The following is a 106,227-nucleotide window of genomic DNA, read 5'->3' on the forward strand; positions in this document are numbered from 1 at the left end:
AGCCCCAAGTCTCAGGAGGAGGCAGCTTATAAAGCCCGAAACAACGTCCTGGTTGGCCTTGATCAAGCAAGCAAGCAGATTACAAAAGCAAAAGTTAGCCGTTAGCGTCTAGCACAAAGAAATATGGTTTCTGGTGGACAGCTATGTTACCTGTATTCCAGCAGCAATATTGTTTTATTTTTCTTCTTGGGAGCCTTGGGGCTATTTACGCCTAGGCAGCTGGCACCTGGAGATACCACTCTCTGCCCTGTCCTTAGGGCTGACTTACTGAGGAATTGATACCAATAACCTTAACAACATATTTTCCAATGCAGTAACGGCCAGAATAAAGAGGGGTGATGTGAATAAGGAAGATATTATTATATTATTGAAATGCATTTTTACACTGTTACAACGTCCCCAGCATATTTTACTTAAGAGCAGACGCCCAACCATAGACTGTGGGGGATGAGGGCAGATGCTCTGCCTTGGGATAAATTGGAACACCTGCTTTGATGTTGTGGGTGGGTCTGTAAGATTACCTGGAAATTAATTAGGAGAGAGGCGTGGTTTCCAGGTCAGAAATAGCAAAAGAAAAAAAAAAAAATCTAGCGTCCCAACTCCGGGGTCAAAACGGAGGGAGCAGTCAGCAGCGAGCCACAACGACCTGGGTCGCCTGCGCGTGCGTGGACTCGAAGACCAAAGACGCGCTCTGCGATCGGTCTGATTGATCGACCTGATCGAGGATCATCAATTCCGTTCTGACTGCGGGAACTGCTGAATCTCGCGATGCTTCAGGTCGGCGGCTGGGGGAAGGGGCGGGCCTAAGGAGGAGCGTAAGGCCGCCGCGCTGCCTTCCCAGGAGGCTGTGCGCCCCCTCTGCTGCTTTTGGGATCTTGCGAGCGAGCGCGTGAACGGCTATCTGCAGTCGAGTCATGGCGCTTCACGTCCCCAAGGCCCCGGGCTTTGCCCAGATGCTCAAGGAGGGAGCGAAGGTAAGGAATGGAGGGAGGGGGATCAGGGTGGGAGAGTCGGTAAAGGGCTGCGGCGACCGCAGCGAAGGAGAAAGGCCTACTAACGGGCCGGGCGTGCTCCCCCGACGGGAGGGAAGATTCCAGAAAGGGAGGTGGGGTCGGTAGGGCTCGGCCGCGGACGCCCGCTGGCCTTTCTGCCTTTCCCCGACCCTGGGGACTGTAGAGGTGTCAGAGGCGGCGGACTAGGGGCAGAACCGCAGGATTCGCGTGTTAACCACTTGGGCATGTGTACAGCCGCTCGTGCATTTCCCCTCTATCCGTAAAACAGAGCTGATCATACTGTCCATCCTGCAAGGGTATTGTGAGGGTGAAGTCGAATAACGTAGATGAAATTGCTTTGAGAACTGCGAAGCCGAATGACACGCAGTTCAAGGAGTGGGTGATCTGTAGGGAAACAAGGGCCAGTTCTTGGCAACTTCCTTTCGAGAAACGTAGGGCTCCCTATTTAGTTCGCAGAAGTGGCGCGTTGTGGTATGACATACTCCTTGCAATCCAAATGGATTCTAGTCCCAACTTTGGTTAGCTAGCTTAATATAAAACTTAGCCCTCGAGGGCTTTTCTCATCTTTCCATTGAGATTGGACCAAAAGACGGAGACCTTTGAGTTGTAACTATCAGACCTTTGAGTTGATACCCAGGTTTAAATAAAACTGCTTTGTTTTATGGCCAGAATGTAATTTCAAGAGCATTTTAAAAAATGTTTTAAAGCATTGCTGATAAATTTGTCTCTTGGACTGTTCCAATAGTGGTCATTTTTTGGTCCCCCAAATTTCCAATGTTTAATTCGAAAATATAGTTCGATGTGGTTCAATTTCAGGCAACAGTTTTAGGGAACTAGTTTCTTGATGGTACATGCACTTTTGGGATAACGAGTATAACTAAGTAAATATAGAGTTTAATGTAAATGTTGGTGAAAAAGCTTTGCTGAAAATGATGGCCTCTGCTTTTTTAAAAAGTTAGGCTGAAAACTTGATAGTTTTTTTTCTGAAGCAGAAGTAATAAACGATCAAACAAGGATAATTTCAAATAATGATAAAGGAAATGAACAATACTGTAGTAGAAAATGACAGGAAGTAAGTCTGCCCTCAACAAAAGGGGAGTCAAAATAGGTAAAACAATTAAATAAGATGTTCAGAAAAGAACTCTTAGCTCAGTGCTGAGTGACAGAAGGAACCTGCTAAGGTTAAAAACCAGTGTTCCAGGCTGAGGGACCAGTAAGTACAAAGACCTTGAGGATGGAATGAGTTCGAGCTGTTAAAACAGTAAGAAAGGGCTGAAGCTTACCGAGGGAAGGGAAAACTGGTAAAGAGAGAAATTTAGAGAAGCTATAGCTGATGGCCAGAACTTGTAGGGCCTTGTCGCCCTGATGAGGGATTTACATTTTTACCCTAAGTGATGGGAAATCATTGAAAGGTTTGATGGAATCTGATTTATAATCAGAGGGTTGTTCCTCCAGGAATGGGGATGAGGAAGAAGAGTGCAAGGCAGATCAGACTGATGCTATCATGAGTCCAACCCTTGTCACTGAAAACACTGCTTCTAAAGTGGTTATTAACAGTTCCTTTTATGAATCGTATAAAAGCCACACTTTTTAACAGTATTTTCTGATAGAAATTTCTGCAATAGAGTATCCACTAGGCACATGTAACCACTGGGCGCTTGACCTTGAGAAACTGAATTTTTACTTTTAATTACATAAAATTTAAAGAGCCGCATGTGGCTAGTGCCTGTTGTCAGGCAAAGCAGCCCTAGAAAAATGTTTACGTGTGCAATAGGTTCATGAAACCTCTCTGAGGCCACAAGTAAGTCACAAGTCTAAAGTCTAGTATAAAACTTGAGAATTTTAGTACTGTGAGCAATTCAGCAATTTGCCATTATGTGTATATTTGAATTGTATTCCATTCAAGTCTGTATATTTTAGTCCCTAAACATTTGGGGGGCAGATACATTAAGTGGGAATTCCCAGTGAACATAAAACTGCTGGCTTCACAATGCGCAGGCTCTAACACAATTAGAAAAATATTCATACCATATTTCAACTTTTAGTCAAAGTACTGATAAACCAAAGATATTTTTACCTGAAATAGCTCATATGCTTTCTCTAATCAATTTTAGCACTCTGCACTTTTCATTTTCACTTCATTAAAAAAAATTTGTAGACTTTATGTTTGATGTGTAAGTAGGTATCAGTGGTCCCTAAAAATGTCATGCTTTATTCATTAAACTAGTGAGCAAGTGTATGGATTATTTATGAATACCAGGCAACATGCTTTTACATACATAAATATTGATTGACTGTCTTGGTAATACTGTGAGGTAGGTACTATTATTATTACTTCCATCTTACAGGTGAAGAAAATACTGTGTTTCATTGTCCTGTCTAATTAAGTTTTCTTTTATAGCATTTTTCAGGATTAGAAGAAGCAGTGTACAGGAACATACAAGCTTGCAAGGAGCTTGCCCAAACCACTCGTACAGCATATGGACCAAATGGTAATTTCTAAATTCATGTTTTAAAAGATACAGTAATAGAATTTTGTATGCTATTCTTTCAAACTTATTGTTTGAGAGTGTTATATATAAAAATTGAGTTTTAAACATCAGTTGACAGTATGGCTTTGAAAGTTATTTCATAGTTCATTGGCACCAGTACAGTGTTTCCAATTTTTAATCAATTCGGATATCTTTAGAAAAATAAATCGAAATATTACTTTTTATTCTGTTGCGAGGATAGAAAAATTATGGTGCTTTCACCATTGAGATGGTATCTAATGTTCATTGTTACAGTTGCCGAACAGTTCTTTTACATAAAGTGGCATGATTTAAGGGAGAAAAATTTCTTTTGCCTCCTGCCATCAATTAAATTTAATTGATTCAGATTTGTGGAATAAGCAAAAAAGTAAATATACTTTTAAGCAGATTAATTTGCTCTCTGTACATATTAATGCCATTTATATTTATTGAATGAAAAAGAGACGATTGGCATCTTCCTAGTGAACATAGGAGATTAGAAAGGAAAGAACATGGGTGTACAGTCAAGGAGAGCCATGGTATTATGAGATAATCTTAAAGAATAGATAGTGTGTTCTTCCAAAGTTATTTTAAGAAATACATATGAATTTATATCACTCGACTACATTTTCCTGAGTATTTGGACAGGGTTTCGAGTAATAATGGATTTGTTTTTCTATTATTTTTGAGGAATGAACAAAATGGTTATCAACCACCTGGAGAAGCTGTTTGTGACAAATGATGCAGCGACTATTTTAAGAGAGCTAGAAGTAAGTTATTTCTTTTAAAAAGCCAAGAAATGTTTGGGTGACATAAAAAATTAAGTGTATTTAAGCAGAAGAAAACTCTTTTTTCAAACTGGATAATAAGGAACTATTTTTTTTCCAAAGTCCCCTAAGTCATTAATTTATGGAGGGATTGACTGCAATAAGAGTATGTTTGCTAATACTCATTTCAAATTGAATACATTGTCTTGTTCTATAGTGTGTGACACTGAAGTGAATTATTCCATAATGCAGGAACAGCTGATACTTAAAACAGTGGTTTAAAAAAAAAATTCAAAACGTTTGGTTTTGTGAAAATAGAACAATCATTTGGTGGAATTTTGTTTTGTACAACTGTAGTTCTCATGTTAGAGTCTATGGAATTAACACTGCCAGGAGTTAAAGGAAGGTCTGGCACCTGAGCACAGTGAGAGCCGTTCCTCCGCTAGCTGCTTTGTAACGCAGGATATGTTCAACTTCAGGGAATTTTCCTAAATTTTGCTCTTAAAGCACCAGCATGTAATCCTTTTAAATGAAACTCTGTGTATGATGTTAACTTTTATAACTTTTTAAGTTAACAGTATAGTCTCAAAATAACATGTTGAACAAAAGAACAAATTTAATTCCACAAGGTATTTGTGGGGGGATGTTGTACACCTTGATGTTCTCAGTTCTATTAAAGTATGGTGGGAAAACTGCCCTCATAGTACAACTGTAGTACTGACTTTAATTTTCTCACTGCTATCAGTTGTTACTCCTTGCTTCTTTCTAAAAAAAAGCATCTAAATCCTAAGGACAAACCACTTAAAATTTTGATTTGCTTTTTTGGTAAGAAACATTCAATATTCTCTTTTTTAATCCACAGCTGCTTTTCCTTAAAATAAGAATATGCATAGAAATTGAGATTCATGACCAATCAAATGATGATGATATTGGTTCACCTGGAACCTTTTTCAAAAAATTGCCTAGGTTTAGTGCTTGGAATAACTTTGGTTTTTCATTTAGTGAATAATATTCTGAACTCTGTGGAGATGTACATGCTAGATGACTAAACATCAAAAGAGAGGGCACTTTGAAGGTTTTTTTACTTAGAGCAATGTGTTTGTGCTGGTGGGCCTAGAAGGACTTGGATTGTCTTCTTGTGACCACACTAACACTATGAGTAGTGTAGATCAGTGTGGTTGAATAGAGTTACCTGGCCCACAGGGAGATTGGAGTTTATTAATTTAAAAAGGAATTAATGGAAATGAATGATTTTATATTGTTTTAAAGATCAAATGTTTTAACTTTATAAATTCAAACCCCTCTACCAGGTACAGCATCCTGCTGCAAAAATGATCGTAATGGCCTCTCACATGCAAGAGCAAGAGGTTGGAGATGGCACCAACTTTGTTCTGGTGTTTGCTGGAGCTCTTCTGGAATTAGCGGAAGAGCTTCTTAGAATTGGCCTGTCAGTGTCGGAGGCAAGTGTTCATTTTAGAATGTACTCCTATTTCATTTTTACCTACACACACACACACCCCCTGCTGCTTCAGACTGAGACAAGACAGTACTCTATCACGATTGTGCTAACACTGAGAGTTCACTCTGTGCCAGGCATTGTGGTACATAGTTTTACATGCAGTATTTTATTCTGTCCTTAACCCTATGAGTGAGTTCTATTAAAATTAATCCCATTTTATTTTAGATGAGGAAAATGAGATTTAAATTAGAAAAATCTTGTTCAAGATCTTGTAGCTAGTAAGTGGCAGCTAGGATTCAAGTTAGCTGGCTACCAGAGCCTCAACTCATTAGGAGCATCTGTTGTGAATGTTATTCTGGAGGCATGCTTTGTTGTTTTATGTTGAAAATGAATGTCTGTATTCATTGCATTCCCAAAATAAGCCACTTTAAGTCATGTCAAAATTATCTTAGTAAGAATTATTTTTGCTCTTTAAGGTCATAGAAGGTTATGAAATAGCCTGCAGGAAAGCCCATGAGATTCTTCCTGATTTGGTATGCTGTTCTGCAAAAAATCTTCGAGATATCGATGAAGTGTCATCTCTACTTCATACCTCCATAATGAGTAAACAGTATGGTAATGAAGTCTTTCTGGCCAAGCTTATTGCTCAAGCATGTGGTGAGTAGAAATCAGTGAATGTAAAGATCCAAAATAAAAATGTCTTAACGTGACCAAAGAGATTTTCTCTGCTGTCCCATTATATATCTTTTGATTTGTTTTTGTTTTCTTAACAGTATCTATTTTTCCTGATTCTGGCCATTTCAATGTTGATAACATCAGAGTTTGTAAGATTTTGGTAAGTTTAGAAAATGCATCGATGTTATCTAGATAAGTCAGTTGTTTTTGGGGGGGAAAAATGTGTTAATGTAAACCTAAATTTTGCCTCAGGTTTTAGACTTAGGACTTCCTGCTTTTTGAAGCATCATTTATATAACATTTCGATTTTGCGGGGTTGTCATACTACTGCTTGTTAAACTTAAAGGGATATTGACATTGTCTGCTCTTGGTTATTTTTCCATGATGACTCGAAGGTTGAGAACAGTGCATAAACACAGGATTTTTTGCCTTCTTCAAATATGCTGAATTATACCAATAAGCTTAGAAGGTAGTTTTGAATGGAATGCAAGTTCTTTTGCTCTATAGTAAAATTCATTTCGATATTAGTATTGACATAAGTATATTCTTGATAAAAATGTTTGTACTTTATGTAGTACAACCTATAGTTAACAGTGGTTCTGCACGTTAGTGTATGATTATTAATGTAATAGAGTTTAGCATCATGAGTACATTTGCTAGCTGTGTGTTTATGTATAAATGTACATATATGCTGTGTGTTTTCTGACTCCCTCCATATACTTCCCCTGCCCCTTATTAAACTGTAAGCTTGTGAAATCACAGAATTTGTTTCCTGGTCTATCCCCATTACTGACAGCTTTGCCTGGTACATCAGCACCAAGTACTTGGTGACCAAGTGAATGAATGACTTAGAGCAGCTTAGAGCAGTTGTCCTCTTTGGTTCTTCCCAGTATACTGAAAGACTTCTCCTTTCCCTTGCTTTCCATAACAGTGGCTCATTCCCACGGTGATATTTATCCTGAGCAGACTGTTGTGCTTTTTGTCCACCTGCCCTCATCCCCAGGGGTCACTAACTGCCTTAGCATGTGTATAACTTTATGTGGAAAAGGATGTTTTTGGTACATTGCAGAATCAACAACTTAACCTTAATGTTATTTTCATAAGATCACTGATGATTTTGGTGTTCAACTCCTTAGGGCTCTGGTATCTCTTCCTCTTCAGTATTACATGGCATGGTTTTTAAGAAGGAAACTGAAGGTGATGTAACATCTGTCAAAGATGCAAAAATAGCTGTGTATTCCTGTCCTTTTGATGGCATGATAACAGAAACTAAGGTATGTAGACTTCAGGCCTTTAAAGGTAAAAATTTGAGGTTGCCTTTTCGGATTGTTTTATGATTCTAAAGTTTTGAAGTGGGGTTTGCTCTTAATTCAGTGACTACTGTGTAATTATTGAAAACAGCTGGATCGTATCTATTTTTAAAAATCAGATTTATATTCTTTGCATATCTAGATCAAATACTAAGTACTAGAATGTACATGGTTGCAGTATTGTTTGTATCGTAATATATAACCCTCAATGTCTAATATAACAACACATTTATTAGTAAGTAAAATTTCAGTGAAGAGAATACAAGTGCTTGTGTGCTCTTCATGAGAAAATATTTTAATATGATGATGAGATTCTGTAGCATCCCAAAATAAAAATATACTAGTATAATTTATAGCTGTTTGTTTTTAAAAATACACATTATGAAGTTTGAAGTTTGTGTTTGCAGATCACTTCTGACTTTATCCCTAGAATTCTTGAAATCTGAGTTGTTGGTTTTAAAGGTGTGACAGGGGTGGAAGTAGGGAGTTGGTCATTTAGTCCACATTTTAGAAAAGTCTAGAACGTTGCTTTGGTACAGTAGTTGACATTAAAGACATACCAGGATTCCTGTCCAGCATACCTAAAATTAAGATATTTCTCTATCTTTCCCACCAAAGTGCTTGTCAAACAGAAAATGCATCAGTTTTGTGAGGCAGGTATGTCTAGAAGCAGGCTGAATTTCTCTCATTTTATTACAGATTTTGTATTCTGCTTCATAATGTATATTTATCTTATTTGTCTTTTATCTCTTTAGTAAAATGCTATCCTATGATGTTGAACACCAAAGTAGTGAAATAGTTTTAAAGAGTGCTTGCTTGTTTTGCTAGGGAACGGTATTGATAAAGACTGCTGAAGAGTTGATGAATTTTAGTAAGGGAGAAGAAAATCTTATGGATGCACAAGTCAAAGCTATTGCTGATACCGGTGCAAATGTCATCGTAACAGGTGGCAAAGTGGCAGACATGGCTCTTCATTATGCAAACAAATACAATGTCATGTTGGTGAGGTAAGAGAGAGTAATATCATTTTGTTAACCCATATTGTAAATAGCTTTTGGGTGGTGAAACACTAAACAATTCAACACACCATGAAGACTTGATAAAGGGAAAGTGTAAGTTATTAAACCAAAAAGCAAAAGGACCTAACTTAATTTAGGGAGGCAGAAAACACTTCGTAGAAACTTCCATTTGAGCTGAGAACTGAAGGACCAGTCATTAGATGTTGTTATTTGAAAGGGGAGAGAGAAAAGCATTCTAGGCAAAAAGAACACCTTAAGAGACCAGGCACAAGCCTGGTGCACACTCAGAATGTGGGGTCAGGGACCAAACTTTATCCCATGAACACATTTATGAGGCACACTGGATAACTTACTTACCCACCTCTCCTGGCACTTGATTTAATGATTTAATGTGCACAGTAAATCATTCTTCTTTTCCTCACGTAATGTCATTACCCAAAGTAAAGTAAAAGTTTTCTACATATCAGGGCTTGCCTGGTGTTTTAGAATTGTAAACCCTTGACATCCTAGGGAGTTGAACTCTCCCAGTTCTAGAATAATGCCATAATTGCCTATGTCTGAGCTGCACTGAGCTGTACACGACATCCAAACCTATTCTGAGCTTGAACCTTCAGGGTCAGAAAAATGTGACTTGGGGATCAGTGTTCAGCTTCCTGCTTAATCTCTATTTTATTTTATCTGATGGAATTAAAGCTTCTATTAAGGTCTTTTTCTTTTTAAGGCTGAACTCAAAATGGGATCTCAGAAGGCTGTGTAAAACAGTTGGTGCTACAGCTCTTCCTAGATTGGTACGTATTTCGTATAGCATTGAAAGACATTGAACATATTTGAGTTATTTTTATTACAACAGTCACTTTCTTACAGACTCCTCCTGTGGTTGAAGAAATGGGACATTGTGACAGTGTTTACCTCTCAGAAGTTGGAGACACACAGGTGGTTGTTTTCAAGCATGGTAAGTAGTTATGGCAAAAGATGCTTATATAAACATGGGTGTTCATTTTCTTTGACTAATCCCAGTGTATTTAATTTATTGACAGAAAAGGAAGATGGGGCCATTTCTACCATAGTGCTCCGAGGCTCTACAGACAATCTAATGGATGATATAGAAAGGGCAGTAGACGATGGTGTTAATACTTTCAAAGTTCTCACAAGGGTCAGTATTAGCAGAAATCTTAAGTTAGTAATATGCAAGGCCTCAGAATCACAGTTGGCAGACTCCTGAACACTGAGCCCTTCAAAATGAATGGCTCGTGTAAAGCAAAGCACCTTTTTTACTTAATACTAAAGTGTCCATTGTTGATGAATATGATAGTTTTCTAAAATGATTTGGCAAAGGAATCAAAGCAAGGCTTTTTAAAAAATTGTTTTAAAGGGATAGTTTATCTTTTTTTCAGTTATAATATACTTTCAGTGGCTTAAGCTGTTTTTAGTGCTGTGTCTGTGGAAATGCAGATAGGTAAACTGTTCCCATCCATATATTTCAACTCATTTAACATTGGGCCTCCCTTTTCATATACCAGGCTCTGTCCAATATGATCTGGCCCAAGTCACTAAATTTGTATAAAATTTGTAATTAGGATTTGAGTAACAGTGCCTGATTAGAAACTTCTGTGGTGGAGTACTGGGATCTCAAAGATTAGAAAACCACAAACTGCATCTTAGTGACTTTTTTTTTTTTTTTTAACTACATGTTATAGGATAAACGTCTTGTACCCGGAGGCGGAGCAACAGAAATTGAGTTAGCCAAACAGATCACATCATATGGAGAGGTATAGCTTTCTCAGTATAAATTGACTGTATTTTTGTTGTTTGAACAAAATACAATAATAAACCTGTTTTTGTTTTAGACATGTCCTGGACTTGAACAGTATGCCATTAAGAAGTTTGCCGAGGCATTTGAAGCTATTCCCCGGGCACTGGCAGAAAACTCTGGGGTTAAGGCTAATGAAGTAATCTCTAAACTTTATGCAGTACATCAAGAAGGAAATAAAAATGTTGGATTAGATATTGAGGTATTTGAAAAAACAGTATGAACTTAAATTGTTTTACTTTGCGCATTTACAACCTAAACGTAGATATAGTAAGTTTAAAAGGAATCAGTGACAAAATGTTTTGATTTATAAGCAAATGATTTTTGTAGTACTTAGCTTTCAATACGTGGTTTGATAGAGAATTTAATTTTCCTTCTGATTTAATACTTTTGTTTTATAGGGTATATAGGGTAGTACTTTTGCCTATTTCCTTTTCTAGTATTTAAGGAGCTATGCATTTTTTATTGAATATAAGTATTTTTACATCAAAAAATTTAAAGTGAAAGAATAAAAATTTTGTGTTGACAGGCTGAAGTTCCTGCTGTAAAGGACATGTTGGAGGCTGGTATTCTAGATACTTATCTGGGAAAATACTGGGCTATCAAACTGGCCACCAATGCAGCCGTCACTGTACTTAGAGTGGATCAGGTGAGTGAAAAGTGGAATTTTAATCTTTAAAAATACTAATTTTCATGTAGCTATATTTTAGTAGTATATTTTCCCAGAACTAGAATATAGCATCATCCTCATTCTACTCAAAGGAGTATTCCTTTACCTTCATCTTAGAGATGCTGAAGTGCCCCTAAAAACCATTTTTTTCTTGGTTATTAACTTTTGTTTTGAATATACTTCAGTTCATTTAAAATGAAGATCTTCCCAGTGAAAGAAACCTTTGCCATTTTTAAACTGGAATGGATAAAACAATGTGATTTTGATTCATAGTTTTCAAACTATTTTTTTGCCTAAGAACCCTTTTGTAAAAAATCTGGAGAAGTGTAATATTTAATATTAACATGGAACATGGAAGGACCTTAAAGGCCGGCAGTGGACATTGTAGAATACCATCTTGAAGGAAAATGAATCCTCTAGTTGTTGGTGATTACGGAACCTGGGCGATTAAAATTTTTTTTGTTGGCAACAAATTATGTTTTTGGGTACTTCAAAAAGATTATACAGGTATTAATCATAGCATTTTTTTTTTTTTTGAATTGCGACAAAAAGGAGTGATAAAGACTATTTTGGGTTCAGAGATAAACCAGAATTTATAACTTTTCAAGGTGTTCTCTATTAAACTTAATGAAATTAATTTTCTTACAAATCACAACTACAAAATTTAGGTATGATTATTAAGCAGTGAAATATTTGTAAGTACTTGATAGAAAGTTGTAATATATAAATACAGTAAGTGAAAATCGTGCCAAATTAACCTTGGGAGAAGCAAGTCACAGGTGGACACTAAACTTTAAGCACAATAAGGACTAGTGAGGGTAACTACAGCAATACAGATTTCATCTCAGTAAAAGAACATTTTTCCTGCCTCAAGATGACCAAAAATGGAATTGGATGTTTATTGGATTTATTAATAGGGTGTTTTTATATCAATGTGGTAGGTAGTTTTCAGTGGAAAAGTCTGTTTGAGTTTTTAATAAAGGTAATGGAAATTTAGGAAAATTTGTGTTGTGAACGTTAGCATGTAGCTAAGAAGAAAATGGGGGACCAAAAATAAAAAGGGACAGGAGATGCTAAGGAGATAGAAGCATGAGGTAAGCAGAAATTCTAATAGTGGAAGTTTCTTAACCTAGGAACTTTTCAAATATTAATTATCCAGGCAAGACAATAATTATAATAAATGCGTTGGTCATGAAGGCACTCCTAGATTTTGGTTTTAAACTGGAAGCCTGTTTTTGTTTTATGGTAGAGGAAGATAGTCACATTGTTAGGCGTTCCTGGTCTTTGCACTCTATATAAAATAGGTATCTGAAGAAGCCATTTGACATTAACCAATTTGTGTTTCTATAATGAACTTGTATTTTTTTTTTTAAGTACCTAATTTTTTATACTTTACTTAGAAGGGACTTGCAAATTAAGTTCTAAGCATTGGATAATGTAGGAAAGCTGGATTAATCTTTGTTCAAATGTTACCATTATTTCTCAAATTATGGTCCCCAAATCAACAACATCAATATCACCTAAACTTGTTAAAAATATTATATCTTGCATCCACCCCAGATTCACTGAATCAGAAACTGGAAGGAGGCCCAGCAATCTGTTTTAAATAAGCTTGTCAGGTGGTAATATGATACTCACTAAAGTTTGAGAACTATTCTAGATACTTTTTAAAAAATCAAGCTACACTTAGGTTCTGAAATTGTACTTAATGCCTTTAATTCAGTCGGAATTAAAATGATAACTCGGTAAAATGGTCCTCTGGAATTTCAGGTTTAGATTTTTTACAGAAGCTTCTGTAAGGGGTGTGGAATGTATTGGAGGTGGTAGTGAAGACATTTTAGTTTGTGTTGTTTTATATATAAGCCAAAATACAGAGAAAGATCTCTTTAATATATTTGGGAAGCAATGAACAGTTTCCAGTTTTAAGATTCAGGAGGTACATTAGAGTTTGAGAGTTGTACTTTGAGGAAAGCCAACTAATTTAATTTAGCTTCTCCCGATTTATTTGAGCCCAAAGCTGCCACCTTCCCCTAACCCTTTTAAAATGATAGATGATTAATACCTGGAAAATGGATTGGTCCATTGTAGAGAAATTAGAGGCTTCTGGTGTGTTTTTTTAAGTTGCCAGAGGACTAAGTACATGGATTTTTGTTTATGAACTCTCACTTCTTGCCACTTGAATGGTTGTTTTGTATGAGTACTAGAAATTTTCGGTGTTAACGTGTATGTTTATGTATTCACCACTTTAGATTATAATGGCAAAACTGGCAGGTGGACCTAAATTTCCTAAACCTCAAGGAAATTGGGATAAAGATGGTTGGCAAGACGAACCTCATATATAAATGGCAAATCAGGTGCCAAACTGAGATGCATGCAGATGCTTTTCCTTTTAGCTCATTGGGTTATTGAGGTGCATGTCTTAGAATCAGCAGATGCCCTTCACTAATGTGTGTGGATCTGGTTGTTAAAATCCTCAAAAGCAGGAAACTCACACTGCTGGAAGCTAACAGAGTGTATGCTGATGTTTCATGTGCACTATAAAATATGCAGGGTGATTATGTCAGGGTGATTATTTAATCTTGAATCAGGCCAGTAGAGAAATGTTCTTTTCCCCTCATTCTCAAGGTTGAGTTGTAAGTATATTCTTGTGGTTTTTGATTTGCAGATCATCATGGCAAAACCAGCTGGTGGACCCAAACCTCCAAGTGGGAAGAAAGACTGGGATGACGACCAAAATGATTGAATGGTTTAATTTTTACTGTAGGCGAAAGCTGTAGGTATAGTAGTACTCTAGGAATTACCTGATCTTTTCCTATTCTTAAATTAAGAGGTGTTTTGTGTTTATATCCTTGGCTGGTTGATACAATAAATGTGTTGTTACTATCAAAGTCTCATTGGTGACCACTGTTCCTGCGTCTAAGTGACTCATCTCAACCTTCTTAATTAAAGTAGCTGTGGGACTTAAGGCAAGTTACTGAAGTAATTGGGGGCCTGCTTTTATAAGTTTTATTGGAGCACAACCATGCTCGTATATTTACGTATTGTTTATGGCTGCTTTCTACAAGGGAATGGCAGAGGTGAGTTGTAACAGAGCAAGTGGCCCACAAAGGCTAAAATATTTACTATCTAGCCTTTTATAGGAAGTCTGACCCTTGAACTAGACTTTTTAGTGTTTTCCCACAACTCAGGAAATCCTGACTCAGAGTAACTTGTTTCATTAGCAATGAATGATTTGTTAAATGGCTGATTTGAAATACATGCATTCTAGTAGTAAAGTACTAACATGCTTGTGTGATGCAGCTAAAAATACACATCCTGACATGTAAAAATTAAGCCAGTCAGTTTTCATAAAGCAGACATATTTTTAAGAATTTTGAAAAAGAGAACATAACTCAAGTGGTAAGAATGATACCTCTCCCCTTGACTGCATAGCAAAAAGGGTTCAGTGTACATCAAACCCTTACAGGAAGTTTAGAAAGGCTTGGTGTCTTTACAGCTTTTGGAGTTGCATTCAACTCAGAAACATTGGCAGGCTAGGTAAAAAGGGATTATTAGCTAGACAGTTCACATCACAGGCCTTTTCTGGCCTGCTGGCATTAAGGGGACCTGGTACCCAATTACTTAGGGTCCCATGAGTATCTACCTTGAGCCTGTTATAAGTTACACCGAGCAAGTACAGAGTCAGGCCCACACCCCAGCTTATGCACACTGTATGGCATCAGAAAGATTCAAGGTATATGTGTTTCTCCCAATTATATATCACTGCCAATATCATATAGCTATGGTTATAAAATTAACATCTTAAAAAAATTAACACTCGTAGTGAAGTTAATCAGTCTGAAACATTTTTTAGAATTGTTGCCTAGTAGGGTAAGTCAATACAACTTATAATGTTCTAAGTAATAAAACAAGTTTTGGGGTAAGTCAGTTTATTGATGTGTTGTAACCCACCACCCAGACATTAACCACAGAGGACTTAATTCAGAATCCTTTCCAGAAACTGAGAGCAGGAATAAAAACCACTATGACAATACAAAGCCATTGTAAATTTGTAGTTACTTTCCCTTCAATATTTCAATAAACATGATTTCTGGCATTATTTAATCTGACGTGAACATGATTTACAGTTAGTCTTCTTTATTAATATTACAGCCATTATAAAAGCATAAACGTGTTTCCAGAGAAAGCACTTTGAAATTGTTACAGTATTCTCTCATAAAATAGGAGGTACGCTTGTGAGTTAAGTACTTTAGTTGTAGGCACAGCTTGCACATGTGTATCGCTGATGTGAAACCATTGCCCTTTGGTTGATTCCATTTCAAAATCTGTCAAGGAAATGTAAAGTATAAATGGAAAGATTCAAGTTCATTATTTTTTGGTTTTGCCATATATATGGTGAATATCAGAGTTTTACAGACATCTTACCGTGTGGAATATCACCGTGGAGAACAAGATGAAAGAGATGACTATTTGCCGTTCGTGCCTTGGCATAGGCAGTGTAATGCCCTGACCTCATGGTACCACTGTGTTCAACAACTCCGTATAAGGAATACAGTACCCTTGTATTTTCTTCAGCAACATTCTTTAAAAATGAATAGAATTCAGGTTAGTTCTAGTCCCATTTATACAGATACTGTTGGCAAGACAATTTTAAACCACACAAAGTTCTTCAACTTGGAGAATGCAGAAATCATTCCTGAGTCTGAACTTCACCGTTTTCTCCCCACCTTTTCACAGCTCACTGAGGATTTTCACACTTACACTATTAGAAACAACTGAAGTTGCCTGTTTCTTCAGGAGTGTTTGGATAATTCCAACATACCTCAACAACTCTATCCTGGTTTCTGCCCCAAAATGTTAATCCTTTAATGGCGAGAGGACAGCATTTAGGTCCTGCCAAAAACTACCTGTTACATTTCCAATGCGCCCTAGGGATGCAGTGAGAAGCAGTCAACCTCCTAAGCACTCACTCTCCAACTGGAGTGGAGGCTGCTTATTCTTTAAAGATGCGTGTGCCATAAAACTGGTTGGAATCACACAGGCTGGGGGCCACTTTCAGAAAATACACTACATTTATACTCATAAAAAGTCTTGAATGGGCATCACTGCCCTTCTATAGTACTGCCTGTACACACTTCTCTGATCTATGAACTTGATTCAGTGAACCTGATACTTCATCCCAAATCATGTCACCTACCTCAGGGATTTATGTCCACCAATGAGCCTCCACAGGATTTTCACTGTCATTCCATTTTAGACAACCACAATCAGGACTACTAGAAGTGGTCATCACTCAGAACGGTTAGAATTCTTAATTTCTAGCCTCAGTTCATAACTCTTCTATTCCTCCTACGCATCTGACTATTCAACCTAAGAGGATCTTCCAATCCTCATTGTCTCCTGGCGTAGGAAACCTCTTTTGGTTTTGTTTCCATATAAAGTCTGTCTTTGCTACTCCAAATGTGGTAATGGAATGGCAGAATCAGCCTTACCTGAGAGCTTGTTAGAAAGTCAGAATCTTAGACCCCACCCCAGACCCACTGGTTCCCAAGTGATTTGTGTGCACATTAAAGTTTGAGACTTAGACCACACGTATCTTACAAATAATCTCTCTCCCACCCATCGCCAGCTTTGCCACCACGCCAGCTTTGCCATCACAAAACCCCACTCAACCCTACCAACATACCTTTCACCATCCCGTCCCCAGACAGCTGCTGTTGCTAGGAAACAAAGTTATGTAACCATGCAGATGGTTAAATTCATGATTTTCTACCTCAGAGTCCAGTGTGACTCCATAATCTCTTAACTCATCTTTAGCTGCCTCTTCCATGGATGTCCTTCACAGAAACTGGCCCCAACTTTCCCTTTGTATCTTAAACTTACAGATTTTCCTCTTAGTCTACAAACCTACTTAAGTCTTCCAGACTTAAAAATAAAACTTTATGGATCTACCACTTTTTCTTTTCAACAAAGCCTCTAACATATCTACATGCTTTACCTCCAATATTCTCATTTCTCAACCCACTAAGTTACCTATAATTCTTGAAAAATTTACCATGATTTCCATACTGTCTAATTCACAAATACTTTCTAGTCTTTTTTCCCTGGTAATTCTAACACAGGCCACTTGGCCCTTTCCTTGAAATCTGAACACAGGGCAATAGCATTTTAAGCAAAAGATGGATTCCTAATGACGTATTTAAAACTAATCCAACCAAATGTTGGTTGGGTTTTTTTGTTTTTACCAGCAAGCAAAAGTGTCTCTGGCCTATTGCTAGAACATAAAAATAACCACGATTCAGTCTGAAATACCAGCTCTGAAATACCTTTCTTGGAAAATTTTTAATTGGGGAGAGAATTTCCATCATTTCACATTTTGTAAAGACTTTTACTGTTTATATTGAGTATTTGAACTCTGAATACAGTATAACAGTACAGCCTCAACAACCATCTGAGTTGATTCTCCAAATTCTTCAAATGGAGCTTTGTTGAGACCCTGGTGGCATCCTTTTTTTCCAGCTAAGCCTCTTACACTCGATGCTCTCCAGAGTTCTATATTTGCTACCTCTTCGTTTTCTCTCCATGCTCCATTGCTCTACACAAGAGATCCTATCCTTTCATGGTTTTAACTCCCACCTGGGTACTAATTTCCAAATTCTTATCTCCAGCCCTAACCTCTCTGCCCTGGGTCTCAGACATGTACATCCAAAAGCTTTCTAAACATAGCCAAAAAAATACATATCTCAAAAATATATGAAACTCAATGTATCCAAAACTGAACTCCATATCCTTTCTCCACCTTCCAACCTGCTCTTCTACCTGTATTTCCTACCTCAATTTATGGTACCCCCACCGGCCCATACGCCTGATCATGCACACAGCCCCCGGGAATCATGCTCTTTCTGTCACGCTCAGCATCCACTTTAAGGCCTCTGCCTTATCTTCCATAGCCATTTGATCGTAAGTCTGGTGAATTTTACCTCTTGAAATATTGCTTCAGCCTTCCCCTCTTCTGCCTTAGTTTAAGCCCTTGTCATCTATTAACTGAACAAATTCAATAGACTCCTATCTAGTTTCCCTGCCTCTAGCCATTTCCTAAGTATCCAGCCTCCATGCTTCAGCAAGTAATCTATGTAATATACAGATCTGGCCATGACGGCCCATTGCTTTGAACTCAAATGGCTCCCCACTGCACACCTAATAAAGCCCAAGTTCCTCACCATGATAACCCTCCAAATCCTCAGTCCTATCTCACTTCCCTGGCTGCATCTCCCAGCGTTCCCCAGACCTCGTACTGTAAGCTCCAGAAGTGCTTGGACAGCCAATCCATGGGACCCACCACGTCATTTACACTGCTCTGCCTTTGCTCTTGCCTACTCCTGATTCATCCCGCTATCTCTTACTCCCTAGTTAAGTACTAGGGAGTAAGAGAAGTACATGATCTACTTCAAAGAGCCTCCCCTGAACCACCAACATGCCGGGTTAAGTGCGTTCCACCCCTGCTCTGTGTATACCCATCTTAACACTCAACCATGATAAACAGATTATCCATTAATGTATCTGCTCACCTTTAGTTTTGGGCCCTTAGCTCCCAAGTCTATGTCTGCCACAATAAGGGTTCAAAACAATGTGAAACTGAAATAATAAACCTAATGTTCAAGACGATTCATCATAGATCTTCAAATTATAAAGGGACAAAAACAAGAGACCCACTCTACTCAGTAATTCTTATCAGCTTCATACCGCCACGAGTTGCTGTTACAGTATTTGGTAAGCTATGATTTCTCTTTAAAGGATTTTCCCCCAAAAGACCACTTTTACTTACCTTACATTTAAGGGTACAAAAAGGAGCCAAATCTAAGATTTCTGGAAATTTTATGTGTTTGTTAATTTTACGTAGGTTAAAACCAGCCTAAAAAAAAAGAGGGGCATCAGGTGAAGTTCTTTTCCTGGAAAAGCTGTGCATGTTCAGTAAACTGTAGTCCCACTGATGCCCAGAGAGCACCAACATCCAGCCCTGGCTCAGTCTTAAGCAACTCACTCTCCTTGACTGACTGCTAGTTGGTTTGTTTTTGCTAAGTACACCACACACACACACACACACACACACACACACACACACACACTAAGAAAGCTACTCTTGTAAGAAAATTCTCAATGTTTCTTTTTTAGCCAACCAGAAAAGCCACATTCAACAGAGGTTATGGGTGCCTAAAACTGAGCAACAGCAGAATACTGTTCTGTGAAGCACACATTCTCAGCCTTAACACTCTAACCGGGCTCAGTGAATTGTTCACAGAAATCCACCCAAGTAGGCCCATACCAAGCAGAGGAGGAAAATGTTCTAAAGGTACTTTTGGAATTTGGAACTGAACTTGAAACTTGTACTGCTTACAGCAAAAAAGATCAGGTCACCAAAACGATGAAGGTCCAAGGTATTAATGTCTTTATGTCAAGAGTCTGTAAAATTAAGATACCACACAAAACAGAAAACCTTCACTAAATTTCCTTAGTGTGAGATATACCTAGTAAACTGGTCCTTTTTTTTTTAATCCAAAAATAAGATTAGAGTAAGATGCTCTATTAAAAAGAGCAACGTGAGGTCTAATAAAATTAAGAAAGAATTGTTCTTAAGTTTCTCCTCAACCTTCACAAGCAACTTCATCAAAACTTTTGTTTTACACATATATAATTTATACTTTCCTACTTCTTTGAAGTTAGAATAAAAAAAATAACAGAAAACCAAAGAAACAGTTACATAGCGAGACATAACAAAACAGGTGCTACACGTTTAAAACAAATTTTAGGTAATGAGGGTTACCTGCTGAAATCTCTTTAAGTGAAGAGTGAGAACAGGAGGAGCAAGAGAAATCAGCATCTGCTTTTTGGCATTGGTGTAAACATGTTTCTTTTCACCTAAAAAAAGAAAAAATTACCAGTGTAAAAATCGTTGTAGAGCTCTAAAGCATTCAGTTTGTTATAAAATCATTTAAAACATCTAAAGTGAGAATCAGTAAACTTTCTGGAGAGGAACAGATAAATATTTTAGGCTTTGTGGACTGAGAGGCCAGATCAAGGATATTTTGTAGGTATTCACATGAGAAAAACTTCCACAAATTTTTACTGATGGAATTCAAAATATAATAATATGTGAGTATGATTGCAGTCTACTGAAGAAAAGAATGGAATTATTTTTGGAGAAATAACTTTTAATTAATTGGTGTTCGAAGTCAGCGTTTTCTACCATAAAATCATTTTGAAATATTCACCTGTAAAAAACATTTTTAGTTCAGAGACGATATAAACACAGGCCTGTGAACTGTAGTTTGCCAACATCTGCTCTAAACAGAATTGCTATGAAGTTAACACAATTTACTTTTTGTGCTGACATGTAAATAAATAAAAACTAGACTTTAAAAACAGTTGGACAATTCTAGCAAGACTCCTTAGACATCCATGGTCCCTCCCTATCCCACTTACTCAAGCTTAAGAAAAAGGGGGGATGAGTGGAGGAGGGGAATTAGTATCTCTCTGTTCATATTTGAGGGCAATTGTAAGAAAGCACTGTCCTCCTAGCCCCTTGCAGTGGGAATGTCACTTTAGTTCACTGAAAAATTCAAGTGTAGCTTGCTGGGAGCAAGTAAAGTGAGGGCCATCACAAATGCTACTGACAGGAAACTGAGGATACAAAGCAACAGCGACTGTCTGTTAGGCTTCTGTTGTGCCAACACGCCAGTGGGATGACGGACCCACAGGGAGAGGCATCCGAGAGCAAAATGTCTCGCAGTTGAAGCTGCTGTTGGGAGGCCACAGAGTACCAGGCACTTTGATAGAGTTCTGCTCAGCCATCCTTCTATTAAAATACGCACATAGTAGAGGGAACCTATTGATGCCATCCAAATCCTAAAACAATTAAAACGGGAGTACTCCAACTATGCAGTGCAAAATGTGCCTCTGAACGTTCATTTTACCTTCTGTAAGAGAATCTCAATACCTTTTAGATTTGCCTTTGGTCCGTTATGCTGTCTCCGGGTGCACACTTCACAAAGCAGTTTATTTGCATCCCGGAGTTTCTCGTTTCGGGTGAACTGATATAAACAGTGTTGGATTGAACACTCATCAGTACCGGCCGCTTCCCTGTTCGCAAGAGTACAGAAAGCAGTTTCTGGATCTTCGTTCACAAACTCAAACACTTTGGTCCCAGAAGCATGACTGTCACTCAGAATCTCTATGTTTATTTCGTCGGGTTGAAGAGCAGCATTCAAGTTAAGGTTTTTCAAACCACTGGAAATGTCCCCTTCTCCATTGCTCCCTTCTTGCGAGTAGGCACCATTTAAATTCCTAGTACATTCATTGGGAGAAGATGACAAAATCTCCAGATCATTGTCCATGTTGACATGTTTCATATCTATTTCCTCTGTGGATTTTTGATTGTCACTTACACTTTCTATCAGTTTTTCTTGGCCATTCAAATCTTTCTGATTAACACAATACTCTTTATTGATAACTTCCTCTTGTGAAACGTGGTCAGATTTACTATCCACTTCTCCCTGAAGTGACATTTCGACTTCACATTCATTATCTTCAGGATGGTCAATGGTAGAGATATCATTTAAATGAAGAACTTTTCCTTGAATTTTTTGTTGCCTTCGTTGGTTCTGTGTAAAATGTATAGAACATTTTTTAAAAACAGAGAGGAAAAGAATGAGCATGCATGAACCACATTAGCTTCTCTAGCTTATCAATCAAAAATAAATAAGTTAATAAGGAAAAGTTCACTCCCAGAATTCCAGTCCTAAAAATTCCTTTACTATCAGGGATCAAATAAATTGTGAAGAAAAGTTCTCTAATTGAAAGTAGGAATAAAACATCACTGACCATCAAAAAAATATAAATTATACACTAGGGCAAATAAAAATGTGCAAGACATAATCTCTGTTCTAAGAGCAGTGATCTAGACAGAGCAGGAAAACTGTCCAACCTAAGCAGCCAGGTATTACACCAGGTAGTGAGTCTGACTGTACACACGACAGGAAGGGACACATCCAGGTGACTTACAATTACTGGGTCAAAGTTTCATTGAAAAGATCAAAAACAAACTGAAAACTCAAGGATCAGCAAATTTAGGGCTGCTTTGGGCGGAGTGAGAAGAAAATATTCTGGGAGACAAATGGCCCCAAATTAGGGAGAACGTAAGGAAGCAGCATGTACAGAGGGAAATAATGGCCTTCCTCCTCTAAAATCATCGTCTTGGCCATTTGCGGCCTATTCCCAAGGAGGGATGGGGTGGGAATGGGGGTGAGGGGGCTGGGAGGCATTTCATCAAGATCCCTGCTACTGGAATGCCTAAAGGCTCAAAGGGTTAGCATTTTCGGTTGTAACTAAAAGGACAGTCCCTGTGAGGCTAATTTGTAATAGCAGAAGGCTGAACGACAGTGTACAAGACATAGGACACAAACATTTTTTGATGTATTTCAGTTAAAAATAGAGATGAACATGAAAGAAAAGTGGGGGAAGAATAAAAACAAATACTTCTGAGGAAACACAAATGGCTCTTAAACATAAAAACATGCTTAACTTCACATATTAAAGTGGAAAATAAAACTGCAGTAAGCTGCCAATTTCTAACTATCAAACTGGAGAAAATCCAGAAGTTTGATAACACTGCTATCAAGGATAAGGAGAAACACAGCAAGCTAAGGTTAATTTATTATTAAAGGCAGAAAAAATATTTTTAATGAATTTAGCGTATCTTAAGTGTAGAGTGTGCATAGACTCTACAGTAGCGCACGGTCATGGCCAGGCGTCTCCTTCACTCTCACTTGAGCAACTTCCGGTACTGCAAGCTCCATTCATGGTAGGTGCCCTATACAGGTGGACCATTTTTTACCATTTTTTATCTTTTGTACTATATTTTTACCATACCTTTCCTATGTTTAGATACACAAATACTCACAATTCTATTACAATTGCCTACAATATTCAGTACAGTAATGTGCTGAGTAGCTTGTACTGTAGGAGCAATAAGCTACACCACGTGGCCAAGGTGTGCAGCAGACTGCACCATCTAGGTTGGTGCAAGGGCACGGTATGATGTTTGCACAATGATGACACAGATAAACAGTAAACTTCTCAGAACACATTCCTGTTGCTAAGTGACTGTATAAGGTCACTTACTGCAGCACTGGCCATTGGAGCAAAAACTGTGTAATTTTTAAAGGAAGGGAAAAACAAGACTACATATTTGTTTTTGATCATATTTTCTAAAAGAAACTTCAAAAGGACACATAAACTAAGGAAAGTGGTTATCTGTGTCGTAAAAGGAAAGGAGTGGAAGGGACTTTTGTTGGATGTCTTTAAATATTTTTAAATTTTGAATGTCAATGAATAAACAACTAAAAAAATTATTAAAAATGAACTAAACCTCTTTAATTGTCACCGTAATGCAAGATTAAAAAAACACAACCTTTTCTTCACATATGGTCAGACATTTCCCAGCAGAGACTACTAAATGAACTGATTCATTGAATTAACTGCCAAATGAAAGTGCTCTATGTAAAATGAGACATGTCTACTGACGTCATTCAGACTTCAAACTCGATGGTTCAAAATATCAAATTAGAAAAGCATGGTTTTCTTCCAAATTACCCACCTTGGCTTGCTTTTTGGCTTGCTTCTTTGCTTTCTTTTGTAAGTGCTTACTTGTTCCTGAAGGGATATCATTTCTCTCTTTTATGTAACTGTCATTATCTTTTTCTTCCTCGCTGTCTTTATCTTCATCCTCCATTGTCTTTTTCAGATTTTTATCATTTATACTTTTCTTACCACTCTTAAAATATGGAGAGAATATGAGCCCAGAATAAAAATTTACGACTACTGTTTAGTGAAGAGATTTCAAGTTACCTAAATATTTTTCTATTCTTATTTTACACTAGATTTATGGTCCACGATGTAGAAAAATTCGTTCATCTCAAATACCAAAAAGCAATCTTTACATACTAAAAAACTACAAAACAAACAAAACAGTAAAAAAAGGTAACTTCCCATTCAAGTATAATAAAAAGAAATATAACAAATTTTATTGGATACATACTATATTTTTTTAATTATGTCCACTTCTAAATGTACTTTCTGTTTATAAGTGATTTACATGTCCCAATACAGGTATTTCTTTTTATTCTTTTCTTTCTTTGCACGTAAATGATAATTTTAGAGAAAGAAAAAATATGGTAAGAAAAAGTAAAGTAAAAAATATGGTAAGATTTTAATCACTAAGTAACAGTGATTAATGGGGCTCTTAAGTCATATTAAGTTGAATAATAATTTATCCAATATTCTTAACATATTCTCTTTTTTCCTACATCCACTGGATAGAAATCAAATTAACGTGGATTACAACTGAGGTACTCTCTACTAACATCCATGAACTTAAAACCGTCAGGAGTTTGTAGTTAGCATTAAACAATGAAAATAAATAGTAACTTTTAATATGAAGAAAATACTTCCCTATATGTAAACTAATCAAGTTAATTAGCTACAAAGAATTCTAGACACACCATTCTCTTTTTTTAAAAAAAGTATTTACCTCATTCTTTATTCAAATCTTTAAAATCCTTCTATTGCAAATACATTAAGAAAAATTCTCCATAGGCTAGTAATGTACAAACCTGGAAAGTGACAGACTTACCCCATAAAATCTAACAGAGGGAAAAAAATCGACTTAAATAAAATAAACTCAATAGTCTTACCTGATCATCTAAAACTGGTAGAGACAAATCAAGGAAAGATTCATGAACCAAGGAGACCTGAACCAACCAAAAAAAAGAAAGTGTGAAAAGAAGGAAACGATTCACTTCAGATATCATCTAGTAAAATCATGGCGGGAGGTGGAGTGTGCATGGAGCTAAGTTTTAAAATAAAGGCTTAAAAAAAATGAAATGAAAAATATACAGCACTGAGGATGCTGGGTTAGGCGACATAAAACAAAATCTTCAGCTAACTTCTTCCAGATGTAGGAGTGCTCATAGTTCCAGCAAAGAATTATGCATATTTGGGTAGTTCAACAAAGGATATCTCATAAAACTGGATGTTTCCATTTTTGAAAGAAACAATTGATAAACTGTACTCTACTTAATGCATAAATCCAGCACATCTACTTACAGTTCTACATTCATCACACATGATTGTACTAGTCAGTTCACCACCAAAGATGCGGTCCACAAAACTTGGTACTGATTTTTTCTTTTCATAATCTATGAAAGGAAAAGTTCATCAATTACCCTTATATAATTGAATGAATAAGCTAAAACTACTTACTTACCTACCTGACCCTAAAATTTTATTTTTAATTTCCTATCTGGGATTTGCTTTTCTCTATTCATTACCATAACTGTATTTTTATGCTAGAGTCAGCAGCCTATACTCCACTTTGAGCATAACAAAATTTAAAACAATCACATCTCATGAAAAAGAAAAAAGTTCTTATCTAAGGGCTAGTATGTGGAAAATAAACTGTGCAAGTCAGTGAGACTTTCTGCATATCAATATCTCCACTAGTAGAATGAGCAGGTGGGCTAGGCTGGATGACATTCGAGCTCACTTTCAGCTCTAACATTCTATCATCTGGCAGCAAACTTGGGTGAGAATGCATGTAATTTGCTTTGTGAACTCTAAGACTTAACTCTATTTAAAATCAAAACAAAACAAAAAATTTTTCATGCAGATGGTCCAGATAAAACCATCTTTTTATTTTCCTATGTTCTCAGAAATAATTTTGATAAATTTAGTATAAGGTAACATAATTTTACTACCTGATTACTCCATTTTCTAAATACATGAAATTTATAAGCCTTAGTCAAATGGTAGCTGTCCATTTATACAGAAACAGAATTTACAACAGTGCCAGCAGGAACAATTTCTCTGTCACTGGCCAGGCCCTAAAGGGCACCAAAGAGGCAAATGGTTGCTATGTACTGAATCTAAATTGTGCTTTATAATACAGTAGCTACTAGTCACCTGTGGCTACTTAAATATAAGTTAATTAAATTAAATTAAAATTAAAATTTAGTTCCTCAGTTGCACCGATCAATTTCAAGGGCTCACCTGCCATTATGTGGCTAGTGACTACTTTGTCAGAGTAGATGTAGAAGAATTCCATCATCACAGAAAGTTCTAGCAGACAGATCTATGCTAAATCTTTAAATGCAACACAATAATAACAAAGAAGTTGGCTCCATGATTAAAAAACCAGTTACTGACAACTCAGACAAGTATAACTCATTTATCACTGCTAATTAGAAGTAGAAGCTTTTGAAAATATAAAATTGTGATGTCAGCTCTATCTTTATAAAGTTCACTATCATACTGCATAAAAATACACCAAAAGTTATTTTTTTCTGAAATATTCACCTTTGGAGTATTGAATAATATTTTAAAAATCAATAGGTGATAAAGCGAAACATGTATTTAATAACTTTAGAGTCAAAATGTCTGTGCCAGCAATCTTCACCTAAGGTACAAAGGAATTCAAATATAGTGATTTAGTTTAAAAAGTTCAGACATTACCTTTAACTTTATTTTTTAGTTCTTCATCCAATTTTTCTGTAGAATTACCAAATGCTTTAAGAATTCCTTTACTCACTCTCTAAAAGTAATAAAATGGACATATGTATACTATTAAATTTAAAATGCTATAGTTATTTTCCTTAGAAAATACATAATCAAGTCAAAAAAGTGATCAAGAGTTAGCTCCCCATACTTACTAAATAAAAATTAATATTTCTAAAACCACATTTTCAAAATTAATTCAAGGAGCTAAAAAGAATTACATTTATAAGCAATCACTAACCCATGAAAACAAAGGCACTGTCTTATCATTTCAAGATTTCAATTTTTTCAAAGCTTTTCAGAACACGCCCATCTCCTTTGGAAAGACCACTGAAGTATTGTGTCTGATAAGCAGAACGATTAAATGAGAGCTACAGAGACAGACTCCAGCACGCAAAGCCCAGTTCCATTACTGGGTGACCTTGAACCAGGTACTGAACTTTTCTACATCCTAGCTTTAGAATCTATGGAGGGATAAAATGATAATAGCATCTACCTCACTGAATGGTTGTGAGGACAGAGTAAGGTCATTCATATAAAATACTAAGAACAGTGCCTAACATAAAATAAGAGCTAAATAAATATCAGTTGTTATCGCTATATTATTACTAGCATTAGTTATATTCACATCCCCAAATATATTACTTTACATCCTGGCAATTTAACAAAAATTTTAAAATGCAACAGATGTTCCTTGACTCTTACAAAATGAACATACAGTAGGTCCTCGCTTAATGCTGTCAATAGGTTCTGTGACTTTAAGCAAAACAATGTATAACAAAAACAATTTTACGATAGAGCAATTGATATAAACAACAGTTAAGTTCCTAAGGCATCTCATGAACGTTATAATGAAACATTAAACGAAATGACATTACTCATTATTCGGGGACCTGCTATACTTCCTAGATTCAAAAAGCTACTTCAGAATAAGAGGAAGGTACACTACAGCTGAGAATTGTTTTGGGAGAGACATGTTCCAATACTTTGTAGCTCCCCTGGTATAGGCCTGTACAGAATCCTTAAAGAATGATAACTCTGGAATCGTCAAGCAAAATAGAGCACCATGAAAAGGAGAATCATTTCTAATTCTCTTCATTAATTCTAACAATTAAAACATACTGGTCAGAAAGGTTGGTGTAGAAAAAAATTTTAAATACAATGGCCTTAATAACTAGTTTTCATTGCTTAAATAACTCCTAAGATATCAAATGACAGACAAATAAATGAAGATGAAATTATAAAATACACTGGTCAAAATATGCTAACTTGGTGTTCTTCTGCTCTCATGCCATCCAATAAATAACGAAGCAGCTCCTGGCTGTCTTGCTGCTGATAGCCTTTAAAACGCACTGCTCTACAGAAAAAAAAAAAAGAAAAAAAAAGAAAAAGAAAAAGAAGAAAGAAAAAAAAGAAAGCAATGATGAGTCTACTAAAATATGAAGCTGTTTTTGTAAAATCTTAGATCATAGCCCAAATCCTGGAGTGTTCTAGTTTCTCAAAATTTCTGTTAAGTCTAACGACGTCCTTGGCAGATTTCGTTTTCACATAAAGTACATGTTCTTTTAATCTAAATAAAATAAACAATGCTCTAATATATGTACTGGCTTGACTCTAACGCTATTCATTTTTTCATATAATTTCTCAGCATCTTACTGATGAGCCGAAAGCACAATCAAAGTAGATACTCACTTTTTACAGACCTGAGAAAAGAGTTCTTTAGGTGTCACAATTCCCTTTTTGGTCTCTTGCATCTCGTTAAGAAACTGGCTCATGGCTAAGGTAAGAGGGCCTGGAGGCTCAAGGTTTATTTCTAAGGGTTCCTGAATACGGGAATAAAACACACTTTCTTCAGTCAAGTTTGAAAGCATTTATTTTACCAAAATGTAACTAGTCAACCTGTACTGCCAATGTTCCTGATAGAGCTGTCCATTTAAAAAAGTTCAAAATGACATCAAAAGATATAGAAAGTTTCTGGTTACAGACTATTTTATGAAGAATTCAGTTCTACTAAAGATTATTAGAACTTACTATCTTAGAAGTACTATAACAGCACCAAAGCAAAATGTAAATAATAAAAACTGATAAGGTAAAATTCTTTGGCATTTAAGTTACCTACGATATTAAAAATGATAATATATGCCTAGGGCTTCACAAGTATCAACAACATTCTCAAGAAGGCAGCCAAACACTAGAGCACAGCTGAACCTGACATACACATAGTAAATAAATGGAAAGCCCTCTTAGAATTGCTATTAGTCTGAAAATCTTTAACTTGGTAGTCCAAAACAAAACAAAAAAGATAAAAATGAGCATCGATGCTTTAAAACAACTTAAAATGTCAATATTCAGAGAGGAGAATTATTGATTATAAGAAAAATTTAAAGTACATACTGTTAGTGCCAAATCAGGAGGTTCAATTTTTACAATTGTTCCAGACATTTTCACTTCTTTTAGAAGTTCTCTAAGCACTGGTGTCTGTGACAAATTCTAGAATACAGAATGGAAAAAAAAAAGAAAATTATCTAAAGGCAAATCAATTCATTCAAATATTTTTAAAGTGTCTATGCTATCAAAACAGGAAATCACTATCAACACTGCAATCTTCATTGTATCTATCTTGGGAAATAAAAAGTAGTGGCATCCTATCTCCCACTTTATTTGGCTCATAAATACTTCGGTGTGGAGTTTATTCATCACTTCGGAAAAGCATTCATTCTTCCATCACTCCACATGAAGTAGCCACCACCAGCACCATGGTTCTCTCACCACTACTGACCACCACCTGTAACCAGGCATTTGTTTCTGTATTAGGTTATCATATGCTTTCCCCATCCACGAGCGAGTTCTATGAGGGCAGGGGTCAAGTTTGTTTTGAAATCGATTGCACCCTAGTGTTTAGCACAGTATTTTACTGACATGCAAAAAATACATTTCCTTGAGATTTCTTTGAAAACACAGAAATAAATTACTTAGGGGGAAAAAACTCAATAAGTAAGAAATAATCAAAAACATTCTGTGAGAAAAACACTAGATCTGTTAAAGGGGAAAAAAATTAACACTGGCACCTGCATAACTGCATTGAAGAAGCATGTATTTCCCAAATTACTGAGCCCTTTCACAGTTATTTGGGAAGTAGAATTCGTGGGAGGATTTTCTTTAGCCTTGTTTTCCTTTTTTTCTCTCTCTTGTTCATTTTTACTCTCCTTTTCTAATTTTTTATTTTCAAGTTCAATGCTACCATTATCTTTTGCAGCTTTAGGAAAAAAAAGAGAGAGAGAGAGAGATTTAGCAACATATGTAATACAGCCATACTAAATGCAAAATTATACTTGCCGCCTGTTTGATTTAAAATGTTTTCTAATAAATATAAGTAAATTACCATCAAGACAGAAAAATCAGTAAAAAAAAAAAAATTCAGAACTGATGTAAGCATTAGTTTGACAAATGAAACCAAACAGGATATGCTTTAGCATAAACACTATTTTTAATGTACAAAAGTTTTTTTTACAAATGACCATATCTTACCTTGTGAAATTAGAATGTAAAGCAATCAAGTAAAGAATGTGAACATAAAATAAATTTTTAAATGAATTCTCTGGGTTAAAAACCAATCCTGAAGTTAGGAACAAAAAATTCTGGCTCTACCAAATATACTTCCATGATCAAAACATCTAAGCAAGCTTAAGGATGATGATACATGCCAACCCAATTAATTTAATTATGCATGAAAAATACCTGAGAAGTATCTGGCCTTTTGAAGGAGTTACAACTACTTTACTTTTATTTCTTCTAAACAAAAATAACAAAAGTAAATTCAGTATAAGGCAGGTCTATCTTAAGCCCCTGTGCCAAGGTATGGGGACCAGGTGTTACTGCTCACTACTTAATTCAGACTCTTCATCTCATATGACTAGATAATTTCCCAGGTTCCCTTTTAATTCTAATGCTTTAGAATTATGTACATTCTCACTGTGTTACATTCTTAACAAAAAATAGTTTCATAGTTTGAAATCAACCACAATTAATGTTATTCAGCTATATATAATGGGTAGTACAATAAATTAATCTAGATATCAGCAGTTATATAAACCAACAGTACGGTATGTATTAAGAAAAACGATATTTTTACCTGATTTTGAAGTTGTAATACCGGCTTGTTTTCTAATGTAATCAACCACCTGACCCAGTCGGTTTGAACTACAATACTGGACCTCCTCATCACATAGGTAACACCTGTGTCCCCAAAGACCACAGAGAAGAAAAGTGACAGACAGACAACCAAAAGAGAGGACAAATTATAACTCCTGGAACCCGAGGTGGGAAACCACTGAATTATTCTGCTAGAAAAAGTGAAAATAAACCTTTGATGTTCTCTTAAAGAAGACTACCCATATTAACTCTGGTTTACTATTACTAAGATTAGCTCAAATTATGGCTATGTATAAATATTGTGAAAAAAACAAATAAACATTTTACTGAAATGGGTATTAATAACATTAAAGTCAAAAGTTTTTTCTATACATATTTCAAAAATCAGGCCAGTATCATTAAAATTATCAAATTTTATAATTGACAGATGATATTCAGTGAATGCTGCTGTGTAAATGACTTTTAAAGATGTGAAAATTTGTTTTAATGACATTAAAATATAGGAAATACACATACCAGCCTGACATGTATTTTCATAAAAATTCACTGCCAAAATTTAACTAAATTTTCAGTTTATCTGGAATTTGTTCTTAGCGTCTCAACTTTTAAACTAATAACAATCCACTCCATACATGGTTTATGGTCTCACAAGCAAAAAAAAAAAAAAAAAGGGTGAAAATTCCTAAGTCTTCTACACGCTACAATGTTTGTATTTGTACAATATTAAGCAAAAGCTTCTCATAACACCATGTTCTCTAGCCTTCTAAAAGTGATGGCATTTAAACAAATACAAACATTTTAATTTTCTTGCTCCTTAAACATTACAAACGCCTCCGTTCTCCAATAATTTAAATAATGTCCAGTCAATGGGCACAGGAGTTGAAACTCACCATACACTCCAGTTGTCCAAACTAAGAACCAGACAATGAGGTTCAGACCTTGGTGTCATGTAGTGCTTCAAAGCGTGCTGCTCCTGAGAATTTCTGCCGCAGCCCTGGAAAATTATAATCACAAATCTCAAAGCCACAAAAATTCGCCAAAAGAGGAAAGAGTTCATAATCTACAATGAACAAAGAAGTGGCTCGAGAAATTCTACCATTCTTACAATTTTGAAAATAAAATATTAGACTCTAAAGAGAATTAAATCTTAAATATGAATAGGCAACTGATACCACCACGTAAGGAAGAAGGTATTTAGGAAAGTAAGCTTCCTCTCTGACCTGTCTTTTCCCCTTCCCAATTAAACTGTATTAATTCTGTCATTTACTAGGTCTACTTTTGGACTCCTATCAGCTTCCTACATACTTTCTTAATTTCAACCTCTTTCTTCACACACATTATTTTTTTTTCAGTTTAATGTTCCTAAGACAAAGTGCTGTTCATACACTCAATTCAAAAATTGTAAGTTGCTCTTAAACTCCTAATGGATAAACCTGATACCTCTCTGATTCCAATCTACCTTTACGGGGTTAGCTCCCATTAATCACCTCTTCACACACCATCTACCAGCTAAACACATTAAGCACTTTCACAACAATACGATTCTGTTCACATTATTCCATTCGTCTTGGAATCCTTTACCATGACTGCCACTGATCAAATCGTACCCAGTCTTCAGGATCTTGTTCACAGACTAGCTCCTCTCAGGATGAGACATCATCACATTCTTTCTGTAAACACAGTCCTACCGAACATGGTATACATTCCTGGTGGCATTTTTTACTTTCTACCCTAAAGTTGTTACTTTCTCTATCATTTCTCCCTTGGACTATAAATCCAAAAGGCACAAAAACATATTAATATATTATCGAAAAAAAAAAAAAAACAACTAGCAAATGGAAGGTCAATAAGTATTCATTGAACAAGTAAATGAGAGCTTTTTACCTATAAGACGTGTAGGCTTATTCATAAAATACATGACCAGATTTTCTGCCTGCAGCTGGTTAAATCACTGCTAAGAAATAGAGCTCCACTATGTAACTAACTGAACTAGCTACCAAACCTATTGGACTACACTGTAATAAGTAGTCCCGTTTCTACTGTAGCCAAAAATATACTTTGGAGGGGAAATATTTATCAATGAGTTCTAATCCTTTACCTATGATAGCAAACAGCACTGATTTATCAGTCGATATTTGATTCTAAAATGAATTAAATATTAATTTAAAAAATTATAACACCATTTGAGATGATTTGAAACAAGAATGAGATGAACTACCTTGATAATAATTGAGAATCACTTGCCAACAGCGCAAATGATAACTATAATAGAATAAAAGTTAACAGTTAATATTGATGTTAGGAATTAAAAAGGTAGCAAAATAAATAAAACTTATAATAGGAAAGGTATTCTGGAAAATTTGAAGTACCAAATAAAATCATGCTCACCATGGGTACTTAAGAAGTTCAATGAAAACCTTTCAAGTACACATAATAAATATATTCTTTGCTAACATATAAATTTAATTGCCTGATAATAGTATCACTATTCACCTATCAGAATGGCTAAAATAAAAAGTTGTACTACTAAATGCTGGCAAGGATTTGGAAAAAGTAGATCACTCGTACATTACTAGTCAGAATATAAAATGGTACAGCCACTCCGGAAACAGTTTGGCAGGTTCTTAAAAAGCTAAACATTTAATTATCATATGACCCAGCAATTGCATATTTGGACATTTTCCCCAGAGAAATAAAATCTTAAATTCAAACAAAAATTTGTTCATAAATGTTTGTAACAGTTTTATTTGTAACTGCCCCAAAATGGATTAGCCCAGATGTCCTGCAAAAGGTGAACAGTTAAACAGTGGTGTTATCTATACCATAAAGTACTACTCGGCAATAAAAAAAAAGAAACTATTGATATACACGACTTGGATGAATCTTTGGTGATTATGCTAAGTGAAAATAGCCAATCTCAAAATGTTGTATACTGTATGGTTCCCTTTATATAACAGTTTTTAAATGACAGAATTTTAGAAACAGAGAATGGTTTTGTGGTTGCCAGGGGCTAGGGGAAGGCATGGCAGTAGGGAAACAGCGATGATTATAAAGGGCAACACGAGACCCATGTGATGTGACTACTCAGTCTCTTGACTGTGGTGGTGGACACAGAGGTGACAACATTGTACAGACTTAATACATATACACACATGCATGCACACGCATGACACACATACACACGCAATCAAAGAAAAGTAAAAGCGGGGAGATCTGATTAAGATTGTTGGGTTGCATCGATGTTAATATACTGGTTGTGATATACAACAGCTTTGTAAAATGTTACCACTGGGAAAAACTGGGCAGAGTGTATAGAGATATCTCTGTATTATTTCTTATACTGCATGCGAATCCATAATTATTGCAATAAAATTTCAATTTAAAAGAAAATAACAAAAAAAGACTCTCTGCTTCATCTTCAAGCTTCATGACAGGACTAGCTAGTAGCCCACTTTCCTAACATATAAACCGAAGTTGCCACCAAACTGAGAGTGACTAAGAGGCCCTGACCTTTAGTACCTTGGCATACCTGTTCTGCCACCCAGATGCCCCCCACCCCCATGACCAAGGTACTCCTTCCTCCAGCTACCAGGAATGTGGCCTATTGACAGTTTATAGCTCATAGCTCAGTCCATCCATCCCCAGGAATTATCCTCAGTGGAAGGGAGCTGCCTTGGCCTTGATCAGTCCCTCACACTTACCACGCGCCCCTCCTCCGCCCCACCTAGGGACAGTCCACATCCAATGACTGGTCTACCTATAAGTACCAAGGCTGGGCCTCTTGCCTCAGCTGAGGACATCCCTGAAAGCCAGAGGTCATTGTGAGATTAGCTGAGGCCCTGAAGCACTGCCTCTTTGTTCGACTTCTCCCTCTGCCTAATCCTGCTTCCCTCACAGTTTTCCTGATGAAAACACAGTGAGAATGCTCCCTAGTAAAACCGCCTAAATCTCACAAATTTCAATCTCAGAATCTGTTCCCCAGGGAACATGACCTGTGCCGGCTGGCATCCTAGTTACCCATATTGTACTTACGTACAATTCAAAAAGTTTTATAAAATCCCTTATAGATCAACATCTAAGCATACCTGATGGCCACATTTAAGACATAGCCAAACTGAAGGATTTTCTTCCGTTTCTTCTTCAGATTTATCTTTTACTTTATTGTCCGTCTTACAATCTTGGCAAATATTCCATTCCACATTCACTAAAGCCTTTTTCAAATTACCTTGTTCCAATCCCTTTCTAATATGTCTGCACATAGGTTCTATCAAAACAAACAAGAAAGAAATACATGAGGTAAAAAATATAGCTTTCTTCAGATAACCTCAAAACCTATTCTCCATCTGAACTTTAAAAATGAATTTACTCTGTACACAAATTATTAGATGATCTGAAAACTTAAATTTTTGCTTCATATTTGAATACAATGAGATGATTATGTGATAAAGAGATTTTTATAGAAATTTGAAATTTTGCTTTTTTTTGAAGTCCTTCTTTTAGGATTTCAAAGAAGAACCCACTTTCAGGTTCACCAGCATCTACCACAGAGTAAAAACAATCTGAGAGGATGTATCCCAGGAACGCGGGCGTGGAGGCCTGAAATGTGAAAGTGCAGGCTTTCTCCTCAGAATGGCAGTCACACGTGTATCAAAACAAGCTGGTCTACGGCCATGCCGCCCTGAACAAGCCTGATCCCCTTTGATCTCAGAAGCTACATAGGGTTGGGGGCCTGGTTAGTACTTGTACAGACCACCAAGGAAGACCAGGTGCTGTAGGTATAAAAATATAAAAATAAATAAAATAAATATGGGATTATAAACTGACAAGGTCCCTGCAATCTGTGAGGTCAACCAAGCTTTGCCTTGCAATTAATTAATCAATCAATCAATCAATAAAGCTCGACCTGAGTCTGAAGACTCTGTTGGGACCAGCAGTGCTCTGCAAGCCAATCTAAAGGGCCTTTGGTTGTCTCAGGGACCTTGGAGGCTTAGAAACTAGTTGAGTAACACAATTAGCTTTATGCCCAGTGAACTTGCACCAAGAGAATATAAATGCAAATGAGACTGTGTGAAAAACTACTAAATCCCAGTAAGTAGTCAAAAAAAAAAAAAAAAAAAACCTAAAAAGAAGATAGCCTTTTTCAACTAGCAAATCAGCAAAGATGTTTACAAATGGTATTAGTCAGTATTGAAAAACGTTAAAGGAAACAGGCACTTGATTATGCTGCTAGGGGACCTGTAAGTTAGTAAAACATTTCTGGAAGGCAATTTGGCAATAGAACCAAAAGAGCCATGAAAACACTTATAACATGAATTTAGGAATTCTACTTCTAGAACCTGTACTAAGAAGACAACTGTATTTGTGCAGAGATGTAGCTACAAAAAAATGTTTACTATTGCTCCACTCATAACACCGACAAGTTAAAGTAACCTAAATTCATAACAATAGATTACCTAAATAAATAACACGATACGAACTCATGGTCTTTAACATCAATGCTATTAAATGACATGTAGATATAAACATTAAGTTGAAATGTAAATTACAGAATATAAAATACACGTCAATCCCATTTTCACACATTAAAATAGATGTCTATTTAAGGATATAAACATTATTTTAAAGGTTGAATTGGTGAACTATACCTAAAGATTCAGAAGAATCATCAACTGGAACAGTTTTTCCCTTCGTCCGTTTCTTTCCCATGTTGGCACTTCATGGATTACTTACTGACCCAAAAATAACAATCTAGAAAACAAGATAAAGTTAGCTTGACAAAAAAAAAAAAAAAAAGTTTGTTTTATAGTTCTCTGAGATAGTAATATAACTCAGCCACATATATTTTGCATGTCTATCACACTTTACAAAGTCCATTCACATATATCTCCTAGTTTTTGATAAAAACTCTTGAGTTAGATAGACTAGATAGGATTATATTCCTGTGCTTCATAGCCTAAGAAACTAATTCTTAGTAAGGTTAAGAAGTTTTCAATAAATGTAAAGGTCAGAAGAGAATCTAGGTCTTACACAGATCTTGAAAAGTCTCAGCACTTTATACTACTTAGAATTCCACTCACTACATAAATGAGAAATGCTGGTGGTACATTTAAAACTCAGATGATTTCCTTTCCTTTTAAGCTACTTTTCTTAGTTCTGTAGTCTATGCAAATTGATAATTTCTCCAAGAAAAATTAAAAATAATTCTGAAAGTAAACTCCTAAAGAGTTAGAAAATTCGCAAAATGATTTCAAAGCCAAAATACAAAAAGTGATACACTGTTCTGTATTTTCCACATGAAGATTTCCTGTGGATATTAGCTGAGAATTGATTATTATGCCATTCTCAACTATTTACATTATATTATTGGCAAATCAGTTTGGAATACTGTGACAAATCTAGCTGCATGTCAGATCTTCACATCTTTAGTCAATAATTCAAAATTAGCAAATATGAAAAGGGCTGAAAGTACATACAGCTACTCTAAATAATAGTAACTTTAAATAATAGTAATGATTTTGAAAAGTTGGGTTTAACACACATTATAATAATAACTTAGTGTCAAAAATCACTTAAATGTCTTTAATAGTTATTTGACCCGGAATGTTTATTAAAATTCTGATTACATAAGTGGAAAGACTTGGAACATATGTTTTGAAAACACTTCTCAATTAATTCTGACACTTAGCTGTCTCTCACCCTGCCCTATTTTAGAGTCTTAGTATTCCTCTTTTAGCTGTTAATGGGTTAGTATAATTAAAGCTAATTCAAAAAGGTCTGTATGAAAAATGAGTGCCACATCAAGTAATTGTTAACCTTTGCAAAGATAATCTAAAATGTTAACAACTTTCCATGCTTACAAAGTAAATAAATAACAAAAGAATACAAACTATATAAGTGCATATAAAACGAGGTATATTTTATGTACTTTTTCTCGTCCTAAAGATAACATTTAACATATCTATAATTGTAGATTTTAGGAGGAAAATACAGCACCCAAGTTCTTTTCTCTCATCAAACTCCCTCTAATCTGTGCTACATTCTAGCATCAGATATACTTGCCATCACATCACTCTGATTGAAAGTCTTTAATAGTTTTCCAGTCCACAGTCCTCAGTCTTGCACTCATGGTCCTTTATAAACTGTCCCCAATGCTCTGGCAATCTTGACCGTCATTAATTCTCAGAAAGAACCAGTGAAGTTTAATTATATGGTGCTTTTGATCTTCAAAGCCCTTTCTTAAACATTATCTCATTTGCTTTCCACAACACTCCTTTAAAGAGCCTTTCAATAGAGGAAACTCAAGAACAAAATGACGAAAGTGTCAGGGAGAGATCTAAAACGGCAGATCTTTCTTTTCCAAAACCACCACTCTTCCCATGCCAATCAAGCCAGTCTCTTCAGTATTCTCCACTCCAAAGCACTTTTCCCGCCCCCACCTCTAGCTCAGAGGTCTTTAACCTAAACACGTGTTACTTCTCTATTTGGCATCTGAAGTTCTAGGAGAAAGAACTAGTTTTAGGCATTACTTCTGAATTGCCTATAGCATTTAAAATAGTATATAGTATGTCTTCAAGAATTATTTCTTGCTGGAAATGGAAAAAGAGAATAGTACCTGACGCACAAAGGATGATTACAAGATACAAAGATATGAAGCAACCAAGTTCCCGTGGAAAAAAAAAAAAAGGCTAAAGAATGAAGAAGTCTGTAGTAGTGACAACACTAGCAAATCTGGTTTGAGAACCTCAGTAGCCCAGACGCCAAAGTGAAACTTGAAAGACGAACTGTAATTGCTGCAGGCAGAGGACAGTAGGGGAGTCACTTCAATGCTGCGGAAAGAGCTCCAATAAAGTTTCACAACTACAAAGGGCATCTAATGAGTCATGAGAAGTACCATCGGCTATTAAACACCAATAAGTCATATTAAGTTTTTCAGGCTATTCTTCAGAGGGGAATTAGCTTCTTAGCCAAATTACTCTTTGCAGGAGTCCACACAAAACTTCAATCAAAGCTGGTCTTGCTGGCTCTCCTACAATTCCGGTTCCCTTCCCTCGATGTCCCCCCAGTCTCCCCGTGCCTGCTTGGTTCCATTAAAAATGGAAGCGTTTGGAAAACTTTGGCAGCGGGTCTTAAAACACAGCTTTCAAGTTTTGCGCAGATCTGTCCTACCCTAGGAGCCTTGAATCAGTTAGGTGACAGATCCTGTTCTTCTACCAACCACCACGTGGACGCGGCAGCAAACCCAGCTCCAGCCCGTAAGGCGCCCCAAATCGCGCAGTACCCGCCACACCTCCCCTTTCCTTCCAACTGCTCGGCACCCAGGGGGAACCTCGGGGTCCACCAGGTCGAGCCGGGCGCCAGCATCGACAACTCATTGGCCGGCTCTGGAAGTGACAGGACATGAAGCCAATGAGGACGCGGTATCGGGCCGAGGCCGGGTAACGTGCTTAAGGAAGAGCGGCCTTGGCGAAGAGAACGAGGCCAGGGCCGGGAACTCGGCCTCTCGGAGCACAGGGAGCCATCCGAGCGGTGCCTGCGAGTCGCTGGGACCACAACTCACCCACGGCGACAGCACCCATAACTGCATCCCCTAATGGGCGTTTGGGCCGGCCCGTCAGCTCCGTCTTCCTCCCGGTGACGAGTAAAAAGCGACAGAGCCGAAGCCAGAGTGACAACTATAAAGCAACAACTTCCGGTCCGAGGCATTATGGGAAGTGGCCTTGGCCCCGGGGTTCCCAGGCGCTGACTCTGGCTAACAGATGCCTGCGCGCAGCTCCCGGTGCAGCAGCGCCGAGGCGTCTGGCTGTGCACGAGGTGTGCTCGCTGGGACGCAACGAAGGGGTAATTTAAATGCTTCTGAAGTTTGGGTACCAGGTGGTGGTCCGAGGTTTGGTGTTTCCTGGACGGTTACCCTACTCAAACAAGTTACATCAGACGTCCAGCTAAGAGGACGGGCATCTAAATGACACGCAGTTCCCCTACTTCTGTCCGAGCGACTTCTAAAATTGAGTATGGAAATTGTCTTGAACTAACTGTGCCGACAGAGGGTAAAATTTTCAAACATTTACTGTTTATTTGTTCAGAATATATTTGTGCCAAGATCTCTGTGAAGTGGATGAAATAAACGGGCCTCACCGCCCTGGAGTTTAGTTTTACACAGAAAACAACAATCGCTAGGAAAAAAAAAAAGGTGCAGAAACCAAGAGAGAATTAGGCAAGGGATGTAACCAGGTAATTCACAATAAAAGAACAATTAGTCATAAAAGGTATGAAGAAATATCCTTATTAGTAATCGGGTAAAAATAGATTGAGAAAGTGCCATCCTAATCTGTTGAATAGGCCAGAATAAAGATAGTTAAATGAGGGGGAGGGGAAGCTTTCTTGCTCTTTATTGCTGATATAATTCTTTTAAGCTATCTTCATCCAGCACACAGGCTTTTTTTTTTTTTTTTCCTATTCTAAAACACAGCCTTATGGCATTATACTACTTGCTTCCTTTGCCTAGAATGCTGTTCCCCTTGATCTTCTGTGGTTGGTCTTATTGTAATAATGTTCACAACTTCAGAGTCACTTTCTCACAGAGCAATTAGCTGGACAACCTAGGGAACAAAGCTACCCAATCACTCACCTCACTTTATTCTACTTTTCTGCCCATCGATTATCACTATCTGGTAATTTTCTTTTCATATTTACCTATACATTTATCTCCACAACCCATACACAGAACTGTGTGAATGTAAGCTCTTTGAAAGATGGGAAATCTTGTCTTGTTCATTGCTATATCTCTAATACTGAGAAGTGTCTGGAACATATTAAGTGCTTAGTGAATACTTACTGAAGAAATAGTTATTATAGTTATTAGAAATGAAATGCCTGTATAAGAATGTTCATACCAGCCTTACAATAGCCAAAAAACTGGAAACAGCCACGTTTTCATCAAAAGAATGCAAAAACTGTGATATAGTCACACAGTGAAAAACTACTAAGCAATAAAAAGCAACTGCTGATACGAGAACATGGATGACTCTAAAATATTCTGAAAGAAGCTTTACACAAAAGTACCTACTGTACAATTCTATCCATATGAAGTTCTAGAACAGGCAAATCTAATTTTGGTGTGAAAAAAGCCACAACAGTGGTATCCTCTTGGGAGTTGGCTAGAGACCACCTGGGAAAGATCGTGAAGGCATTTCCTGGGGTGTTGGTAATGTTCTGTATCTTAATAGGGTTTGAGTTACACAGGTGTATGCATGTGTCAAAACTCAGTAAATATAACATTTAAGGTGCATTTCATTTTTACCTCAAAAAAGGTAAATTTGAATACTGTTATGCATGCTGAAGTACTTAGAGATAAGTACACTAATGTCTGCAATTTCCTTCGAAATGCATCAAAACAGATGGATTGATGAGTGGATTAGACATGACAAAACCAGTAGAGTAAAATGTTATGATATTGTTTAGGTCGATTTAACCTCAGCACTATAGACATTTTGAACTGGCAAACTCTTTGTTGTAGGGGGACGTCGTGGCATTGAAGGAAGTTGAGCAGCATCCCTAGGCTCTACTTATTAGATGCCAGAGGCACCCCTCCAGTTCTGACAACCCTAGGGAACAAAAACTACACCCCCTTCCCTTGAGAATTGCTTCACTGCTTCACTGTAAAATTCTCTCAACTTCGATGTATGCTTGAAATTTTTCATAAAAGTTGGAGAAAAGCAGATTACTTAATACCATTGAAAAACACATACAAAACACCTAGTAGAAGATGCGGCTATGAAGACCTATGCGCCAATCTTATTTTTGTAAAAAAAGAATTGTAGTAAGAGTAACCCATACTAATGAATACTAGTGTTTACAAAGTATCTTAATGATTTCTAAAGTTAATATGTAACACAAAGGAAAGTGCATTGCATATATTTAGACTGTGAAGAAAAACATTTCTAATTACTCTCGCGCTTAATCATCTTCAAATGGTCTTTTTCTTAGCTGAGATAAATTTCTGTGGGTGCACAGGATCCTTCCTAAGGTCGCCACGGCCACCACCCACACTCTCCTCTCCCTATGGCCTTGTTGGTTAGGGACCACCAGTAGGATCGCTACTGCGTGGGAAGATTTCAGGAATGCAGACTATGGGACCCCCCACTGCTACCTACTGTATCCCCATCAGCGCTATACCAAGACCCGGAATGTTTCCTCTGCAAGTTCGATTTTGAGGAGCGTTCTTTAATGGACCACTCCTTGACCCAGGAACCAGCCAGTGTTGGTTATGCTCATCCCTGACAGTGCCAGCAGCTGTCAAATGCTAATGGGTAAAATAAAATCCGCGACTGGAAAAACGTGATTGGCCAAGGAATCCCACGCGTGCGCCACGCCCCGCGACAAAGGTCGCCGCGGCTCGGGTTTCGGGACCAGCGCGCAGGCGCGGCGCGGAGGGGGCGGATCTCGCTTCCGCTAGGTCGCGCCCTGGAGTCGGCTTCGGGTGTCCTGGCCCTAGAGCTCTGAGGCCCCCTCTGGGTGAGAACTGAGCTGTCCGTTCAGACAGGAAACACAGGGTTACAGCATCGAGGGGGTCCGGGGCTCAAGGTGAGTTTTCTATCTACTGGCGCCCAGCAGGACTGGGGGCGGGGGAGGGAGGTGGCGGTCTCAGCAGCAGCCCGTTCCACCTTATGGGAACTTGGTGACGTTGTGGCACCGCCTTCTCGGCACTGCGCACCGATCATTGGTTAGAGCCGGATTCGGCATTTCCTGCCCCCTCCCCATCACCACTACCACGGTCCCCCCTCCCCCGCCCCCGCAACCTCCCACCCCCGTTTCCCGCCACACTCACAAGGTCTGGTTAGTTGTTAGGTGCGATGGCACCGGCGCCCGGGTGAGGAAAAATATGATCCCGCTCGGAAAACTCGAGTTTCATTCTACGTTCGTACAGCACTCGCTGAAATCTTGTCTGAGAATTCTCTTAAAGATTTCTTTTCTTGGACTGAAATCTCATCTACGAAAATAATTTGACAAATAAATAACCAAATACCATTTCTGACAGTAAAGAAATGCTCCAACCATACTGGATGAAAGAAAGAAAACTTGAATAAAGAGAAAGACACGCTCCTAGAGGGCTTGTTAATGGATCATCCAAGACAGCCTTTGGGAGGTGGATCTGCTCTCGGTGCCCTGGCCTTTCGTGCTTCCGAATCTGGGTAGCCATCAGGGTCATCAGCTAGCTTGCCTTCTCCTGTGGGACTCTATTAACGTGCCAGGATTCCTCCTCCTTAGATTGCAACACTGTTGCCCGGTCATCGGATATGTGAACTTTTTTCTAGTACATAGTTGGTATTCACTTGCTCGGCTCTGTATACACCTATTAGACACTGCATACAATCAGTATAATGACAACGTGAGCATGAATTGATTGAGAGACATTAGAGCCGAAGTCCAGGAAAGAAGTTCTGGAAGGAAACAGACGCATACTCAACTTTTAAACATTGCAGAGACTGTTTAACAAAGGGGCTGTTTACAGAGATATGGCCAGGTTTAAAGGAGTGTCGCATGACTACCTCGGGGCCTCAAAGGTCTGCTAGAGCTGAGGAAGAGGGGCTACCTGCAGAAGATGGGGTCTTCAGGGGGTCACAGCCATTGTCAGAATCCCACCAAAGCACAAGAGTAATGAAGAAATACTGTAGATTCTTTCTCCTCCCATCTTCCTACTTCCTGCCAGAGCATTGACTGAACCAAACCTCAAGAAAGGCAGAAAAGTCTGGTGCTTTATGCCGTGGAGGTCTGCTATCCAGAGTCCAGAGCAGGGAATAGAAAGGCTAAGAATGGGTTTAGGGGAAAATAGAAAGTAACTAGCAAAAGAGAAAATAATCCAATTCATAAGCCCCTATATTAGGCCTTGGTAGTTGGTGTTATGAGGGACAGGTTCAGGTCTATGTTATTTTTCTGTGCTCTCCTGCCTCACAGGTACCTATATTGGTCATTTAACGCCTAGTCTCTTTCTCTACATTGTCCTAGATCGTATTAGATATATGTCCTGATCATCAACTAAATAGAAAGCTCCAGGAAGAAATGATGGATGAAGCTCTAAGTATACTAGCTGCTCAATATACTTCAAAGTTTCTTACCAAAGCTGAAAAGAATTCTAAGAAGACACCGTTAACCTAAATGATGGTGTTCGATTTCACAAAGTAAATTCTCATTGAGAAGGTAAGCCATATTTTCTTTTATAGCAATGGAGGAGTTGAGCTTTTTCTTTTTACCTTTTTGGAAGTGTAACCCATCTCTTTTTCCTGATGAAATTAGAAGTACTGCAGGCTAATTAAGAAACTTCTGAAGCTGTAGAAGCATACAAATTGGAAAGTAAAAATTCTTCCCTTTTTTCCACAGTTTGCCAACTGTTAATAGTTGTTTCATTCATCTCAGGCTGTCATAATTTTCTCTTCATTCCTGAAGGACATTTTCACTGGATATCAATAGTTCTTTGCTTTCAGCTCTTGAAAAATATTATGCCTCTTACTTCTTGCCTCCATGGTTCCTAATGAGAAATATTATCTTATTTAAATTGTTTTCTATTATAGCTAAGGTTCATTTCTCTCTCGCTACTTCAAAGAGTTTTTCCTCTTTAGTTTTTAGAAGTTTGACTATGATGTGTCTTGATATGAATTTCTTTAGAATTCATCCTGCTTGAGATATGTTCAGCTTCTTGAATTTATTTATATCTTTTTACAAATTTGGGAAGTTTTCAGCCATTATTTCTTTGAGTACTTTTTCAGCTCTACCACCTTTACCCTCTTTGGGACTCTGATGACATTAATGTAGATCTTTTGTTATAGTCTCATAGGTCCTTAAAACCATGTTTGAAATGCATACACCAACACAAAACACTATTTAAAGAAAACTATGTATTAAGAATTTTATTTAAAAAGGAGAGGACTATGTAAAAATTTTAAACTTATGTATGGCAACTTTCTGGAAGGCAACTTGGTAATAGATACCAAAATTTAAAATACTGTAACTGTCATTCTAACATGTCACCTCTAGAAACTTATCCTTGTATATACAGTACACACACACACACACACACACACACACACACACACAGAGTTCACCAAACTGTATATATAAAAAAAGAATCTCTATTGTAGAATTGTTTACAAGTGCAAAAATGTGGAAGCAACCAAAATGTTCAAGGTAAAGAATGAAATGAATTATGAGATATCTACATAATTATATATGAAAATCAACCTCTGGAAATATTGAGATAGATAATAACTGTGCTGGTGGTGAATAGATCTTCAAAATATAGCTGGGGAGGAGGGGTGAAAGTGGGGGGAAATATGTATACATGATCCCTTTTGAATACATTTTAATTTTGTTTATATATCCAACTTGCTATGTATATTCACACATTATATACCAGCATATATTTTCCACACAGTGTATGTATAATGCTTAAAAGTTTTTGTTATATAAAACACCAAAAACTCTTTGCCTTGGATTGGGGATTTAGGTAAGTTGGGGAAGAGGCTACCAGAAGGTAACTATATCTTTATTTTTAAAATTTAGTCCATGATTTCAGTTTTCTAACCGTGTGTGTGTGTGTGTGTTGTTTTTCTTTTTTTTTTTTTTTTTTTTAATATTAACGGGTTACTTGAGCTTTGGGATTATTGGTAGCTTTTATTTTCTCTTCACATTCTTCTGTTTTTTAAAAATGAATAAACTTACCATTAAGAAGCAAAAATTAACTATCCATATAACTAGCTTTCTTATTCTGTTCATTCTGGGTTTCTGAGGTAACCAGTCATAGCCTCTCTTCTGGCAATATCATTAATATGGCTTTCGACTGCATAATTAAACTACTTTAGTGAAATTGCTCATTGTGGTAGCTCAAGACGCCAGATCTACTATCTAGATACATAGGAATTTGATGCCTGGTTATTACTAGAGTTTTATTGCTCTCACTGGGTCCTTAACATATGACATCTATTACATACATATTACAACACATTACAGAGAAGAATAATGGGGAAAAATTCTCTGATTACATTTCGCATTTTATCAAGAAATCAAATACATTTTAAATAAATACCTATATTAATATGCTGAGTTCTCCCAAGGTTGCATATGTCAATTGACTCTCCTATTCTTACCTCCTTAGAAACTTACAGATATCCAGACATGATGGAGATTGAACAGGCTGAGGCCCAGCTCTCTGAGTTAGACCTGCTAACCAGTATGTTCCCTGGTGAGGATGAGCTTATAGTGAATGACCAGCTGGCTTTAGCAGAACTGAAAGATTGCATCGAAAAGAGGACAATGGAGGGGCGATCTTCAAAAGTTTACTTTACTATCAATATGAACCTGGAGGTATCTGAGGAAGCAATGGTAATTCAGTTTGCTTTTGGAAGAATTGAAACATGTCAAGACTTAAAACAGCACTTAGGGCATTTTTCTTCTTTTTTTGATCAGGTGATATTTTCTCTGGCCTGTATTCTTCCCTTTAAATATCCTACAGTTCTGCCTGAAATTACTGTCAGGTATGTTACAGAAACTGGCCAAATTTAGAGGCCAAAATTAACCTGAGATTTAAAGCTATTTTGAGTTTGTTTTCTGTTCTAAGAAAATTAATTCTTTTTATACTACATCTTTTCCATCAGATCAGTATTATTGAGTAGATCCCAGCAGACTCAGCTGAACACCGATTTGAACACATACCTGCAAAAGAATTGTCTTGGAGACGTCTGTATATTGAATGCCACAGACTGGGTTAGAGAAAACGCTTCTGGCTATGTCAGCAGGGATACTACCCCTTCCCCCGCTCCAGGAAGTACCGTCCAGCCAGTCGATTTCATTCTCACGAGACTCTGGATCTATAGCCATCACATCTACAACAAATGCAAAAGAAAGGATATTCTAGAATGGGCGAAGGAACTTTCCCTATCTGGGTTTAGCATGCCTGGGAAACCCGGTGTTGTTTGTGTGGAAGGCCCACAAAGTGCCTGTGAAGAATTCTGGTCAAGGTTTGCTTTTACAAATTTTATATGCTATGCAAATTTTAGAACTAAAGCAGATACTAGAGATGTACAAATAAGTATCTCGGTGGGGTTGTCTCTTATGAGGATACATTCTCATGTCAGTGGATAAAACAGAACTCACATGTGGTCAATGTCACTTCTGTCATGGGGCACCATGCACATAGGAGACATTCTGTAAATGGATGTTGAATCAAGCCCCTCCATTTCTGTGGGTCTTATTTTTCCCTCATCTTGGTGATACTGTAGGCTGTCTATACCCTGTGAAACATAGGAATTTCTAATTTCATTTCTCTACTGATATCTTAAATGAGCATCTGAGAAGTCCCTCCAGGAGTTGGAGATTCAGCAATTTCCACATTTCAAAGTCGCTGATACGAGGCAATGATAATGGAAATACATGAGTTTGTGGTTGGGGTTACAACCAGAATCATATTTGATTCAAATAAATCCCTCTGAGATAAAAGTAGATTTCTTCACTTCTAGGGAAAGGCATTGATAAACCTGTTTTATAACTTCTCTTCTTAGTGTTCTAGAATGCATAACATGGTTTCAAAATTTCTACTTTGAATTTTTTTTTCAGACTCAGAAAATTAAACTGGAAGAGAATTTTGATTCGCCATCGCGAAGACATTCCTTTTGATGGTACAAATGATGAAATGGGAAGACAAAGAAAATTTTCAGTTTTTGAAGAAAAAGTGTTTAACGTTAATGGAGCCAGAGGAACCCACATGGACTTCGGTCAGCTGTATCAGTTTTTAAATGCCAGAGGATGTGGGGATGTTTTCCAGATGTTCTTTGGTGTGGAAGGACAATAACTGAGTAGAGGACTAACTGAAAGTATTTTGTCACTGTTGCCTTTGATTTTGTCTCCACTCTTTCTTGAAAGATTAAGTTATTTTACTTTAGTCCCATTCTAGAATGCTAGGAGGAAAAAAAAAGAAAAAGTGGAACAGCTGAAATGTATCTGTTAAAAATATGTTGTGATTGAAAACAGAACTGAGCTTTAAATTATAATCTTAAAATTGTTGACAGAAATGTCTCTACATATAAGCTACTAATTTTTAGAGAGAAATTAATTTGGTTTGAGTTAGATAATGGTGATAATACAACTTGCTACCCATTCCCAATCCCTTTCCTCTTTACCTGACTCCACTTAAGAACCTGGAGATGCTAAATACTCGGTCTCCCAGCCTCTCTTCCAACCAAGGCGGCCTTCAGACACTGCTTTGGCTTCGGAATGTCGGGGACACTTTTGCTTTCCTGATTAAGGATAGCTACAGCTGTCTTCTCCCTCTTTCTGCCACGACATCGAAGTGATGACTGGAGCTGCAGCAGTCTTTTCAACCATGAGAGAAGATGGGCCAAGAGAACCACAGAGATGTCAGTCCTCATGTTGTTGAGCTGCTGGTCCAGCACCAGCCCCTGCCTACCTCGAGGCAACTTATTATGAAACATAACCAGTTTTATTTATATTCTGTCCCTGTTACTAACAGGTAAAGCTAGTTTGCCAAATAGACTTTTTTAAAGCTTTATTTTTGCATCTATTCGAGCCATTTGATACACAAATAAGTGAAGTTTTTCTTAAATGCAGTTTTCAGTTCATCTCTCTCTGTGTGCTTATGCTCTGCCCCTGCCCCTGGGCTTGCCTCATAGAAAGCTGAGGCATGAGCAAAGTTCACACTTTCTGATAGACCTCGACAATCCATCAAATTCATAATTTAGAGAATTTGTTTTTAGCAAATTGGATTTTGACAGTTTTTTTTTAATTCTGGAAATGGATTTCTGTAAATTTAGTTTCAACAAATTGACCTAGAGTCAAATAAACACACTGCCCGGTTTTTGAGGTTTCCATAAATCAATTCCCAAAGTGCTAATTAAATATTTACTAATTGCTAACTCTCAGGTTAGTACTATGGGCTGGATATTCCTTGAAGAGCCAGACTTGGTTAGAGGAATGAGGTTGGGGTTGGGAGGGATACAGTCCATTGCTTATTTTAGTAAAATCTTGGAGGCAACCTATGTGCCCATCAGTAAATAATGAATCGGTAAGTATACTGACATACATGGTACACATTGTGCAATACTGTGTAGACGTGAGAAAGAATAAAGTAGAACTCACAAGGCAATGTGGATAGGTCTTAAATATAAAATTAGTTAAACACAAATGAGAATCAGAATGATACATACTATGTTGGATATGAATCTTGCGTACCTCCTCACTGGCTCACCTCTCCGTTGCATGTCAGTTGCCTTGGAAACGCAGATGCTTCCTCTGTTGCCACCACACAGCCAGATGGACCAGCTGTTCGTCTAAACTTTCTGACTCCCCCATTTCCTTCTAGATTTGGATGAAATAACCCACAGAGCATGGGATCTGACATTCCTAGAGGCCACCAAAGGGGCCAGATGGTGCACATACTACTTTTAGTAGGACTAATCTGCTAAAACCTTTTCAGTCCTTGTACATTATTTTAATAAAAATCACATGGTATGTAAAATATATAGATCTTAAGTGTTACATAAAAAGAGAGAATGCAGTATGTAGTTTTGTAAATTTTCTTCCCTGATACAAACCTATCAAATTTAGACATCGGTTTATTGACATAGTGACCAAGAGAAGTACAGATTTTCCAAACACATCATTAGTAGATCCCTTTAAAAATGGACGAAAGTATAGTCATCAGAAAACAGCAAGTTAGATGGTCTTGTATACATTATATAATGTAAGAAGTACAATAAAAGCTGTAAGAAACTAAAATGTTAGAGCTATTGGCAATACAGCTTTCTTAGACTTTTACCAATGATTTAATACTTGATATTTAAACATCCTTAAATGTAAAACTGTTCAGTATGTATATTTATTCCACGATGACAATTTGTCAGTATATTAATCTTATATATATATATCTTACAACTGGAATCCATAAAGAAATAAGGATAAATCCTTAAACAAAACTATTAGTACCAAATCAAGTTATGTTTAAAGGTTAAAAGATGTATAGAAAACAAAAACGTGGGCAGGAAACTGCTACATGTCCACTTTTAATTGTAAAAGTAATTCCTGTACAAATAATAGTATTCTTAAGTAAAAAAAAAAAAAAAAAGTAAAAATTCTAAAATTAATCCCACGAATCCAAATTAGTTGAATTTGAGCATAAGTATACAATATGGTCACAAAGTAAGTCTTATGACCATATTAATTTGATAAAATGCAATCAATAAAAGAACTGATTACTTTTAGCACTTATGTAAAAACAACTGTTACCCAGATTTTTTTAAAAGAAAGCTGCATATCAGAATATCAGGAAAACCAACAAAATATGTCATTTTTGAAATTGCATATCAGCTACAAAGCAGTCAAGACTTAATAGCATTTAAGGACAGGCGCTGACATGTTGCTTCCTGTACCTGCCCTACCCCCAACAATGCTTACAACTACTTAGGACAAACTGAACCCATAAAAATTCTGTAAAGGGGCAAAATTGGCCTTCCATTTAAGCTCAATCTGGCAATCTGATGCCATTGGGTCCATTAGGAAAACAGAAACTTCACTACTTTTTTAAAGAGAAAAAAATATTATTATGGAAGATTGATTAAAAAGTGATTATAAAAGCTAGGAAAGGAAGGAAAAAAGAGGTTGGGGTAATCGGAATAGTTTCGTCGGGGCTGAAAAGCTGGGGCTCAACTCAAATCTGTGAAGGGAGGGTGGTGCCGGGCTCTTGCTAGTCCTTCAGAGTTCAAAGAAGGGACCGGGTGGTATTGGGGTTCTGACTTCTGAGGAGGGAGCACCATTGGCTGTCATAAGAGCTCAGAGGAGCGAGCCTAGTGGAGTTAGGAATCAGGCCTCTCAGAGGGAGGGTCCTGCTGCTGGGCCCCCTGAGGTGAGCGATAAGGCTGATTCTGATTGCTTAAAAAATGATGGGAGAGTGAATCCGATCACTGCCTAAAGCAATTGCTGATGCTGCTAGGATGGTGCTAACAGAATGCAGAAAGTATTTTCTCCTTCCTTTGGTCTTTCAGTCTCCTAGTCACCGTGTTTACTGAAACTAACAGGAAGCCAGCTGAATAAAAGAATAGTTTGCAGCGCCACACCATCATGGAGTTGAGTATAAAAGAGTATGTGTGGACGTGAGGAAGGGACAATAGTCGGCAGCTTGTGCTTATGTATCTCTCGTGTGATTGTCAGAAGGAAAATCATTAAGTATGAGAACTGCACGTTTCGCATTTTAATAGACTGCCACATTACCCTCTTTTACAGGAAGTGTACATAACACTTATGATATGAAAACAAAGAGAGAATATTACCCAAAGCACTACTTCTCAAATTTTAACAAGGCCTGGGAATCTTGCTAAAAATGCAGAATCTGATTTAATAGTCCCGAAGTGGGCCCGACACACTGCATCTCTAACAAACACTCAGAGGATGTTGATGATTGCATTTGAAAAGGCCTAACATTTTCCTATCACCCCACTACCACCATATCATTCTACTGAAACCCCTGCGTGAAAATCTCTCTATGCCACTTCCCAAGCCCCTTCCCGCCGACATAGGAACATCTCTCGCTCCGGGAAAGCGAAGGAAGGAAGGATTTGGCCCGATGAGTCCAATGCTTGGGTTTCTATTGGGCAGGGATGACGTCACTCGGATAGGCGTGGCTCTAATTGTGACGTATGCACCGGCTCTAATTGTGACGTTCATACCGGCAGATAGGCAAGGACGCGGCGGCAGGCGGGAGCAGAAGTGGGGCGGCGGGCAGGCGGGGTGGGTGGCGGAAGGGGAGGGCCGGGGAAAACTGTTCCAGTGGACACACTTCCGGCGAGCGGGGCCGGAAGTCGTGGCCCGGCAGTGTCAACCAGGGGCTGCGGTTTGAGAGTACGGCTCAGACCGCGACCATGGGCGGGAAGAACAAGCAGCGGACCAAGGGGAACCTGCGGGTGAGTGGGAGGTGGCCCAGCCGACCGGAGTCCTTGCCTCGCAGCGGCTTGCCAGGCTCCACGCGCCGCCAACAGATGTTTGCAGCGAGGCTGCGGGAAGGAGTGTGTTTGCGTGTTGAGTGTGACCTCTCTCTTGTGCATGCGTCCCCACGACAGGGTGGGTTATCTCTTAGCAGATTGGGGAGTTGTAAGAGAAAAGATGTTCCATGCCAGAGCCGGCCACACCTGAGCAACCTCCCTTTCCCCCCCACATAGATTTTTCGTTAGGAAATGGTTCAGTCTCAGTTTCAACTGTAAGATTACCTGGCCAGGGTACAGATGGTGGAATTGGGAACAAGGGAGTTTAGTAGGAAGCAGTTAAAGTGAGCGGGGTGCTCAGGGTGACTCGGATCATGTCTGTTTTGCTCACAAACCCGCGGTGGCTCCGCACATCCCTTGGGGTAAAGGCCAAAGCCGTTACGATGGTATACATGGTACGTGGTCTCCCCTTCGCCTTTTTCTATCCGACTTTTCAACTGCCTCCTCCTTAGGCCACTTCTTCCAACCCCATACCTCCTCACCGAGCCTTGACCTTGTCTGGCAGGCGGCTGGACGCTCCTCTGTTAGGTGGCTCCAAGTTTTGCCCGAGATACCTCAGTGAGGTCTCTCAGGATCAGCTTATTTTACTTTGTAGTCCTCCCCCGACTTTATTCTCCTTTCCTGCTTGATTTTGCTCCATTGCACCAATGACTTCTAACATACTATGTAATTGTCTCGCTTCATTTACTGTCTTGCTTCGTTAGACTCTAAGTACTATCAAGACAGGTGTTTCTGCTGCTGCTGATATTCTCAGATCCTAGAACAAGCACTGACATATAGTACAAGCCCACGACGTACTTTTTTAAAGACTCAAAAGTGGATTAAACCTACATGATTTCAGATGTTCTGATATTTTTTATGGTACTAGTTTTGTTATGGCACAGCCCATAACATCTAATGAGAATGCTGTTTCATGTTTCACATCCAATTCTCGTGATATCATTTCTACTTTTTCTTAGCTCTCTCATTTAATCTGTTTTAGAAGATAAAATCAACAACAATACTAGCAACTTACCTTGTGCCAGTATAGTGCTAAGTGCTTGACTTGCGTTCTCATTTAAATTTTTATTTAAAAAATTTTCTCAACGTTTTATTTTTGAAATATTCCAAACATAAGGAAAAGTTGCAAAAATATTAGAGCAGCAACCCATATACCCTTTACCTGGATTCACCAGTTGTTACTATTTGGTCACATTTGCTTTCTTGCTTTAAATATATGTATTTTGTTGAACCTTATGAGAATTAGTTGCAGAAATTATAACACTTAACTCCTTAATACTTCATCATGTATATTCTAAAATTAATGCCATTTTTTCTACATAGCTGCGATTATGACAAAATTAACTTCAGTGTAATACTGTTATCTAATAACATGCAGCATTGTATTCAGATTTCTATAGTCATCTTAATGTTCTCTATACATTTTTTTTAGATATCACATTTTAAAAAAATCATGATATAGTCAGGGATCACTTATTTCATTTAGTTATCATTTAGATCTTGATACTTTCCCAGTGTTTTCTTTTTTTTCTTCTGGAAAAATGAGGTTGGTGGTTCTTTTATGACATGGACAATTTGGAAGAGTCTATGCTAATTGTTTTGCTTAATTAAGATATGTGCATTCCTTATTATTAGATTGAGGTTAAACAATTTTTGAGAGGAATGCTTCATAGACGATGTATCTCAGTGCATCATAAGGGGCACATGATGCCTGTTTGCCGCATTTTTGATGATATTTGTTTAATCACTTGGTTAAGGTATCCTTTTTATTGGTTCAAAAACGTACAATAAAAAAGTATGTTGAGTGGTAATTCGAGACTGGGAATATCCCGTTCTCACAAATTTCACTTGATGATTTCACATCCTTTGATGATTCTTGCTAGAATCAGTTATTACTATGGTAGTTTAAAAACATGTTTAATCTTGACAACAACTCAAGTAATGATTTAGCTATAGTTGTATCATTTTAAAAATGATGAAGTTAACTTGCTTAAGCTTATGTAGCCAGGGAGTTGCAGAATTGAGATTTGAGTGGTACTTGTTGATTCAACAGAAGACTTCGAATCTGAATGCCATGTATTCAAATGTGATAGACAAATGTTTCCTTTTCTTGATGATAAAGACAGATAAGTAAGCAAATAATTATAATATATTAATGAATTATGATAGAGTGACGAGTAGAAAGAAAGTGGAAGAACAGAAAAGAATGGGGGTTGACTTGAGGGAGGCAAATGTTGAAACGTGAGTGTTTTGAAGGATCAGTCGTTTTTCAGGCAATAAAAAAGAAGGAAAGGTTTTCAGGTGGCGAGAAAAGGTAATACAAAGACCAAATTATGAAAGGGCATAACAGAGTCAGGGAACCCTGAATTCAGTTTTAGATTGAAACTGGCAGCAAAATCGGGAGGGGCGAAAAGAGTGGCAGAAGATAAGACTGGGAAAGGTTGAGGCCAGATGGTGAAAGACCTTTAAGTGTTCCTGAGTTTGGTATTTAAACTGTAGATGCAAGATCGCCACCTCGAACACCTCTAGAAGACAGGCACAGAAGAATAAAGTGTAAGAAAATTAACTGCTAGAAATAGAGTCGACAGTCTTAATTTTTGAACTGTGGATATAAACATTTAACATACACAGTAGAGTAAGTAATAAGAAAAGTAACTATATGTGTATTACAATTAGTACATTTAAAAATAATTTGTTACTTTAAAAACTAGAAATGCCTTTTCTTCTGCACCTAGTTATCACTGTCAGCTCTGGTAATTTGGGTCAGTTCAGAATCCTGCCTTGGCTCTTTTAGCTTTTAGCAATAATTAGTTTTTCATACTATTTCATTATTCCGTTTCAAAATAAAGGTATTTACAAATGGAATTATAGATAAAATTCAGACGTCCTAATGTCATAATATTCAGTTTTCAGAATTGTAATTCACTAACTTTCTTTGTAGCTTTTTGTATATCAATATTGAGAAAGACAAACTGAATACTGTTCATTTCAATGAAGTTTTAAAATACAGAACCTTTTTTTGAAATTAGTCTTAAATGCTGTTGTTTTGAAAAAATGTAATTCAAGCCATTATTTTTCACTCCTGATCACTCATTTCAGTTTATAAAGTAGTCTACATTATTCCTTGACAAATGAATTTTCCATACACAGTTTTGCTAGGTATGAGCGAATTGAATGACATATTTGAATAACCCTTTTTGAACATTCTCATATGAAGCAGATGAGTGTAGATGGGTTGTAATGTCATTCTGGACATTGAACATATTAGAAGATATGTTGATTTCTTTCAACAGTTCAGATATTTTCTTTCTGAGTCACAAATAATCCCTTAACTTTTAGTGCTAGGAGGCTACTATAATGTGTATCAGTCAAACGAACCACTGACCGTGATTCAAAACAAAAGAATTTGTCTTACATCTTGATTACTGCATTGATCTCTGTCTATATTAATGTAATTTGTAACCATTTTAGCCCAAAGAGATTATTCAGGCTAGGCTTTGAGTATATGGCAGTGAGTGTATCTGTCCTCAAGGAACTCCTGGTCTAGAAGCAGCTGTCATTATTATCCTGTGGTGGTTGCTTAATAAACGTTTGTTGAATGGATGAATGAAAACATATAATCCACTTATGAGTTAATTTTATATTATTACACAGTACACATGTGTATATGCATATTATTTATAGAATAGTTGCAAATTTATAAAATTTAAAATTTTATAAAGTAGTACTTAGGCTTACCAGACATGTTGCATTCTTTGGTTTTAAATATTTTTTTCTATTTCTTAAAAATGCTGTCCTGACCCGTTAAATTGATGTAATGAGCCACTAATAGACTGTATCCAGTTTAAAAACCATTTTTTTTTTCTGATATTTAGGAAACTAGGCAATAGCTCTTGGGATCATTATTGATAGATTCTTAGTGACAGAAACACCCATCTTTGGGGAACATTATAATACATGATATCTTAGGCTAAGAAAAAACAATTTCTGAAATAAAAGCTTATTCCACCATGGGAGTTATTAAGGAATTACTGTAAAGAACTCAAAGTTAAATTTTGAACTCTTCCAGGACGCTGACTTTTTTCTTTCTACTTTCTCATCAGCCTTCAAACAGTGGCCGAGCTGCAGAACTTCTTGCCAAAGAACAGGGCACCGTGCCTGGATTTATTGGTTTTGGAACATTTCAGAGTGACCTAGGCTATGTTCCTGCTATTCAAGGAGCTGAAGAAATAGACAGTCTTGTAGATTCTGATTTCCGAATGGTGCTGCGGAAACTTTCTAAGAAAGATGTCACGACAAAATTAAAAGCAAGTTTTATTTCCATAAAAATAATCAAACTAATCCTTTTGTTAAAATGTCATTGGCATATTTAATGTAAAGAAAAATGAATCATCACTAATCATTTCTTTTACAATTGTACATTTTTCTGACACATAGAGTTAAGCTTAGTTTTTTACTTCTAGGTTATGAATTAGTTTGTTGCTCTGCACTTTTTTGAACCATTTTGGCTTTCCCATTAGAGAATGTAATTTGACCCCATAATTTTAAGTGGGATTTTTTGTATCTATCTATGAATCTTTAAAAAAAAAAAAAAAAAAAACCCGAAAAACTTCTACCATACTAGCCTGTAAAGAATCTCTTCAAATTAGTCCCCTATGGCACATAAAATAGACTAAGTTGCTAGAACAGAATAAGTAATCAATAGTCAATATCATGGCTGTTGGTACTTAATCATGTTAATAACTTACTTTTAGGCTATGCAAGAATTTGGAACCATGTGTACAGAGAGAGACACGGAAAGTGTAAAAGGAGTTCTTCCTTACTGGCCAAGAATTTTCTGCAAAATTTCACTTGTAAGTACTAAGACTTTACTAGTTTATTTATGCTGTGTATTTTTTGGTTGAAGTCATGGTGACTGTCATAATGACACTTTTGGTAAGGGTTATGAAATATGTTGTTGTTATATGCAGGTTGGATAATATTGGGTTGTATGAAGTATAGAGGGAGTCTGTGTTTTCAAAAATTAGGTCAGAATTACCCAGGTGCTTTTCAGTCATAATAAATTTTGGCAGCTTAATTTCTTTGTATATTTGCTGCAGAAGAATGAGGATGAATTGCTTAATTGTTCAAGGCTAGCACCGGCTCTTATCTCAGTTGTTCTTATCTCATTGGAAGAAAGGAGAAAGGAAAAAATTAATCAAGCTCTGAATATAGTTGAATTCTTATTAATGGGTCCTGTAGTATATCTAGAAATGTCTGTATTTGTCTTTATGGGCTAGAGCTGTTTTACACCATGTTATACTTTCAATAGGATCATGACCGCCGGGTTCGAGAAGCCACACAGCAAGCTTTTGAAAAACTTATCCTTAAAGTTAAAAAACATTTGGCTCCTTATTTAAAAAGCTTAATGGGCTATTGGCTAATAGCTCAGTGTGACACTTATACACCAGCTGCATCTGCAGCAAAAGATGCCTTCGAAGCAGCTTTCCCTCCAAGCAAGCAACCTGAAGCCATAGCATTTTGTAAGGATGAAATTACAAGTGTAAGTTCTTGGAACTGTTCTGTATCTTTCTTTTTTTTTTCTTAAATATTTAAGGGGGCTATAAGACATAGTACAATGACAGCTCTCTTAGATGATAGCTCTTTTTTCTGTCATTGTGGGGAATGAGTGCATGAAATATTTCCAATGGAAGGTTGTCTTTTGTGTTTAACACAATTGACCATTTTGGATTTTTCGTATAATTAACGTGTTGTATTAAATTTCATATAATTAACGTGTTGGATTAAATTTTCCAGCTTTAATTTACAAATCTTAATTTATCATATCTAAAAAATTAGGTATATGTTTTATAATATATAATCTAAAAAAGGAGTATATCTAAAAAAAGTCTAAACATTTCCCCCCCATATTTCCATATTAATACATGTATGTAAATCTACTTTACTCTTTTTGTCCTCTGGTATTTTTTGGTATGGTTGTATCGCAATTTATTTAACTTTTTAAAATGTATGTTTAGGGTTTTCCCCCATTTAAAAAAAAAATGATAACAAACATCTGTTTTAGTGAACATTCTTAAGTAGATCTCTTCATACACTGTGGGAGTGATAGTTACCAGAAAACTTCTAGTCACCACATTGTGGGCAAAGGATAAAAACATTTAAAATTTCTTTAGCTGTTGATAAGTTGCCCTTCAAAAAGCCATACAAATCTATACTTCCATTAACAGATCAGAAAGTGTCTTCAACACTTGGACAAGACTTTTGCCAGACTGATATCAGCCATAACTTTTGTGGCATTCAGTTTCTTTTATATCTAATACTGTCTTCCTCATTTCTTCCTTCCTTTTTGCTATTCCTAATATATGGACTGGAAAAACCAGATGGCCAAGCTTCTTAGTATTATATGAAGAAATAAAAGTAGATGGACTGTGAGTGAGGGGGGAATTAAGGATTAAAAAAAAAAAAATTTGCTTCCATTCATTCCTTTATTTAGTATTCCTCTGTTTTCATAGTACCTTGTGTATAATCCTATTTAAACACCTTTCCGCTCCGTCCCTCTCTTCTTCCCTTTCTTTTTTTCAATTAGTTAACCTTCCTGTGTTTCCTATTATACTTACAAACCACATTTTTAATCTTTGACAACAGGGCCCTTCATGACCTGGGTCCTGCTTGCCTCTCTGATCTCTTCACCCAGCACCTCTTCCACACATATGCATTCTAGTTCCCTATTTAGGGTCGTAGTTCTTCCATTGTTCATTTCTCGGGTGTCCCAAACTTGTTTTTCTAGGGAGAGAAGCCCCCAAAGGGAGTTCTCTAATCCAACTGTAAGTTAAGAATCATTGGTTTATTTAAATATCAAGTAATAAGTTTTATGAGAGTGAAGTGTCATGAGTTTGGATACTTAAGAGTTTTAGGAAATGGATTTTGAGATAAGGAGTCTCAAAAATTACAGAGGCTGGGTATGAACTTTCCCAAGTACAGAGTTAATTTCTTAGAGAGGAGTTAGGCAAATGAAGATCAAACTATCAGAAGTATTGACAGTATATTTACTGCCTATAAGAAGATGGGCTCTGGGTCAGCCATACCATTGAGTTCCAGTCCCACTCTTCCATTAGTTCAGTGTGTGACCTTGGCAAGTTTCTGTGCCTGTGTCCTCATCTATTAAAGTGGGAGTTAGGAAGTACCCAATGGAGTATGTCATTGAGTAGTCGTGAGGATTAATTTAGCTAATGCATGTGGGAGAGCTCGGTAAGTGTTAGCCGTTGTTCTTGCTGGTAAAGTTGGTACTGGAACACTGGCTTCCCCAGTACTGTACCCCCAGACTTACCTGACATTCCCAGTGGACTCTTAGACATTCCTGTTGGTTGGAGCAGAGCACAGTCTCTGTTTTTTTTTTGTGAGCAGGGAGACGCTCAGAAAGAGTGGAGCGGGAAGCAGAGCCCGATTTCTCTCCCATACTCACTAACCGCGCATTCCATCCACTTCTGTGCAAGAGGAATGAAAAAGCAAGAGGCCGGAAGTACTTAAGGGAAAATTCCTCTTGGTGCAAACTGGAGGTGTTTTGAAGTATCCCCCATTAGCAGCCTACCTTGGGGATTAATAGGGAAAGAAAAATAGGTACAGTTCAAACCTCTTAGTTTTGCTGCTTGATTTTGCTACTTTTGTGGAGAAGGGGCAAAAAACTTTTAGGTAGAATGAGTTTTATGCTCTGTCTCATCACTGCTGACAATTTAATAAAATCTCAAGGCTGTGGGAATTTTTCTCCCTCTAGGTGCTGCAGGATCATATTATAAAAGAAACACCTGATACACTCAGTGACCCACAGTAAGTTGTATTCTATCTATATAACTCATGTTAAGAATTTGTTTCATAGGTAATAAGGTGATACTTTCAATGTGACATTTTAAAGAAGGATTCTAAATGTAGAGTTGAAAATACTTAATATAGTGCTATTTTAAATGCTTCTACTTGCAAGTCATCTTGCTATTCAAGTTGAATTTTCTGAGAGCTACATATTTGGTTCTTCTACAAAGAAATATTTTTAGATTTTTCCCATATTTACCTTTTGATAGGCATAGCAGGAACCAACTTAAGGTCTGGTTGAAAATAGTTAAGAATTATGAATAGTTCTATTGAAAGAATAGTAAAATGTTTCATCACTTTTATTCTTATGTTCTAATCAAACTATTAAGAGTCTGCAAGGAAAAGAAATCTTAGATGCACCGATATTCCTTCCCTGGAATCACTCTGTCAACTGCCGCTGAGAGCAGGGTACTTGGACACTTATTTCAAGCCATGGCTTTTCATCTACTTTTACCTTGCATCATATGAAAAATATGTGATTAAAATTCTGTGAATGTTTGTATTTTGAAGGGAGGTGTGACACAGGAACAATAGACTATAGAAATAAAGTAACTTTGGTAGATATTTAATGAGAAAACATTTAAACTGCAAGTGTCAGATATGTAGTTTGGCTTATACTAGGTTCTTATGTGTATTTATTTTCTTTTCACATTAAGAACTGTTCCAGAGGAAGAGAGAGAAGCTAAATTCTTTCGGGTGGTAACTTGTTCCTTATTGGCATTAAAGAAATTGCTTTGCCTCTTACCTGATAATGAGCTTGAGTCTCTGGAAGAGAAATTTAAGTCTCTTCTATCACAGAATAAATTTTGGAAGTATGGAAAACACAGTATACCTCAGGTATCTTAATCTTTTTTATTTTAAGACATTTCTCTGATTCTTTTTTCCCCTAATCTTGTTAGCTTATGTTTACGCTTTATGTTTATTGTTTATGTTTAATACAAATACATCTTTGTGGGGAGACCGAATTGCCTCTCTTGCCAGAATGTTATTGTGTTTTCACTTTTTAATTTAGTTATTTGGACTCCAGATTCAGAGTTGAAGTATCATACTCCTCTGTTGATGGCACCTTAAAATTGTTGGCATGTGTAAGGCTCTTCTCATTTAATGTATTTATTTTTTTCCTTTTGTCTCTTATCTCCCTCTCCATTCTCCACCTCCACCAGCGGACCGTTGTAATCGTGCTTAGTGTATATTCACTTGTTTGTATGCTCGATTCCCGTTACTCATGATTATTATGCCATATAGTTCCCCAAAACACAGAAGCTTTGCTCTTAGGGAGGGGGGAACAAAGCATTGGGTTCCTGTGGGTCTCTGGTCAGCATTTTTGTCGTTTGGTTAATACATAACCTTATTTTTTATGTCTGTTTAAAGACACTTTATTTAATCTATATTTTGGTTCATTAACATTAAACTCATGGACAATAACAGCACTAGAAGTCATGCCTGAATGAAACTTACCTAACACGTATTTTCTCTGTTAGGCATGTCATAGCCTTCTTGCCTGTGTTTTTAATTCACATAAGTAGTATTCCGTTTATTGCTTTTTATGTAGTATTTTTTTCAAATACTATCATACTTTAAATTCTCCATGTTCCTTTATGTATGTTTGGTCCATGGGTTCTGACTGCTGTGTTGTACTCAGAAGTTTGCATCCATTCCATTTTACCACCTCGGTCCCTGGTGATATAGGCACCCTGCTTGCCTCCAACTCCTCACCCTCACAATTAATGCAGCAGTGAACACCTTCATCCACGTATCCTCCGATCTGTGAGCATTATTTTCGGAAATCCTCTCAATTTCTGAATTGCTGCGTCAGAGTGTATGCATACGTACTAAATTTTCTGAAATAGTGGCAGATTGCTCACCTGAATGGCTCTGTTACTCTAGACTCAGCCGTCAGTGCCTGACGAAGCCTATGTTGTCTTACATTCTAGCTATGACTAGGCATCATTCGGCTTTTTAATTTTTATCAGTCTAATAGGAGTTCAAATGATATCTCTAATTAAGTGACTTTTTTTTAGCATCTTTTCATAAGCTTTTTAGATTTTTGTGTTTCTTTTGAAATCTCCTTTTTTTTTTTTTTTTTTTTTTTGCAATAGGAGTTTTCTCTTTTTAAAAAATTTTCCTGGCTTTCCCTGTATATTCTAAATATTAGTCCTTCTGTCGTTTTTAGGCATTGCAGATAGTATCCCATTCTGTTACTTTTCATCTGTCCTCTGTTACAAAGAAATCTTAACTTTGTTGTCATCAAAACCACTAATTTTTGTCTTGTATAAGGCCTTTTCCACTTTTAAGCCATACAGATATTTTTATATTTTTAATAGTTATATCTTAGTTATATTTTTTTACAGTTTCATTTTTCTTTGAAGTCTATAATCCATCAATAATCTAATTTTTTTTTATGATGTCAAATAACGATCTAGTTACATTTCTCTCCATGTGTTGTTGAGCCAGTTTTCCTAACATGACCTTCATTCTTTCCCTCTCGATTCATGGTCCTGCCATTTTAGTACATTAAGTTCACATATGTTCAGAAGTTTTTCTCTAAACTCTTAATCTTCTCCTACATTGATCTTTGTTTCTTATGCCAATACCACTGTAAATATGACCTGATATTTCCTAATAATTTCTCAGTTGGGTCTATTTTAGTTGTCTTTTCTATTGACTAAGTCATTTTAGAACTTATTCTTCTATATAAGTTTCAGTAAATTTATTGAATTCCTCAAAATTCTAACTGGAATTTTGATTGGGGTTGCACTGCATGATTTGCTGTCTTTATGTTGTTGAACCTTATGCTATGATGAACCTGCCAACTTCATTGAGTAATAATTTACACACATTAACATGTAACCATTTTAAGCATACGGTTTTGTAAGTTTTGACAGATGTATACATTTCATCTATATATATAACAAGATATGAGAAATTTTTGTCACCCCAAAACAGGTTCCATGTGTTCCTGCTAATCATCCTCCCCCATATGCCAGGCAACCGTTGTTCTGCTTTCTGTCACTACAGATTATATATATATTTTTTCTAGGTTTCTCTTTAATTGGAGCTATATATTACTCCATATCTGGCTTCTTTCGCTCAGCATAATGTTTTTAGTATTCCTTCATTGTTACATGTATCAGTATTCCATTTCTTTTTATTGCTTAGTTTCATATAGTCTGCGTAGACATATATTTTCATTTATCCTAGGTAGGGAGACAAATTGATAGATCATAGAGGAAGCATATGTTAAATTTATAGGAATCTGCCAGAATATTTTCCAAAGTGGTTGTACTGTTTTACATTATCATCAGCAATGTGTGAGATTTTAAGTTGTTCCATATCCTTACTTAGATATTGTCAGTTGTTTAAAGTCCTTCTCATGGGCCTGGGATCGGGGATTGGCAAACTATAGCCCTTGGTTAAATTCTGTCATACCTGTTTTTGTAAATTGTTTTTGGTATTGTCTTTGGCTGCATTTGTGCTAGCAAAGCAGAGCTAAGTTGTTGCAACCGAAACAGTTTTTCATTGTGGTTTTCATTTGCATTTCCCTGATGGCTCACGACGTCAAACATCTTTTAATGTACTTATTGGCCATTTTTATATCTTCTTTTTTTGAGGTATTTATTCAGATCTCTTGCTCATTTTTAATTGAATATATTTTATTTTTTATTTCTCAGATTTCTACATGGGTTTTTATATTTTCTATTTCTCCAATGAAATTTTCTATCTTTTTAAAGATTTGTTTTAAAGATCAGTTTGAGGTTCACAGCGAAATTAAGGAAAGGTACAGAGATTTCCCATACATCTCCTGCCACATGCATCGACTCCCCCATCATCAACACCCCCGCCAGCAGGGCACATTCGTTACAACTGATGAACTTAAACTGATACGTCAGTACCTCCAGAGTCCATAACTTACATCAGGGCTCACATTCAGTAGATTTCGACAAAAGTATGATGACATGTATCTGTTTCTTGTTTTTGCCATTCATTGTTGTCATATTTTCCTTTGCCTCACTGGGTATAGCTATAATAGCACCTTTAAAGTCTATGTCTAATAATGACATCAGGGTTATTTTAGGATTGGCATAGTTAATTGCCTTATCCTTTGCAATAGAATCACATTTTCCAGGCTGTTTGCATGCTGAGAAATTTTAGATTGTATCCTGGACATAGATATTTAGATTGTATCCTTGGATGTTATGTTTTGGAGACTAGATAATTGTATACAGTATGGCTCCAAGAAGGGTGTTGATGTTTTTGCGTTAGCAAGCAGTTAACTTAGACCCAAATAGCAAACTGTCAGGCCTACACTGGGCAGTGTCTCAGATTTTAGTTCTGTTTTTTTTTTTTTTTTTTTTTTTTTGAGTCTTAGCTTTAAGCTGCTTTAAATTTACACTGTGCATGTATATAGTTCAAGGGTCAGCTGTAGATTTAGGTTATTTAAACAGAGAATATAGGGATTCCCTTCTCTGGCTCTCTTTTTTCTAGAGTTCCCCGTCACTCTCTTGCAGCCGGTTGCCCTAGGTTCCTTATCCTGCCTGGTTCTGTTAGTCCCTCCAGCCAGAAGGATGTCAGGCTTTCTATCGGAGTTGTAGTTGCTGTCGTGCCTCCGTGGTGGTGACTGCAGCCACCTTCAGGGCAAAGTTGCTCAAAGTGGGAACTCAGTCTCTCTGGATTGTTTACTCCAAGTTTGATTCCCTCCAGAATGTGTATTCCAGTCCCCTCAGGTTATTGTTTGAATTTGGTTCATAGAGCCTATAGTTGTTTTAGAAAGATTAATCGATCACTTGTTATTCCATATTCTTTTGCCCATTTTTAAAGTGAGTTTTTGGTTTTTATTTTGTGAGTTGTGAATGTGGTTTACTGATTCTGGATACAAGTATTTTGTCAGATAAAGTATCATGAATGTTTTCTTCAGTCTGTGGCTTGCCTTTTCATTTTTGGAAAGTAGGTGTTTTAATTTTGATGGTCCAGTTTTTCATTTTTAAAATAGTTTCTGCTTTTAATTTTTCAATCTAAGAAATCTCTGCTTACCTCAGTGTTGCAAAGATTTTCTATAATTTTAAAAGCTTTATAGATGAGGTCCGTTTAGAGTTAATATTTTTGTACGGCATAATGGCAAGAGTCAAATTATTATATGTTTTTTAATTTATATAGATGTCCATTTGTTGAAAGAAAGGTGTTTCCTTACCCTGGTACCTTTGTCAAAATTCAGTTGACCATGATGTGAGATTTTAATTTTGGACTCTTTATTCTGTTCCATTTATCTATATGTCCATCCTCACACCAGTACCGCACTGTTTTGATTATTATTGTTTTATAGTATGTCTTGAAACTCCAATTTTGTTCTTTTTAAAAATTATTTGGGCTGTTTTAGGCCCTTTGTATCTTGGAATAATACTGTATAATATATTCCATACCAAACATGTCATTATGGTTTTTGTCACTATTGTGAAGGGTTTTTTTTTTTTTTTTCCCCAATTACATTTCCTATTTTGTTTGTACTGGTTTATTGAAATACTCGGCTTTTGTATGTTAATTTTTTATCCAACAACCCTTTCAAACTTCTGTTCTAATTGTCTTTAGATATTTTTTAATATTTTTATAGCCTGTTATTTTGCTATAATTGTAGTTATTTGGGTTACTTTCCAGTTCTTTTCCTTGTGTCTTTGTATGAATCGGGTCATCCAGTACTGTGTTGAGTAGACGGGGTGATAGCAGGCATCCTTTTCTTGTGTCTGACTATAATGGAAGTAGTTGTAGACTCTCAATGGTAAGTATGATGCTTGCTGTAGATTCCATAAAGTTCAAGATTTCCTTTCTATTCTTAGTTTGCCAAGTATACATGAATGTTGAAATTTTCTTGATTGCTTTTTCTGATACCTCTATATGATCATGTGATTTTCCAGCCTAGCATTTAAGAGACACTTAGTCACGCTGTATGTTTTTCTTTTTAAATATTCTGCTGCCTTTTATTTGGTAATTTTATTCCTGCATATTTTATTCCTGCATATTTTATATAAAATACTTTGTGTGGTTAAATATATCTGTTGTCTATTTTTTTTAATCCCGGGAACATTATTATACTCTCGATCTTCACTTAGATTTACCTATGTATTTGTTACTTAGCTTGCTCTTCATTTCTTTCTTTATTTCTTACCTTCCATCTGGGATCATTAACCTTCTGTATAGAGTGTATCTTTTGGATTTTTGTTTGTGTTGGTTTGTTAGTGGTGAAATCTTTTTTTCTCTATCAGAAGATGTTTTTATTTCACTCTTATCCTTGAAAGCTATTTTACTGGGTACAGGATTAAATTTTAGTAGTTATTTTTGTTAAAAATATTATTCCTCCACTGTATTCCGATTTACATTGTTGCTATCAGAGTCAGCTATCAGCCTTACTGTCTTTTCTTTGAAGGTGGTTTGTTATTTTCCTCTGGCAACTTCTAAAATTTCTCTGTGTTTCTTTGTTTTGTTTTGCTTTGTTTTGTTTTTGTAGTTGTACTATGTGTCTTAATGTGGATTTATTTTTATGTATCCTGCTTGGGATTTGTTGTATTTTTTGAATCTGTAGATTGATATATTTCATTGGTTCTACAAAATGCTGTTTTCTCTCTCCAGATATTTCCTTTGCCTCATTTCTCTCTTTTCTCTCCCTTTGGGATTCAGATTACATACATGCTAATCTTCTCGCTTTGTTTGTCTGTGTATTTCTTATGCACTCTTTGGTGTTTTTCATCTTTTTGTCTTTCCATGCTACTTGATGGATAGTTTTGCTCGATCATCAGTTCATTGATTTTTTTCTCTGTATTTAATCTGCTTTTAAATAATGAATTGAACTCTTATTTATTTTTGGATTAGGAATTATGCTTGCTTCTTTTTCAGATCTGCTATACTTTTTCTAAGATCCTTTTCTCTTCCAATATTTTTAAACTTTCGTTAAATATAATAAGCATTGTTGATATGGAGTTTGTAACTGATAATTCTAAGATTTAAAGTGTCAGATCTCTGTTATCTTTGGTTTCTGCTAATAGTGGCTCATAGTATCTTGTTTTTTGTTTGGCTATATTTAACTGGCTAGAATATTCATAAGAATAATTTGAGGCCCTCGGTGAAGACTCCTGCCACTAGAGAGGATTTATGTTTGCTGCAGCCAAAGAAACAGAAAGTTGAATTCTTTCTGCTTTCACTTTCTGAGTTTTATTGAGCGGGGTGCCGAGTCAGTATGAATAACCTATCTGCCATTACTAGAAATAAAAGCTTATCATAGTCCTACTAGGCTTTCATTTAATTTAGCTTTTTGTTTTTTCTTTTAGATCCGCTCTGCTTTTTTTGAGTTAGTTTCTGCTTTCTGCCAGCGTATTCCACGGCTGATGAAAGATGAAGCATCCAAAGTGAGCTCCTCTGTTCTACTTAGCATTGATGACAGTGACCCCATTGTCTGCCCAGCCCTCTGGGAAGCCGTACTTTATACTCTTACAACTATTGAGGTATGTAAGAGAGGCACAGTTAGTACATCTAGGAATACTTGTCTTAGCTGTATTTCAGAAACCTCTTTAGATATCATGTGAGAGACAGTCTATCAGATTATAATTTCTAAAACTTACCAGAAAAATGCTTTATTGGAAATAAAATAATCTAAACCTTGGTATAAATCTTTAACTGACTATAAAATGGCATAGAGTTTTTATTTTACTTTCAGTTTAGCCAATATCAATTATTCTTTACATCTGATGGCACCCATTGAAGTAACCATATCTGAATCTTATATTTAAGATTAAAATTGCTGTCCCTTTTAGAAAGGTTTTATTAGAAATGTTTTAAGTTAAATACTTATTTATGATGAATATTATCCTGGAAGTAGGTGGCATACATGATTACTAAATATAATAAGTTTCTTATAATTTCAGAGTTTTAGTTCTTAGTGGCGGTGAGAGATGTTAGCTTCTTCAGGTAGAATACTTGATTTTTTATTTTTGAGACCTATATGTCTCCTCTCTTAATTGAGAAAAATACGCTTGTGCTCCCTAATTATTATTATAATATGTTCTTCATTTAGGACTGTTGGCATCATGTAAATGCCAGAAAAAGCGTGTTTCCCAAGCTGTCAGCTGTGGTTCGGGAAGGTGGTCGAGGTCTGGCCACCGTCATCTATCCTTATCTTCTGCCATTTATCAGCAAACTCCCTCAGTCCATTACGGATCCAAAGCTGGACTTCTTTAAAAATTTCCTCACCTCTGTCATTGCAGGGTAAGGAATCTAAATTCTAGATCTTTAAAGCAAGAGGTTTTTCTTGTTTTTATAAATGGTATAATGACATATACATTATTATCTTTCTTATTTAAATTTCCCGATTGTTTTGCTGTTCATTAAACACTTCTAAAGTTTTCAGAGAATTAGAATATTTTTCCTTGGGTACTTTCAAGGCTTCTGTGGTAGCATGCAGCAGAAAGTGAGATAAATATGGTAAGGCCCTTTGATGGCAGCAGGCCATTTCTCGAATGAGCGATTTTTATGTGTCTTGATAAATACATATGGAGAAAATGAACCAGTGAAGTTTTTAAAACTTTCATAAACTTATATAATAGCTGCTTCAAGCACACTTAAAAAAATTATTTTAGTGTATTCTTTGAACTTAATAAATAAATGATACCTGATTTTATTAATGATTTAAACATTTTTTTCACACTATAAAATTCTCTTTTTCAAATTTGTTGGTCGATTGGTTCATGAATAGACCATAAATATTCGTTATCTTTTGTCGACACATTTTTGAAAATACGCTTTTTTTCTCAGTTCAAGTTTATTTTCTATTCAGGCCATATTTTGATTCTTAGTTTTTACTTTAAGAATTTTATTTTTTTAAAAAATCCTGTTCTTTTGGATGAGATCTTTTCTTTGTCTTTATTTCGGTGTTTCCGAGTTGTTTATTTTCTTTTTCATGAAAGAGTAAGCCAGAGTTATTTATTATTTCTTAGGCTATCAATGGAGAGAATCAAAACCAGCTTCTCAGAGTGCTCAGCAGTAATATCTGCCTTTTTTGAATGCTTACGTTTTATAATGCAGCAAAACTTAGGTGAGAAAGAAATTGAAGAGATGCTCGTCAATGACCAGGTATTTATAATGTGAACATCAGCAATGCCTTTCCACACTCACCATGAAGAAGCACGCTCATTCTGTCTTACTGCCGTTTTTATTACTTAGCTTTCCTTGTAAAGATTTTATAGTTGCTAGCATAATACTATAATGCCTGAGTACTAGTCTGTCTTAGGTGTACATACCCTGACTGTTTTAGAGAGTTGAAAGGCAAAACAGAATTTAGAAGGTGCTATTGTGATCTTTTGTATTAAGTTTAAATTATGCAATAATTATCTTATTCTAAAATACTCAAGTATTTTTTAGTGAATAATTGTGGTTGTCTTTTAGAACCAGTGATGAGAACAAGTTCTGGAATATAGTTTCTGATGATAGAAAATTAATTAATGAAATTGTATAACCTATCCTAGTTGATGTCTCGGATAGTTAACTTCTCTTTGTAATTTTTTTAAAAAAGTATTCTGAATTGTGTGGGTCCTATATGTCTTTAATATTGGCTTAGAAAGAAAAGGGGAGGAATAACTTCAATAAGTTCAGAAGATGCAGAGAACAATTCTATTTGTTAATAATTATCTTGATCAGTTATATCATAAAAAGGAGTTAATTTAGGGGAAATACAGTGAGATAATTAAGCTCCTTATATGATATGAAAATGATTTTCAGATAAACTTTTTCAGAGTTCTAGGGGGGAAATCCATGTCTTTTTATTTAGTAAATATGAAAATTTATGTTCTACCAATAGCTCGTTTAAATTTTATTTCTCCTGAAAACTAAATTTGTGTATTTCGCCTTCTCTTTTAGTTGATTCCTTTTATTGATGAAGTTCTCAAAGACCCAAGACTGCAAGATGGGCAGCTATTTGACCATTTAGCAGAAACTTTAAGTTCTTGGGAAGCCAAAGCAGATATGGAAAAAGATGATGAAACAGCTCCCAACTTGGAGAAGGTGCTACTAAATTTCTGGGAGAGACTATCAGAGATCTGTATAGAGAAAATCAATGAGCCAGAAGCTGATGTTAAGTCTGTTTTGGGCGTATCTAACCTATTACAGGTCCTTCAAAAGCCAAAGAGCTCATTGAAGTCAAATAAAAAGAAAGTTGGTAAGGTTAGGTTTGCTGACGAGATGCCTGAAAACGATAAAGAGAACGAAATGTGTGTCTCCTCAGAAGGAGAGAACAGTGAAAGCTCTAAATTAATGGCTGAACCTCCTCCCTCCCATAATGGTTTGGACTTTATATCTCCACTACGGAAAAAGCCTTTGGAAGACTTGGTTTGCAAACTAGCAGAGATGAGCATTAATTATGTCAATGAACAAAAGTCAGAGCAACATCTGAGGTTTCTTTCCACTCTGCTCAGTTCCTTCTCTTCATCCCAAGTATTTAAAATGCTACTAGGTAATGAAAAACAGACTGTCATCAAATCCAAAACTCTTGAAATAGCCAAACTTGTACAAAAGAATCCCGCAGTGCAGTTTTTATACCAGAAAGTGATCGGTTGGCTAAATGAAGATGAAAGGAAGGATGCTGATTTCTTGGTGGACATTTTGTACAGTGCCCTGCGTTGCTGTGACAATAATAAAGAGAGAAAAGTTGTCTTGGATGATCTAACTAAGGTATTACTGTTGTAAATCTTTTGAAATTATAATGGTTTATACTGGCACACTAATTATAGTTGAGACCTGTGTGGGGGTGCTTTTTGGGTAGTTTCTTGACTATGAATGTCAATTTAAAGACAATATATTTTTTATTATGATTTGGGAAGTGTGTGAGACCTCTGGGTAGGTGTTCAGTAAATACGTTTAAAACGACAAAAGCTTGATAGTAATAAAAGGGTAAGTTCTTTAAGGCCATGCTTATTTAAAGTTGAACTAGCTAAAATTTTAGTTTCATAGGGGTTACATGATTACTTTGTTTGCTTGTAAAATGTTTTACTGTTCCTTCTAACAGATTCTAACTCTTTCTTCTTTCAGGTGGATCTGAAATGGAATTCTATTCTTCAGGTCATTGAAAAGGTATCTTAGGGATTTTTTTTCTTTTCGTATTTATGGGCATAGAAAAATTAAAACCCCAGTCATATTCGCATACAGGTATGTAGTCAGGTGTCTGTGTTAGAGAATTTCCTTATAACTTCCCGTGATTTGGGAAGATATTTGGTGTTTGTCTCTGGAGTAAAATTTTTCTGGTTAGGAATATCAGGGAAGAGTGAACCATAGGCTCTGGAAAATCCACTGTTCTTCCCTAGCAAGTAACAAAGGGAAAGGTAAACATTTTACTGTCTTTTAAACTAAGGTTACAGGTTTCTTCTGTAGAAATGGACTGAGTGGTTCTAGCTTTGGCTAGAGCCATCAGGAAGTTAAGTCTGTCCTACTCTGGAAAGTTATATAGGCCAATTCATATCTTCCAGCCTTCATCTGATGGCCACTTGACTAATGAAAATGAATCAAGGAACATCAACAGTTTTGGAAAAAGTTATTAAAATGGCTTACGGGTTTTTTCGTAATGAAGATGTAAATGATATAACTAGCTATACTTCCAAGTATAGCAATGTTACAACTAGCTACCTAAGATTCTCCCTGCTTTTTAAAAGCATTTTTGTATTATTTTTAAATTTTACACAGATAACTCTTTAATTTACAAGTTAATTTTTTCTCTTTAAAAATTATGGTATGAAATACAAAACAGAATTTAACCCTCTTAACCATTTCTAAGTGTACGTTTCAGTATATTCACATTGTGTAGCCACTCTCCGTAAATTTTCCATCTTGTGAAACTGAAACTCTATACCAATTACACAATAACTCCCCATTTTTCCCAATAGTTTATTTAAAAAAATACAGAATATTAATTTACTATTTTTCAATGAGAATTATAATTTATCAGGCACATCATTTGCATCAGCTTATCCAGTGCCTTTTTTCTCTAAAGTCAGGATATGTGTAAAGCCAAATTATGAGACAGATGCATGATAGAGCTAGAATCAGAGTAAGGGGAGTTAAAAATCTGATAAGAGAAGACTGACGTATCTATTTCCAGATTAGAAAGGCACCTGCCATGTAGTTCAGAAACGTGTTTGGAAGCTGTTCTCTTCGCGGTCAGTGTTGGAAGTTCACATCTGGTATCTGCCTCCTACACTTCCACAACTGACTAGCTTCCCATCGCCTTCAAACTGGTCGGATCTTCTCTGTCAATAGCGTAAAACATTGAGAAGTTGAACTTCATGTCTTGTTAACCCGAGACACATTTTATTCAGAAGTTTATTTTCTGGATTCTGTAGGATTCTGTAAAATAGATTGGCTTTATTTGATAAACTATATTAGGAAAGCCAATTTTATAGCCATTTAAACTCTATTTTTTCTTATTTTTATGCCACCTCATACTTTATGAGTGGAGTCCTAAAGTCACCTTTTTTAAGAACAAACCTAAATTTTGTATCCAGAAAAGGACTTTAGAGATTTTTCTAGGTTAATCTTTATTTTTCAAATTAGGAACTAGGCCTAGGTTGGTGAAGAGATTAATCTAAGGTCATAAAGCCAGAATAGTGATAAGGGAAAAATAAAAGCTCTGGTTACCTACGATAAGGATACATAGTTTTTCAGGCACTACCCAATCCACATTTGGATTTTTTTTTTTCCAGATTGCTTTGAAATGAACCAAGTTGCAAATTCCTTTCTTCTCAGCCCTAAAGCAAAAGAAGCTCTGGGAACATGGATCAGCATGCTTTTGGGGGGGGATTTGCAGTTTTTATTCTTGCTTCCCTACCTCATGAAAATAAACCAGCTGCTGTCAGATATCTGGCCTCAGTAACTATTTCAGAGAATTCGTGCAAATAATTAGAAGTCCCATTGTTCATACCGAAGTCACTTACCATTATTTAATATTAATTGTTCTTTAATTTTGGTAAAATTAATGAACAAAAATTTAATATCTGTAGAGCATTTTAAAAATCTGTCCTCAAAGTTCAGCCATTCATTATCCATTGAACATATCTGCAGTGTTGAGAGCAGGTATCAAAGAAGTATAAGACAGTCTCTGCTCTCAAGGAATTCACAATCTCATTGGAAACAAGACATACACAGATGAAACATTATAAATGATAATACAATCCAGTAAGTGCTTTAGGAATTCAGAGGAAGTCTGTGAGAGTATGGGCCGGAGAGGATGGGGAGACTTCATAAAGCAGGTGGGATTTGTACTGATTCTCAAAGAATGGACGCGATTTTAGTAAGTAGAGAAAGGGGGAATATGTATGGTTGGGAAGACAGCATGAGCAAAGCATGAAAGTGTATGTAAGCAAGGCTTACTGGGGAACAGGGAGGATACTAGCCCTAGAACTTGAGGACGAGGAGTGTGGGACAGTGTTAGGGCCATATCATGAAGGGAGGTAAAATAGAATACGAGTAATATCTTAGGCAGATATACTTTTTGATCTTGCTTCTAATCTTTGCTTTAATTTTATGGTTTTAGGCATGTTCCAGTTCAGATAAACATGCTTTAGTAGTTCCTTGGCTAAAAGGAGATATTCTCGGAGAGAAGTTGGTCACCTTGGCAGATCATCTTTGCAATAAGGACTTGGAATCTACAGTGTCTTCTGAACCTCACTTCTCAGAAAGATGGACTCTTCTAAGCTTGGTGTTATCCCAACATGTTAAAAATGGTAGACAAAAATAAGGCTTTTGTTTTTCAGTAGGGAATAATTCTTTCCCTTTTGGGGGAGATTTCATGCCACTGAGTTTATATATTATTGGTTGAGATTAACTAGACATAATTCATTCAAATATCTTAATTTTGTAAGCACCCTAAATGTTTATCAATCTTTGTAGCATGACTTGAAAGACATTTAATATTTTGTTTTATATTCTAAGGAGTTTTGAATTTAGCAAAGCTATTCACGCTAATTTTGTAGAGCATTGATTTTTAAATTTAATTTAAAACTTTTTTTAATGAGGGTTTTTATGTGAGAACAGATCAATTTTTTGATATGATTTTCTTCTAATATACAAACACCTTTTTTAACACATGGAAAGGCTCAAGTGGTAGTTAAAATAAGATCTTCAAAATTGTACTGTTAATATTTTTTATTTTTTGTCATTTTTTTCCTCTAGATTACTTGATTGGTGAAGTGTATGTTGAAAGAATTATTGTTAAACTTCATGAAACTTTATCCAAAGCAAAGGAATTGTCAGAAGCTGAAAATAATGACTCTTCAGTGTCTTTTATCTGTGATGTGGCCTATAACTATTTCAATGCAAAAGGATGCTTGTTAATGCCATCATCTGAAGATTTATTGTTAACTCTCTTTCAGTTGTGTGCTCAGAGCAAAGAAAAATCACATTTGCCAGGTAAGAGCCTACTGCTCAGATGTTTTGCTGGGAACCTCCGGCTCTTGCCTTCCTGGTATAAGTGACCAGGGTTTGTTAACTGAATCATAATGTGTTTGAAAGTTGAAACCATTCTGAGCAAAGGACTACACATCTTAAACATCTTAAACACCGTAGCTTTAGGCATGAAGTTATTGATGTAGGTAGACAATATATCTAAAGTTCTTACTTGACAGGAAGGAAACAATTTTAGAACGGGCCATGATAGATGAGGTAGAATCTTAGCCCGTTCACTCACTAAGCCCTGGCAAGCTGCCTAATTTCTTCATGCCTCAGTTTCTGTGTTTATAAAGGAGGGTGTTAACATCTTATCTTTCCTTCTCTTATATTTAAAAACATTCAGATTGCCTTTTTAAGGACCGTATTCTTGCCTTATTTGTTAATTCACACTTAACTTTTTTGAAAGGAATATTAAAAAACACCATTGGTAGAGAGCCCTCCTCCCCAACCCTTTAATACTACTCTATTTAGAAAAGGTATACTATTTCTCACATTTCTAAAAGGACAACTCTCTTGTAAATATGTTTTGAGCAGAAAAAAGCTGACTTTAAAAATCTTACCATTTTTATATTTAAATGGCATGAAGTAGGTTGTATTATTGCATATTTATGACATAGTTATTTTAACAATTGAATTGTAATTTTTGTTTTTTTTTTAAATGGTACTTTAAAAATCTGAGACCTTCAACGAGTTCCTTCAGACACTTTGTATTGATTGTAGTTACTTCAGTGGGATTATAAATTACTGTTGACATCTTGATTTTAGACTTTCTTATCTGTAAACTGAAAAATACTTGGCTCTCTGGTGTGAATTTATTGGTCCATCAAAGCAGCAGTTCAGATAACCAGAGTACCTTCCTACATTTGTCTGCTCTTTGGCTGAAGAACCAAGTTCAGTCTTCATCTTTGGACATCAAAAGGTAACTATTTTTGTGCTCAATTGCACAGTATCTCTTAATACTTGATCACTATCCTTAAATAAGATTCCTCAATTAGTGGGATTACCTATAAAAAATAATTTGTTATGTAAGCAGTCTATAGAACTCTTAAGACCAGATTTTTCTGAAAGTTATTTGTTTTAATGATCATCCATTTAAGCTCATTAATTGAAGAATGCTTTGTTATAGCATATCTGGTTGAGCCTTAATTTATGGTCAGTGATGTGCTGCTGGTAGTACTATTCTTTGCTTTAGGCTGGTGTGGATTATAACTGTAACCTCTCATGGCCAGCACACGTTAGCGATCTTTAGTATTTGTTTTTTGGGGGTCTGACAGCTATGGTTTTAAGATGTTCAATTGTAAATATATTTCATATCTCATACCTAAATCCATATATAAAAGTGAAAACTAGGAGAATGCATCCAGAGGCTGTTGAGGTTTCTGCTCACAATGCTCTTTTCATGGAATAAGGTAGCTGCATTTCAGAAATATCTGATCTGAATAGATCTGGTCCCCTTCATTCTGAGATAGAAGCAGCATTCAGTTCAAATCATTAGTGTTGGATTAAATCCCCAATTCGACTTTGTGTGTATTGAGAGGGGTGGCATATAAGGGCCATTTATCTTTATTTTCGTTTGCCTTTTTTGTTCAAGTAAGCTGTTATCTGCCAGAGGGTATTTAATGTGCACCAAGCTATTCAGATAAGTGATGGCTTACTACAACAGTTAAGTTCTTTTTTTAGTCTTCAAGGCCTCTTGTCTTCTGTTGATGATTTGCTGAATAAGCTTCTAGAGAGTGAAGACACTTACCTTCTGTCAGTTTATATTGGAAGTGTGATGCCAAACGACAGTGAATGGGAAAAGATGAGACAGTCTCTTCCTATGCAGGTATGTTTGAAATTGGAGCACATATCTCTCATTCTGAAGTTTGGATTTCATAGAGGCTTAAATATTTTTGTTTCTGTTAAAGGAAAATAAGCAAATGAAATAAGTATCTTTTGTTTTATTCTGGGGAAGAAAAAGGTAAATGAAATGAATATCTTACTTTGCCTTTATGCCTCTGAATGCTTGTATATTGTATGTTTGCTGTTTATAAGATGCCAGTTGACCCTAGCGGTAGCCATGGGATAGGGCGGCTAAGACCCAGTTTTGTCCTTAGGAGTCTTAAAGAAATGTACGTGTTGATAATTTCCTTTAGTAGAAATCAAACTTCTAGGCTTCTGTGGTTTTACTGATGAACTCGTAGTAACTTCATTTTTGAAGTTATTTTAATAACATTTTGAAGATATTCTAATAACGTTATTTTGTTCCTTGTCTTAATTATATAGGTGGTAAATAGAGTACCTAATGATTCTGTATATAATTTATTCTTTTTACAGTGGTTGCATAGACCCCTCTTAGAAGGAAGACTGAGTTTGAATTATGAGTGTTTCAAAACGGATTTTAAAGAACAAGATACAAAGAAGCTCCCCAGCCATTTGTGTACTTCAGCATTGTTGAGCAAAATGATACTGGTTGCACTGAAAAAGGAAATAGTCCTAGAAAATAATGAGCTTGAGAAAATAAGTAAGTATATGTGAGCATTCAGCTATAAGTATGGACTTTAAAATAACATAATTTTGAAATAATTTTGATTATACTGCAATTTAAATCTTTAAAGAATCAAGAATCTTTAGCTCCTATAACTTGAGAAACTCGAGGTTACTAAGTGATGAATGTTAAAGTGCAAATTGGATGGAAACATACTAAAATTTTGATAAAATCTTGTTCGCCGTTGAGCAGAATTTCGTGTAAGATCATTTACTCAGGCTGGCATGACATCAGTCTAAGCAGGCCCTATGACACATAACCCTGAATAAAATGGTTAAGGGAGTCTGGTGTCTCATTAAGAATTTGGAATTTTTAGTTAATTTTTGAACCACTATACCTTTCTATTCATTGGGCTATAATTTTTTCCTGGCAAGTGGAGGTCCACATGTTGAAACCTAAGAGGGTTTAGGAAATGGTGTAGAATTCTGGTTAGCACTGTGACCTGTACAAGGTGATATGAAAAGTAGAGGATTTGCACAATTTCTGTGTCAGTCTTGTTTGTGAGCCTTAAACTGTAACACAGTTACTAGTGGAGGAGAATATGTGTGTGCCCTGTGGAAGAAAACCAGGACACCTCCATTGACAAGCCAGCTCCACATTCAGCTAATGGTAAAGAGATTAGCCTACGGTATACATTGCTCACAGGTGAATCTGTCCAAAAGCAGACATGGATATTAGAGTAATAATTTTTGTAATAATTAATTTTTGTGAATTATATTACTAATTAATTACAAACTGACAACATCATGTATTTAATCTTCTCATTAGTCCTATCAGCTATATTGTTTTTCTTATCTTGACTTAATCAGAATTACTTAGTTTGTAAGGGATAGGATTAGATTTTACAGCAGGTCTGAAGTTCCTGAGTTCAAAATTCATACCATACATAGCTTTGTAAAAGAGAGTTGTGACTAATTATGTATTAAAAACCTACGATATGCCAGGTTTTGTGATACTTGGTCATTTACTTCTCACAGTAGTCCCATTGAGGTGGACTGTAGAATCCTAATTGTAACTATGTATACAGGTCATTTGAATACAGAGCAGTCTGTCACTGAGGCCCGTGCCCTACTTACCGTATCTGTGCTATCTCATTTCGTAACACATTGGCATGAACTTCTCATTTCAGGTTTTGAATATCTTAGTTGTTTATCCCGTATGCACTTCTTACCATTCGAGGCAAAAATAGTAGGAAGATTATTCAGTATCGCTGGTAATTAAGGTCCCTGTCACATTCTTAACTAACCAGAAAAGGGACCACTAAGTAAGATTTGGGAGAAGTGTGGTATTTTGTATCAAACAAATGTTCTGAGTTTTCATCACCTTGAATATCTCAAAGCATATTTAAAAATGAGTCCATATATATTTTGAGATTAGTGGATATAGCAGTATTAGGAAATGCGGCAGAGAAGTGAAGGTGATTGAAAGGTCTGTCCCCAAAGTGCACTTGGTAACGTGTCGTCCATTCTGGCAGTTGCGGAACTGCTCTATTCACTGCAGTGGTGTGAAGAATTGGACAATCCACCTATTTTTCTAACCGGATTTTGTGAAATGCTTCAAAAAATGAGTATTACATATGATAACTTATGTGGGCTTGGTAATCCTTCTGGCCTTTTGCAGCTGCTATTTAACAGGTAAAAATCCCTTTCAATTTCCATTTTTTTAAATGACTATTTTGCTAGTTTATGGCTTTATTTCTGTAAAATGTAAGCCTTCGTCATGCTGATTTTTTAGGTAGCAGGTTGGTCTAAATTAACCCCAATTCTTAATGATAAATACTTTGTGGATACTAAGTACTTGATTTACTTTTCTGGGGAGATATTTGGACTTTGCCTGTAGAAGCTGTTTTAACTTGTCATCTGTGACCCATCCTCCCACCACCCTCAAATTCAGTCTTTTAGCTTGTGTGTTGTTACAGGTGCGTCTTAGTATTATAACCACAAACCCTCTTCCCTAGATAAGGAAGTAGGTGCGAAAACCAGTAGTAGAGATTACAGCAGTGAGATATTAAGCTTGTTGAACTTTCTCTGTTTAACGGCTTCCTCTTTAAGAGTTTTGCTCTCGCCGATAGTATTTTGAGTATGCTTCCCAGTGTCGGAGGCCCCGGGCTGGACAGGCCTTCCTCTCCAGTCCCACTCCGCATACTCGACATTCAGAACTTTCCTCAGTGAGGTGTCCCTCTGGGATGTGTCCTTTTCCCAGCTGCAGTTGCCGTTCACTTCAAGCCTGACCTCTAAGGTCTTCTCCTCACTGGGACCAGAGAGGCTTGGAGATTGCCTTGGGGTGAGAGCTCATTGCCAACGTGAAGGCGTTGGAAGCTCAAGCTCCCAGTCATTTCAGTAGTGGCAGTTGTTTGGGTGCAGAACTCTTGTGTGAATCGCTACCCTCACAAGGGCATTTATTTAATCCTGTAACAGGAATCCACATTTTAAGTACACTTTCAAAATTAATTTTTTTTTTTTCCTTTTTTAGATCTGGGGAACATGGCACTCTGTGGTCTCTTATTATTGCTAAATTGATCCTTTCCCGAAGTGTTTCACCTGATGAAGTCAAAAGGCATTATAGGAGAAAAGAAGGGTATTCTTATTTAAAATGTTTTTCCTTTGTAATTTATTGTAATTGGTCACCTTGGCAACCGCTAACTAATGAACAATCTCTAATGAATCGAAACCAGTATAGGAGATGAAGAAATGAAAGGAAATGAGAATTAAAAGCTTTAAAACAATTTTAGTTGTTTTAGGTTTGGGACACATTTTTTTTTTGTAATTTTAACTTTATAACATTTTGTTGTGAAATTTTATACTTGTTTTAAACAATTAGAATTTTATAAACTTTTTCTCTTTTCCTCAAAAATCTGGTAGACATCTTTCTTTTTTCCCACCCTGACTTCTTTTTTTTAATCACTATTTTGCCGTATGGGAATGATGGGGAAAGTTACTCCTTTTATATAAGGATATTCCTACTGAAGTATATTCTACAAATGCAGTAAATGTATTCTTAAGACAAAGAAAGAAATTGCGTGGTTGGACATAGTAGAGATCTACTAGAGTTGATCATACTAGAGAAGCTGAGCATTCAAATTAAACACTCAGCTGAAATTTACCAAGACACATTCTTGAATTTACTGATTTACCAAGAATAATTCTAGAATGATATGTATATGTTCTGGTACAGTAGAATTGTAAAGTAAACTTCAATTTTTAAATCTTTTTTGAAAATTTATGAAACATTATTTTGAGATCATTATAGATTTATCATGTTGAAGTAAATAAAGATCCACATGCAGTTGTAAGAAATAAAAAGGGATTCCATATATCCTTTCCCCCATTGGTACCATTTTGCATAACTTTAGTACAATTTCACAACCAAGAAAATTGATACAATAGATATATTGACCAGGTTTACGTGCACTCACGTGTGTGTTCTGTGTAGATCAAATGTGTGACCACCACCACAGTTCAAGGTACTAGCACAGTTTTATTCATAAGCATCCCTTGTGTTACTTACTCTTTTATAGCCACAGCCACCTCCCTTCCTATTTTCTCATTTCTGGCAACCAATAATCTGCTCTCCTTCTCTGTAATTATATCAATTAGGAAGTTTGTATAAATGGAATCATACAGTATATTATCTCTTGATATTGGCTATTCAGCATCATTTTAAAATTTTTCTCTGATTATAAAAGTAACAGGGACTTGACTAAAGAGCTATTAGAACTAATTACTACTGATATGGATATATAGTTGACATGAACAAATCAATAAGTTTCTTATTCATCAGTAATAATTAAAAATGACAGGAAAAAATTCTATTTGCGATGACTACAAAATAAATATATACAAATTAACAAAATATTAAAATTGTAAACTCTAGTAATCATTACAAAAGAAAGTAGGAAGATTAAATCATAGGAATGGTCATAGCAATCTATAGTTTCAGTGAAATCTCAGTCAAAATGTTAGCAACATTCTTTTTAAAACCTTGACAAACTGTCCTAAACATACGAAACATGCTTAGGAACAGGAAATTTCTAATAGAGAAAAGTGAAAAGGACTTACCCTACTAAATAGAGTAATTCATATGAAATTGGTGAATAGACAAACCAGTGAATCAAAATGTAAAATATAAATTTGCCTTAATAATGACTAGTATAAATTGAAAGAAGCATATTTTATCTACCATATTGGAAGGAAATTAAAACGTGTATGGCAAAACAGTCATATGTGCACATTTCTGATGAAAGTGTGTGTTGATTATGCTTTTTTGGAAAGAAACTTGAAAATACAATTGATCTTGCAATTCTGCTTCTAGGAATCCAGCCTATAGAGGTATTTGCACATATGCAGAGTATCTGCTCAAGGACATCATCATTGCATCATTATTTTTAAGAGAAAAATTTGGGGAATAATACCTCAATGTCCACTTATAGGGAAATAATTAAATTTTGATAACATCCATGGTATGAAATATTATTGTTTTTGTTTGTCATTTATTGGGTAGCTTTAAAATGGAAAGAATAATTACCTATATGTTCTGACATAGAAAAATCTACAAAGTATCCGTGACAGATAACAGAACTTAAATATTTTATATTCAGGTATAAAAGCGGCAAATAATATAGCAGTATGTTTAGTGTGATTTCATTGTATAATCTAACTATATACATACACATAGGAATATCAGTTCATAGAAAGGACACAAATGGTACTGTTTAAATTGAATCAGTCGACTCTTAAAGAGAGCATAACTATGTATTGTTTGTATAATTAAGAAAAATCATCTATGGGGGAAAAGATTTATGCTCATTTTAAATATAAAAACATGTAAAAAAAAGCAAAAATATTTACAATTTCTTCATCTAGAATAAGCAATTGTTATTTCTTTTCCTAGTTTCTTTTTTTATATGATTACTTTATATAGTGGAATTGTTAGTCCTTTTGAACAGTTTAAAAAGGAATTTTCTGAAATAACTGCATATTTAGGATAAATATAATTCATACTTTTCCTTTAAACAGTTTTTTTCCACTAACGGAGGGTAATATGCATACCATTCAAAGTCTCTGTCCATTTTTGTCAAAAGAAGACAAGAAAGAATTCATTGCTCAATGTATACCTGCCCTTCTGGCCTGGACTAAGGAAGACCTTTGCAGTACTAATGGTTAGTTTCTTAGTAATACATATTTTATTGATTTAATTATTGCTTGAGATGAAAGTAGTGTTCTTAATATCTAACCCCAAATCTAGCAGAGTTAAAGTATAGCTGATTTATTCCTAGTTTATATTCTTGCTACCTAACAAGTTGACAGTCAGTAGGATGAGTGTCATTGGAGAGAGGTCACCACATTTTGTAGTACAGAAATGCTGCGGCCTTAAGGGAAGAGCTGCAACCACAAACACCCTCTGATCATTTCTTTTTCATCTGTAGCTTTTTTTTTTTTTTTTTTAGCTGTGCCTCATTTCAAAATAGCCAGTGATTAAATACATAGAGGCAAAAGATGGAATAGCTTTGTTATGTTTTAAACTTTTTTGGACACTTTGCCATCTATTCAATTTGTTAATTTAATAAACCCTTATTGAATGCTGGCTATGTGTTCCTTTTATAGAGCAGATATATGTAAAGTTATATCATGTGATAACTGATAAAACAAAAAGATGTCCAGTGTGCGTGAGTGACAGAAAAGGAGTTTTCCATTCTATTTTGAGTTGTCAGTGGTGATTTCACAAAGAGAACTATTTTAACTAAGTGTCAAAGGGTAATTTTTCATATGGCCGTAGTTTGAGTTCATTCCAATTATACAGAAGCATAAAAGAGTGCAGATAATTCAGTTTAGCTGGCAGTTAAGGTAGAAGGTAAGGGACAAAGGATGTTAGAATGCACAAGAAGATGAATTTTGAGAAATGATAGGGAGCAGATCATAAAGGCTTAGGTTGGTAGGTTAAGGAGTTTGGACTAGAAGCTATAGGCAGTAAGGAGCTATTGGTCTGAATTAACTAGGAGAGTAGTAAGATAATCAACATTTACATTACAAAGCTTATTTTACCCAGTGTATGAAGGAAGGATAGATGTGAGAGAAGAGAGATTGAGGGTAGAAGACCAGATAGGAAGCTATTAGAATAGTTTTAATGAAAGATAAGAGAGCTTAATTCAAGGCATAGGTGGAAGAGAGGAGATGGAAATGAAAGAGAAGTGAAATATAATCGAAGGCGCTCTGTGGTGATATTTCTGGACTGGGTGGATGGAAGTACCATTAGCTCTTAAGAACCAGCTGATGTCAAAAGTCAATGTTTGTGGCGTTAATCTTTGCTGTTGAGTTCACTTATAGTCTTAGACTGTGGGATTAAGTTGGGATTTGCAGTTCTGAAATGAATTCTGAAATGTGTTTGAACTGACCGCATAGAGGAGTGCCTAATGGGAGAACAGGTGATTTCTCCCACACAGGCTATATAACAGGGCTGGCTGAGAGGAGGAGAGGCAGGAGTCAGGGCTGCGGTGTCACACCACGTACCGCTCGCACAGACCAGAGGTGCACAGCTGGGCGGAGGCCTGACAGGCAGGACGCCCGAGGGAGGACCAATGTTTCGATATTCAACAATCGATTTTGCTTTTTCAGCCAAAGTGATGGAGCAGAATTAGCTAACAAATACTTTTTAGTTGGTAGAAAATCAGTTTCCGGTTATATTGAGTCTCTTCTATTTTGCCAGTAAGATTAAAAAAATCTTTCTCTGCCTTCAAAGGAAGATGAAATGCATTACCCAGTTAACCCTTGAACAATGCGGATTTGAATTGCGCCGGTCCATGTATACACATATTTCTTTCAATAAGTACACAGTTTCTTCTCTGTATTCCTGGGTTTCTCCTTGGTGTTTTTGATCCATGGTTGGGAATCTGCAGTTGCGGAGGGCTGACTGTGTGTCGTTCTATGCAATTTTATATAAGGGACTTGAGCATCTGCAGATGGGTATCCATGGGGGCGGGGCCTGGACAGGTGTCCCAGAACCAATTCTGCATGGGTTCAGAGAGATGACTGAGTTTTGGGGGAGTCAGAAGGTACGTACAGATCTTTGACTGAGACTTGGCGCCCCTAACACTCCCGACCCCCAGCACTTCTTAAAAAAGTTTTGATCTATCTCCAAGTAGACTTTTTTTTAACATAGCAGTAAAGTTTAAATTTTTTTAATTTTCATTTTGGATTTTACTTTAGGAGGTTTTGGACATCTTGCTATTTTTAATTCTTGTCTGCAAACCGGAAGCATAGATGATGGAGAGCTATTACATGGTATATTAAAAATTCTAATATGCTGGAAGAAAGATCATGAAGATATTTTTCTTTTCAGTTGGTAGGTAATACTTTATACTATGTTTTCTCCCCCTATATACAGTGTGGACCCAGATTGCGTATTTTATAGTCACAATTTTGTAGAGTAATATGATGGTAGATACTTAAGTCAGTCTTTCATAAGTATATAAGATTTAAAGTATTTTCTAATTGAATGTTTATAATTCTTTAATTTTTTTTTTGTTTTATTTTGCTTTTGTCTTTATCAACAGTAATCTATCAGAAGTAAGTCCAGAGATACTGGGAGTAAATATAGAAATAATTCGGTTTCTTTCCTTGTTTCTGAAATACTGCTCGTCTCCTTTGGCAGAGAACGAGTGGGACTTCGTTGTGTGCTCCATGTTGGCTTGGTTGGAGGTAAATTAACCTGATGTGTCATGACATCTGTTAAGTCTTTGTGCATATCTATACCAGAACTGTTTATTAATCATATTAAGTAGTGATTGTGGTTGGTGCCTTTGCAAACATTTAAACACTTAAAAGTGTTTACTGTCCTATTTCACAGAATGGTAAAGTAATAGAGATTTAACACCTGTCAGTATCATTCAGACCAAATCTCCTAACTGCTGTTAAATTGTTCTCTTCATTAACTCATTTCAATATGATATTTGCAAAACACCCTTTTCAGGTTTTGTCTTTTCATGACAAGCTTTTTGGACTTTTGGTTCTAATTAAATTATTCTTAAAACACGCCGTCAGTATTACCAGAGTGAGGCATTAGAGAGTAAGCAAATTCGAAGGGAATTTGTGTTTTTTTTATGACCCAAAGCAACCAGATGTGTAATAGTTGTGGTCTCCAGCACAGCAAGTCAGTAAAATCAGGGTTGAATGCCTGCTTTGCCTGCTATTAGCTTGGTGGTCTGAGGTTTTAAACTTGACCTAATTGAACCTTAGTTTTCTTATTTTAAAATAACTTAATGCCCAATTAGTAGGGGTCCTGAGAAGATTATAAATGTGTCTTTAATGTATTTCATTGGGTAAATAGTAATTGATGTTTTTCTTTTTTAGTTTTAGAAAGAAAGAAAGCATTTCCATATAAGATTAATTCTAATTCCTAGATTTAATTTTGAAGAAATTATTTTGATATAAAATATATGTCTTCTGAGACTATACACTTCAATGGCTTATTTTTAAATTTAGAGAAATGAAAAAGACTGTCGCCTTGATTTGCGATGTTTTGGTAGAAGTCTGCTTACTGATTTCATTTTTGTCTCTTCAGACAACAAGTGAGAATTATGCATTGTATTCTGTTCCACTCGTTCAACTGTTTGCCTGTGTCAGCTGTGATTTGGCCTGTGAGCTCAGTGCTTTTTTTGATTCCACAACTCTGGATGCAGTTGGCAATCTTCCTGTAAATCTAATCAGTGAATGGAAAGAATTTTTTTCCCAGGGCATCCACAGTTTGCTTTTACCTCTTTTGGTGACTGTTACAGGCAAGTGAAAAAGGGAACAATGGTGAGATTCATTAAAAATGACTTGTCAAAAATTTCAAAACAAAATCTTGGGATGTTTAAATCAAAACAGTACAGAATAGTAAAAGAGCCAGAGAGAAAGCTACGCATCTCGGAAGCATTCACATATGCTCAGTTTATGATAAGAATCAAAAAATGGCAAGGTAGTGAAAGACCGCTGCAAATTAAAGTAACAGTAATTCAAATAACGTGACTAGGTCCTTTATAACATGAACTTTCTCTTTTTTAATGATAATATAATAGAAATCATTGAACAGTTGAGATGATCGAAATATATATTCAGTTCATGTTTCTAGTTAGGATTGGTCTAATGTTTGTCAAGTTTTTATTTCATTTTCTTAAATAACATTTGATTATCTGTGAATCAGTCAAGCTGCATTACTCATTTTGTTTTGGGATGTGCATTTTTTTTTTCCTTTTTGTCATCAGGAGAAAGCAAAGATACATCTGAAACATCCTTTCAGAATGCGATGCTGAAGCCCATGTGTGAAACATTAACATACATCCCAAAAGATCAGCTATTGAGTCACAAACTCCCTGCACGATTGGTTGCTGGCCAGAAAACAAACTTGCCAGAACATCTCCAGACTTTGCTAAACACGCTGGCCCCGTTACTCCTCTTCAGAGCTCGGCCTGTGCAAATCGCTGTTTATCATATGCTATACAAGTAAGAATTCTGCATCATTGTCGTGGAGGTCTAAACAAATAGCACACATAGTTAATTTTAGCACTTAGTCATAAAAAAAGTCAAATTTAAAGAAGCAAGAAAGCAAAGTAAACCTGTCTGCATGGTTTTATGAGAGGGATGCCAAGTTTTTGATCTTTTGGTTCACTGTTCTTATACACAGTTTACATTAAGATAGTCCTGGCTATAGGCGATTATTTCAGGGGAAAAAAAAGAAACATTAAAAAATATACTTATTATAAAATAAGTATTAGTCCTTCTGCTCTTAAGCATGATTTTTAACAATGGACAATGTAATATAAAATAATTTAAAATAAGGTTCTAATTTCCAGGTTGATGCCTGAATTACCACAGTATGATCAGGATAATCTAAAGTCATACGGCGATGAAGAAGAAGAGCCGGCCCTGTAAGTATTTTTAAATAATTTGTTTTATTAAATTGTCATAATTCATCTCACTTTTGACTTTAGAAGACCGAGACAACACAAAGCTCTAAATATAGAGCATATATTTATTTATTCAATAGATCTTTTTAAAGTGTCTATAAGATGTAAATCGAAATCTAGAGTTCACTCAAAAAGATTGTTTCCTCTCTCTTTTTAATTGTACCTAAATCTTATTTTAAGTTTATTGCTATTTAGTAAAACTTTCTTTGGCAACATGGTAGCTTTTGTGGAAAGAGTTAGATTAATTCAAATACCTATTGAGCACCCATTTTGTGAAAAGCATTAATTAAATGCTGAGGAGAGAATAAAGTGTTTAGTAAATGTTCTTTTTCTTAAGGAGCTTGCCATCCAACATAAGATAGGATTACCCTGTAATAGAAGACAGTGCTAAGAAAAAGGATAGAGCATGTTATAGGGGCCCAGCTCCTGTGCACTAGGAAGGAAAGACTTTTTCTTGCAGAAGAGATATTTATGCTGTTCCTTTCAAGTTAGTTGGCATTTCAGCAGGGCAGGGAACACAGAAGTGCGGGAACGACGTGTGAAGGCGTGGAGGCGTGAGTGTTCAGGATGTGCTCGGGGAATGCTGAGTGCGCACCACTTTTTTTTTTTTTTTTTTTTTTTGGTCTATATCCTCTTTCACTAGAACTCTGTGAAGTCAGCTTTTTTTGTTTCTTGTTCCCAGCTATATTCATAGGACCCAGAATGGTTCCCGGCCTAAAGCAGACTCATGAGTAGTGCTCATATGTTGAATGAAAGAATAAGTGAACAAGCGTGTGTGGAGTAGGCAGGAAGGGCATGCTGAAAGATAAAGCTGGAAGGGCACGTAAGATGATGGAGGCCTTACAAATGACAGTTTTTAGGATGTGGGACATTGTTTGGTTGAAGATGGGATACCACCAGCTAATCGGGGCAATAGTACAAAGCATAAATTGAACAAAGAAGCAAGCAGAGACTATCCCAGAAATCATAACAGTGCACGGGGCAGTGTAAAAGTAGATTCCTGAGCTGGTATTTGTAAGATTTCGTGATTATTGGTACGGAATAGAGAAGGGTTGGTATATGAGATGGTGGTGTTAAAGGTAAAAACTTGAGGGCAGAAGCTTGAAGACCTGTTTATGGGATGGGAGAAGGGCCACAAGGGGTGTCAAAGAGAACAGAATTGACAAGATTTACAGAAGCATTTCACTTTTTGAGAATTTCTTAAGCTCACCTGAAAGTGTCAATAAGTGCAATAGTTCAGTAAAGAAGAAATTTAATGTCATGAATTAATGTGTATGTTAAATTTACTTTCCTGAAAAGACAGTCTATGATCTCTGTATCTATTACAGCATGATAAAGGACATGGCAGGACTTGGTAGTTCTCATTTTCCTGGTTTGCTGAGGGACTTTAGTCTGATGATTTTAGCGTCTCTGGGTGTGTGATTTTTTTTTTTTTTTCATCTATAAAACAGAAGGTTGAAATAGATATTTTCTACACTCGATCTTAGCCAAAAGGCCAAGAAGCGATGAAATAGATGTTTTCTAAAAAGGGCCTACCTTTAAATACTGACTTCTAGTCTATATTTTTATAACCTATTATATATTTTTAATTTTTAAATGTAAAATTTACATATCTTAAAATATTTTATATTTAACATATCACATATGTATTATATATTTGATATTCACATTAATAAATCTAAATGCAATATACATTTTCATGTATGTATCATATATGTTTACATATTTTATGTCTTTCAGAGTCTGTAATTGCCATTATGTGAAATTAGGAGTTAAATTTGAGTATGTAAAAAAGGACTTTTAAAATGGTTTTTGGAAGAGAAAGATTTTTTTTTAGAATGAGGTTTATACATGCCGTCAGTTTGTTAAGGGAATGAGTAATGAAGAAAATTGTGGTGTTTCATCATTGATTTTTAGGTCACCGCCAACAGCGCTGATGTCTCTTCTTAGCACTCAAGAGGACTTGCTAGAAAATGTTTTGGGGTGTATTCCTGTTGGACAGATAGTTACCATTAAGCCGCTGAGTGAGGACTTCTGTTATGTTCTGGGATACCTTCTCACTTGGAAATTAATACTTACTTTCTTCAAAGCTTCATCATCTCAGGTAAATAAATGTGACAGCTTTTTACAGTTCTGTCCTATATGTGTTTTTCTTTCTTCCCATCTTGATGAAAAAGGGAATGACATTTTAATCTAATCTTATCTGGCTAATTTCAGCTATTTTGCTGAATTTATTTCTGTTCTTCCTTCCTCTCACAGTTTTTACACACAGAGTTTTTGCAAAGGTATTTAGTCTCTGGAATGCGTGTGGATCAATTTGTTTCTAACAGAATGTAGCCCCCAAGTCCTTTTATTGCAGGACACCAGATTCGTATAATTATGGTATTGTACTACCATAGTAGTAATTTCAAAAGAATTGGATCTTGCTATTTTTTTTCTTTGGCCAATTTCTGACTCTTCTGAAGATTTCATTAGTATATCATTGGGAATTTACTTATTTGAAAATCAGTGTTTGGAGAAAGATCTAGGAAACACTTCCTGTGTAAATCAAGCTATTATTGTCTCTAAATGGTGAAAATATCCCAGATTATTCAGCCACTAGATGTCTCTGTTGTCTTATGTTTAGGAAGACCTCATTATCTAGGGAGGAAACTGGAAAAACCTATTGCATTTTTTTAAAAATTCTTTTTAGGCACACCCCCTCTTTAAAAATTTCTATCAAACTTCGATTGAATCAGTTTAATGAAGTATGGTTCCTTTGACAGGTCAATACAAAAAAACTTAGTTTATCACTTCATATTTGAATTATCATGGCATTCATTTCCAATGTGATTTTTCAGAATGTTTAAGTTATATTTATGTTGTTACAAAGAAGCCATATGTTGGTGCAAATATATCAACATTTTGTTTATTCATTCATCTGCTGATGGGCATTTAGGTTGTTTTCTCTTTTGGATATTATGACTAAAGCTCCTGTCAACATTCATGTATAAATTTTTGTATGTTTTCATTTCTCTTGTGTTGTATACTTAGGAGTGGAATTACTGGGTAATGCACATGTGTTTTTAAAAGTCCATTGTTATGTATGATTAATTTTTTAGAGTCTATTGTCCTTTTTATTTTGAAAAAACTCAAATTTACAGTGAAGTTGGAAGAATAATTTAAGGACAAGTCATATACCCTTTTCTGAGAATCACGCATTTTAACGTTTGCTGCATTTGCACGTGCCATGCTTTCTCTGTATTTCCTTTCTCCTGCTGATCTATTTGAAAGTAAGTTGCAGACATCATGATACTTTAACAAAAGTATTTAAACATTCATCTCCAAAGAACAGGGACGTTTATACGTAAGGGTAATGTAATTATTACACTCATTTAATTTTGATGCATTAATATTATCTAATTTGTATTCATATTTCCCCAGTTGTCCAATAATGTCCTTTATAGTTTCATTTCCTTCTCTGTTGAGGATTTAATTAAGATCAGTTTGTATTTGTTCGTCACATTTCTGTACCAGTAATTTCCCTACCTTTCTTTTCTTTCTTGTCACTCACCAGGTCAGTTATTTGATAGACCATCTTACCATTTGGATGTATCTGTTTGTTTCCTCATGATTAGATTCTGGTTAGTTTTCAGCAGGAGTGTTACCGTAATGTGGTGATGTGTCCTCAGTGTGTCACCTCTAGGGGCACAGGATGTCACCGTGTCCTTTTATTGGTGATGTTAAGATTGGTTACTTGGTAAAGTAAACACATTTATGAAATCCATTGTTAAACTACTTTAATCAACATATATTAAAAATTCCAAATCCTATGGCTTGATCCTTGTATTTGAGCATTCATAGTATTCTGAAAATGGCCTGACATGCTATAAGGAAATGTATGGTATAGCGGAAGAAATCATTTTAAAATAGCTACAAATACCAAAGAGCTTCAAAGTAAATGCCAATAAAAGAAGACTACCGTTATTTAGGGACAAGGAGTCCTAAGGCACAGGTCTGTCACAGATACCTATAGTGTACCCAATGGTGCCAGGTTTTTATATTTTTATGTGAAATTTCCTGATTCGTAAAACAACTGTGAGAAGACTCCAAGATATTTTGGAGTGCTGATTTGTGCTGCGTCCTAAAGGGATGCTGGGGTGTTTTATATTGGGTGGTATCAGCCCTGAAAATGGCATTAGTTTTAAGCAGGATTTTGAAAGATTAAGGACTGTGGTGTGGAAGGAATGTATGGAAGACTTGGGAAGAGAGTGAGTGAACACCTATAGGGAATGGTGCATAGGTGTTCGTGGTTCAGGGACTCCAGGGGGAGGTAACTTATTAACAGAGAGACGGTTTGAGAAAGATGTTAGAAGCATCTGTCAAATAATGAGGGAATCGTGAAAACGGCTGCTAGTTTGTGAGGAAAGGGAGCGGTGCCTTCAGATGGCCCATTTGCAAAGTAAGAATGTGGCATCTATTTTGTAGGACTCTTCCATGTCATTCTGAGTGTTCAAATTAATGCATTTTTTTTTTACTGCATTCTTATGTAATCTGTTATACTTTGATTCATTCTTATCTACTGATTGTCTTTGTTTAATTAGGTCTGCTAACAATTTTTTTTTTTTTTTTTTTTTGCTTTCTACCAGCTTCGGGCTCTGTATTCGATGTACCTTCGGAAAACAAAGAGTTTGAATAAATTGCTCTATCACCTGTTCAGGCTTATGCCAGAAAATCCGACCTATGCAGAGACGTCTGTTGAGCTTCCAAATAAGGAACCTAAAACCTTCTTTACTGAAGAGCTCCAGTTGAGTATTAGAGGTCAGTGAGATGTGTGTTTGAGTTCCCTCTGGGAGACTAGGTTCAGGCCAGGTTCTGTTATGCATTACCCTCGAGTGTGGAGAATAGCCCCAAAGGTGGACCTGGCTATGGGAATGTCGAAGTGCAAGATTTTCTACAATTCTCTGAATAGGACATATAATTAGATCTCGTGGATGAGGTTATTAAGAATTTAATACATTTTTAAAGCCTCGTTTGTTGAGCTGTTCTCTTTTTTCTGTAAAATATTTGTTATAATATTTTGTAGGACTATAAATAAGTAGTCTTCAGTTGAGGAAACTGAAAAAGATTAGTAAAATTTACAGCCTTCACCACGGGAGCTCAGATTTTAGCCGAGGGGATAACACTAGCTGTCTTATAGTATTCAAAGTGATTTCCGAAGAGTAGTTTTTTAAATATCTTAGAGCTCTGTGGATGGGACTGTGTTTTGTGAGTATTTTGGTAGGTATTCTAGGACTTTTGTATAATACAGCAGTGAACGCTGGGGAAAGTAAAGGAGGCCACACTTCATTATTTATAAGAAAGAGAATCTTTAATTTTCCTTCCTTCCAAAATGTATGTTTCATTTTATTTGTGACCTGTTATGTGAAATATAGAATGCTATTTCTGGGCAGATTTTTCAGTGTCAACTGGGATTTTTTTTTTTTATTTGTTGACATTCTAATTGTTCCTTTTGAATATGTGGGAGGAAGCTAATACTCTACAATTCTGGTTTCTTTGGTATATTTGTTTTATGAGCTCTGTCACTAATGTTGCATTAAAATTGATTTCCTAATACTAATATTAGTCTGTTATTCTATGTACAAAATCATGTTACTAACTAAAAATGTGCTTTTTCCTCAGAAACAACAACCCTTCCGTACCACATTCCACACTTGGCTTGCTCAGTCTATCACATGACGTTAAAAGACTTGCCCGCCATGGTCAGGCTGTGGTGGAATAGCAGCGAGAAGCGCGTTTTCAATATTGTAGATAGATTTACAAGCAAGTATGTCAGCAACGTTCTTTCTTTTCAAGAAATATCTTCTGTGCAAACAAGTACACAGCTATTTAATGGCATGACGGTTAGTATAATCTTGAATTTTTTTCTAAAAAAGCGGTTTAAATATTGATTATGTCTGACATTTGTAGTGAATAATCACCACAGTTGTGGTCCTTGGTTCAGAATTTATAGAAATCACCTACTTTATTTTATGATTCTGTGTATCAAATCTTAGTATTACTGCATAGATTGACACAGTGGTATAATTTCATTTGCCCCTACCAGATAGTCTTTGAGTGTTCATTAGTCCATGTAGAGTATAAGGCGGGGGTGCCTACAGGTGCCAGGCACTGGGAGATGAAGCGTGCAGTTGGGCACATTTCCTGTACAACGTGCAGTCATAAGAAAGGGGCAAGGCGATAGTGATGATGGTTTTTTGCATTTGAAACCGAGACATTAAGGGGAAGAGTGCTCTGTGATCAGTGGGCACGGTTCATCTGGCAGAGGGGATTAGGCGAGACTTATGGAGGAAGATCACTTTGATGTGGGCAGGATTTCATAATGGGGAAATGTGGGGAAAGGTGTTTACTATGGAGAAAACGGTATGGCAAAAGCATGGAATGAAAATTTCTGTGATTGCCCAAGACATGATGACTAACCCAGTATTCAGATTGAGTAGGGTTCCTGAAGATGGATGAATAGTCAGAGAACAGGCAGCTTCCTTGGTGAATTAAGGCTATATTAGAAAAGGCCTCAAATAACAGGCTGAAATACTAGGTCTTCCTTAGCCACTGAAAATTTTCCTTTGAGGCAGTGATGTGATCAGAATTATAATCTGTGAAATTGTTCTGACTGCAATATACAGGCAGCGTGTGGAGTTTGGGCTCAGAGGAATAGTTAGGGGAGGCTACTGGTGTAGACATTATGAGCACTGAGCAGGGCCCGAATGAGGCAGTGTTCGTGGGAATACTGCTCACGAATGTGTGGGGAGGGATGTGAGAAATTTTGTGGAAACATCCAAACTTGTAACTGGAGAATATCTGGGATGAGGTAGAAGAAGAAATTTAAGATGATGCTGTGGTTGTTAGCCTGGAAATGGGAAAGTCAGCAGAATAAATTTGTAAAGGATGATTATTTGTGTTTTACGTTGAGTTTGCAATGCTAGTATGAAAACCAAAACCTGGTATAAATATTCTGGCAGATGGTGGTTCTTAAGCTCAGGAAAATTCTTTGGTAGAGAAATATTTGGGAGACTTCTAAACAGAAGTGACATGTAACCTAGGTTTGGAAGACAAGGAATAATTAATAACTCATTCTGTCATTTGCCTATTGAAAAGCTATTTAACTGTTATAGGGTAAGCCTAAAATAACATATACTTTTTATGAGCAGAGCATTTCTTTTAAAACAAACTTCGAATGTTATGTAATCACCAGAAAGCAGTCAGCCCTCCATATCTGTGGGTTCTGCATCTGCGGATTCAACCAACCTCAGATCCAAAGTCACGGTCAAATTCGGGGATGTGGAACCTAAGGGTAGACGGACTTGAGTGTCCACAGATTTTAGTATCCAAGAGGTCCCACAGATACTGAGGGACAATTGTATGTCAAGTATTTCTTAAATATATCATGTCTAATAAATGAATGTGTTTACCTGAGTTTTCTTCGAATGAAAACCAGCTGCTGATAGTCAACCTATCGAGATATTTTTGAATGAAAGAAGGAAAGAAACTTGACTAAAAAAAAAAAAAATTGCCTTTCATGTGTCGCAGGTTAAAGCTCGAGCTACTACTCGAGAAGTAATGGCTACTTACACTATCGAGGACATAGTTATTGAACTTATAATACAGCTGCCTTCAAACTACCCATTGGGTTCAATAACAGTGGAAAGTGGGAAAAGGGTCGGAGTAGCTGTTCAGCAGTGGAGGAACTGGATGCTGCAGTTAAGCACTTACCTCACCCACCAGGTGAGTGTCTGCGTGCACGGTGGGCTTCCAGACTACAGATCCCGCCGATCTGCTATTCGAAAGGGCAGTGAACCTCATTTCTCTTCTGATTAAGGTAGAAGTAGATATTGTTCCCTTGGATGAACACAAACACATGCCTAATGACTTGAACCTACCAAGCTGTTTTAATTTTTAAGGCTTTACAATTTCTTTTTCTGGCATTTGAGAAGAATTCACTTGACTGCATTGGCATTATAGATGACATAGAATTGAGAGGGAGTCTTTTTTAAGATCCTGGACAGATGGTGATTGTGTTCTGAGCTACTTCTGCTCTTACATTTCAACTCTCCTGTGGTTATAGAAATCCCAGTACTTTCAAAGAGCTTGGACTTTCAAACAACTTATAAGACTTCTTTAGTTTTGTTTGTACATTGTGAACATTGCACAGTAAAGAAAAATTATTTAAAAATAAGTATATTCACTAATTTGTAGAGCTGGAACAAATTAGCAGCCAAGAAGGTGAGATGATTGATTTAACCATTTTAGTTGAAAATGAGGAGGACTAATCTAAGTGATATAGTTAGAAAGAGTTTCGTGAAGCAGCAAGCTGAGATTGTCCATCTTGAAGTACTGGTGCAGAAGCCTTTCTTCTGGATCTGTCTTTACTAGAGCAAACTATGTCTGGTTCTTGAAACTTGGGTGGTCATTTAAAATACCAACATTCGTAGAACTTAAAAGATGTGAATATAACAAAGCAGCTTCTCCTTTCTCCAAGTTATAACTCAGCTTTAAAATTTGTAAAGTTGAATAAAAATTACTAATTGATGGTCTTCAGTGTATATTGACTTTTTTTTTTTTCTTCTTATTAACAGAATGGAAGTATTATGGAAGGCTTGGCATTGTGGAAAAATAATGTAGACAAACGTTTTGAGGGTGTTGAAGATTGCATGATCTGTTTCTCAGTCATTCATGGTTTCAACTATTCTCTTCCCAAAAAAGCCTGTAGAACATGCAAGAAAAAGTTCCATTCAGCCTGCTTGGTAAGTCTAAATGCTAATTTACTTATTTATATTTTGTGTGTATCTCACATATATATACACACATATATATGTGTGTATATATATGTATATATATGGTATCTAACTTTGGGAAAGAAAACATTGTTAAACTCTTAATTGTAATTAATGGGCAACATATTAAAAATGACTTTTCAAAATCTGTGAGAGATAATTTGTAATTTACTAAGAATGGTAGCATTAAAGCAATTTAATAATTGGGTGTTTCTAATATAGCTCTCAGCACTCAAAAAATAAATGATCTTTTAAACTTTAGACCATTTATTTAAACTTAAGTTTGCTTCAGATGTTTATGTGAAATGGCAGCTTTAAAAAGTCCTTTAACCTGTTAAACCTTTTCTTTTTCAGTACAAATGGTTTACATCTAGCAACAAATCCACTTGTCCACTCTGTCGTGAGACCTTTTTCTGAGGTTTTTTCCCCTCATCGGACGTGATCCCTGGAGTAAATCAAGCAAAGGCAGTGGATTTGGGTTCATCTTGAAGTGTGGATGTGAGGAGGCCAATGAGCATTACTTTTAAGTAGGACCTTCTCTGGAAAATTACTTCAGTCAATGTAATGATCCTACAATCAGGTTTACTTACCTTAGATTGCTTTGTAAATGTTTGGAAACCTTTTCTTTTACATGAGAATATTACATATTTGAGAGAAAATATTTATATTAATAGTTTAACCTCTTTGTATATCTAAAAATAAATATGGAAATCCCCTAAATTACAGATTTGGAATTTGTGAAAGCATCGTACAACTATATTATATTGATAAACCCATTCAGTTCATTGATCTGTGTATTAGAACAGTTCAAGTGAGGCAAATGAATTGAGAGGGTTGATTTATATCTGCAAATATTTTAAGACTTATTTATTAGTTATGACAACAAAATTAATATTCTATTTGTAGATTATTTTAATGACAAAATGACACTAAGCTATTAATATAGCTTACCTTAAGCTATTTAAAGCATGCTCTGAAATCCTGTATAAAAGAGTATAAACTGAATTTTAAGGTGCCTCCATTTATTAAGGGTTATGAAATTCAGAGAATAAAATTCATGACACTGACCTTTTGCTGTGGAAGGATTTCCATATATTAGTGAAATTTGAATTGCAGATTTCTCAGTGAATTTATTACTCAGTTTGAGTGAGTCTCCAGAGGGTGAGAATTTGAGAGAAACAGGAATTACATTATTTCATTCATGAAGCAGAGTGGTAGTTATCTCTCTGTTGAGAGGGATGAAATAAATGACTGAATATTTCTGAAACATAAGATTGGCGGAAAAGAAAAAAAAAGTGTAAATGCTGTAGATGGCTTTCAATTTTTTAAGTGAATTTTACTATTCTTACTGGCCAAAGTTTAATTAAATTAGAGATTTGGGGAGCTAATTTTTCCAGCTAAGTTAAGAATTTTAGTATTAAAGTGTAGTATAACAAGCCGAAATGGTGAAATCTGCCTTTTGCCACAGCACTATTACCCTTAAAAACTGTGCCCAAAATATGGGTGTGGAAGTTTGGAATTTGGAGTAATTTTATTGGCATCTATTACATGGGAAATATTAGCGTATCTAACAGCAGCAGGGTTACTAGAAAGATCAGCTAATTATCTCTGTTGCAAATGTTTAATTGGCAAAAAGCAACTCGTGTTAAATAAAATTATGGCTTACCATCAAATGGGTAAAATGGTTATTATTCATATAGTATGAATGCGGTCAGAGTATTACAGTTGAGAGAGAAGTTTTAAGTGTGAGTCACAAATCTCTTGAGCCTTATTTGTAGATGCAATATCTTACTCAGTTCTGTCACCTCAATTTTTTTCTGTAGTATTTATTATTGTATAGCCTTGAGGCCGAAAGAGTCAGTAAGTGAAGTACAGATAGAAAAATTCTACTACCTCTTCTTAACCCCTTTCTTAAAATTGTCTGTCTCTGACATAATAATTCCAAAGGACTGTGTTACTCCTCTGTAAAAGTTACACACTTTTTCTTTAAAAATTGTATTATAATAAGAGTTTGTTTATAACTTTTCCCGTATTGGTACTTCTTGGCTTCTGACCCACACCCCAAGTAGAAAAGAAAAGGGAATAAAAGGGAATAATGGAGCATTGTTTTTCCACAGTAGTATTTAGGCATCAGATTCTTGGTGAAACCTTATATTAAGCGGGATACCTACTCTTCATACTTAGGACACTTTGAGACTTGTAAATATAAATGTAAAACTTGTTACTGTTTATATGCTAAAGAAAAAGCTTTCCAAAATAAGACTGAAATTCAGAATACCATGTTAATTAAAGTTGTATTTATAGAGCATCCCTTAAAGTTTTAGCATAAGGACATTTTAAATTGCATGAGATTCAAAGCCTTTAGCAAAATTATTAACTTAAAAATCTTAATGTAAATTCAGATTTTAGAATTTATTTTTAACTCTCATTTATCACATGCTCAAATGTAAGTACATAAGTTTCTGTGGCTTAAATAATTCATGTTATTACTGGATAAGTTTTTGTGGTGTGAACAATTAATGTTATTATTTGATTGTTATACCATATGCCCATTAAGATTCTTTTTAATTACAAAATATTTCAGATATACAGAATAATAACATTATAAATGCCCTTGTACCCTTCACAAACTATTTTGCCATATTTGCTTCTGATTTTTAAAGAAATAAAATGTTACTCTTTCGTACTCCTCACGTGACGCCATCTCTTTCCCTCCCTGTTCCGAAGTTGGTGAAACTCTTTCCTGTTCAAGGTTTTCTACTTTCCCACGTGTTTGTATCCATAAATAATAGCAGTTTTTAAAAAAACTTTATATTTGTAATATCCTATCTTTTGCAGTCTTTTGTAACTTGCTTTTTCACTCAGCCGCTGTTCAGGATCACGTTGTGTGTTTTCTTACCAATTCCCCCCACTAATGGTCATTTCAGGTTTTTTTGTTTGTTTGTTTTGCCATTTCGAACAGTGCTTCTCGTGTACATTTTTGATATTTTCTCGTGCAAATGTGCTAGATATTCTGGACATATGCCCCCAAAATGGAATTTCAGGTAGTAGATATCTATACTCTGTGACTTTAGGTGTTGTCCAATTGCTCTCAAGAGTGGTGTACAAGTTTGCACTCCTAGTGGCATTGTAAGAGGATTCTGGAACAGTTAGTTTTATCAGACTTTTATCAGAGCTGTGAGATAGTGGGTCTTTATTTTAATTTTTAGTTACCTGGCTACTGAGAATCTTAGCTTCATTTTATATATTTATTGTCATTATTTTGTGAATTTATTATCTGTATGCCTTTTTCTCTTGGATTACATAGTGTTATTGATCATAACCCATTATCTGTTACAAGGCTTCTTCTAGTATGTGGCTTGACTCTAACATGGGCTATGGCTGTCTTTAAGTATACGGAATTTTCAAGTTAACTTTAGTCAGATTTATCATTCTTTTTCTGTAAGATTTTGTCCTTTCCCTGAGGTTCAAAATTTTTTTATTGTACTATGTCTAAACTTAAAATTTTAAAATATGCCTAATTCACCTGAAAGTAATTTTTGTGACTGTTGTAAGGTAGAACACCCACGTTGACCGCCATTTCTCATAGCATCATTTAGTAAAGAGTACCCCCATTCCCCATTGACTTTGTAGTGCCGCTGCTCATTACCAAATCCCCTTGCCTATGGAGATTGGTTTCTGGACTCTGTATTCTATTCCACTGATCTATTTATCTGTTAATTCTACACTATTTTTTTTTTCTTTAATAGCTCTTTAATTAATCTTAAAGAGTAGGTGAAGAGTCCTCTGCTTTTGTTTTTTTTCAAGACTTTCCTTGGATAGTCGTATCCTCTGCTAGCCAAGAACTCTCTTTCCCCTGCTTGTTTACTGTCATGGCCAATTTGTCCTTAACTATAATGAGTTGTTTTATATAATAACTTGGCAACTATCCATCTTAGATTTTATCTGATGTGGCCAGGGGGCTCTTGTAAGATCTTGTGGCCAGATCTTCTCCTTAGAGCCTTACAACCCAATTATCCTGTTCGTTTACAAAACTGGTGCCAAACATTTTGTATATCTGTAATGAAATCCTTGAACCTCTTCATGGATTTGTGTTTCTATTTTATAAAAGCTCTTTGCAAAAGGACTTTGGGCTAATAAGCAGAGTGTTTATCATGGGAATGGTGCTATTTCCAAGAGCTTTGATAATTTTTTTTTTTTCCACTATGGATTCTTTTTAAGGACACCAACTTCTTTCGTAGCATTAAGGCATTAAATAATTTGTATATTTGGTGTCCAGATTTTATAGGGGTACCTCAGGAGGTTAAGAAATCTGCTTCCATGACATTCCAAATTGATATGCTATTTCAGAAATATACTGGCCACAGTATATCTATTTACTCTTTAATTTTTAGCAGTGTGCTGTGTCCTATAGAACCATAAATTTGGCCACTTGTGCCTGGCTTTTGGTGAGGTACTAGATTCCAAAAGACTCTGGTGTAGTTATAGTATAACCAAATAGTATTATTCCTTTTAATTCTTTAAAATACCCATTAACAGGTAATATTTATTAGAGTTTAATGGTGTTTTCGAAATGTCTGTCCTTGGTATGGATACATCAAACTGCAGAACCGTAATCATGGGATTCTCCTTCATTAGCTAAAGGTAATGGAGTTTCTGGATTTGAGAGGGGCTACACCAGTAAAATGAGAAGGAGAAGGTGATAATATACTTTATGTGGAATCATTCGATTTACTTGTGCATCTTGATCCTCGTACCCTGAAACCCTGCTGAATTTTATCTATGAGTTCTACTAGTTTTTTCGTGGATTCCTTAGGATTTTCTGTATACAAGATCATGCCATTGACAAATATAGTTTTACTTTTTTTTCTAATCTGGATGCCTTATATTTCTTTTAATTGCCTAATTGCCCCGGCTAAGCCCTCCAGTGTTGAACAGAAATGGTGAGAGCAGCAAGTGTCTTGTTTCTGATCTTAGGGGATAAGCTTTCAGTCTTTCATCATTGTGGTATTAGCCACAGTAGATACAATCAGATTTAGAGGTGAATAAAGTACAAATTCTGAAGATGGTTCAGCTTTAAGCTGAAGAGCCTCTGATACAGCAGAAAATAAGCTATTATGTCAAAGGCATAGGCTATAAGAGGCAATGGATTTTTGATGTATGCCATGCTGTTGAAAAACCATTGGAGCAGAGCTTCTCAACCTCAGTAGTACTGGCATTTTGTGCTGCATAATTCTTTGTTTGGGGGACTGTCCTGGGCATTGTAGGATGCTCCGTAGCATTCCACCGTCTATCTACAAGATGCCAGTTGTGACAACCTAAAATGTTCAGACATTGCCAAATGTCGCCTGGGTGGCAAAATTGCCCCCAGTTGAGAACCATTACCTTAGTGCATGGACTAATTGAGCACCACTAAATAGAAATATAATGCGAGTCACAGGTGTTATTTTAAATTTTGCTAGTGGCCATACTAAAAAAATATAAGGAGAAATAGGTGAAATTAATTTTAATAACACGTTTACTCGGTAGTCAAAGTACTATTTCAGCATTTAATCATGAAAATTATTAGATATTTTTTCATTTGAAACTATATTCTAAGTTTATAACATTTTAATTTAGATATGAAATTTTCATCAGAAATGCTTGATCTGTATTTAGATTTCAGAAAATTTAGTTACAAAAGTAAATTAGTATTTCCAAGTCTTTCTAAACACATTTAAAGTTTTCCAATAACTGTATTGTATCCATTTTTAAGTTTAAATTAATTAAAATTAAAAAAAATTTAAATTTAGTTTCTCAGTCACATTTACCATGTTTTAAGTGCTCATTAGCCACATGCGGGTAGTGGCTGTTGTGTTGGACAGGGCAGGCCTAACTTTACAAGTACGCGCAGAAAGAAAAGTTTATGATACTCTAGGGAAAATCTGGACTCAAACTCAGCTCCAAATACTAATACTTCATGTCTTAACAGCCTTTTGCCCATAAAGATTCTGAGATCATAGCTTATCTTTTGATTATTTTTTGAATTACACAAAATGTAATTACACGTCTAAGTCGTCTATACTTTGATCATACGTAGTATTTTCCAGAACTTTCAAGATTAATCCTGCAAATTTTACCTGGCAGTTTCATTTATTAAGTAGAATTTACTTATTAAAAGGTTATGTTATGAAGAAACTACTATATCCTACTAATGATGCCAAAATGATATTTATAGATTTCCACTATTTGGGTAGTTGTAGTGCTCCAGGGCTCCGATGTTTTATGGTAGTGGAATTATTAGTAGAGAAAGTGACCCATATCTTTGTTTTGTTGTCCATTTATATTTAGAGACCTTTCTCCTTAGGAGTTTAGAAGGTGGCCAGGGAATTGTGAAGTACTAATATCTCCTGGAGTGACATTACTGGAGAGATTTTGGATAGTCGTCCTCTTTTTGAGCCATTAGAGGACATGGCCCTTCTGCTTATGGTATCATTAACCACAGCTGCTCACTTCTCAAAGAACAAAGAACCGCTGGGTCTTATTTTTATTTTGGATATCAGTTGTTTTATCTTGAGGGTCAGAAATTTGTTTGATTTCTAGCTTTTTGAAATATTTAGTGATTGTTGGAGACCTTCTAAATTGGCATTTCTGAGTCTATTTTCAGATAAAAAGGGAAAAGCCAGTTTGCCTTTACATTAGCTCTTTAGGATACCCCAGAATTTTTGAAAATTTTCCTAGGTTTGTCTTTGGAGTCTGCTACTTAGTTACCTTTTTTATTTATTTAAAATTTTGAATTTTTGTCCCAACTCTCAATAAGGGAAAGGTTTCTGAAATTGCCTTATGTAGTGCATTTCCTATTTGTTTAATCTTTCAAGGTCATTTCTTGAATTATAATGAGCAGGCTTATTTCAGCTATTTCTTTATTTTCGTGTGTGTGTGTGTGTGTGTGTGTGTGTTTGTATTTTCTCGCTACTTTTAACCATTTTGCTCCCATCTGAGGGACTAATAATTAAGTGAACTATTTGGTATGGACCTCAAGGTCCCGGACAATAAATATCTAACACAATTCTGAATTCTGTGGCAAATTTGTTCTCCCAGGGTTAAGAAAATCCTTAATTTTAGCTCTCAATTTGAGCCTAGACCAAGGTTCGAATGTTAGTTTTTTCAGATCTGCATTCTGGTCTCATAGTTTTGAGAGGATATTATGATATAATTGTTCTATCCTAAGAGAGACTTTGAGGAAAGGATTACCTGTTTTCCTTTACCTGGAGGTAAAGATAAGTACCTAAGGATAGCTAGAAGGAGTTTAAGTGGATGGTTAAGACAAAGCTGGGTACATAAAAAGGTACAAAGAGGGTGGGTTTCAGAAGGCTTGAATAAGAAAGAACCAGTGTTTCTTTGATAGATACTATTTCTAAGAGTCACTATTTCATTTTGAGGCCTTATAGGACAACAATCCAAAATTGAATTGGTTTAGGCTGAATCCTTTAGGTTGTTTCCTTTAGTTTTTCTGGAGCTCCTTTGAAATATATTAATTTTGATATATCAGGAGTTCCCTGTAATGGCTACTGTAATTCTAAGTCAGTTTTGGCAAAAATTTGCCGCTTAACAAATTAAGCACAAGAGTTAGGATTGGGGTGAAAATTCTGCCAGGAGGAGGTTTTGCCTTTAGCAAAGAAAAAGGCACTACGTTAGTCAAAAGTGTGTTTGTTAATGATAGATGAGGTTCTCCAACCAAATAGAGGATAGGAAGGAGCCATATATATGATCAATAAACCCCAACATCGATGATCCTGAAATATGGACTAACCAAAGAACTTCTTTCACAAATTGCAAGGCTTTGGGGAATACACATATGGAGATTTCATAAAGGACCCAAAGCAAAGTTTGCCCATCATTTTAGCAGCCAATTGTTATTGGTCTAATGCACCCTTAATTTTTAGGGCCAACTCAGATTGATTTAGAGACTTACCCCATGCCTCCATCTCTTCCCTTAAAGCACTCCCTTGTACATTCAACAGATACAAGTCAATAAGAGACAAAATCAGAACATACAAGCCAAGAATTTGTATAAATAGATGAACAACAAAAAAAAGCAAAGCAAGCATTGGGGGACCTAGGATAATGGCAAAAAAACTTACCAAATGGTTCATCTCTAAATCAGAAGGTTTCATTATCATAAAGATAGACCTAAGTGTAATAAGTAATATAATATGAAGATCTTATTGTTTATAAATCTTAGATAAAATCAGTAATAAGAGCTCAATGAAACTAGTCAAAATTCAGATTGTTTTAGAGAAATTCACCTGGCAATAGATCTAAAAACTATTGTAATTTGGGGCTCAGAGGCCACTGATCTTTGCTGTTGGTCCAAGGGCCCATTGGAATACTGTCAGATGAGCTATTATAAAGAATCTTGGTGTGAGAATTGTCCAAGGAAGATATCAAGATTACCACTTCATATTGGAAACAAAAATTAAGAAAAGGAGGGTTATGCTGGTTAGGCTTGTCACTTTGAGTAAAACCAACTGCTAAATTTATGTAATGTTTTCAAGTCGGGGATTGTTTCAGTGTTGTGTTGGTTACAGAGGCGAAGTGGATTGACATCATCAGCCTTATCAACGTGGCCATTCTGACATGTAAACCAGCTCACATTCAGATTACTGGTAAATTTATTGTTGATTGGTTGACCTTCGAAAGTATGAGACTGTCACTGAAGCGAGCTGTTACTGAAGTGAGTTGTCAGTGATCAACTGAGACTAAACTGAGGCAAATTATTATTGATCAAGTAGGTTTAGAATTAGAACTGGTTTTGGTTTACTTGTTACTGGCTATAAAACAGCCTTTTATCAGGACTGTGGAGGGGAGGCGCTTTTTTGTTCTTAACAGGTTTGTTGGTTATATAGTTTTTGCTAGGTATACTTTTTTTTTTGATGAAGTGAAATTCATGTAACATAAAATTAATCATTTAAAGTAGAGAGTTTAGTGGCATAGTCCACCCTGACCCTGGGAACCACCAGTCTGCTCTCTGTCTCTATGGATTTACCTGTTCTGGACATTCCATATAACTAGAATCATAAAACACGTGACCTTTTGTGCCTGGCTTCTTTCACTTAGCATTTTGTCATGGTTCATCCACATTGTAGCATGTATCAGTACGTCCTTCTCTTTTATGGTTGAATAATATCCTGTAGCATGTGTATACCACAATTTGCTTATCCATTCATACATTGATACACGTCTGGGTTGTTTCTGCCTTTTTGCCATCATGAATACTGGTTCTATTATGAACGTTTGTGTACAAGTATTTTTGTGAGTACTTGTTTTAAATTCTTTCAGGTATATACATAAGAATAGAATTGCTGGTGATTTTAGGAAACACCAAACTGTTTTCCATAGTAGCTGCTGCATTTTACATTCCTACTCAGCAGCGTATGAGGGTTCCAGTTTCTTCACATCCTCACCGACACTTGTTATTTTACTTTTCTTTTTTTTAAAAAATTATAGCCATCCTGGTAGGTATGAATAGTGATATCTTGTTATGGTCTTGAATTCCTCTAATAGCTAATGACATTGAGCATCTTTTCATGTACTTATTGACCATGTACCGCTTAATGATGGGGATACCTTCTGAGAAATGCATTGCTAGGCTATTTTGTCCTTGTGCAAACACCCTAGAGTGTACTTCTCAAACCTACATGGTATGGCCTACTGCACACCTAGGCTGTATGGTAGAGGCTATTTGCTCGTAGGCTACAAACTTATATAGCATGTTACTGTACTGAATACTGTAAGCAAATGTAACACAGTGATAATTATGTATCTAAACATAGAAAAGGTAAAAGTATGATATAAAAGATTTTTAAAAAATGGTACACCTGTATAGGGGACTCACCATGCATGAAGCTTACGGGACTGGAAGTTGCTCTGGGCGAGTGAGTGAGTAAGTGGTGAGTGAATGTGAAGGCCTGGACATGACCGTACTCTACTGTAGACCTCACACACACTACACAGGCTCCACTGAATTTGTAAAACAACATGAGATGAAAGCGCAAGAGAAAAAGATGTAATCAAGAGACGAGGTAAACACTAGAGAGATCTGAAGCTGCCGCCAGCATAACACGGCACGCTTTGACAGCAAACTTTTAGTGAGTAAAAAAAGTACACTCTATGATAATGATAAAAGGAATAATATAGTAAATATAAAATCCAGTAACATAGTCATTTATTATTATTATCAAGTATTAAGTGTTGTACACGATTGTATGTCCTTTGCTTCTATACAAATGCAGTGCAGTAGGTTTACACAAGCATCGGCGCAAACATGAGTAATGCATTGTGTTACGATAGCTGTGACGTCACTAAGTGATAGGAATTGTTCAGCTTCGTTACAATGTTATGGAACCACGTCGTATATGCAGTCTGTTGTTGACTGAAAGGTTACGCAGCATATGACTGTACCTTCTTTGGATAAATATCTGTTCAAATCTTTTGCTCATTTTAAAATTGGGATTTGTCATTGAGTTTTAAGACTTTCTAAAATATATTCTGGCTACTATACTGAGATCTGTATTTTAGAAGGATGTTAATATTCTTTAATTTCGGGA

At 36.1% G+C, this 106,227-nt stretch overlaps 4 protein-coding genes across 11 annotated transcripts; 3 read left to right on the forward strand and 1 right to left on the reverse strand.

The window, feature by feature from the left end:
- The first annotated feature begins 813 nt into the window (after positions 1-813).
- CCT8 (chaperonin containing TCP1 subunit 8) lies at positions 814-14,127 on the forward strand. The gene is made up of 15 exons (XM_016129886.2): positions 814-974; positions 3,415-3,505; positions 4,214-4,293; positions 5,601-5,750; positions 6,226-6,406; positions 6,523-6,584; positions 7,561-7,698; positions 8,563-8,741; positions 9,475-9,541; positions 9,618-9,705; positions 9,791-9,906; positions 10,451-10,522; positions 10,601-10,765; positions 11,093-11,212; positions 13,899-14,127. Exons 1-15 carry the CDS (start codon positions 915-917, stop codon positions 13,974-13,976), a joined length of 1,647 nt encoding a protein of 548 aa, XP_015985372.1. The 5' UTR covers positions 814-914; the 3' UTR covers positions 13,977-14,127.
- A 1,018-nt stretch (positions 14,128-15,145) lies between these two features.
- Positions 15,146-39,692, reverse strand: USP16 (ubiquitin specific peptidase 16). Of its 7 annotated transcripts, XM_036218519.1 has the most exons (19): positions 39,549-39,634; positions 38,051-38,169; positions 36,637-36,739; positions 35,077-35,255; positions 31,882-31,985; positions 30,972-31,075; positions 29,908-30,095; positions 29,234-29,329; positions 28,532-28,662; positions 28,109-28,196; positions 26,798-26,876; positions 25,394-25,485; positions 24,982-25,038; positions 23,886-24,062; positions 21,228-21,891; positions 20,055-20,149; positions 19,059-19,145; positions 15,659-15,815; positions 15,146-15,558 (listed from the first exon to the last, which is right to left on the reverse strand). In XM_036218519.1, exons 3-19 carry the CDS (start codon positions 36,695-36,697, stop codon positions 15,434-15,436), a joined length of 2,484 nt encoding a protein of 827 aa, XP_036074412.1. In that variant the 5' UTR covers positions 36,698-36,739; positions 38,051-38,169; positions 39,549-39,634; the 3' UTR covers positions 15,146-15,433. The 7 variants fall into 7 exon arrangements, with proteins under 7 accessions (XP_036074412.1, XP_015985365.2, XP_015985368.2 ...); XM_016129879.2 differs by lacking the exon at positions 38,051-38,169 and having other exon boundaries at positions 39,549-39,692; XM_016129882.2 differs by lacking the exons at positions 38,051-38,169; positions 39,549-39,634 and adding an exon at positions 39,158-39,285.
- RWDD2B (RWD domain containing 2B) lies at positions 39,677-49,513 on the forward strand. 2 transcript variants are annotated; one of them, XM_036218520.1, is made up of 6 exons: positions 39,677-39,829; positions 43,994-44,185; positions 46,137-46,363; positions 46,448-46,515; positions 46,636-46,998; positions 47,594-49,513. In XM_036218520.1, exons 3-6 carry the CDS (start codon positions 46,157-46,159, stop codon positions 47,826-47,828), a joined length of 873 nt encoding a protein of 290 aa, XP_036074413.1. In that variant the 5' UTR covers positions 39,677-39,829; positions 43,994-44,185; positions 46,137-46,156; the 3' UTR covers positions 47,829-49,513. The 2 variants fall into 2 exon arrangements, with proteins under 2 accessions (XP_036074413.1, XP_015985373.1); XM_016129887.2 differs by lacking the exon at positions 39,677-39,829 and adding an exon at positions 42,408-42,571.
- A 2,302-nt stretch (positions 49,514-51,815) lies between these two features.
- LTN1 (listerin E3 ubiquitin protein ligase 1) lies at positions 51,816-98,324 on the forward strand. The gene is made up of 30 exons (XM_016129890.2): positions 51,816-51,948; positions 56,130-56,333; positions 56,781-56,879; positions 57,338-57,568; positions 59,798-59,850; positions 60,546-60,726; positions 67,203-67,376; positions 67,946-68,136; positions 68,865-69,000; positions 69,784-70,593; positions 70,951-70,992; positions 73,445-73,634; positions 74,083-74,319; positions 75,124-75,277; positions 76,039-76,183; positions 76,675-76,861; positions 78,360-78,519; positions 79,358-79,462; positions 81,901-82,043; positions 84,088-84,223; positions 84,435-84,579; positions 85,442-85,655; positions 86,124-86,361; positions 86,712-86,786; positions 88,743-88,929; positions 91,454-91,625; positions 92,487-92,707; positions 94,395-94,589; positions 95,441-95,608; positions 95,993-98,324. The coding sequence occupies exons 1-30, from the start codon at positions 51,907-51,909 to the stop codon at positions 96,053-96,055; spliced, it is 5,298 nt and encodes a 1,765-aa protein (XP_015985376.2). The 5' UTR covers positions 51,816-51,906; the 3' UTR covers positions 96,056-98,324.
- The last annotated feature ends 7,903 nt before the right edge of the window (positions 98,325-106,227 follow it).

The sequence above is a fragment of the Rousettus aegyptiacus genome, unplaced genomic scaffold, assembly GCF_014176215.1.
Source record: "Rousettus aegyptiacus isolate mRouAeg1 unplaced genomic scaffold, mRouAeg1.p scaffold_m13_p_4, whole genome shotgun sequence".
Classification (NCBI taxonomy): domain Eukaryota; kingdom Metazoa; phylum Chordata; class Mammalia; order Chiroptera; family Pteropodidae; genus Rousettus; species Rousettus aegyptiacus.

Bases quoted from the DNA above. Each gene is read 5' to 3' on its own strand.
- USP16 (XM_016129879.2), bottom strand. From the start codon at position 36,697: ATGGGAAAGAAACGGACGAAGGGAAAAACTGTTCCAGTTGATGATTCT. The intron at 24,063-24,981 runs GTAAGACTATTG...CCATATTTTAAG, and splicing joins TACCAGTTTTAGATGATCAG to AGTGGTAAGAAAAGTATAAA. The intron at 20,150-21,227 runs GTATTGAGATTC...TTCTTTTTTTAG, and splicing joins ACCAAAGGCAAATCTAAAAG to GTGAAAAGAAACATGTTTAC.
- LTN1 (XM_016129890.2), top strand. From the start codon at position 51,907: ATGGGCGGGAAGAACAAGCAGCGGACCAAGGGGAACCTGCGG. The intron at 69,001-69,783 runs GTATTTATAATG...CTTCTCTTTTAG, and splicing joins AGATGCTCGTCAATGACCAG to TTGATTCCTTTTATTGATGA. The intron at 95,609-95,992 runs GTAAGTCTAAAT...TTTCTTTTTCAG, and splicing joins AGTTCCATTCAGCCTGCTTG to TACAAATGGTTTACATCTAG.
- RWDD2B (XM_036218520.1), top strand. From the start codon at position 46,157: ATGATGGAGATTGAACAGGCTGAGGCCCAGCTCTCTGAGTTAGACCTG. The intron at 46,364-46,447 runs GTAATTCAGTTT...TTTTTTGATCAG, and splicing joins AGGTATCTGAGGAAGCAATG to GTGATATTTTCTCTGGCCTG. The intron at 46,516-46,635 runs GTATGTTACAGA...CTTTTCCATCAG, and splicing joins CTGCCTGAAATTACTGTCAG to ATCAGTATTATTGAGTAGAT.
- CCT8 (XM_016129886.2), top strand. From the start codon at position 915: ATGGCGCTTCACGTCCCCAAGGCCCCGGGCTTTGCCCAGATGCTCAAG. The intron at 975-3,414 runs GTAAGGAATGGA...TTTCTTTTATAG, and splicing joins TGCTCAAGGAGGGAGCGAAG to CATTTTTCAGGATTAGAAGA. The intron at 3,506-4,213 runs GTAATTTCTAAA...ATTATTTTTGAG, and splicing joins TACAGCATATGGACCAAATG to GAATGAACAAAATGGTTATC.